This window comes from Canis lupus, chromosome 37 (genome assembly GCF_003254725.2).
Source record: "Canis lupus dingo isolate Sandy chromosome 37, ASM325472v2, whole genome shotgun sequence".
In the NCBI taxonomy this organism is placed as follows: Eukaryota; Metazoa; Chordata; class Mammalia; order Carnivora; family Canidae; genus Canis; species Canis lupus.
In genome coordinates, this window is record NC_064279.1 from 12,998,680 (window position 1) to 13,128,236 (window position 129,557).

General features: G+C 38.6%; 2 protein-coding genes across 2 annotated transcripts; both read left to right on the forward strand.

Annotated features, from left to right (window-relative positions):
• The first annotated feature begins 445 nt into the window (after window positions 1-445).
• CTLA4 (cytotoxic T-lymphocyte associated protein 4) lies at window positions 446-6,796 on the forward strand. The gene is made up of 4 exons (XM_025442104.3): window positions 446-735; window positions 3,414-3,761; window positions 4,234-4,343; window positions 5,591-6,796. The coding sequence occupies exons 1-4, from the start codon at window positions 627-629 to the stop codon at window positions 5,693-5,695; spliced, it is 672 nt and encodes a 223-aa protein (XP_025297889.1). The 5' UTR covers window positions 446-626; the 3' UTR covers window positions 5,696-6,796.
• Window positions 6,797-17,007: 10,211 nt separating this feature from the next.
• On the forward strand, window positions 17,008-90,163 carry ICOS (inducible T cell costimulator). Its single transcript, XM_035710892.2, has 6 exons — window positions 17,008-17,185; window positions 65,945-66,080; window positions 81,760-82,095; window positions 82,777-82,883; window positions 83,887-83,971; window positions 86,173-90,163. Exons 2-6 carry the CDS (start codon window positions 66,023-66,025, stop codon window positions 86,211-86,213), a joined length of 627 nt encoding a protein of 208 aa, XP_035566785.1. The 5' UTR covers window positions 17,008-17,185; window positions 65,945-66,022; the 3' UTR covers window positions 86,214-90,163.
• Window positions 90,164-129,557: the final 39,394 nt, after the last annotated feature.

Genomic DNA, 129,557 nt, shown 5'->3' on the forward strand with positions numbered 1-129,557 from the left:
CCAGAGGCAAATTCATTTATTTCCCGTGATTTGGGTATTTTCTCTCAACAAAATGCTAAATGGAGCTTAGAGAAGTAAACTCTTATTTGTAAACCTGCCAGGGATGGTGAATGCAGGGCTTTTATTAATGATGTCTATGGACTAAAGCTGTCATGGGTCAAGGACTCAGACCAGCAGCTTAGCAGCTTTGGAGATGTGAATGAAGTAAATTGGCTGGTTAAAGATGCCTAGATAATTGGACAAATTGGGACCTAGGAAGACTCCTGCACTCCAGGAAATTCTCCAAGTCTCCACTTATCCTCAAAGTGAACAAGAAGCTTCAGTTTCAAATTGAGTGCATTTTCCATCCATGGATTGGCTTGTTTTGTTCAGTTTTACTTTGAGTGTTTGAGGTTATCTTTTCGACGTAACAGCTAAACCCACGGCTTCCTTTCTCGTAAAACCAAAACAAAAAGGCTTTCTATTCAGGTGCCTTCTGTGTGTGCACATGTATAGTACATACCTGGGATCAAAGCCAGCTATATAAAGTCCTTGATTCTGTGTGGGTTCAAACACATTTCAAAGCTTCAGGATCCTGAAAGGTTTCACTCTGCTTCCTGAAGACCTGAACACTGCTCCATAAAGCCATGGCTGGCTTTGGATTCCGGAGGCATGGGGCTCAGCCGGACCTGGCTTCTAGGACCTGGCCCTGCACTGCTCTGTTTTCTCTTCTCTTTATCCCCGTCTTCTCCAAAGGTGAGTGAGGCTTTTGGAGGATGAAGGTGGAGGAGGTGTTTCTCCCACCTGTGTTTCATTTCTTTCAGCAGTCAAGGACAGTGATTTATAACCAAGCCAGAAGCCAAAGGTAAGACTCCAGTCTCCTAGCTCGGATAGCTCTGTATTCTAGGGCAGGCGGGGAACAGCTGGCAGCAGCAAATAAGCAGAGATACATCTCATAGTGGAGCACCAGGCATTGACGAGGAGCTTAATGAATATATCTGAGTTGGTTTGGGAGATGAGCAATTTCAGACATTTCTGTAAGATTGGAAGAAAATACTGTAAGGTTAAGTGACTTAAGAGAGGAAGGGTATCCGTAGCCCTTCACGTGTTTAAGTTTGGAATCAGGGTGAACTCAGGAATTTCCTTTTTGCAAAACATTGATTTAAGTGAATCATTTAAGTTTCTTTCCTACCCAATTTAAGATTTTAAGATCTTCTAATTCACTTTTATAAATGAATCGCTTGTTTAAAATTTAAGCCTTCTTTACCCGGTTCAAAGTTTTAAGGTCCTCAGTCAATTCTATAAAATAGTTGGCTAATTACTTAAAAAGAAAAGCAGTTTGAAATTGTAAAACAAACAAACAAACAAAAGAAATAAGGGGAGAAAGAAAGAAAAAGAAAGCCATCAGTCTGTTTGGCGTAGGACACTTAATTGCCATCTAACCTATCTGTGGACTTCAGATGCAGATTCCCCAGGTTTCAGATGAAATAAAACTCTTTAGAGGTTGATGCCAGGTTTGCTATAGGACATAAATGATGAGCATTCTCACTGAATTTCAACCTTTACCTCTCTCTAGACCATCTCCGTTAAGAAACCATGTAGTTTATATGAAATATCTTAGCTGCTCAAAAGATATTTGATGATTAAATTATTACCAGATAAGAAATATTCATATACACTTTCCTATTCTATATGTTTTGAGCATGTAAAGATTAAATACTCTTAGAAGTAATTATCTTTATTTTGTAGAAAATTTATCTCAACCTGTAACTTAGTTTCTCCCATTGAAAAATGAGTGTGACCAGATTTAGTGGTGATAACTGGGAAACTGCCTGAGGGGAGGACAGGATACTTGGGTCTTCAGGCTTAGCATCAATACAATAAAGACTATTGAGTGCTCTTATGGGCAGGTTCTAATGGAGGCTCCCAGGAGTTTATAAGCCAAAGGCAGATGTTGCAAGAGGTGTAATTAGTGCACAAAAAAGTTTATTACTTTACTTGATTAAATACTGCAATGGAGTTATAACAGTGTGAAGAATGCTCAGAGGATGCTCAAAGGATCCTCTAATAGACAGGGATGATATTATAACAGTGTGAAGAATGCTCAGAGGATGCTCAAAGGATCCTCTAATAGACAGGGATGATATTTGGGGAAAAGACTGTTACCTATCCAGCCAGGGCTGCTGGATTAACACTAGCAATGGCTGCTACCGTACTATTCTCTCTTCCAAGGACAGATGTTGTCCAGTGCAGGTACTTGGGAGAAAGGACTAGTGATAGAGTGATTTCTATAGAGTGATTTATACACTCTAGAAACTCAGACTGGAGTGATAGGTTGGGATTGGATCATGGAGGACATAAAAAAAACACTTTATTTGTTTTTGCAATCAATGGTATGTAAAGCATCAAAGGGTTTGAGCAGAATGAGTGACATGGTTCATCCGAGTTTTGAGTGTCACTGTGTGCTTGACTAGAGAGGGGTTAGTTACAGGAAGGTAACTTGACACGAGGCCATCATTTTTTAGATGACACGAGCCTTTTTGAATGGAGAGCTGGCCTCCTTTGTCTTGTAAAAGCCAGAAGGAGAAAGAACAAAGGAGTATGAAGGTGTTCGAGTGAAGAAGGGAGAGTGGCGGAAGAGGTGGTGGCGGTGGCAGGGGAAGCCCACAGAAGTTAGCAGCAGGGTTGCCTCAGCCTACAGAGGAAACGACCTGGTACCCCCTGCTCTGTGGCTTCCTTCATTTATCAGCATCCCTCCCCCTGATAATAATGCCTGGGAATGTGGCAGCTGGCACAATGATCCAGGGTTCAGCCACTGTGGCTGATAGGGGTACAGGGCCAAGGAAAATGTAGGCAGAGGTTTGTGAGGTATGCATTGAGGGGTAAGGCAAGATTCTATACTTCAGCCTCTAAAATTTCCCTTACTACTCTTTTTAAATTTTATTTATTTATTTATTTATTTATTTATTTATTTATTTATTTATTTTTTCCCCTACTACTCTTTATAGTTCCTGTAATTCTATGATAACCCTAGAATACCAGAGGTGGAAGGCACCCTGTTATCATCAAACCCTCCTTACTGTGTGTGAGGGAAAATGAAGGTTACAGGGGATGCATGACTTGCCCCCAAATCACATATTTCATGGGAGGGTCAGGCCTTCAGTTTGTCACATCAGTGTTCTTTCTGCTATAGGAAACTCTTGTCCAATAAGAAAACGCCTTTTGGAGTTTAGCTGGAAGATAGCCAAGAGATTGAGGGGACAGATGCGGGGAGAGGGAAAGGATGAGGAGTGCTTGTTGAAGGGAGAGAAGCGCTAAAGGTGAAGCTGGAGGGTACCCATCAAAGATGAACTTCTGCTAGCTGGAGATTTTGCTTGAGCCTGGTTGTGGGTGATCATGAATTTGCTGAGTTCCCTCTAATTTTCCTTTATTAGGGATGCATGTGGCTCAGCCTGCAGTGGTTCTGGCCAGCAGCCGGGGTGTTGCTAGCTTCGTGTGTGAATATGGGTCTTCAGGCAACGCAGCCGAGGTCCGGGTGACAGTGCTGCGGCAGGCTGGCAGCCAGATGACTGAAGTCTGTGCCGCGACATACACAGTGGAGGATGAGTTGGCCTTCCTGGATGATTCTACCTGCACCGGCACCTCCAGTGGAAACAAAGTGAACCTCACCATCCAAGGGTTGAGGGCCATGGACACGGGGCTCTACATCTGCAAGGTGGAGCTCATGTACCCACCACCCTACTATGTAGGCATGGGAAATGGAACCCAGATTTATGTCATCGGTGAGCAAAACCATATCACTAAGCTGACCATTTTGCTTTGCTGTCCTCTTTGCATGAATACAGTTTTGTTCCTTCAGGTGGTTCATTTTTAGGATTATGGAAATTCTTTTTAAGAATTCTTTGCCATACCACATATAGTCTGGTTAATATGGGTGTCAACCCAAACAGCATTCTGACTAAAAATAAAATGGTTTGGGGATAGTGTTTTTTCTACTAGAGGTTGGGGCCCTCATTCTGGAATGATAATCATCGTGAAGTTTATCAAGGCCTTGGGGCAATTGATAGGACATTCCTGGGGAAGTGACTCCCATTAGACAGACTTACCTGTGAACTAGCAATACTATTTAAAGGTGGACACCAAGGTTGGAAGCTCTTCTAGAACCTCTTCCTTTTCTCACCAATGGGGACGGGGAGTAGGGCCCTAAAGTTTAAAGAGTGTTTCAAGGAACTTCTGCTTTGTTTTCCGTCACAGATCCTGAACCTTGCCCAGATTCTGACTTCCTCCTCTGGATCCTTGCAGCAGTCAGTTCGGGCTTGTTTTTTTATAGCTTTCTTATCACAGCTGTTTCTTTGAGCAAAATGGTGAGTGCAGTGCTGACAACATACCACTTTGGGTGGGGATGCCTTCAGTGATAGCGACTGACCAAATGACGCTGTTGAGTTCAGTTTTCTTGAGATGAAGCAATAAATGAAGAACAGTGGTAAAGGAAGGACAGTGGTAAAGAACGCACTAGAACCCTTGGCATTGGCCTTTGAGGTTTCAGGATGACTAACATTTTAGATGAGTGTGTTTGACATTGAATGTTTGTGTGCTTCTGAACAGGGTTTCAGTTTGAGTAACCATTTGAATAACACAGGGCAGCTGTTTTGTTCTTTGTCTTCAAGACAATTGTACCTAATAACTCTGAAACATAAGATTAGGTTGGGCAAAATGCTGCTATAGAAGACCTCCTGGATGGATTTTATTCTCCCCCTTAACATCCCTCTACTTCCCCTGGAAGCCATCTCTTGGTGCTACCCTGCTTGTGCCACCATTATCAAAGCTATAGTTGTCCACACAACACCAGGCCGGGGCTTCCTGTTATCCAGTCTGCTCAAATGGGAAGTCTTGCTTTCCCCTCCAGCCCAGTTTTTATTTATTTGCAGTTGCTTGTGGAAGAGATGTAGGTATGGAGTTAGGGATCCTGTCAGGCTTTCTTTCTGATGGTCCCTTTCAACCGCCTCTGCCTATGGTTGTCTTTTTCACCACAAACTCTCCTTCCTTGCCTCTCTCCTCTTCCTCCACCTCCCCTCTCCCCCAACTCAATTCCAAGATCCTCTGCTCAACTGTTCTATTGCTGTAGATTCTTCCTACATTTGCTAAAAATTGTCACAAAGAACAGTAGACTAGAATCTCAATTTACTGAGGTGATAAAAATTGGGAACTAAGGCAGACAGACAAAAAGTAATAAAGAGTATAGGAGGAGTGGAGATGAGAAATACAGCTCTAGAACAGAATAACTGAAGTTTATTATCTTATCAAGCTCTTCTCCTCACAGATAAGATGTAGTCATTTACCATCGATATTTTGGGTGTTCTTTCTAAAGCTTTCTCAAAGTCTCTTGCAGCAGTGAAAATGATTACTATTTTCCATCAATAGCACAGAGTGATTTATCTAAAGTGAATTATAAAAGCTAAATCAAGAAAATCTCCTGGGGCTTATAATTCTGTACATGTGCATTCATTTTTTTCCAACGGAGTGGGGACCAATATTTGTTGAGTCCTATTATAGCTAGAGACAGCTTCTGTATTTCTCAATAATAATTACTGCTTCTTTTTGTGTTTGGCAGCTAAAGAAAAGAAGCCCTCTTACCACAGGGGTCTATGTGAAAATGCCCCCAACTGAGCCAGAATGTGAAAAGCAATTTCAGCCTTATTTTATTCCCATCAATTGAGAGATCATTATGAAGAAGAAAGAATATTTTCCAATTTCCAGGAGCTGAGGCAATTCTAACTTTGTGCTATCCAGCTATGTGTACTTGTTTGTATATTTTGGGGGGGGTTTCATCTCTCTTTAATATAAAGCTGGATGCAGAACCCAAATGAAGTGTACTACAAATTCAAAGCAAAGGTGCAAGAAAACAGAGCCAGGATGTTTCTGTCACATCAGATCCAATTTTCATAAAAGTATCACTTGGGAGCAATATGGGGATGCAGCATTAGGACATGCGCTCTAGGATATAGGTTAGGGAGTGGTGCGGTCCAAAGAAAGCAAAGGAGAGAGAGTCAGGGAGAGGATGATATTGTACACACTTTGTATTTACATGTGAGAAGTTTATAGCTGAAGTGACGTTTTCAAGTTAAATTTTTGTGCTATGTTATTTTTCATAAATGTAAAATCACGTGAAGACTTTAAAAATACTCACATGGCTATATTTTAGCCAGTGATTCCAAAGGTTGTATTGTACCAATATATATTTTTTTATCTGATAGTATTATGCATGGGGGCCACATGTGCTTTTGTGTATTTGTTGATGGTTTCAATATAAACACTATATGGCAGTGTCTTCCCACCAGGGGCTCAGGGGAAGTTTTATGGAGGGATTCAGGACACTAATACGCCAGGTAAAATACAAGGTCACTTGGTAACTGGCTTGGAAACTGGATGAGGTCATAGTTGATTCTTGTAGATGTGTTGGGCTAAATTGGTGTTGACATGTGCTTTGGGCTTTTATGTTAGCTCCTTTCAAAGATTTGTAAGGGAGTCAAAACTGGTATATCTGATTTAACTCCATAGAACACCATCGTCAAGTAAACGGCTCATTCCAGGAGTCTTGGAGGTATGAACTTCAAGGAAGCTCTAGTTTCACAAGGGCCCCAATTCCTTGCTCATGGTTAATGCCATGGGCAGAAAACAGCAGCAGGTGGCAGAACAGGGTGATGAAGGTTTCCGAAAACAAACACTGTTGGTGTTTTTTTAACTCACTATTTTCTGTGAAAATGCAACAACATGTATAATATTTTTAATTAAATAAAAATCTGTGGTGGTCATTTTCCAGAGTTGTTGTTATCTTCCTTGTATTTGAATATTGTCTTTGAGGTTGCTTTTAATGGATTCATCCGGCAGTTGGTGGAGTCTCCATTATTATTAATACTGGGAACAAATTGACAAAAAGGCAAATAATGCTTCATGGGTCAGCTGCCACCAGCCATTACCTGCAAGCCATTTTTGGAAGGAACTGAACTCCTCCTCTGTCCTTTTGTTTCTTCACAACTATTTGAAATATAAAGCAGGTTTACTGCAGATAACAGCAGACCTTCAGAAGTCACAGAGCATTCTTTCTAGCACAAATTCTTCATCTCCTCTTTCTTGCCTACAGATTTCTCAGCTCAACTCCTGCAGTTGCCATGGCAACTCCTGTGTTGTCAATCACGTTCCTAGCAGCCATTTGATCTGCTTCCATGGTAAAAGGAGCTTTCCCTTACGGCTTCTCAATGGACTATTTCACACATGGGGGAGAAAAATATACCCATGGTCCTGTGTTGCTATCAGCTGACAGACCTGAGCCTGGCCCACTGAACCCTCTGTGATTCTTGGTTAACCAATGTGTGGCCTCAGTCTACTTGGTTTCCTCTCAAGTTTTCATATTCTTGACCTCTACATCCTGTTATTGTCTTGTGAAATGATTCTCAGTGTGGCCAGGGACCACCTATAACTGAATCAACTGGGTCACTTACTAAAAATGTTGATTCCAGTGCCTAACCTCAGATGCATTGAATCAGAAGCTTTGGGTTATGGGGCTCTCCCAACAAGTTTCCCAGTGCTTCTTATACTCATCAAATTTTGACAATCACTGGGTAGATAGCCCCCGCCCCTCTTGCTCACTATAGTGCACATGCACTCTCTCTCCCTTTTTTTCCAGCGGGTGCTAACAAACAAATGAGACAGCACATAGTGAGCATTCCATAAAGATTTTTTAAATAAAAACGAATGTGTCTTTCAAAATACAGTAATCACAATTACCTAGAAGGAGCTCCTACTATGTTGAAGACTGTACCTCTTGCTCTCTTGGACTTTGATTAGAAGCCATGAAGAAACACACAATTTAGGAGCCCCAGTGGATAGTGTGATACTATTTCTACTTCTTTAAATATCTTTAGAGAGATAATCCTTTTCCATATTTGATGGAAAATTTAAATGACAGAGAGGGCCTTAGACAGAGGACCTCTCAGGTTTCTTTCAGACATCATTAGACAATGGACTACTTTGCATAAGGTTAATATCTCCTCTACTGCTACCTGAAATTCTACCATTAGCTATTGAGGTAAGCGTTGCCCTCTCTACTCATTATCAGTTTTGATTGTCTTGTTTTTTAAAAAGATTTTATTTATTTATTCATGAGAGAGAGAGAGAGAGAGAGAAGCAGGCTCTGTGCAGGGAGCCTGATGTGGGACTCGATCCTGGGACCCTGGGATCACGCCCTGGGCCAAAGGCAGGTGCTCAACTGTTGAGCCACCCAGGGATCCCCACATTATCAATTTTGAAAAAAATATAATCTTGCTTAAAAAAGTTTCCCCTGTGGCAGAAGAAAAGGGCAAGAATGACTGTGACTTGGGCTTCCACTCAAAAAGGAGAAAGCAAGTGGGGGAGTTTCTGGGTACCAAATGAAAGCCTGTTCTGATCCCCATTTTCTTATGAGGATAGATCCTTTACCTGCAGTAATCAGAGAGAATCACTGTTCCCAAATCAGAGGAGCAACTTTTTCAGGGCATGTCAAGCTTCATCATTATTGTCAATTCTGGCACCAGGGTCCTAGGGAAGCCCAAAGATCCCACTCATCTAAATAGGGCTTAGTTCACCACGGAGAGGAAGGCTGGGCACCATTACCCTTCTCTCTGGAACCACTGGTACCAGATAGGAATGTGGATGACAAAGGGAACATGGTAGAGTGACTAGTGCTGCCTGAGTCAGCCTCTACTCCTACCAGTTCCCAACACATATCTCTGCTCACCTCCCTTCTTCCAACATGGAACTCTCATTTCTGCCACTTTCTGTTTCTCTATTCCTCAGCTCCAAATATCTCCAGCCCTCATTTTCACATCCAACAAGACTCATCTCAAATTCTGCATCCAGCATCAGATCCACTGACATTTCAAGCCCACGTTGATCTCTCCCCTTCTGTTTCATAGCTATACTTGGTTTCATCCCTAATAATTTCAAATGTGCATGTCTTTTCTCTCTAGATTCAGTGGGAACTCCTCCAAAATAGGAATCATCACAGCTTTAGGCCCAGAGAAGATGCTCAAATAATGTATTGAAAAGTTGGGGAGCTAGGACACCTGGGACTGACTGTCTTCTATGTAGAATCTGGCTGTGTTTTCTTGGTCTCAGTCTAATGTCTTGCTTATTTGATCAGCAGAACTATGTGTGGGTCAGTCTATCACTTGGCTGAAACCTTCAAGACTCTGGAATATGGACTCCAGCTGGCTACTCTACTTCACACATTTCGCTTTTATCTCAGTCCAGTCTTCCAATCTTTTTTTCTTTTATAATTTCTTTTGAGAAGGGAAAGGAGATGAATTCTCATTGTTACTCCCTTTCTCTTTTTTTTAAACCGTAGGTTGTTGCTAAAACTGACTATATTTTTACACTGAGGCTGAGCCTTCTTCCACCCTCACAGTGGATACCCAATTTACTTGAAACTGAACTTGCAAAATGTTGATGTCACTGTGCTGTAATTGGAGCCAAGCCAGTTAAGAAGTTTAAGAGTTTATAAATTTAAGTTATTGTTTTGGGAGGTCTCAAAGCAAAAGAGAAAATGGTTTTCTCTGGAAAGTTACTTCAATTGCCTCGCTTCTCTTTTGCACCTGGTTAGATATGTGACTCAGGTGCCTTGGGGGCCTTGTTTTATTTATTTATTTTTTCTTATCTTAGGTCAATTTTATCCAGTCTGACCAGCAAGATGACATACCCTGTTGAAGGAGAGAGAGGTAAGGTTTTTTTCCGTTCTCCTTTTTGTGACCTTGCCTGCAGGTTAGGATAGTAGTCTGTTGTAGGTAGGTTTGCCAAATTCAGCTTGCCACCCCCAAACAAAAAAAACCCCACAAAACCCAAAAAACAGGATGTCTTATATTTGATCTGACAACCCTATCAGCAAGAAAGTTAATACATCTAAAGTGGTGTGAATAAAACATTCTGGAGACCTCCCCAGAAGTTTCTGGGCAGGAATAGCCTGAGGGTTGCTGCTGTTTCCATTCTAACACATTTTCTAATTTTCCTGTTCCATTCCTGGGTGTGTGGGGGGCTGATACCCAGTGTTGCTGGGGGCTAATGGGTCCCACAAAAGGGACAGCCATTAATTTTCTAAATATTTTTCTTAGGAGATTTCAACCCCCTCTGGTCTATATGGTTAGAAGTCTGGCATTCAGACCCTTCTTGAAAACCTTTGCTTTCCAGGGTATACTCTAGTATAGCTATTCTTACATTTATTGTGTACAGTAATTATTTGGAGTATTTGGAAAAAAATGCAGATTGAGGTGCCTCAGATCCAGAGCTTCTCATTTATAAAATTGGAAGCAAGATCTGGGGATTTAAATTCTCCAGTAAGTCTTTGGATCATATTTTTGGAAGCCCTGGTCTAACTCAGGAGCCTATCATCATAGACGATTAAGACTGGAGAAGGGATTTGGGAATTATTTTTACATTTTATAAGAAAATGAGGCTCAGAGACATTTTTTTTTTTTTTTTTTTTTTTTTTAAAGATTTTATTTTATTTTATTTTATTATTTTTTATGATAGTCACAGAGAGAGAGAGAGGCAGAGACATAGGCAGAGGGAGAAGCAGGCTCCATGCACCGGGAGCCCGATGTGGGACTCGATCCCGGGTCTCCAGGATCGCGCCCTGGGCCAAAGGCCGGCGCTAAACCGCTGCGCCACCCAGGGATCCCGAGGCTCAGAGACATTAGGTTTGATCAAGGCTGAGAATCAGGTCTCTAGATTTTCATATCAGGGCTGTGCAGTGGGTGACACTATGAAGCTTTCCACCCAGGGGCTGTCCTGCAATATCACCATTCCAGGCTACCCTAGAAAGTCTGCTTTTCTTCCCACCTCCACCCCAGCCACTTTGGGTGATCACTACCATTGTTTCTGGCCTGCTGTCAGCTGTATATCTTTTCTAGCTCTCCCTTAACTTTCCAGGACACTAGTGAGAGTTTCAGGTGATGTAGCCTGTCCTCAGCAAACCTACAGAAGAATGCTGCAGAGGAAAACAGAAAGCAAACCACTGCCAAGAGTTTGCCAGCAATACCAGCAGTATGCTGAGAAAGCTTCCAGATTCTGCGGGAAGTCATGTAACAACTCAATGAAATGATATGTGCTCTTTTTTATCACACACAATCAGGTTGCCATAGCAACCAACAGTGTTTTAAAAACATGATATTAGTCCCACAAAAGAATATTATCTATTTGAACAAAAAGAGGAGACTCTCTCTGGGAGAAATTGTAGGAAATATGCTTCAGGAGACCATTTCAAATTTTAAAAAGCAATACAAAATGATTTCTCGTGAACAGTATTTTTCCAAGGATGTTTCCTTTTTCTTCTTGCTTCACCTTGAAAATACTTTAGTCCATGCTGCAGTCATCCCACTTTAGCTTATTTTTTTCCAACTTGTTGAAAATGAGTCTTGCTTTCCTTCAAGTTAACTTGAAATGCAGACAAAGTTTCTAGCTTCCTAGAAACTTTTTTTTTTCCCTCTGACACATCAAAGTTACCACTAACCATGACTGGACTTCGAAGACAGGAAGTTTGGATTTGTGAACGAAGAGCAGCATTCTTTAGTATTGCTCTCCTGTTGAGAAAGCTGCCCGTGGTGGATATGGTTCATAAGGTCCTTATTCTGAGTGAAGAGGGAAAAGAAACCAACTTTCATACTGCATAGGGGATACATCAGCTAAAGTGATTCTCACAGTGTCCCTGCAGAAGAGGTATTGCCATCATCCTCATTTTACAGATGAGAAAATTGAGGTTCATAAAGGTTTTATTATTTGCCCAAAGCCACATGCTAGTAAGTGGCAGAGTCAGGATCAGAAATGATGTTGAATTCCAAAGTCCACTTTCAAACAACCATACCTTAATTCTGGGGGTATAAAAGGAAAGGGACAGAATGGCAAGTGAGTGGGGATTGAGAGGTAGGTGAGTAAAGCATGTATCTTGGGGGCTACAAATAAGTGTTAGAATGAGTAAATACTCTTTGGACGAATGTTGTAAAAGGTTTTTGGGAGGTGATCATTATGAGATTAGCTGTAGCAGTTGAGTTGTAATCAGAGTGAGAGGAAAACAGGAAGTCGAAGACATTTAACACTGGACCTGTAGTTTCAAGCCACAGTTGTAACAGTAGCTAATTTCCCATTCACCAGCACTGAAGTTAAGTGTAGCGACACAGCTGGCTGGTTTCAGGTATTATAGCTTCTCGCTCGGAAATGGGAGATGGTGGGAACCATTCATTCATACAGCCCATGAGAAGAGTTGATCCTCATGCACCTGTAGTGTGCTCCCTGCAAATGGGGTCAATTCTGCATTCAAAACAGGCTGGTAATAGAAAGTAATGACCAGTGCAAGTCAGTAGGACCTACATAGTAGATACCTACTATGTATCTCTATGACCCTTGGAATGGGGCTAGTTTGTGAAAGAATACTAATCAGCCTGGAACAGAAGGGGAGGTTGGGGGTGGGAGTAAAGAGAAAGGAGAGTCTCTGAGTTGAGGTTGAGGGATGCTGGAAAATAGCAACAAGTCCCTTGAGAAAAACAACAGACAGAGGCCTAAGGATCCCCTCCACCCCAAACCAGATGGCAAATGAAGTGGGCCAATAATCTGGGGCCAAAATTATAGTGCAAGGCCCAAAGCCACAGGCCACATGGAAGATTGAGAGAAGCTCAGGTCAGAACAAGGGCACTGTCTAGCCACGATTGTGATGGAGGTGGCTACATAATTTCTACCAGAGGTCAGTGTGTGCGAAAGCCTGAGCCCCGAAACAGAAAAAGACTTTTCTTGCCAGGAGTGATATTAAGGGCAATGGTTCTACTCTGGATGGATGGTGATGGAGGCAGGTGTGTGTGGTGTGGGAATAGGCACTGCACAGAGGTGAAAGCTTGTTATGGGAGAGCAGTGTCGGAGAGTATCACAAAGGAACTGCTAAGTGCTTTAAGCCTATACAAAGCTAAGTATCATGACTGTACTTGTGCCAATTTGAGTGTTTATAGTGTTTGTAATTTGTGCTTGAAGACAAGGTTCAAGGAGGGCATGAGACATGTGTTCAAGATGTGAAGGGCTATTATATGAAAGAGGAATTAGATTTGCTGTATGGGCTTCCAGAGCATTCAGTGCTAGTGTTCCACAAGGGCATAATGATAGAAAGGGAGATTAGCATGATTTTTCTTCCTATATGTAGACTTGGGTTCAGAGCCAGGCAAAGGACATTTTATTGGATCATATTGCGGATTAGCTCAAGGCAGGGCCACTGGATCCTCATCAACATTGGCTGGAGGGGAAGGGAAAGGATCAGGGCATTGGGTGGGGCAGGGGGTTGGGGATATAGACCTGATCGAGGGACTGTCTCCTGGCTGAGCAGACAGCTCTCCTATGGACTGCATCTGAGACTTGTGATGGGTGCAGGCTTCATTCAGGCAGGTGTCACTCCCCATGGAAGCTAACTTGGCAGGCGAGTGCCATAGCACAATGTGATATGGTAGGAAATATCCAAAGCCAGATGGTCATGGCTGTTCTGGAGGGTCAGTTCGTTCACAGTAAGATTCCTACAGCCATTTGGTAGCAGAGAGATCAAGATCCCAAGGCTGGGGGTGGAGGGCTAGGAAGGGTGTCAGGGAGAACTGGCATGCTGGGCAGGCAAACTGGGGCCAGAGTGCAGTTGAACTTCATAAATCAAGGAAGACCACATTCTTGTGGAATATTCTGCCTGGAAGAATGGCCATAGATTAGGTCTGGGATTAACCCTACACTGCTGAATGCTTTTCAGCACAGTTTCCCACGGCAATCACAGTCATGACACATGGCGCTCAAAACGTCAATGATAATCCCAGGGTTTGTAGCCTCTTCTCCCTTTTCTAAGACCCAGCTCCAATGTTCCTTCCTCTGTAAAGCCTTCCTAAACCCTGGCTTCACCATCACCATACTAGTCCTTCCCCATTAGCTCTCACCTCTCTTCAGTATCAACACTTGTGTCTTCTCCAGATTGAGCTCAGAGGGAGCAGTGGGAGAGATTCCTTCTTACATCTGTCTACCTCAACTTTATATGATTTCCACTTTTTCCAAATAACTTGCCCAGTATTTCATCACAACAAGTGGCGGAGATGGATTTGAATTCAAGTCAGTTCAAGGTGTTCCTTTCAGCACCTTGGCACTGGTTTAGGAGAACAAAGCTGCCTTTGTGAGCCTAGACAGACCTATGATCAATTTCATGGCTGCTCTGGAAGTGGAGTTCCCAGCTCCACCCTCAGAAATACATCTCTGTTGGTGTATTATATACACTGGGATCAAAGAAGTTTGGATGAATTTGACTTCTGATAATCATCCTAATACCTTTATTCAGTCACAGCTGAACTATCTCTAATTGGCTGCCTAGCCTTCAAATTTTTGCAAATCAGTTGTGTTTATGCCTAGTGAAACTGAAGAATTATTTTATAATCACACTCTCTGGAAAAAAAACTCAATGGAAATGTTTAATAAAAAAGAACGTGGTAGAAACACAATTTAAAGTCATGAGTTGGAAAACATGTGGCAAAATTTTTATCCACAGAACTCTACAATAGTCTGTGACCGTATGTGGAGATTTATAGTATTAAATTAGATAAATGCTGGTTTTTCTGTTTGCAGAACATAATAGAAACCTAATTGAAAACCACACAGCAATATCCTAAGACCAAATGTGATGTCTCTTCAAGGTCAAAATGCACGTGCAATGTAAAGAAAATCCTTTGCTTTGTCCTTGAACAAAAAGACCTCTCTGTTAATATTTGTATTAAGTACTGCATGTTTCTAAGAAAGTAAACATAATCATCCACTGTAAGTCTAACTTATATTCAAAACTGATGATAGAGACAAATGTGTAATGTACAAGGTTAGCCTAACTTTGCTTATATTCTGTTGTTTGAATGTTGTTCTGTACCTAGATTTACAAGTCTGTGTTCAGTCCCTTAAAAATACCAGTCACTGGTTTTTCCACAGAATCATGAAGATGAGTGAAGAAAAATTGCTTCATTCAAGAAAAGAGCATATCAACTTATTGTGGTCTGGAAATGAGAAGCTGGCTAAGGGTGACCTCCTGGGGTCCTGTGGAGTGAAGAACCACATCTGTACTTTGGAGTCCTGTTCCCAAGGAAATGTTTATGGAGGCCCAAAAGGCAAATTGTCAAGGGCAAGGGGAGCTGGGAGGCCCAGGTTCTGCTCTTGGCTCTGCCCCAGCAGGTTTACAGTCGCTGGAAGCCATTTCAGGGTTAGGTGCTGTTTAATAGTCACCAGGTTGCTCCAGCCCCAGCTGAACCCCTATCCCTAGAACTCATTCTTGTGCTGTTTTGTACTGATGTAATTTATGATGTAATTGTTGGTTAGCTCATGTAATTAAGTTTTCGTACATTAATATTCCTATCTCCCCAAATATATAATGAATTCTCTCAGGGATTTCTTTTACCGCATAGAGGCAGTGTGGAGCAGTGGTGAAAGTACAGGCTCTGCTGCCAGGCAACTGGGCCAATCCTACTCAATACTGAATGTCCCTGTTTCCTCACTTATAGAACAAGGTTGCAGATTCAATGAGTTGGTATATATAAAGTGCTTAGAATGGTCCTGGCATAGGCTAAACACTATATTATGTAGTGATATACCTAGTACGTATGTTGCTACAGCGTGCTTTTATTATCTCTTTATGACCTTCAAAATACTTGGTGCAGTGCCTGGTACGGGACAGTTCTGTAGTTTTCCTGTTTGTTTTCTTTTATCTTTCCTTCCTTTCCCTTCAGCAAATATTTGTTAGGCAAATAAGATATATACTGGTTTAAATGGAGATGCTCATTTTAATGGCAATGTTGGGTGATTGAATTAACTATATCCATTAGTTAGTTCTTCTCCAGATCTATCCTCTATGCTCCCTGCTTTGCTATGTGGGGAGAAGCTGACATGAATGGATCACATCACCTGCATTCCTTGCTCTCTGGCTTTTAGCTAGTGGAAGGCATCAGAAGGTGATGGGGGTGACTGGGGTATTTCTTCCAGTCATCCCTGCTTTGACACAGCATCTAGGATAGAGTTGTGTCCTTCCTGGACTACAGCTCTGGTTGGGTGGCTCCTCTTTGTTTCTTGCTCTCACTGAACTCTGGTCACTATTTTTTTCCTTTTTTCTGTAAGCTCTAGGGAAAGTAAAGAATTTTTACTGTTGCTGGCTGCTGGGGATATCCGCTGTTTTCCCTTAATTCTGTCCGCAACTCTGTAAGTACTCCCTTTATTCCAGTTTCCTTAGCTGAACCATCAGAAGTGAATTTTCTTTAGTGCTAAGATCTTAACTGATACATCATATATCCTTGGAAATGTCCTTGTAGATCTCCATGGGAGTTGATCAGACTATCTCCAAGTTCCCTTTGGAGAGCTTATAGAACTAGCATTAGAATTCAGAGTAACCTTGATAAACTGCAGAGGCTTTCAGATACAAACAAGATGAATTTCAATCAAGAACAAGTGTAGAGAAGCACATTTGGGAGGAAAAATAAATGATTGAAATGTCAGGTGATAAATGCCTGGCTGTGTGTGAGTACATCAGCAAAAAGACTCAGGGATGAGTAAGCAGTACATGATGTTGCTCAAATTGAGTAAATCTGGGGGATATACACAGTGCATGATTTGTAGGAAGTGCAAGGCAATCCCCCAGAGTACCTTGTCACTGTACAAATCAGACCTGGGTGCTGTGATTTGATTTGGCTCAGTAACTTAAAAGAGAAACTTAAGAGAATAGAGACTCAAAGGCAGATTGGAGATGGAAAATGGCTTATACAAAGGTTAATTTCTTTTTTCTTCTTTCCTCCCTTTGTTAAAAGCCTGTAGGTAAAGAATTAAGGTGCAGTCCTCATTCATATGAAGGAACATCTCAAGTCCCTGTGCCCTGGATATGAACTATGTTGAACAAGTTGCAGCTTGGCTAATTTATGAGTATAACCTTAGACATAGATTGCAATGGTCAGGGATTTGTGTGTCATTAATGGGTTTGTCAGTGGTGATGGTAGGATCTTGAAACATTTTTTCACACTGCCCATTTTTTCAACTATAACAGACTGGACACTGAACAGTGACTGGCAAAGAATAGGTTTTCAATGAATATCTCTAGTGGAATGAGTACCTGACCGAATACGAAAACGGAGCTAAGCCTTTGAATGAACCTAAGGTCAGTATTAAAGAGAAACCCTCAAACATTTGGAGAGAATTGGAGGTAAGAACCTGCAACCTTCTTTTTTTTTTTTTTTTAAGATTTTATTTATTTATTCATGAGAGACAGAGAGAGAGAGAGAGAGAGAGGCAGAAACATAGGCAGAGGGAGAAGCAGGCTCTATGCAGGGAGCCCGACGTGGGACTCGATCCTCAAACTGGGATCCTGCCCTGAGCCAAAGGCAGATGCTCAACCACTGAGCCACCCAGGCGTCCCAACCTGCAACCTTCTACTCAGGAAATGATATAAGAGTAAGTTGTATTCTGGAATTCTGCATTTTTAAAGAACAAGCCTCAAGCACAAAATTGCATTAACAGATTCCTCAAGTGTCTGCAAGCAGACCTGTCTTATGGTACATGCCAGAGGAGGGGTTATGTAGAGCCGGACATGGGCAGAAACCTACATGCCTCCTTGGTGGATGACTTGGGGAGGAGTATGTCACTCACAGAGGGACAACCTAGGGCAGTGTCTAGGTGTTTCCCAAATGCTGGTTTCAAAGGAAAATATTCAGCTATTTTAGAGGACCGCTTGAATAGATTTGCTTTATATTTTGATGTTAAACTCTTTCAGTCCTTTTGGGTGGTAAAGGCCTGAATATAGTGCTTATTCCTAAAGCATGTCTTTTAAATTGCTATCTTGGTTTCATGATTGGTTCAAAAGGTGAAATTGCAAAGGTAACAGCATCTAGGGAGGAAATACTGCTAAGTAACAAAGACAACTAGCTCTGAGTCCCAGAACCCCAGCACTAATTAGCTGCCAGTTTCATACAATTCATTTAACTTCTCCAGGTGTGAATTTTCTCAATATTGCCCATTTGAAGAATACATCTGTTCTGAAAGCATTTTTATATACATTGCTGAAATGTAGTAGTGAAGGAAATGGTAGTTCCTTTGACCATCATAACTGCTCTAAGAAGTAGGTAGTGTCAGACTGGTCATGACTTATTTAGACAGGAAGGTCAAGGTTTAGGGATATTAATTAACTTAGTTTAGCAACAGAGCCATATTAGGCCTAGACCGTCTTCTGGAATGTTTTTGTTGTTCAATCTGTTTTCAGCTTTATTTTATGGTAGTATTATTCCTGTGATATATTTGCAAAAGAATGTAAATGTTAATATGTTGTCTGGTAAGGTTTAAAACAAGTAAAATGTAGTAAACACAGGTTATAATCACAGTATCTTCTTGCTAGAATGTTAATTTTTATTATTGAATGAAAGGAAAGTCATGTGATTTTTAAAGTAATGCTCTTCTTTCCCCCCTCTTCCCCACCTCTAAACCTCAGAGCTGTGCTTTCTGGAAAGAACTCAATACATAAGCTCCACAACACATTAGACTCTCAACAAATTAGACCGCACACTTGGAACAGTAAGAATGGGTTTGGTGAGGTGTGCTCATCAAGAGAGGAAAGGAGCACAATTCATTTCTGAATTGGTTATCGAATTCTTCTTGTAAGTGACACGATTGAAACTGCCAATTGGCTTTGCAACCTGCTGAGTCCATATTTCTACATCTGTGAAAGCTCAGCAAATGAGCTCTTCTCAGCAAAGCAAGAGGGTTTCACCAGCAAGAAATTTGATGAGGTGTTGCACCCTGTGGCCAACCATTTCTCAAGAGACCTCTTTCTGTTTCACCCTAATGAATTCCTTTATGATTGACAGGCAGCTTTACTCATTACTTAGATTTTCCTTCATGTTATCTCCTTAGCAAATCTGGTCACCACAATACTTTTTAAAAACACAGTCACATTACTATTATGGAATCATTCAACACTAGGGCCTGAAGTCATTCAGCTATAAAGTCCCTTCTCTCATTCTGTTTTCCTATGTTGAACCTTTATCAGGTGAACCCAACCATCCTCTTTATTTCTGTTGAAATAATCCATCAGGAAGTTCACTTAGTGCTATTCATAATCTTAGGCTCCCTATACTACAAAATGATGACTTCAATGAGAAGATGTTATACTAAAAACTATGATAACAAAGATTAATTTCCTTTGAGCAGGAAGATTAGTCTTGTCATTTTTAGCGTTTGGAGATGAACAGAAGCATTATTCCGTATTCCATAAAGGTAAGGCATTATGCAAAGGTCTATCAATGTTTCAGTAATAAAGAATAGGAGCTCATCCACTTAGACTCAGTTTTGGGGTAGTCTTTTACTCTTTTGGTAACTACATCTTTCATAAAGATGTTCTGAGGAATAAAATGTATTTAATAGTTGTGTAGAGGGCAAAGAATATCAAGAAAAAATGTTATATGCTTAATTTTTTGGTTGTCTGGGTGTTTTCCTTCCTTCCAGACATTAAAAGTCTGTTTCAAAGACACACTTCTAATAACAGAACAGCTACAGCTACATGAATAAACACATTGTCCATCTAAGAAAACACCATTCAGACTGCTGAAAACAGAGCCAAGTTAAACAATAGGTGCATAGAACCAATAGAGTGGCATTTTGCCACTTACTGAATTACAAGAAACAGATGTGAGTTTTTTTTTTAAAAGGGATGCATAGCTTGAACTTGGCCCATTTGTCAAGAATTAGCAAAAGGATTTCAGATTCAGGATTCAGAGAAAAGTCATGGATTCCTTTGTGTGTGCACGTGCATTTGATGATCCATCGTATGGTTTTATGGCTTTTCTCATTCAAAGATCCATGTATAATTGGAGATACTTCATGCTTTTGCTAGGCTAGGGTTGGGAAAATGAGGAATTTGTTTGGTACCACTTATTGCCACCATATTATCTATAATATTATTAACCACACATAGAATTTACTGGTCATTTTCTTACAACATAGTAGGGTGGGAGTCTGTTGGTCCTAACAAGAATTTCTAACTGGGAATTAGAGCCTCCTTGCCATAAAAATCTACTGCTATCATAACCCCTGGTAGTCTGTTTAGCTTTAAGTCTCAGTATAAGAGAAGAAGGTAGAGAGAGAAGGGAAGAGATGACCACTGGTTAGTTTTACTGAGATTTAGCCATGCATTGAGATTTCCTGGAACAGCTTCTACCAGCAAAGCTACACTTGAAAAGTCTTCAGCCACCTTCTCATTGATTATGCATCTAGTCGAAGAGCCTCAAATGGTCTCTGTCCAGCTGCAGAGTCAGCATTTTCTCCTGTTGCTGGTAGGTTGGCAGATAGGACTTTCTCAGACTGAGAATGGGGGGATGACTTCTGGGTCAATGGGGGTAAGCTTACATTCGATTGTTATACCTATGAATTTCCTGTTGACTGATAAAGAAACAGTAAGTGAAATGGTGATCATAAAGGCTGCTCTGTCCAAGAAACTTCAGGGAAAATGATGGTGAACTCATAACACTAAGAGAAGACTGACAAAGAACATGTAATTAACCTACAGGTTCTAGAGCAATCATGATTATATCCATTGAAAATGGCATTTCTGGGCAGCCCCGGTGGCTCAGCAGTTTAGCGCCACCTTCAGTCCAGAGCCTGATCCTGGAGACCAGGGATCGAGTCCCACCATCGGGCTCCCTGCATGGAGCCTGCTTCTCCCTCTGCCTGTGTCTCTGCCTCTCTCTCTCTCTGTTTCTCTCATGAATAAATAAAGGAAATCTTTAAAAAAAAAAAAAAAAGGAAAATGGCATTTCTGTAATACTGGCGAGTGATATTTTTATATTTGTGTGTGTTTAAGAAAAACTCATGAGAGTCTTCAGGGATAAAGATTTATAAATATTTAGTACTAGCTATGAACCAAAATGGTTTTAAATACTTAACATTGAATTATTTAATTTTCATATGATGAGGTAGGAACTTTTATTACCTTCACTTGTAAGATCAGAATTGGAGCAGTGGCATCACAGAGACACCTAAGATCTGTGTGATTGCGTGGGCATTAAGGGAAAAAGGACTCTTTCAGAGACGGGGCAACTGATTTCAAATGACCTAACTAAGCTTGTGGAAGAGAATCTACACTAGGTAGTCTGAGGGCATTCCTATCCTTGTCCCAAAGTCAGAACCTATTTCTGATTTGTTAGATAAACTTGGATCCGTGACTTCTTTTCTTGTTGCTGTCTTTGAAATTTAGAGGCAGGAGGTTCTTGTTGGTCATTTAGCTTCTGCACAACTTTTTCTTTGCATTCTTCTAGGAGTGGAGTGGAGAGTCAAAACTGATTGCACTGCTTCATTCTTTTTGCTTTGGGTTTAATGTACACAGAAACCAGTAAAATCATCTGTGCAGGGAGCTAAATACAGCTAGGACTTAAAACTTCAGTAAGAAAGACAACCTCATTAGGATTGATACTGAACTAAGACCTAGCATCACAACCCGGCCATTTGTGATTGAGTATTAAAATCATGTCTCTTTCCTTTTTTCTTTCTTTATACTTCATGTTCCAAGCCCCATTAAAAAACATGTATTCTAAAATAAAGAAAGCAACAAAACAGAATTTGTGAGTAGTGAGTTGGTTCTTTGAGGCAGTGACTGTTAAATATTTGAAATGTGAAATCATGTCACTTTCAGATAAGAAGAGATGTAGAAGCTGTCGTTTGAAAGTGGGTCTTAGCCAGGAGAAGAGAACCCTCTGCAGCAACAGACAATCCAAACGGCTGCCATTCAGAAGGTGTCTGATGCCTTTCCTAGGGTTTATCCTGAACTTCCAGTAGGGAGGTGGTTATTATTCAGCTATTGTTTAAAATACAACAATAATTGTATAAAAAAGGAGAAACTCAGGAGTACTTTTAGCACTATGAACTATAATGCAAAAAATAATGAAGACCTAGTACTCTTGAAAAGCAATTTTCAAATTCGGTTAACACCTGGGCATGCCTTGTTATAACACAGCTACCAAGGGTGAACTTCTCATTTCAAAATACAGCATCCCAGATTTCGCAGTGGTCCTAAAGTGTCAAAACTATTAATGCTTTTAGTTCCTGTAAAACCACATATATCAACTGTCTGCCTTCCAGGTCAGCTCTCTGGTGAAAATGATTGAATTCTTGCAGGCTAGATCTTTGGGATAATCTGAGGAAATGAATCTGGAAAAAGTATTATTAATGGCCTACTCTTAGATCACATTTTACTGATTTGAATGGTTTTCTTTCTTTCTGTATTCAAATTAGCACAATAAGATAAAAGAAGGGAGTTGTGTCAGTGCTTCATTAAGTATGCTGGACATTTAGACAACTAGCTAGCTAGCAAGAAATATTCATAGAATCTCCTGTATGCCATGCATCACTCTAGGTCCTTCAAGGATGTCTAATTCACAAGAAATACGTCATGAGTAATCATTGAACTCCCCAGTATTTTGGTAAATTCCTACTGGAGATGCTTGTACATGGCAATACAACACAACACCCTATGGATGTAGAGCAGCTATGAATCTTAGGGAGGGATAATGTATATTTCACTTCATTTTCTTCATTTTAGTAACTCAATTTCAGATTTTGATTTATGACTACAAGCTTCATTCTGCTAGGCTAGTGGAAAGAAATATTAACCTCAGTCCTTCCTGGGGTTTCCCCATCTCTCCCCAGGATTGTGTCACACTTTTGGATCTTGTAATGTTAAGACACTGGGGTAAGCTGTCATCAGGTTCTCCCACATCTGTCCAATTCCATTGCTTCTGTCTTCTTCACCCTTTAGGAAGAGTGGCTCCCAGCCATCCCTATGCTCAGCCTGGGGTAGGGGTATCTTGGGTGAGGCTGTCCCTGGTCCCTTTGGCCTGTGTGCACTCTATAGTCATTCCCTTTCTTTTTTTTATTTCTATAAATTTATTTTTTATTGGTGTTCAATTTGCCAACATATAGAATAACACCCAGGGCTCATCCCGTCAAGTGCCCACCCCAGTGCCCATCACCCAGTCACCCCCACCCCCCACCCACCTCCCCTTCCACCACCCCTAGTTCGTTTCCCAGAGTTAGGAGTCTCTCATGTTCTGTCTCCCTTTCTGATATTTCCCACTCATTTTTTCTCCTTTCCCCTTTATTCCCTTTCACTATTTTTTATATTCCCCAAATGAATGAGACCATATAATGTTTGTCCTTCTCCGATTGACTTACTTCACTCAGCATAATACCCTCCAGTTCCATCCACGTCGAAGCAAATGGTGGGTATTTGTCGTTTCTAATGGCTGAGGAATATTCCGTTGTATACATAGACCACATCTTCTTTATCCATTCATCTTTCGATGGACCCCGAGGCTCCTTCCACAGTTTGGCTATTGTGGACGTTCCCTTTCTTCTCTGCTGTCTTGCTGCTTTCCAGGTGGTGGCACCAGGGAGTGAAGTATTAGGTACCCACTACCACCGCCCCCCCACCCCCACCTACCTCTTTCTCCCCCTGACCCCTGGGGGAGTCTCTTAGGGTTGGGGGAAATCCTCTGTTCAGGCTCTTTTTTAAGCCTCTTTTTCCCTGAGGTCTTTTGTTAGAAAAAGGCAGAAAGACTAATGGGAGTAGTTCTGCCTTTTTCTCTGACACGTTCCAATTGTTTAGGATTGGATGGTTCCAAAAAAATAGTGGGCAATAATCAAATCGCCTGTGGGATAACTGGGAAAGTAGGATACCTTTTGGGAGGAAATGGATACAGTTAGAAAGAAGAGAGATAACATTTTTCTAAAGTCATTTCTCCTCCTACTTAGTGAAGATAGCACTGATACTCTGAGTCAGTTGTTCTAAGAAAGATGGTTGGAGATCATACAGTTTTATCATTCAATTTTCTAAAGGATGGAACGTTTATAACATTTTCCCCAAATTGTCTAATCTATATTTAGTTCTATGACAAGAATGGAACTAAACCCAAGCCTTTGGGGTCCTTGTTTTTTGTGTTCTCCAGAACATTCTTATATATCACAAAAATTAGTTTATTCTAAGGAGAAGAACAAACTGAAAAAGCACATCTTTATCAATGCCAATACAACACTATTTTTGTGGGTTTCAAGACAAAACTCTTTGCCAATATAACTAACTGTTCCTGGCAGTTTATTTCCAGGAACTGAAGATGTCATCTAAGGACTTGGATTGCACACAGTGAATCACCATTATGTTCTCAGGCTCAGAAGTCCAGGCCAGCTGCATGGCCAGATGGCTCACTGGTCCCAGTGGGCCTATCCTGTTGGCCTGAGAACTAGAAGTAGAACTGAGAGGGAGAGGGAGAGGGAGAGAGAGAGAGAGAGAGAAATTGTAGCCAGTGGCTGCTGCAGCTCCAGCTGTTGATATGATTCCAGATATGAACACAATGATGATCTGGCTGCCAAAAGAATAACACATATTCTGGCCAGAAAGAGAACTGCCAAGGATCTGATGATTTGCTTCAATAAATGTGTTGTGTCACAAGCATCCAGAAGACAAGTGAAGCTCAGTTGAATTCTTTCTTCAGTATTATTCAAAGGGATGCATTTTGTGATTTTTGTTGACTTTGTTATTCAAAGTATGGTTCATGGTCCAGCAGCATTCGTGTCACTTAGTGTTAGGAATGCAGAATGATCGGCTCCAACCCAACTGCAAACCCAGGGATGCAGATTATGCATTTTCAACAAGATCCCCTGGTGATTTACGTGCACCTTAGGATCGAGAAGCTTTGGAGGCAAATTAAGTCAGATTGTAGTACTGGGTCAATAGGATTGGGTAGCAAACTTGGCTGTGGACAGCATTGAGGGATGCAAGGAAAACCAGATTGAGAGAGGGGACCTGGTTCTAGACCCAGTTCTGCCACTTTCCTCAGTGTGATCCTGGAGAAATAACTCCCTTTCCTTAGGCATTGATTTCCTCTTCTATAAAATGGAAGAATAACATCTGACTTGTTTACTCGAGGATTATGGTAAAGATGAAATTAGATAATGCACCAAGAAAATGATCTGTAGAGTAGAATGCACTTTTCACACGCAAAAGGATGAAAATTGTTATACTTGTTCAGATATACTTAAAATGGAATTTGGGCTTTTTTGACTTTTGAAATGAGTCATAGCACGTTTAAGTCAATTATGATGAAAACATACATGACCAGCAAGAGCAGCCCGTGAATCAAGGAAACATACCCTCTGAACCATGTTCCTCAGATGAAATAGAATTCTGACTCATAAAAATGGATATAGTTAAGGTACTGTTTATGAAGTTAGCAGTGGTTCTTGGGCTCAAGCTGTTCATTACAACCACCTGGGGGATCTTTTAAAAACTATTGTTGCTTGGATTCCAACTCAGACCAATTGAATCAGAACCACCAGGGCTGGGACGCAGGCATTATATTTTAAAAGCTGTCCAGGTGATTCTAATGTGTAGCCAGAGTTCAGAACCACAGATGAAGTGCTCATTAGAACAAGTTGCTCTGTGCAATTGAACATTCTTGTCATGGCCAACTGTGGAATAAAACTAGGACAGGGAAATAGTTCTGTATTTCCTCCTCATGTCTCCAGAATCCCTCTTACAGGAATTCATTTTAAAATGTGAACTTGGAGAACTGAGAAAGAAGCCAGTGACCTCATTTTACAGCACCAGCAACTCTGAACATAAGACGTTGTTTGGGTTGTCTGCTATCATGTGATATGGCCCAGGTGGGGCATCACAGTTCTGGTTTATTAGGCTTTTATCAATGAGACCAGTCAACAGAGGGATGCTGAGAACTAAGGAATGGGCATCTGGACCAGAGGAAGCCCAGGAAAAAGGAAAATCTGGTTAGGAAAGGACTGAGGAATATGAGCCAGGAAAGAAGACTCACTTAAAGATTACCCAGCATTATTTGGGATGGCACAGTAAGTTACTTTGGAGCCAAGTAAACCTTCTGAGGCCTTGTGTCTCTGCTCTGGGTCACCGAGGACATAGACTGCTTTACAGAGTTCTTATTTTTTTCACCCTAGGGACCTTTTCTGACTAGAGTTTTAGCTTAGCTGAGGATGTGATTGGCCTTTTTCACACCATTCCCAAGGAATGTGGTCAGAAAGCCTCCATCTTTTTAGTATAAGCCAGTTCCTTAACATGGAAGTGGTACTCCAAGAGGAGAAACCACAGCATAATGGTTGGATGGTCTCTATCACCTAAGACTCTTTGTCTTCTTTAGCATGAGACGTAGTGACATTGGCTATGTGAAGCGTCATTCCTTGTCTTACGTGTACACAAACAGATTTGCTTCAGTTTCCTTTTCCCCAGTCTTTGCCTATCCCTCCAAATACCCAATGAGTCCAAGATCTACTTGGTCATCCTTCGTCAATTAGCATTAACTTGTCTTTCTTGCAGAGGACCTCATTGCTTCACCCAACATCTGAACCATGCTGGTCAAGAATCAGATACTTCATCTTTCCCCTTTCACAACTGGTGCTGGCTCATGGCACCAAAAACAGTAGTCTTAGACCACGCAAAGCAGAAGTAGCAATACATCTTTTCCTGCTAAGGGTTATTAATTCAGCCTCTCCCACAGATCTTTTCTTATGGGAGTATCTGCCACTGGCTATTGTATGAAAACCAACAAGAATTGAGAGAAACATTTCATTTAAAGTCATCTTCAATGGAGCACATTTATTAATAAAGCAAAAAAAGAGGTATAGTTTATTTTTTTCTGTACCATTTACCTAGAAAAAAAGAAAAAAAATTGATAGATAAGCATCTATCTTGAGGGTTGTTTTAAAATGTAAAATATCATTAGTACTAGATTGCATATTACCTGTTAATATTTTTGATACTTTACTAATGTCTGGCACTTTCTTAGTAACTAGATTTAAAAAGTGTAGAGAAAAGAATGAGACAAATGTCTTTTTAAGTTTCCTCTATTTTTTCTTCTTGTCCTTTCCCCTTTCTCAATTTTGAAGAAATGGATGATGGTAACCAGAAAGGACAAACCATCTAAAGTCAGAAGAACAGCCTTACTTTGCAGCCAGGCTTATAAATTAATGAGACTTTGACTTAATTCTGAGTCCCACTTTCTGGTCTTATTTAAAAGACAGAGAAGATAGTTGTACCTACCACCCAATGTGATTGCGAGTTTTCAAGGTAGTAATGTCTTTGGCCTTGTCAGTAGTAATTTGTGTTTAAGCAATCACAACACAAGTGATTTTTTTCCCCCTTATTTATAATTTATGCAATCATGTCTCCAAATACCAGAGCATTTAATTATTATTTTAAAACCCCACAAACCTTTATTCCCTGAGATTAAAATATGTAATATACCCATTTTAATGTAATCATATTGCCTGGAAGACCATTGGCCAAGATTCCTGACTCCATGCTTACTTCCTTTACTATTGTCTTCCCATGGCGTAGGGTCTGCAGTTTGCTCCTGCTGGTCTCCGAAGCTGTGTGCCAGTTACTGTGGTAGTGAGACTGCTCTGCAGAGGTGCATCCAGAGAGGCCAACTCTACTAAGCTGAGACTAATTCAGTTCCTGGACAATAGCCTAGACAGTAAACAAATATTGGGTATTTCTACCTCTGTCTCTTTCATTGAACTTATAGCCCAGTTCCAAATAGCTGCTTCCAGTCTTTCACTCCTTGCCACAATTCTGAAGGATGTCAGGCAACAAGACGCCATTTCTGGGGCCTCGAGAATCAAATGCCCTCTTTCTCTCTCTCTCTCTCTTTTTTTTTTTTTTTTTTATTTTATTTGTCAGAAGGTAGAGAGATGAATTCTTAGGTAGGTGGGGGTGGTCACATGCACCCTTTGGGGAGGTTTCCAGGTACATTATTTGGTAGGAAGAAGGTTGTCAGCCTAGAAGGGTGTAACCAGATTTGATCTCCAAAGTGTGGTAATTAACCAACCTCTCTTTAATTTTTTAAAAACAGGATATGTTGCTCAGGTGTGTTACATTTGTGGTCTTACTGGGTGTTCTTAACATCGGTACTGGCACAAGCCATAGAAATAATGGCCAAGCCTCCTTCCTGTCTCTCGTTGGACTGTAGGCTACATAAGCCATTTGATGGCCTAAAAATTCACTAAAGATGCAGTCCAGGCAATGCGTTCCAAAATGTACTTTTCCTAAAAATAATCCCTGTTCATCACACAAAAGTTTCAGAGGAAATTGTATTTAAGGCCATGCATAGAACCTTCATTTTCATGAGGCCTCTCTTGATTTCTTTAGTCAGTTCCTCATCAGTCTTTCACTTCCCATTAGAAAGTGCTGACATTACTTCTAACCTTTTGCAAACTTACTACTCTATGCGACTTCTGTAGAGCTCCTTATTTTTTCTTCCTGTTATTTTGATTTTTGAACATTTACAAGGTGTTAGGTGTCAACACCAATTAACCCCAACTATAGGCCTTTAGTCTTTTCATAGTGGGGCTCCAAGATCTTTATTACAGCCATGAACAGAGAGCTCTGTGGTTTGCCAAAATTCCAATCATTAAGTAAGAGCTCCTCTTACACTCTATTTTCTATTATGGGTTTTCCCCCCTTTTTGCTCTACTACATTTGGGAGCACAAGACTTTGGGGAAATGAAAAATGGCTCCTTTTCACCAAAACTTGGGGGCTCTCATTTTCAAGAAAGACCAGAAAACTTGGTGTTATTCTCATAAGACTCTCTGCCTTCCCAGAATCCTCGTTATGATTTAAGAGTAAATTTCTCTAAGCCATAGCTTACCTTTTTCTTCTTTTTCCCATTTCATTCTTAAATGTCAGGATTTACATCTCAAATTCTACTGTAAATGAGATTATTATTTTAGCTCTAGTTTATCCACCTTCTTATCCAACTCCAAAAGAATAGGGTCAGGAAGGAGGTCTTCATACATTTTCTTTCCCTGGTACCACAGTCCTCCATAGCTTCTAGGCCAGAGGCAGTTGTCAAATGTGGATATGTTGGGGTCCACATGGGTACGTCTGCCTTCCTTTAACCCAGACCCAGAAATCTCACATATTTGGTCAAATATTATTCAGGTATGTCTGTGAGGTTGTTTCTAGATGAGACTAACATTTAAATTGGTAAACTAAGAAAAGATTGGCCTCCCTAATGTGAGACCTTTTCAATCAGTTAAAGACCTGAATAGAACAAAAAGCTGATCCTTCTACCGGTAAGAAGGAACTTTTCTTTCCTGATTGCCTTCAAACTGGAACATTGATTTTTTCTTGCCTGCATTTGAAATGTAACACTGGATCTTCTTTTGTTTCAAGCCTGCCAGTATTCAGACTGGAACTTTACAGTGACTATTCTGGGTCTCCAGTTACCTGACTACTTGTCAGTATCCATAATGGAGTAAACCAATTCTTTATAATCTCTCTCTCTCTTTCTCAATCTCTTCCTCTCTCAATCTCCCTCCCCCCATTTATCTCTTATCCTATTGGTTATATTTCCTTGCAGAACACAGACCAATACACAAATGTAGTGATTTTATGCCTGGATATAATAAAATCTCTTGATATTCAAAGGAAAATCTTGATTTCTAGGTTTTCATGTAAGTATTGTTAGAGACTTTGTTTTCTAGTATATAGACCTTGAATCATGTGCATATAGACTTGAATTCAAGACCTGCTTCTAATCTCATCTCTGTCATCAAGTAGTTGTGAGATTAGGGACAAGTTACTTCTCTCTGGGTTCCATTTTCTCATCCATTGTATGAAGAAATTATACCATATTATCCTTACTGTCTCTTTCACCTCTAGAATCCTATGGTTTTCAAAACTAAAGTAATTAATACTCATTCAAATCATCTTTATAACTTAAAATGTGAGAGGGGGTTGAAGAGGATAAAGAGAAGGACAGGGTATCTAGGGATCTGGAGAAACATCTTCCATCTTATTTCTTCAAGTATTCTCTTTATTGCTCCTTTCATCTACTCTGAACTCATCACTATCTGGATCAGTTGGAATTTGGGCTTTGAGTATAGGTAATTGGAAATGCTGTAACAGATTGGCTTAAACAGTGACAAAATTTATTATTATCCTACATAGCAGAAAGATCAGAGGCAGGATGGGCTCCAGACCCAGTGCAGTTAAGGATCTGGTTTCACTTCCCTGTGGCCTTCTGGTTCTCCCTTCTCTGTGTTGACTTATATGGCAAGATGGCTACAGTAGTTATTTGAGGGCAGTAGAGATGAGGAAACTTCTCGCAAGAGCCCCCAACAGATTTTCCCCTGTATCTCATTGGCTAGGTTTGGCCATGCTCTCTTCTAAAGCAAGAGGAATGAAGTTGTTATGATAGGCTAGATAGGGGGTTGGCGAACTATAGCTTGTGGGTTATATCCAGGCTGTGGCCTATTTTTATATGGCCCATGATCTAAAAAAGGTTTTGTACATTTTAGAAGGGTTACAAAAACAAAGAAGAATATGCAATAGGAACATATATAGCTGAAAACCATAAAATATTTACTATCTGGCCCTTTAAAGTGAAAGTTTGCGAACCCCTAGCTTAGATGAATCAGGATCTACCTCTAGAGCTGAGAATAGGGTCAGTTGTCCTCTGAGTTACATGAAAGGGAAGTTGGATATCTGAACAAAATTGAGTCCTGTTATAGGAAGAGAGAAATGGATGTTGGTTGTGTGGGCAGCCAACTGGGTCTGCAAACACCACCTCTTCTCAGCCTCTTCATTTGTCTCAGATGTGGGAGGTAGGTCTACACTGCCAAACTGAAGTACTGGCAATGATCTGCCAAATACAAACTCTGAATATACCATTTCTTCCCAGATGGGAAGTGTTTTCTGTCCTGAATGTTCCACTTTCTCTGTTTTTAAACAGATTTCCATGTAATGGTCAGCTCTTGTTTTTCCTGGTGGAGATCTTGAACAGACTATTTTCAGAACATAGATGCAGACATACTCTCCTAGCCACACACTCACTCACACATGTAAGCTGACACATGGACATAAAAAGAGATACCCACCCCGAGCCACTCAGAACATTCAATGAAACTTCAGGAAGTTAAATTTGTATACACTATTATTAGGGCTTTTAAAGGGAAAGGCTAATTGTAGTTCCTGGTTCAGTTTTGGGTAAGCACAGATTGTATTAGGATTAACTGAACCTGCATTTAACTGATACTTTTCTTTTTCTTTAATTAATTTATTTGAGAGAGAGAGCAAGAATGGGGGGGGCAGGTAGAGGGAGAGAGAGAATCTCAAGCAGACTCCCTGCTGAGCTTAGAGCCCAGTGTGAGGCTCCATCTCATGACCCTGAGTTCATGACCACAGCCAAAACCAGGAGCCAGAGCTCAACTGACTGAGCCACCTGGGAATCCCTAACTGATAATATTTCTAATTAGACACATGTGCTCTTTTCTGAGTCCCCTAGTATCCCACTGAGTGTAATCAGTTGTTAAATATATCCATAAGCTAAAGAAGACCCTGTAAACACCCTTTGAGAGTGCTGGTGTTTGAACATTGTTTATGACCCTAACAGAGCTTGTACTGGGGATTAGAATTCACAGACATGAAGAGCTGAATACTAATAAGCATTCATTTTCTTTAAGCCTGTTATTGACTTTGGCATATCATTCCATATTCTGCAGTTCTATAAATTCTTAAAACCAAGTGAGGACACTGTCATCACAGCCTCTGCAAAGCTGGCCAAGAATAGTGAGAGTGAAGCACAGCCTGGCTATGCCACCAGAAATTCATAGCTGAAATTTATTCTGCATATGCTTGGCATGCTGAGCAAGGATATGGTTTTCCTTGCCCTCTACTAATACTTTCAAGGGGAAAGTAAATAGTAAAGTACTTTAAAATGATTATTCATAAAGCAAAGCACCTTCCAGTTATTTGTTTATTCATTAAACAATATTTATCTACTGTACTGATATATGGTAGTTCCAGTTCTAGGCTCTGTTGATGCGGCAGGAAAGAAGTAGAGAAGGATTCCTACCCTCATAAGGCTTATATACTAGCAGTCTGGAAGTAAAGTTTTGAAGTTGCAGTATCTATATGATATTTAAAATATGAGACTGGATAAGATCACCAAGGAATGAATGTAGATAGGAAAGATATTTGCAGTGACTGAGGCAAACTAGCAACACATGGTAGGGTAGATGAAGAAGACACTGAGAAAGAGCAGCTTGTCAGATGGAGAAAAGCCAGGAGAGTTAGCTATTATGTAAACTAAGTGGAATGTTTCAAAGAGGAGAAAATACACAGATGCATCAGATGCTGACAGGTTGAGTACAATGAGGGCTGAGAATTAACCGTAGAATTTCATTACATGGAAGTTATTGTTGATCTGGTAAAAGCAGTTTTGGTGGAAGGGTGGGGAGAAAATATTTGACTGAAGTGTGTTCAAGAAAGAGTGAAAAGAGAACTAAATAGCCAGATGGGGGTGTTGGAGGGAAAGCTTTATAAAAGCATGTTCTATAAAGGATGTATTATTTATCTAGTCTTTTGCTCTTTTTTTTTTTTTGCAATACCAAAATCATGACCATAATTGAAACATGTAGGCTGCTAGATAAAAATATTAACTTTCAACAATTCTCAAAGTTTTTTTTTTTTTTTTATCTTGGAATTTTAGGCAAGGGTTGTATTAGGATACTAATTTGGCTGCTATACTAAAGGCCAAAATAGTAATGGAACAAGATAGAAACATTTCTCTCTTACTTAATGGTCTGAGTGAAAAGATTCAATGATTTTGGGGATCTGGGATCCCTCTTTCTCTGCCATGCTGGACTCCTGGCTTCCATCTTGTGGTCTGTAATGGCTACTGTCAATTCTACCATGACTTCTACGTTCCAATAAGTAGGAATTAGGGAAGAGAGAAGAGTATATTGTTATTTATCTTTTTAAGGTATGACTTGTAAGTTGCACATCACCTTTCCTCACTTCCTGTTGGCCAGAATCAGTTACATTCCATGCCTATGTGCAAGGATGGCTGAGAAAGGTAGGCTTTAGTTGTGTAATTATGTGCACAGATAAATCTTTCTATTACTAAAAAAAAAAAAGAAAAAAGATGTGTGTGTGGTGGTGATGGTAGTGGGGCAAAGACTGATTGAAAACAACTGAACCATGACTATAGAATGAAAACTTTATATTTTTTTCCTATATAGTTAACTTGAGCATAATTATATTTGATAAGTAATGAATAGTTTACAGTAGGGTTTTAATATTAAACTTCAATTTTCCCCATTAGGAATTAGCTATCAGGTCATGCTGCTCATTTTCTGTGCTACAACAGTTATTTTCTTATGTCAAGTTTTCATCTTATATTTCAACTTATAAGATGAAACTTATAAGTTTCATCTTTTGTATAAAATTCTTGTTTTCTGAAAATATATCTTTTTGTAGTATAGTCTACAAAATTCCTTCTGTTATTTAATAAGGCACAACTTCTCTATTTTTCTATCTTGAGATCTTTGTTACTTCTGACCATTGTTTCTTACTTCAGTATCTTCCTAAAGAACACTTCTTAACTCATTTTATGACGTAATATTACCCTAATACCAAAACCAGACAAAGATATCACAAGACTACAGATAATATCTCCTAAAATAGATACAAAATTCCCCAACAAAATATTGGCAAACAGAATCTACCAGTATATAAGAAAGATTATACACCAGAACTAAGTGGAATTTGTCCCAAGAATGCAAAATTGGTTCAATATACAAAAATCTATCAATGTAATGCACCATATTAATGGAATGAAAGATGGTCTCAGTAGATGCAGAAGAGGCATTTGACAAAAATCTAATGTTCTTTAATAATACAAACATCCAACAAAGTAGTATCAAAAGAGAACCTACTCAATGTGATCTATGAAAAATCCTAGCTAACATGATACTTAATAGTGAAGGATACTTAATAGTGAAAGACTTTTCTCTTCAGAACAGGAACAAGACAAGGAAGTCTTTTCTTGACACTTCTAATTAACATTGTTCTAGAGGTTTTAGTCAGGGAAATTAAGCAAGAAAGGGAAATAAAAGCACCCAGATTGGGAAGGAAGAAACAAAACATTCTCATTTGTATGTGACATGATCATATATACAGAAAAACCTAAAGAATCCACAAAAAAACCTATTAGCACTAATACATAAATTCATATATGAGAATGGGTTGAATGTACTCAAAGCATGATGAAGGTTAGGAAGTTTGCTTATTTGGAAGAAACAATTACTTGCTGATGGGGGTTCAAACTAAGAAGACTCTGCAGATACACATACCAGGGTACTTCCTATAGCACTATGAAACCACCCTGTGCTTGCAGCATCTTGGGCTCTTCTGTTCAATTTCATGCTCTCAATAGAGTCATCTAGTGGTTTTCAAATGCCAGACCTACAAGGAAGAATGTTTTTCTTTGACAAAGTTTCACTTGTCTGTAGGGAGATGAGAAAAACACAATTGATGTAGTATACTTTTAATTCCATTTAAAGAACTGTCATTATTTTGAGAATGTATTCTTCCTAACATTGTAGTATCCAACATATTTTTTTTGTATGACTTTGTCATGGTAGTTTACACTAGGATCTTTGTTGTTTTAAAATTTTATTGACTTAATGTCATTACTTGGCAAAGTGAAAAGATAAAGTCCTCCATGGATTTATTTTTGAAAATTTACTTTGTGAAACTCAAGAGTCTGGGAACCACAGGTGGAAGCTATATTAGCTTAGCTGTGTTTACTATATTCTCAGGGCTGCATGACAACTATATTTTTGTCTTTTCTGGATAGCTCTTCCTTTTTCTCTTCCTCTTTTTAGTTAATCTAATATGGTTGTATTGTCAACTATTTTGTCTGTTATGAACTAGAAAATTGTTGGGGATGAGGGAAGAATGACAAAATAACTTGCAGAATTTGAGATTGCTTAACTTGGAGCCTTAATATTATTCCTCAGAGATAGAGAAGTTGTAATGCAGAGGGCATGGACCTTAAATATTTTTGGACATTAAAATAGGAAGAATTGGGTTAAAACTGTTGATCACATAGTTGAGCAATCTGAAGGAATTCATGAAATGGGGCCATCATTAATCTTGGAACAGCCTACCAAGATACAGCCTGGAGTTTATATCCTTTTGGAATGCTGGTCATGTGAGTTCACATCTGCCCAAGTCTCAGACACTGAAGAGGCCTGGTAACCCCTAGAGAATCATTCCAGCTATTTGATTGCAAAATATTCTGATGACCTATGTAAAATTCCTATATGATTTTTACATTATAAAATGTATGACTTTCCATCATAAGGAATTTTCCAAGCTCTTTAGGAAAGGTCTAGAAATCAGCACTGACCCCTGAGCTTAAGAAATGTGCTTTGACCAATGAAGTGACAAAAACAAAACAAAAAAAAGTATTCATAGTTTGAACTATTTCATTTTTAATGTTCTACTGACTTCAGTTATTTCATGATTATCTTATTCATAAAGATAAAAGCTGGTAAACCTGTGGGAAAGCCAACAAATTTTTGGAGGGCCTGAATTTTTTTTCCCTTGTCTTCAGTGTAGTGAAATAAATATTGGCATCTAAAATGTTATATATTTTTTCAACATTGGACTTAGAATCATAGCAAGGCGCTCTGAATGGCACCTTGTTTTGCATTTTTTTTAAGCTAAAAACCTGTTCTTAAACTTTCTATTCATGCTAGTAAAGGATTGAAGGCCCACAGGGGTTAACCATCTTGCTTAAAGTAAGGCAATTAGATTTAGAAGCCAGATTTCCTGAATCTTAGCTTACTTTTTTCCACAGCATCAAATTGTCTTCCTCAGGATTTCTGCTCTGGAAAGTAGACAGTATAGAGAAAGATTTAAGCAGGGTGAGAGAAATTATGGCCCACCTCTGACAGGCTTTTCATTTTTGATGATTTATTTTGCAGAAAGTGAGCTCTGGCACTGTACATTTCAACAAATGGAGTTATTTGATCAAACCTGTGTTCATAAAACTGAAGTGTTGGAGCCTGGGGGACTTCGGAGATTGTCTAATTGAGGAGATTCCAAATGATTCAAAGCTGTAGAACTCTTTCTTCAATAAAGCCTTCCATAAAAACCCACTAAAAGCAATTATAAGTGAAGCTTATCTCACTGAGGTAGGGGCAGGAGTTGGGATCTGTGCCCTGGTCACCCTTAGAACATTGTGCTCTGTAGTGAGTAGTTTCAACACCAAAGTCCTATCTTTGCCCCTCATTTTGCTCTGAGGAAATTGAAGACATCCTTTTGCTCTCTTAAGTTATATCCTCAAGTAAATTATTTAAAAAAAAAAAAACACACTTATTTTTTGTCTCACAACCCTGAGATCATGACCTGAACCAAAATCAAGAGTCGGATGCTCAACTGGCTGAGCCACCCAGGTGCATCTATCGTTAAGTAAATTCTTAAGAAAAGGTGCATGAAACGCAAAAATCTGATCTCTTGCTAGTCTGAAAATATTTTTATTTTGCCCTCACATTCAATTAAGGATATGTGAGTTGAGAATAGTTTTGCTTCAGAACTTTGGAGGTGTATATTCATTGGCACAGGAGTCTGGGGCCATCTAATTTTCTCATTTCTTATGTGGGGAATATATTTGTTCCTTCTTTCTAAAGAGTTAGAATCTGATTTTAATTTTTAAATTTTCTTTTGCTGCATTTGGTCTTTACTATTTGTAATTATTTGTATTATGTGTAGCACACACACATAAGTTTGTGTATGTGCATGAATACATGCATTTCTTATCACCCTTAACATGTTAGTCTTCCATGTAGTCCTTACTTTTTGGATCTTATTTCACCGATATGTTTCTGCAGAGGAATGATTCACTTCCATAGTAGACAATGTTATTAACCTCCTCTCCTATTTCTGGAGATGAGAGTACCTTACTGTTGCTGTCCTAGAACCAACTTTAAAAAGCTACCTGAATCTTTTAAATAATCTACAGATTCAGAGGTATAGGAAGGGCAGATGCTATGAAAACAGGAACAATGTAGAGCTATTCTGAAGCTAGATTCTTAGCAAGGACAATTCTTCCTATTTCTATGTGGTTGTGATGGTTAATTTTATGTGTCTACTGGACCAACTTTACTAGGGTGTGGCTATTTGGACAAATATTATTCTGAGTGTGTCTGTGAAGGTGTTTTGAATGAATTAACATCTAAATTGTTAAACGAGGTAAAGCAGATTGCCCTCCCTTATGTGAGACTCATTCAGTCAGATGACTTGAATAGAACAAAAGGGCTGACCTTCTTCTGAGTAAGAGAAATTCCTCCTGCCTGCCTGCTTTTGAACTAGGACATCTATTTCTTCTTGTCTTTAGACTCGAACTGAAACATCAGCTCTTCTTGAGTATAGAGCCAACTGGCCTTCAGACAAGAATTACATTGTCAGCCCTCCTAGTTCTCAGGTCTTTGGACTTGGGCTAGAGCTACACCATTGGTTTTCCCATGTCTCCAGCTTATTGACTGTGGATCTTGGGGCTTGTCAACATTTATAGTTGCATGAGCCAGTTCCATATACTATATATACATACATATGTTATACACACACATACACACATCCTGTTGGTTCTGTTTCTCTGGAGAACACTGACCAATACAATGATGTCCAAATTGACATTTATCTGTATGTTTTAACATTTATTTTGTCTCGTTGACTAGAATTCTATTAATTAGTGCCTCATGTAGTTTATCAAGCATTTTTCTTTAAAAAATAAAAAAAAAACCAGTTTCTAGTCCAGCATATAAGGAACATAGAAGTTGCCATTCCATCATAATAGCAAGCAAAAGTGCAACAAACTAGCAAAACCAAAAGCTTTTCTTATATCCGTCAAAGCGTTGAGGTTAGAAGGTCAACTGCTGTGCCTAAAATTGTAAGGCAGGCAGATACAGATAATCATGACTAACCAGAGCAGAAACACCTGACCAGAAACCTCTGTGGGAACCAGTGCTAGGGTGGGAAAACCTGAACTATAATTGATGTATTGGTGGAGGCTTGGTGTGGACAATTGTGAGAGTTAAAAACTCCAAGGAGACCCAGTCATGGGTGGGAAGGGTCCCCTACAATTTTATGAGTTTTACCTCCAGGAGATCAACCAAGTCTCACAGTGAGTCTTGGAGAAAAATCTTCTCATCCTGTTGGCACAGGGAGGAAAAACAGGAGGAGAAGAGAAGTGAAAATCATTGGAGAAGTTCATAGTACAAAGGAACACATTACCATTTACATGAACACCTTTTAAAATGAAATACTTAGGTATATGGTATAAATCTAATAAAGTATGTTTAAGATCTATGTGAGAGGGACCTCTGGGTGGCTCAGCAATTGAGCACCTGTCATTGAGGGCGTGATCTGCGGTCTCAGGATCGAGTCTCACATCACGCTACCTGCCTGGAGCCTGCTTCTCCCTCTGCCTATGTCTCTGCCTTTCTCTCTCCATGTCTTTCATGAATAAATAAATAAAATCTTAAAAAAACAAAAGATCTATGTGAGAAAAACTACAAGGTTCTTATGAACAAAATCAAGGAAGTAGTAAATAAATGAAGAGATATTCCATTTTCATTGATAGACACGATATTGTCAAGATACCAGTTCTTTCTAAATTGATCCATAGATTCAATGATATCCCAATTAATAACTTAAAAAGTTATTTTGTGAATATGGACAAATTGCTTCTAGAGTTTGTATGGAGAGCTAAAGGATATAAAATAGCCAACTCAATATTGAAGAAGAATAAAGTTGGAAGATTGACAATACCTGATTTTAAGACTTACAATAAAGCTGCAATAATCAAGACAGTGTGATATTGCCGAAAGAATAAACAAACAGATCAAGAAAATAAAATGGAGAGCCCAGAAATAAACCCACATTAATATAGTCAACTGGTTTTGGCAAGGAGCAAAGGCAATACAATGGAGCAAAGGTAATTTCTAGTACAAATTATGTTGAAACAACTGGGCATTCATATGGAAAAAAAAAAAAGTAAACCTAGATACAGACCTTAAACTCTTCACAAAAATTAACTCAAAAAGGAAAACAGACCTAAATGTTAAACCTAAAACCATGAAACTCCCAAAAGATAACATAGGAGAAAAACCTATGTTATCTTGGGTGTGGCAATAACTTTAGATATACATCAAAGGCAAGATCTATGAAAGAAATAATTGATAAGATAGGTTTCATTAAAATTTAAAATGTCTGTTCTGTGAGAGACAATGTCAAGGGAATGAGAAGGCAGGCCACAAACTGGGAAAGAATATTTGCAAAAGACACATCTGATAAAGAACCGTTATCTAAAATATGCAAAGAATTCTTAAAACTCAATAAGAAAACAACGTGATTTAAAAAATGGACAGAGACCTTTCCAGGGAAAATATACAGATAGCAAATAAACATATGAAAAGATGCTCCACATCATAGGTCATCAGGAAATTGCAAATTGGGACAACAATAAGATACTACTACAAATCTATTAGAATGGCCAAAATCCGGAACACTAACAACACTAAATGCTGACAAAGATGTGGAGCAACTCTCACTCATTGCTGATGGGAATGCAGAATGATATAGTCACTTTAGAAGACAGTTTGACATTTTCTTATAAAACTAAACGTACTCTTACCATATAAACCAGCAATTGGGCTCCTTTGTATTTACCCAAATGAATTGAAAACTTATGTCCACACTAAAGCCTGCACATAGTTATTTATAGCAGCTTTATTTATACTCACCAAACAAAAAAGCAACCAAGATGTCATTCAGTAGGTGAATGTATAAACTGGTACATCCAAATAATGGAATATTATTCAGTGTTAAAAAGAAATGAATCATCAAGCCATGAAAAGACATGAAGGAGACTTAAATGAATAATACAAGGGAAAACTATGGAAACAGTAAAAAGATTACTAGTGGCCAGGGTAAGAGGGGGGGCAATGAATAGGTATAACACGGAGGATTTATAGGGCATTGAAACTATTCTATGATGCTATGATGATGGATACATGTCACTAAACATTTATTAAAATGCATAGAAAGTACAGCACCAAGATTGAATCCTATTATAAACTATGAACTTTAGGTGATAATGATGAGCCAATGTAGGTTCATCAATTTTGTAACAAGTGTATCACTCTGGTGTGAGATTTTGGTGGTAGGGGAGGTTGTGCACTTTTGGGAACCTGGGGTCTATGAAAACTTTCTGTACTTTCCAGTCAATTCTGCTGTGAGTTTTGAACTTACCCTAAAAAATAAGGTATATTAATAATTTAAAAATATGTATAAAGAAATATGTTTGGGATAATATGGGAGTTTTAGTGATTATTCATATTTTAGTGTGAATTAGTTTGGGGCAAATGTGTTTTTTCTTCTACCAAGGGGGAAAGTGAGCTTTAATTATGAGTAGGGAAAGGAAGAAGATGGTAACTTTAGGGCTTAGAGAAATATAATAGTATCAAGCCATGAATGGGTAGAAATAGTAGGTGATAGGGAGTAGAGGAATTAAAATGGACCAATGTTAATTTTTTTCAGTTAAAAAAATTCATTTGCGTTGATATATGTAGGTTTATTTTTCTTATACAATTCGATTATTTGCATGTGTAATTTTGTGTCTTCCTTTTCAAGGGTCTCCTTAATTCCTTTTCTTGCCTTATTGCATTAACCAGAACTTCTAGAATCATGTTGAGTAACCAGAGAATGATAGAGAATTCCTAGTCTTGTTCCAACTTTACTTTGAATGTACCCAGAATTTTAATCTTAAATATATAATGCTTACTTTTTATTTCTGTTAATAATCCAGGATTAGAAAAACACATCCATAACAGTAAAATATACTAATAACTTCTCATAAATGGCTATTAACTTTTGTCAAATATTAAAATATTTTATTTTTATTTATTGTAACTTTTGTATGAATTTCTTAACTATTGGGGTGCCTGGGCGGCTTGGTGGTTGAGCATCTGCTTTTGGCTCATGTCATGATCCCAGGGTCCTGAGATTGAGTCCCACATCAGGCTCCTTGCAGGGGAGCCTGTTTCTCCCTCTGCCTATGTCTCTGCCTTTGTCTCTCTCATGAATAAATAAATAAATCTTTAAAAAATTTCTTAACTACTTTTACATATGCATATGCTTATACACCTGCATAATTTTCATAGATGCCTGAGTATGTGATGTCTGTATTTTTTACATTCTTACCATACTTTCTCTTATAACCTAGAGGAACAGTTTAAGGAGTATATCCTTCTATTTTCCACCCCCCAAATGATATAATTCATCACATATGTTCATTGCATGCACTCTTTTGGGTTTGGCTTTTCTTATTCAACAATATTTCATGGAAATGCCTCAAAGTTAAACAGATGTTACATTTTAGACTTGCCTCTGGTATTTATTAATTGGCTGTCCTTGGGTAGGTTAAGTAACCTTTCTGGCACAGGTTTTCCCACCTAAACATGAGGATAATTGTTCCTTTCTCTAAGGACTACTGTGAGAACCAAATGATATCATAGATACAGCACTAACACGAAACTTGGCGAATCCTAGGCTCTAAACCAAGTTTACTTGATTTCGTGCCCAGCAGTGGGAGAGCATTTAATTCCCTTTCTTTTCCCTTTCGGCAGTCATGGCCTTTGGCCTCGGGGATTTGTAACTCAGCAAATGCCTGAGCTCCTGCAGAGGGGCGGTGAGGGTGCCCTGTGGGGGGCTTTGGTTCACAGCAACAGTTTGGGAGCTCCTTGGTCTGGTTTTGAATCGGTGCTCCATCTCTCTGTAGTTACATTCATTACTCTGGACGGCTTCTTAGCCTGTGCCTCATCTTCAAAATGGAAACAACAGTACCTGTCACACCTATCATGGGTATAAATGGTAGGATGCATGTGGCACACCTGGAAGAGTGATTGGTGCACTGAAATAGGGATAGGCAGGTAAAGTGAAAGGACACAGGTCTCAAAGTCCATCAGCTTCTCTTTGCCATGTATTGGTTGTGTGACTTTGGGGGGTTACCATGAGCCATCTAATCCCTCTAGATCTGGAAAATGAGCTTGCTTGAGAGTACTAATAAGGTAAGGAATGGTCAGTGGTGGCAGCATGTGCATTTTGTGCTCAGTGTGGGCTGCTTCCCTCCACCCCTGCCGTATACGGTCCAGCCTACTGTCCTTCACAGTTCTCACAATTCCAGACATGGACCTGCCAATGAACTTCCAAAGTGCGTGCTCTCAGGGAGTTGGAGCAGGCCTGTGTTCTGAGTGTTCTCTTCAAGTGGTTCATAACCAATCCCGGGGGGACAGGAGTCATGTCATGCTCTGTTCTCAGTAGCCTTTGCTACAGTTTTGTTCCCTTCTTGCATGTGGAAATATGCATTTTGTTTTGAGTTTCAAGAACTTGCAAGAGCAAGTTTATCTTGCTCTGCACACTGCAGATTTACTGCTGGTCAGGCAAGCACAGAAGGAAAACTATGAAGTGTGTCTGCAGTTAGAGAACAGAGAAATGGAACCAAGATGAGCCTGGTAGATGCATATCCGTATCAGGTGGCTTTCTGATCTTCACTGGGATATTGCAATTTGCTAAGGACATCTCAGTTTCCTTCTCAGATCTCTGAGTGGAAGCTCTCCCATTATCCGCCAAAGCAAAACAAGACCAAAAAAATGCATAGGTTTTCATGCAAACACAAAATTCTTTCAACAGAACACTTCAAGGGAAGGAATCCCTAACAGGGATGTATCCGTCTCTTCTGGCTGAGATTTGCTTGCTTTTGTTGGCAACACGGGGAGTTGCTGAGTTAGCTTTATGGGCCTTGTTAAAAAGCAAACAACTTTCCTCTTCCACTGCATTGCACGCGTGCCTATTGGAATTAGTTGGTGGGGGTTTTATTTTATTTTTTAATTTTACGAGTTAAGTGTGATTCAGCATCACCCCCTAGTGGCGATATTTGGAAACTGTCGGAAGTTGTGAGGTATAAATGACTATTGGGGATTCAAAGCAGGAAACCTATAGAAATACCTATTTTTTTTCTTGTTAGCACCTAATAATATGAGCCACCCAGACACCCCCAAATACTTCTAATTACACAGAACTCTTTTTAACACTACTTTGTTTTTTCTTTGGGCAACCCAAATGAACAAATAGGAACAACTGCATGCCTCCGCTTTGGCCATCGGTATTTTCCACAGGGCCACACCCGTGCCTTCTCCGCTTAAGCAGCACAGCCTCGGGAAGCAGTGGCTAGTTCTACTTTTTCATTAAAGAAGATTCTATCCTTCAGCCATTGGAGTGGGTATTGACGAACACAATGGATTCTGTATTTGACCACAGGTAGCTCCATTTGGGTATCCCTTTCTATGCTATGGATGCCAATTATTTGCACTACTTGTAATAGGAATTATCCCAGCTAACCACAAATAGGTCAAATGCTTCAGTTTCTCAATCAGACATTCTAGATAATTAAGAGTTGCCTTATATAGTCCTTACATAGATGACTAGGTTTCCCTAGTCATCCCTTGGGACCTAACTAATTTTGTACTTTGTACTAAAATGACACCATTTTCTTCCTTCAGTAACTGAAAAGACACACCAGGGTCATCATCAATTATTATAAAACCCACTGATGGATGTAATCTCTATAGTATAGTACCAACTTTTGAAAAATTATTGAATGTGAAAAAGCTGATAAAATGAAACACTTCTGCAGTTGGGCCAACTGAAGAATATATAACAGAAAGAGTGAAATATGTGAATTCCAGCCTCCACCAGTTGCTATCTTCTTGAGCTTCATTTTTTCATATCTGCAAAACGCTATGAGCATCAAATAAGACAATGTATGTTAAATTCTTAGCACAGTGTGTAGAAGCTTAAATAAACATCAATTCTCTGACTCTGATGCTGTGGCTTTGAGAAAGTGTAGTGGTTATAAGCCTGGACTCTGGAACATGCCAAGTAGAGTCTATGTAGTATCTTGGATGGATCCTGGAAACAAAACAAAACAAAATCAGTAGAGAAAAGGGGTAAAATGTGAGTATGATTTGTAGTTAATAGTGCTGTATCAATGTTAATTTTTTGGTTTTGAGAATTACACTACGGTTATTAGCTTGAGAGGAAGCGAGGTGGAGATTACATGGGAACTCTACACAATTGTGTAACTTTTCTGTGAGTCTAAATTTGGTTCAAATAATTTAAAAAGTAAAAAGAAACAGTAGAGGCACTTGAGTGGTTCAGTCAGTTAAGCGTCCACCTCTTGGTTTCAGTTCAGGTCACCATCTCATGGGTCTTAGGATGGAACCTTGCATTGGGCTCTGTGCTCAGTGGGGAGACTGCCTGAGATTCTCTCTCCCTCTGCTCCTCCCACTTGCATTCACTCTCTCTAAAATAAATAAATAAATAAATATCAAAAAATAGAGAAACAAGTGAATTTTTCTTTATTGTCTTATTAAACTCAATAAATCCAAAATATTATTTCAACATGGAACCAATATAAAATTGTTAATGAGATTTCAGGGTTGGGTTTTTTTTTTTTTTCGCATGGTCTTAAAAAATCCACTGTGTATTTTATGCTGACAGCACATCTCCGTTTTAACTTGTCATCTTTAAGTGTTCGGTAGCCACATGTATCTGGAGGCTTCCATATTGGATAGTGCAGGAGTAGATGCAGTGATGGGATGTCACTCAGGGGCCCAGTGACTCCTTGGCAGCTTTTCTCTGGGGTGACACCTCTTCCAGCTCTGGTCTTAGGCCTTTACCCCAGGGCCCCCAGAGATGATTAGCCTCTAGGAGGGTGCTCAGGTTGACTAAATCTGGTTAACATTGTTTTCTAGTTTAATGAGAAAATGTATAATGTGTCAAGAGCACAGTTCTTTCTAAGGAATGAAATGCTCATAGCCCCAGTTCTCTCTAGAGGAATGGATAGCATTAATTTTAAGAGGTGTAAGAAAAAATGACTTTGGGTGGTATTTGGACATTAAATAACATTGACTCACAAAGTGAAAATGTTTTTTTCCATTTCAATTTTCATTATTTTTTATTACATCAAAAAACAAGTCTCATTTAGTCCCCTAATATCTTTAGCACATTGCTAACATATGCTAATCTCAAACTCTCTTGCTAGAATTTAATGCATTATTTGTTTCCATTTTATTTATTTTTTTCATTGCCTTTTTTTCTTGGCAAAAGAACACTCTTTAAACTTTTTTATTTAAATGAAAGTCTTTCTTTTAATATTTCATTTGTTTACTTATTTTTAAGTAATCTATATGCCCAACCTGAAGTTTGAACTCAGGAGCCCAGGATTAAGAGTCACACGCTCTAACAACTGAGCCAGCAGTGCGCCCCTCTTTAGTTTTTTAAGAAAAATGATATAAGGTCAAATTTAGTAAAAACATAAATATTAAGATAATCATAGCCCAAGTGGCTTTGGGAAAAAGAAAACCAACAGAAACAAAACCAAGGATTAACAGCAACAAAATTGTCCCGTGACTACAAGAATGTTTCAAATTTTGGGAACTTGTAGATCAAATCTCCGTTTCAGAAGGACCCCCTTTTATAGAAGTTCTAAGAAAACATTTAATTCTAGAAAGGCAGAATGGAGGTATTCTCAATATAACAGTTCCTTTGTTAAATCTTTCTCTAGAAAGATTAGTTTTCTTCTCACAATCCTCTGTTCCTCTGGCTATTGTCTCTCCTTTCCTCTTTTACTTTATTTCTCATCCCTGAGTTCTTTCTCTGTCCCCTCTCATGTTTTCCTCTCTCATCTCGCACACTCTGGCCAAAGTTCCCCTACTTCTCACCCACCAATCGCTGCTGCCTCTCCCTTTGCATGTCCTGCCATCTGATGAATCAGGGTGCTGCATTGGACACCTTGTGCTTTCTTTCCGGCTTCCTCTGAGGTTTTCAAAAGAGGATTCCTACACACAAAGGACTCTCCTTGGATATTTTGAATCCCTTTAGGGTAACTTTAACAATTTCTGGGTTCAAATTCTGGACAACTGGAGGGCACTATTATCCAGAGAGAGTCACCCTGCCCATGACACTCTAACTCTTGACTTCTCTTGGACCCAATGGGCAGGTTTTTTGGGTTATGGTGCACACTGTTTTATCTATTTTATGCACTGCTAGGACGGTACAATGAAACTTCTGAAATCTGGCCTGGATAATGTATGTCCTTGAAGGGTTGATATTATTATTATTTTTAAAGATTTTATTTATTCATGAGAGACACAGAGAGAAGCAGAGATATAGGCAGAGGGAGAAGCAAGCTCCCTATTGGGAGCCTAATGTGGGACTAGATCCCAGGACCCCAGGATTATAACTTGAGCCAAAGGCAGAAGCTCAACCACTGAGCCACCCAGGTGCCCCAGGATTGATAACATTACATTAAATTCTGGGGGTATTTAGGGAAGGCACTACCAACATGAAACTAAATATATCCAACAAGGTAGTCAATTTGAAAATGATTTAGGGGAAAGTCATGACTATTTCCCTCTTTCCCACCATTGTCATGGATGGAGTTTGATAGGCAGGAGAGAGTCAAGGAAAATTTTCCCCACTATGAGACAATATAAGAAAACCTTTCATTCCAGACCTGAAGGTGATGTCAAGTGCTACATTTAGCTCCTTGGACATCTCTTCTTTCTACTCACATTTTGCATGAGTTATCTTGTCTCTATATTCAGCTTTTGAACACACAATAAATGAATAGTTTTAACTTTTTACTAAATATGACAGTTTGAGCCAGAGAAAGTTGGAGGTGATTTTTTTAAAGGTCATGAAGCAACCCCTGCATCGTCAGAATGAACCCCACTGAGAAAGCTAGTGTCACATACACCTCACCCCCTCGCAGGCCCAGCTCAGGGCCTCTAAAAGACAACCTGCAGTAGTGACCAGTTAACCATGCAGGTCACAGTGGAGACCTGTGGATAACAGGAGAGATGTGTATTGTTTCTCTGCTGCCTTAATGCCAGCAGCAGCCAACACCTCTCCACCAATTAGATACTAGTAGAAGTACTTGACTTGTGTTAACTTACTCAATGCCCACATCAAGCTAATGAGGCAGGTACTGCCATTATCTTCATTTTACATTTGAGAAAACCCAACTCAAGTTCTGTCACTTGCCTGTGTACCTGCAGCTAGTAAGCCAGGGAAGCTTGCCTTGAGCCCAGAAGGCACGTGCAAAAGGCCTGTTCAACACTGTTCTTCACCCTGGCACCAGAAGTGGGTCTCTCTGGGTGGGGTACTGCTGCCTCAACAGAGTTTGCAGCCAAGGAGACTCTGTGAATGGAATCCAGTTTTCCCTTTTGGGAATCAAGTTGCATTCCGCATGAAAAATTACCAGGCACTGGGGGTAATAAATACCACATTTGAGAATGAGACAAAACTTCTAATTCATATGTATATGAAGGAAAAACTCACTCATATAGACTATCATTAAGAACATGAAGCCTCACTAAATTAAATAAAAATGAACAGCTCTGGAACTTGAAACTAAGAGACAGTATACAACAAATGACTCTATTAATAGAGTTTCTGTCACAGATGACATTCTATTTTTGAGCCTGAGGTCTCTAAAACCTAAGCAGTTTGGTTTTGATTTTCTTCGAGTTTGTTTTTTTAATCAGTCCCAAACCTATCTGACGCTTTAACATTTATTTCTAAGGCAATGGGTTCCCAAATACAAATTTCAAAAGAGAATTCTATTGCTTTTTTTTATTTTAATTTTTATTTATTTATTTATGATAGTCACAGAGCGAGAGAGGCAGAAGCAGGCTCCATGCACCGGGAGCCGGACGTGGGATTTGATACCGGGTCTCCAGGATCGCGCCCTGGGCCAAAGGCAGGCGCCAAATCGCTGCGCCACCCAGGGATCCCCTGCTTTTTTTTTTTTTTTTTAAGTTCCACTATAGCTGGTATACAATATCCTATTAGCTTCAGGTGTATGTCATAGTGATTGGATATTTTTATACATTACGAAATGATCCCCATGATAAGTCTAGTTATCACTTGTGGGCATAAAAAGTTATTACAATATTATTGACTATGTTCCCTAAGCTGTATATTACATTCCCATGACTTATTACTTTTTAATAATTGCTATAGAAGCAGGAGGTATCCCGGTAGTCTTTACTCCTATAAAGAGAAAACAATAACTGTGATTGCCTGGGGCTCTTTGTTTTGTTCTCATTGCTGTTTAGACTTTCCCTGTTCATATAGGGCACTGACCAACAACAAACTGAATAGACCACTAATCCTTAGCAAGCAAATCCTGCAAATTAAAGGGTTTGGGTTAAGTCAGGATATGGGCTCCAGGAGACCCTGCAGTCTCAGATAAGGCTCTATGAATAACCTTTGTTGGAGTAGGCACACCTAGGGGCTGGGTAGGGAACTGATCTCCACAATCCAGGAACCTTATTGTACCTTATTTTTTACTGTTCACATCAGTTGAATTGCCAGACTGTGCCATCTGATCATTCTTGCACAGTATCATTGTGTGAGAAGAGAGATCATATTAAGTCCTAAAATGCCACGTCCTTGTTTTGAAATGGAGCTTTGTCCGAATATTCGGTGGGATGGGCAGTAGCCCAAATGTAGGTTAATTCCCCAAAACGGTTGGGAGGTAAATGCACTGACAATTTTATAGCCCCAAATGATGGATCTGATGGCATATAGTGATGAGTAGATAGGTAACAAAATGGCTTGCCCTAGGGTTTATATATACAGGTTTTATATATACAGGTTTTAGCTTCATGATGATAAAGCAATGGGATGATATGTTTTTCTTGGTCTGTGAGGATGCTTTCTTTTTATTCTCCCCCAGAAGAGGAGTCTTTACTTCAGGAACCTTGGGAGATGGGTATATTAGTTTGCTAGGGCTGCCGTAATGAAGTGCTACAGATTGAGAGAAATTTCTGTTGTTTATCCAATTTTGGAGACTAGAAGTACAAGATTAAGGTGTTGGCAGGATTGGTTTTTTCTAAAGGTCCATGAGGGAGAGATGTGTTCCAGGCTTCCCCCTTTGGCTAATGGATGGAAGATTTCTTCCTGTTTTTGCACAGTCTGCCCATCTGTCCTAATCTCCTCTTCTTATAAGGATACCAATTGTATTGGATTAAGGATCATTCACCTGACCTCATTTTACCTTGATTACCTCTTTCAAAGTCTTATCTCCAAATAGAGTCACAATCTGAGGTATTGGGGGTAGGACTTCAAAATACGAAATTTGGGGGAGACACAATTCAGCTCCTAACCATGGGTAACCCCATTTGTTCTAGGCTGATAGAGACATTTAGCTTTAGAGCTAGCCCTCAACATTACACATTGAAAAAGTCTATCTTTGGTGCACAGTCTTTTTTCCCCCTGAATCCTGTCTCCACTGTGTTGTCACCATTTTCTTTAACCTTCTCAGATTCTGTGCCTCACTGTTCTATCTCCCTCTATCATCAGTGCTATCTCTCAAGAGAGAATCTGACTTGTCATTTATATGGTGGAACAATTTTACCTCAGGGCAATTTGCATGCTGTGTCTTCCCCATAATAATGTAATGAAATGCTTAGTCTCCATTTAAAGGATATCCACCCAATAGTGAGTAGATCAGTAGGTGAGGGGGCAAGTGAGATGAATGTCTTCTCCTTGCCCCACCCCTAAAATAACAAGATGTAGCCAGACACTGACTAAATTCATCTCTTTACAGAACTGGTCCTTGGGATCAATGAGGTACCCTCACACACTGCACCCCCACCCCCAAACACACACAAAGAAAATAAGCAAACACAAGCACAAGTTTTCTCACAACTGAGAAAAGTTGAATAAAGAGACTATTTGCAAAGGTGTGAGCAGGGTTAAGAAAAACCAGTAAGGGATGGATAGACATCCCAGGGCAAGCAAAAGCAGGAAGCCATTACCACCTCTAGTCTGAATGTCAAGGGGAGGGAATGCTTGCCAGAACTCAGAGCCATAGGAGTAGCTGTAGATGTGAGAGGGCAGTGGGACAGACGCTATGGTTTTTGAAAGGAGGGAGCTTAGGGAATAGTCAACCTTCTTTCCTCCTACCCTGAAATCTTCTGCAGGTGCTCCCTTGGCTCAAGGCAAATGGAAGCCAGAGGTTGAGGAAGTCAATGTGGTCTGTAAGGTCAGCCTTCCAAAGCACAGAGCAGAGTGGACAAGGTCCTTCTCACTCTAGGCATTTCCCCTGTTGTGGCATATGAGGAACAGTGAGAGCTGATTCCAGGCTCCCATTTTCTCCTCTCTACTCTTAATGATGAAATGACTGTTAATCATGGTCAGTTATTTAGTCTAAAAGTCTTGTAGTGAAAGGGAATATAAGGGAAGGGGGAAGAAATGTGTGGGAAATATCAGAAAGGGAGACAGAACGTAAAGACTGCTAACTCTGGGAAACGAACTAGGGGTGGTAGAAGGGGAGGAGGGCGGGGGGTGGGAGTGAATGGGTGACGGGCACTGGGGGTTATTCTGTATGTTAGTAAATTGAACACCAATAAAAAATAAATTAAAAAAAAATAAAAGTCTTGTTATACATCTTACAGCAATGAGTTTTCATACTGTGCCTTGAATATTTTATCAGCAGTGTCAAGATGAAGGAAGCATTTTCCCATCTGTGCAGACTTTGGCTGTTTTTGCCTGCCTAACATTCCTTATCTTTCTTTCTGGTAATAGCACCTTGGTTTTCTTTTAAGAGCCACTTTCTTTGGACTCAGTTCATGTGGTTGCGGTGGGCCTGATCTGGCCCCTGGGCTCCAGGGCTAAGCACAGCTCTGTATCTCCTTTGCCATGGGATTATTTTTTTTAAAAGACATGTGCCTCTTAGTTGTGCATCAGACCATGACTTCTGCTAGTGCTATATATATTTTAAGATTTATGTATTTGAGAAAGAGAGAAAGCACGTGCAAGTGGGGAGTGGTGCAGAGAGAGAGAGAAGCAGACTTCCACTGAGGACAGAGCCTGAGGTTGGGCTGGATCTCACCAGCCTGAGATTGGGACCTGAGCAGAATCCAGTATACTCAACCTATTGAGCCACCCAGGGCCCCTAGGCTCTATAAGCTGTCACATTTGTAAAGCTGGCAGGATGGTAGGATGTAAGCCCAGAGTTCATTAAGTTCAGGGTGAAACCAATACAGGAAACAACAGAAAGGAGATACAAATAAAGATAGATTCTGGATCTATCTATACCTGAAGTTCTCTTGAACTTAAGTTTCATGAATCATAATTCCTTTTCTCTTCTTAAACCAATTTGGGTTTCTGTCCCTTGTAATGCAAATTCCTAATATATTCTTTGTGATCTTAGAAGTCAATATTGCTTTATGTAGGGTTCTATATCTATTATTTATCATCAAGTGGTCTGGGTTCAGTCCTGTGCTTTAGTGTTGTATTACAGTGATAGGTGGATTAACAATGTTGAATGTACATTTTTTTAGCAGAAAAGTAAAATTCTACACAGACTATTAGCTGGCATGTTTTTGTGGGAATAGAAGCCACTTATCCATTGTAAAGGATACCACTTGTTTGATGAGATAATGCAGAATGAAGACATGGGCCATCTACAGGAATATGTAGCATTACTTTTTAGGTTTTTTTTTTTTTAATATACACAATAGCAACCAGGTTACTGGAACGATGAAAAAGATAGCACATTTAGAAGTTGCTCTTATTTCTTATACATCTTTAAGTTGCATTAACCATAGTCCAAAGCCGCCTCTTCTCAGTCTGAGGAGAAAAAGCAAAATCGCTCCTATTACCTTTTCTATTTGTTTGGCTATTATTCTCTGTCTGACCATACATAGGTTTTGGCTGTTTCTAGGACAAAATTTCAAACCTCGAATAGGTATGTACCCTGGCACATAACTCAACACTAAACAATTAAAAGAATAAAAGTCAATCCTTTGGATGATTCTAAATGGCTATCCAGAAGATAAAACAACATCTGGCTGTTTGCAGTTGGTGTAGACATATCTTCATTTATAATGTGGATGTACATCTGCATATGGACTTGAGGGTCCACTGGAGCTTCAGTGGGGGCCCTGAACTGTTTGGAAATATTTGATAAAATGTATATTTTCCTGGGAGAGGCCACTTGATCTGGAGACTGTGTAGTGTGCTTCAAGACTTGTGGTATTTATTATCAACTTGCCCTGAGGAAGGTTGAATCAGTGTTCACTACTATCAGCTAATGATAAAAGTTCCCATTTCCTATGTCCTGATCTAAAACTGAATATTAGATTTCATTTAAAATCTTTTAGACATTATTTAGTATCTTTTAAATATTATTTAAATATCTTTGCCAACGTGGTAGGACAAAAATGTAGTCTTGCTTTCCATCTCGTTTCTCTTCGCTTACTAGGGAGCTTGAACTTTTTTTCCTTGATATGGATTTTGAACTTTTGTCTTTCTCCTTGTGTGAATTCCTACTTGAGCCCTTTATCTACTTTATAAAGTGTTCATCTTACCATGAATGACTTGTAAGAAGTTTTATACATTGAAAATACTGGCCTTTTGCTATCAGAGTTACAAATATCTTTTCTGCCTTCACTGTTGACCTTTAACTTTAGATTTTTTTTTTTTAAAGATTTATTTATTTGAGAGACAGGGAGAGCGCATGCACACATGGGACAGAGGGAAAGGGAGAGAAAGAAAATCTTCAAGCCACCTGAGTATGGAGCCCAATGTGGGGCTCGATCCCAGGACCCTGAGATCATGACCTGAGCTGAAATCAAGAATCAGCCACTCAACCAACTGAACCACCAGCTGCCATAACTTTAACTTCAACTGCCATAACTTTAGATTTCTGATGCATGAACATCTGAGTTTTATGAATTAGATTAAGGTATTTCCTTTTATGTCTTATTTTCCTTTTGTTTTTAGGTTTAAAATACTTTCTTCACCCTGAGATCAAGCATGTAGTCATCTATGTATTTTTCCAAAAGTATCTTTATTATTTTTTTCTAACATATGATTATTAATTTAAAAAACATAACAGTACAATGAGGAGAATGTCTGAGAAATAATGATGAAGGACTTTATCCTTCTAAGCAGTTAGGATATACTTTTCTCATCCTAAATTTTCTCCAAATTCTTTTATGGTTTTTTAAAATTTAGTTTTGAATCAGGAATTTATTTTGCCATTTTATGTGAGGTTAGAGCCTCACATATTATTTAATGAAATAAATACATATGTAATGAAAAACACATATTTCCTCCACACCTTAAATTTATGTATCATTTTGCTAAATTCCTTTTGAGTTTCTGAATCATCATGTAATTTTTCTATTCGAAATTAATTTTTACATGATACTCTTAGGGAATTGGTAGACAATAGAGAGAGAAAACAGGGAGGACATAGAGGAAATCAATTCAGGCTAAACAATGGTATGATTGGTCTGGATAGAATAATTAAATATTATATGAAGTTATATACTCACACACTTTGCATGTATACATTCATATTAAAGCCTTAAAAATGATCTGCTAAGACATTTATCTATTATCAAGTACATCTATCTCTAATTCATGCTCAGTCATTCCAGAATATCTTAGAATTAAATTTACAAGGTTGGTTTTAGATGTGGAGAGGCAATATTACAATCTCTGTGTTCTTTAATTTGGCCATACTAGGTAGTATAATTTCATTACTGGTAAATAAAAATCCTAAAGGAATGATAGACTTTTGATATAGGTGATTGGAGAGGACAACCATAACTATTCATTAACAGAATAAACTGTCTAGCTTAAGAAAGAAGTTAGCAAATATTTATGCATTACCTTAAAATTTAAGTTAAAAAAATAAAAATAAAAATAAATTTAATTCAGTTAATGAACATATAATGTATTATTGGTTTCAGAGGTAGAGGTCAGTGATTCAGTCTTATATAACACTCAGTGCTCAACAGATCATTTTTTTTTATTAAAGATTTTATTTATTTATTCATGAGAGACACAGAGACATAGGCAGAAGGAGAAGCAAGCTCCCCGCGGGGAGCCCAATATGGGACTTGATCCCAGGACCCTGGGGTCATGACCTGAGCCAAAGGCAGATGCTCAACCAGTGAGGCACCCAGGTGCACCTCACGTGCCCTTCCTAATAGCCATCACCCAGTTATCCTATTTCCCCATTGCCCTCCATTCCAGCAACTCTCAGTTTGTTTCTGATGATTAAAAATCTCTTATGGTTTATTTCCCTCTTTGATTTCATCTTGTTTTATTTTTTCCTCTCTTTCCCTATGACCCTCTGTTTTGCTTCTTAAATCTACATATGAGTGAGATCAAATAATTGTCTTTATCTGACTGACTTATTTTGCTTAGCATAATATCCTCTACTTCCATCCACATTGTTACAAATGGCAAGATTTCTTTTTTTGTTGGCTGAGTAGTAGTTCATTATATATATATACACACCACATCATCTTTATCCATTCATCTATTGATGGACATCTGGGCTCTTTCCATAGTTTGGCGATTGTGGACATTGTTGCTATAAACATTGGGGTACTGGTGCCCCTTCAGATCACTACATTTTTGTCTTTGGGGTAAATACTCAGTAGTGCAATTGCTGGGTCATAGGGTAGCTCTATTTTCAACTTTTTGAGGAACCTCCATACTGTTTTCTGGAGTGGCTACACCAACTTGCATTCCCACCAACAGTGTATGGGGGTTACGCTTCCTCTGCATTCTCACCAACATCTGTTGTTTCCTAACTTGTTAACATTAGCTGTTCTGACTGGTGTGAGGTGGTATCTCATTGTGGCTTTGATTTATACTTCCCTGATGCTGAGTGACGTTCAGCATTTTTTCATGTGTCTGTTGGCCATTTGTATGTCTTTTTTGGAGATATGTCTGTTCATGTCTTCTGGCCATTTCTTGGTTGGAATATTTGTTCTTTGGGTGTGGAGTTTGATAAGTTCTTTTTAGATCTTGGATACTAGCCCTTTATCTAATGTGTCATTTGCAAATATCTTCTCCCATTGTGTCCGTTGTCTTTTGGTTTTGTCAAGTGTTTCCTTTGCTGTGCAAAAGCTTCTTATCTTGATGAAATCCCAATAGTTCGTTTTTGCCTTTGTTTCTCTTGCCTTTGAAGATGTGCCTCGTAAGAAGTTGCTGTGGCTGAGTTCAAAGAGGTTGTTGCCTGTGTTCTCCTCTAGGATTCTGATGGATTCCTATCTTACATTTAGGTCTTTCATCCATTTTGAGTCTATTTTTGTGTATGGGGTGAGGAAATGGTCCAGTTTCATTCTTCTGCATGTGACTGTCCAATTTTCCCAACACCATTTGTTGAAGACACTGTCTTTTTTCCATTGGATATTCTTTCCTGCTTTGTCAAAGGTGAATTGACCATAGACTTGAGGGTCCATTCTGGGTCTCTGTTCTACTCTATCAATCTGTACAACTGTTTTTATGCTAGTACCATGCTGTCTTGATGATTACAGCTTTGTAATAGAGCTTGAAGTCCAGAATTGAGATGTTACCAGTTTTGATTCTCTTTTCCAACATTCCTTTGGCTATTCAGGTTTTTTTTTTTTTTTCCAGGTTCCATGCAAGTTTGGGATTATCTGTTCCAACTCTGTGAAATAAGTTGATGGTATTCTGATAGAGATCGCATTGAATATATAGATTGCTCTAGATTCATTTTGAAAATTCTTATGTTGTGTGGATTTGCTTCTGGACTTCAGATTCAATTTAGCTAATTCTTACACTCATTCTTGGGGCTCAACCACTTTGGCATTCCATATTCTAGTCCACTAATTGTTTTGGTTATTTTCAACTTATTTTTTCAAAAGAATTCTAGAATAATTTGGTAAGAAATTTCAAAGATCAAAAATCCAGTTGGTCTTTTGTTGGAAAAACATTATAAGTTAATTTGGAGAAACTGATATTTTTATTGGGTGGAATCTTTCCATTCAGAAATATTGTGTGCCTCTCCATTTATTCACATCTTTTGTTATATCCCTTGGTAAGTTACATAGCTTTCTTAATATAGACTGTGTATACGTACTAATATTTTCCCTATACTTTTCTAAGCATTCATTTTTTTCCCTGACATATAGAAAGCTACCAGCTTTTCTTGTATTTATTTTGCTTTTGGCTGCCTTACTAAATATATTAATCATAAACTTACTAATTAGAATGAACCTTTTCAGCTCATTCTCTTGGATTTTCTTGATAATCAACTACTTCAGGACACATATCTGATAAAAAGAAAAAAGAGAAACAGTTAAGATTTTATTTATTTGAGAGAGAGAGAGAGAGAGAGAGAGAGAGCAAACAAACAGGAGGAGCAGAAGGAGACAGAGAAGCAGACTCCTCACAGAGCAGAAAGCCTGATGCAGGTCTTAATCCTAGGATCCTGAGACCATGACCTCAGCTGAAGGCAGCAGATGCGTAACCAACTGTCACCCAGGTGCCCCTGTTTCTCCACTTAAAAAAATGTATAATATCACTACTTCTTTTAAATATCTTTCTGAATATTGAAAAACAATGGGAATAGTACCTTCCTCCAAACCTTGGAAGATCCCTTCATAATTAAGCATGATAATGTCTAGTGGTATGAGATAGAAACTTTTCATCAGGTTAAGAAGTATCCTCCCAGTTTTGATACATTAGTAGAGTTTTCTTTTTAAAAACCATGTATAGGTGCTGAATTTATTGAAGGTCTTCTCAGTATCCATTGAGATGATTGCATATTTATCCCCTTTAAGTTTGTGAGACATAGATTTCTTAATATTAAGCAATTCTTGCATTTTGGAAGTAAATCTTATTTGACACATTATTCTCTTAATAAGTCACCTAATTAGGGGCATCAGTCAATTAAGTGTCTGACTCTTGATTTCAGCTCAGCTCATGATCTTGGGGTCCTGGGATCAAGGCCCCGGTCAGGCTCTGCACTCAGCGGGGAGTCTGTTTGGGATTCTCTGTCCCTCTGCTTCTCCCTCTGATCATGTTCATTCTCTCTCTCTCAAATAAATGAATAATTCTTAAAAAAAAAAGTCACTGAATTAGATTTTTTAGTATTTAATTTATAATGTTTGTATCTATATTCAAAAACAAAATTGGCCTATGGATCTTCTTTGAGTTAACTTTGTTATTTTTTAGCATTATTTCAGTTTCACAAAATAAACTATGTTTTCAATCTTTACTTCTAGTGGTCTGAAATAGTTTAGAGAGCATGGGAGTTATCTACTTTTTGAAAATAATTGAACCACTCACTTGTAGAATAGTCTGGGTTCAGCTCTTTTGTTTGGGCTAGTTTCTTGGTTCCATCTTTATTTTTTTCTTCAAAGGTTATTAGTCTATTCAGTTTTCTATTTGTTTCAATTTTTTATGTCCCAGAAGATTGGCCATTGCAAACATATTTTAAAAAGGTACATGATATTGGATGTTGTATTTTTTTTTAAATTAAAATATCTCATCAGTATTTTTCTTTTCTTCTAATATTGTGCATGTATATTTTCTTTCCCTCATACAAAGATAGACTTGCTCAAGTTAATGATTTTTAAAATAAAAATAGAATTTTTATTATGTATAATTTGTTTTCTAATTCACTATTTTTTCTTTGTAAATATATATTAATTCTATGTCTCTATTTTTTAAAGGCTTAGTTTTTTTTGTATTTTTTATCTCGATCTAATTGATTAGCTCATTAGTCTTATTTTATTATTTAATAATAAAAAACAAATTATATGAATGCATTTTTTGCCAATAAGGGCTTTGACCACATCAAATATGTTTGTGTAAGTTGTGTTTTATCATCATTTTCCCCAAGTAGTCTATAATTGCAATTTACTATTACTCTGACCAGAATTATTTTAGAGAGTGATTTTTGAAATTTTCAAGTAGACAGTTTTAACACTTAAACTTTTCTTACTAGTTTTTAATTTCATAGTGATCAAGGAAAGTGTATATTTTCTGCTTTTGAATTATATTGAGGGTTTCTTTGAGTCAATACACAATCTTTTTTTATAAGTATTCCAGATTTTTCTTCGGAAAAAGATATATTCTCTAGTAGACAAAAAGTTTAATATGTATGTAATAAATCAATCTTTATAATTTGTTACTCAAATTCTATCTTTAAACTTTTTACTTATTTGAACTATCAAAAAAGTTTCTCTTTCTGACACTTGTAAGAGCACTAATCTGAAGCAAGTATTATAGGAGTTCTGATTTTGACTCTGGCCTAGCTAATTTGGACAAAATATTCAACTTCTCTAAGACTCAGATTTCCATTCCTACAATATGGGAATGATAATAACTGTTCTGTGCAAATCATTGGTCTTTAACTGACAGTGTATGTGTAGGTGTCATGTTACCTGTACCATGCCATACAAGTGTAAATTAACACATTTTCTGTCTTTTATTATCTTTTACCTACCTTAATCATCAAGACATTCTGCTCTATCTTCTTTAAACTTTTCAGCTATCTCTGATTTTTCTTGCCCTATCATGAATCTAAAACAGCTACTCATTTGCCTTAGTTATCATCACTCATTTAATCTCCTGGTGATCACCATAGCCTTTGCAAGATCCTTGCCCTTCTCTTCTTGAGTGCACTCAAGACTGGGGAAAACTTATTCTGTATGTTAGTAAATTGAACACCAATAAAAAAAAAAAAAAAATGAAAAAAAAAAAAAAAGAACTGAAAAAAAAAAAAAAAGACTGGGGAAAACTCTTGTTACATGTTAATTTCCTGTAGCCACTAATGTCTCCTTAGGACATGAAATAGTGCTTAGGAAATAAAGATGGACATTGATTTAAAAATATGAGATTACTTATATGTGTTAAATTTTCATTGGACTTTTAAAATAAAATGGTTAATGAAAGCTATAAATTACTAGGCTGTAGGATCACCCTGGGATTAGAAGGAGTAAAAATAAAGGTCTGGGCACTCAATACTGTATTGACTCAAAATCCCAATAGGATTTGAGGTGTGAAGATGTTGGACAGAAAGAACTTGTGAACATCTGACAATGATTTTCAGGTTCATTTGGAAAATAATTAGGTAACAATAGATATTTTTTAAAAAGAAGAGCAAATCAGAGGTTTCATTGGGCCAAAATGTAAATCTCATTATGAAGCTATCTAATCACTTTTGTCCTTTAGGTATTTTGCTTCCTTATGCTTAAGATAATTTCATAAGACTTTTACTAAAGAAAGGAAAAAGTATTGCACACACATGTACAGTGTTTAGTTATTCCCATTATGGAATGATACATGGTCACAGGAAAAGATTTCAAAAGTGCAGAAAAGCACAAAGGAAAAACAAACATTTGTTTACAAGCAAATTAATTTCTGGCACCTATTATTTCAATTTTTTATATATGCTTTGTATTTTTTATTCATAAATTTTCATATAAAAATTTAAACATTAACTTCATATATATGTAATACATATAACTTGCTTTTTCCACTAATTGTATCATGAACATTTTCTCATGATTCCATGGAATCTTTGACTTGTACCTCTAGTAATTATACTAGTGTAATTGACAGTGTGGGACTCTGCAAGATGTGTTTTTTTCTTTTTTCTGGCTTAAAAGATGAACGTTTTTCTTCTTAAAAAGAAAAAGCAGATTTTCAGTTTATGCCAGTAGGTGTCATCCGTTCACACAAAGCACAACCCAAGGAACCTAATGTAATTTGACTTAACCTCCATAATTTCTACCAAATTCCAGTATTGTATTTTAGCTACCTTTGCCCTTAGGGTGCTAGGAAAGAAAGAAAGAAAGAAAGAAAGAAAGAAAGAAAGAAAGAAAGAAAGAAAGAAAGAATTTTACAATGGAATAAATTTTGTAAGCTTGAAGTTATTTTACCTCCTAAAAATGCATTAATTACTGGGAAGAAGTTATTAAAATCTTACTCTGAGGTCCATGGGTGGTGCAGTGGTTTAGCACCTGCCTTTGGCCCAGGGCGCGATCCTGGAGACCTGGGATCGAGTCCCATGTCGGGCTCCTGGTGCATGGAGCCTGCTTCTCCCTCTGCCTGTGTCTCTGCCTCTCTCTCTCTCACTGTGTGCCTATCATAAATAAATAAAAATTAAAAATAAAATAAAATAAAATAAAATCTTACTCTGAGTAGCCACCCAAAAAAGGTCAATGATAATTGCCATGTTTTCAGAAAAAGAGGGTCACCAATCTTGATCCTGTGTTTAAAATTTGAGATGTGTCAAATATAATGAAGTATTTTTAAAATATCAGAAATTTATGGAAAAAAGTCATGAAATTTAAATGCTATATGTAGTAATTAGATTTTTGGTAGCATGAAATAGTTCTTAAGAGCTTTCAAATCCATTAGTTTTTGACCCTCACAAGAATCCACTGAGGTTATAAAAAGTAAACTTCTGTTTAAAGAAGTCAGGGGTCTTTCTTGGAGCCACACAGCTGGTAAACAATGAAGTAAGGTCTAGAACAAGAGTCTTCTTACTGCATATGCATATGTATATGTATATGTATGTATTGCCAAATGAGAGTTATCTTTTAAAGCGGAGGTTAAAAATTGATAGTCTGTGGCCAAACTGATTGGATCTTTAAATATTTTTTTCTGCCTCCTTTAGTGCTGGCTCACACTTTATTTTAAATTTTTAAAATAAGTTGCAAAATTTAAAAATCAGAATATTTCCCCACAGCTAGACTCGGAAACGTATTTGGAAAAATCCAGCAGATATAGCTATATTGGACTCTTATTTTATTGTAGCAGCGTATAGGGGGATCTAATCAGCTGCTACTCCTATGTGCTCTTGAACTTGCCGCAGTTTCCACCACTCCCTATTGCCTCATACCAGGTCCCCTTCATTCATTTGTTCCATCTGTCTGGCCCCTGTACGCATATGAGCTTGTGAGTCTTTTGAGTTTCAGTCTTTTGGGGAAGATTATGTACTCATTTCAGCAATGCTATTATGGTTCAAACATTTGTTTCGATAGCTTTCATAATCACATTAAGAGCCGCAGAAGAGACATGGGGCGTGTATTTTAACCCATGTAATTTTCTGATTGACATGGTGTTATCTGCTTAATCACTTAGGTGGAGTATATAGAAGGAAAGCAGAGGACTGAAGCTTCAATTCTGGGGAATATCAATATCAACACTTAGGAGAACAGAAACGTAGGAAGAACTGGCAAAAAAGTCCAAGCTGGAAGGGATCTAGAGATGATGAGTGTTAAAAAGAATACAGGAATGATTTTGACTGTATATGGGGAAAATGAGGGGCTTCAATGAAATGTTTGAAGTTGGGAGGCTAAAGGTTTCCTTCTAAGTGTTAGACTTTATTCAACACAGAATAGGTTAAACATATGTGAAATAGTCTAGAGTTTAATGGTTCTTGGCTGTGATAACTCAATCAGGAATGGGTGGTACTATTTCAAGATGAAGTAGTATGACATAAAGGAGTATATATAGCATCAAATGATGCAGAGATGTCAAAGAAGAGAAGAATGAGAGTGTTGGTTGGAGTTGGTATTAAGGAGCTCATGGGTGGGCTCAGGAAAAGGAGTTTCAATGGAATGCTAGAGATAAAAATCAATCTACAGTGGATTCAAGAACATCTAGGAAGTAGTGATGAGTAGAGACTGAGCGTGGACATCTTCTTCCTAAGAAAGAAGAAAGAGCAACAGATGGCAGGGGTTGCGGGGTCTGAGGAAATGTGTTTGTATGTATTAAGGACTGGAGAGATCCTAGCATGTTTTTAAATGAAAGGGAGGGAGCTATAGGAAGGTGGTCCAGGGGCAAAAGATGGAACTGAGGGGACAAGAACCCTGGAGGGGCTAAAGGGAATGAGATCCAGGGAGTGCTTTATGATATTTTGAGCAGTGGCACTCATCAGGATGAAGGTCTTGTTTGCCAAAGTGACTAAGTTGGGCTATTTTTGCCAAAAATATCAATAAATCACTAGATAGTCACATCTTACACTGACTGTTTTCACTATACTTGGAAATGTGCAATTAGTTTTCTCAGCTTCATGAATTAATAACTTAAATGAGAAATTATTTTGTTGTTAAAATAGAATGTCCTTTTGTTGGTTTAGAGATGGACAAATGGTCAAATAAGAGATAAATCAGGATAATTATATTTATTGAATTAATTTCAATGTGAAATACAAACATCTTGATAATTTTCTGCTCTCAAATTATGATTCAAAGAACAAAGTGTTAATTGGTGATTGCTCCTGAGGTAATAGTGTTCATTCAAAAATTAAGAATTCTTCAAACACTCATTCATTCAACAAATAGTGATGAAGCATCTACTATGGCCCAGGCATTGTGTTGAGCATTATAGATACTGATGCAAAGAAGCCATCTTCTTCGGACTCTAGTTATGGAAGTGGTTGGTAGTAAATGGATCAGGAAAGGGCTTATTTGATGAGTTTATGGGTTTGTAAGCAAAGGCTTGAAGAATGGTAGGATTCATGCTGGAGAATGGAGGCTAGGGTAGCGAGAAAAGAGAGTAGGGACAAGAAGAGGGCCCCCAGCAATGGGAGGAAGAGTAGCTTAGGGAATTTGTAGAACATGACATCATTCAATATGGCTGAAGCATTTGATGAGAAGGAAGAGAGCAAATGCGGCAAGAAATGAGGCTAAATTGGGACCCTATTGTAAAACAGCTTATAACGAGTTTGGGCCTTATCTAAGACTAACAGGAAGCCAATGGAGGGTGCTAAGCAGGGAAGCAGGGTGAATTAGATTTACATTTTACAAAGATTACTTAACTCTTGTTGGAGTGTGGAGACAGAAACGGGGCACGTGTGGGGACAGAAAAATCAGGAGAGATGGTGGAGACCTGGTCTAAAGCAGTGATCCTGACAAGAAAAGAAGAAAAACAACATGGCAGACAGCCAGGAAGTAAGATAATAGGGCTCAGTGGTGAATTCCTGAGGGGCAGAAGGGGCTGACCACAGGTTCCTGGATGATTTAGTGACTGGAGGGTGGTGCCACTCAACAACAGAGAGAAGCTAGGAGGAGAACCCATCCTGATTAGGGTGAACACTTCTCTTTCAATGCTTTTCAACTTGAGAGTGGCAAACCAAGTTTAGGTGAAGTACAGATAACTTTGCAGGTGCTTTTTAAAAACCTCATTGTTTGAGCTCAGTGGTTCTTCTCCACACGCAAGTATTGCCTTCAGTAAAGTTTCAAGCAAAGCAAAAGAAAGATATTCACCTGTGGAACTTCAAAAAAGCAAGCCCACAGCATCACCAAGGCTGGTGCCCGCAAAGCAAGGAATAATAAACATCCCATTTTTAATTTAACAGATTTTCCATTCCCCGCCCTCACCCCAGGCATCTGCACACACAAATCAAAACCCTCTTAAGTCATGGAATGAAAAAAATGAAAAAAAAAAAAAAAAAAAAAAAAGCAAACAAAAAGTGCTTCCTGTGGTGTGAACGGAAATTGTTGCCCAGTTTATTTTCCAAGCACATGAACAGTAGTTCTGAATATTTAAAACCACAAGTAATCATATTCTTAACTGAGATTTTTGAGAAGAGGTGGTGCGGACAGGATCACTCATAGCGGTCTTTGACATAAAGTACATTTACTTTGAAGTAAGGCCTGCTCCCCTTCAACATCAGTTATCACCAAGTGTCTTACAAACAGAATTGTGTTGGTTGGGAAAAAGCAAACAGATTCAGAACAAATAAATATCCCTACCTAGTTGAACTAAAGCCAAGCCATACCATCACATGTGTTTTTGCCCCTTGAGATAGAAATTGCATCAAAATTTTATTAGGAAAACTCTTTTGCATTAGAATATTTTTAGAACTTCATCTAGGATCTAAGTACCCTTCTTCCACCAAAATATGAGGCCCCCAATTCACATTGGCCAGTAATTTCTGGCCAGATAAATGAAGACTAGCATGTGAATATAGTGTGGTAATTAAGAGTGTGGAATTAAGTTTCTTTCTTGTTTGTTTTTAAGATTTGTTTATCTACTCTTTGAGAGAGAGACAGAGACAGAGAGACAGAGTGAGCAGGGGGAGGGGCAGAGAGACAGGTAGAAGGTCCTGAAATAGATTTCCCACTGAGTGGGGAGCCCGCTGTGGGGCTCCATCCAAGGGCTCTGAGATCATGACCTGAGCTGAAATCCAGAGTTGGTTGTTTAACTGAGCCACCAAGGTGCCCATGGAATTTGGTTTCATTGTCTGGGTTTGACCTGACTCTATTACTTATTGACCATGTGAGCTTGGACTTCATTACTTAATCACTCTAACTCTCAGTTTTCTCATTGTGAAATGGGAATAATAATGAGATCTCTGTCACAGAGTAGTTGTGAACATGGAAGAGATCATTCATGTGAAGCACAGTGTCTGGCGTATTGGTATGTACTCAATAAATGTTCATTAGATTCCTGCCCTATTGTCCTCTGCAGAACTATATCTGAGCTCTAGAATTTGTGGTAATTTTTATTGGATGAAGTAAGAGCTCTCTAGACTTAGTTCCAGAGCTAGGCCACAGCAAAGTTAGAAAAAGTCAATTATTCTACACTGCCTCCTTTTTGCTGGGAAAGGATTCAAGTACGATAACAATGGATCTGGAGGCATTTCCTCTTGATGCTGTCAGGGATCATAGTGGAAGGGAAAAGAAGGAAATCAGGGTAATAGGTTCCCAGTGGTCTTGGTGGCCCATTATTTCTCTCAAGTTAGCTCAACACCTCAAATAGCGTCTTTTACACTATTAAGGCCTAGGAGCCTAAAAAAGGTCACTGGGGAAACAGAGATGTAATGGAATCACTGCAGGATCAGCCTCCTACCTTATCTTTGGAACCCCTTGGCTCTGGTCCAGTATCCCATATTGCTCTTCTAGAGCCCCAAATCCGGATTCTACTTCAGAGCCTGGACATTGGACTGAAACTTTGGTTGCCCTGACATCCTGATTTCAGCTTCTCACCTGAATATCTCCTCTGCAGGCTGATAGTTGGTCTTATCCTGTCTTCCCCATAAACCCTGGATCCAGCATCTTAGAAGCTGGTTCAGACTTTTAGATGGTTGGCTTGAGTGGCTCTACCTGTTTTGGTTAAGAGTGAGAACTCTGGAACCATACTCTTCAAATCCTAGCATTCCCACCTGCTATTTGACTTGTGCCAGCACTTTACAACTCATGGCTCAGTTTTTCTTATCTGTAAAATGGGAAATACTAATTTCCCCACCTCATAGAATGTCCCCACCTCATAGAATGGTTAGGAGAGTTAAATGAATTACCATATGTATAAAACATAATATAAATACACATACACAAATAATCCAGGTTAATATAATATTGGCTATATTCTATTCTATACATAATATATATTATTTTACATTTAATTTTATGTACACTTTACATTAAGATGAATATTTCATATAAACACTTATGTACATACAAATCTACTTATTTATATTATTATTGCTATTGTTGTTATTGTCTGTTCTATTGCCCTGCAGAGATGGAGACCATGGGTAGGCTTTTCAGCTTTTTTTGTTTTCATCTGCAGCTATAGGTACAGAATTCCTGGTTTCTACAGACTCTTCTGTAATATGCAGAACAGAGTTTAGGTTGGATTAAAATAGATTGCATCATTTGGAGAATTACCATCTACAGTGAATGTGATGTAAATATTTCTCTGATTTCTGTGTTGCTCTTCTTCCAGATAAATCTGCATTTCAATTTCTGTAAGAATTCCCTTTATTTCTTATCCTGTTTCAAAGGCTTTCTATCTCTGGAGCAAATAGCAGAAGATAGGTGTCAAAAACATGTTATTTATCATGTGGCTATTTTTAGAGTTTGTTATTCCCCAGTAACCATTGATTCAGTGGAGTGGGATGGTTCTGAAAATAGGCATGGTCTCTTTCTCTTGTTTTATTGGAACCACAATGAGGGTAAAGTTTCTCTCTGTTTTCAAAATTATCAGCAATCCATGGATTAAGCTGAACCCCCCCGTAAACCATAATGCCGCTCCTATCGCCACTGACATCAATCGCAAGACACCTCCTTGCCTTAATGGTAAGTGTGACACTACATAAACCCTCACAAAACCCACTTCCTTTCCAGCAAATAGAAAACAGTTGAGAACATGAATTCACTGTCAGCTTTGAACACTGGAGGGGATTGCATCTGTTTTCAGCAAACATGAAGTCAGACCTCTGGTATTTCCTTCTCTTCTGCTTTCAAGTTGAAGCCCTAACAGGTGAGTGGCCCATCGATTATTTTTTATTAAGTTATGATTCAAGTGAATATTAAAAAACCCAAAAGGTAGAAAAATCAGGCACCCAGTAGAAGGTATTTTTGTTTGTTTTCTGTTTTTTTTGTTTTGTTTTGCTTTTTTAAAAAAATTTAATTTATTACTTATTTATTTTTTGAAAGTGGGAACAATTGCAGAGAAGTCCCAAGCACTTGGCGCTGGGCTTTTGTCACCATGTCACAGCTGATGCCATGGAGTTTGTACTGCTTCTTTTGATATTGTGTTTTTTAAGATGAAGAAAAATGTTTCATCAGACCATTAAAATTTTAAATTACCTGCTTGGAGTTAGCTGTTAGTAGATAAAGTAGAAGAGCGGCTTACTGTTCTCAGAGAAAGATGAAAGGCAAAATGACTTGTGTCAACTGAATGAAGGTAAAATAGTCGTGGCATCTGGGCCGCGAATTCTTTTAGAAGGAGAAAATAAAATGGAAACACTTTGAAAAAGAGGATTTTGATTTTAATCTTATCTGGGTGATCTCTTGTCAGAAATGTCCAGGCTGCCACAGAGTTTTTTTTTTTTGACACTAAGCGTCAGGGTCCCTCTAAAAGGCCAAGGAGTCGTGGACACTATAAAAAGGCTCCTAAGCCCATGGAGACATTAAAGAAAAACAAACCAGCATTCTGAAGTCCTCAATTCTCTCTCTTAGATGGTATATATATCAGACTATTTGAAGGGTTTAAATAATGTGACCTACCACTAAATTAAAAAATGTGTTTCTGCTGTTTCTTACTTGGTATATTTTTGTATTCCCCCCTCTGCCCCCCCCCCCCCCCTCTGAGCCATGTTCTTGAGGCTGGCACAAGCAAAGTGAAATTATATGGACTTGGAAAGTTCTATTAACTTCTATTAACACTAAAAGGGAAAGCAGAATTCTAGTAGACATAATCTCATCTAGACACACATTTTGCAGTGGTACAAAGAAATAGATTTTACTTTTCTCTCCAAAGAATTAAAAAGCAATAACAGATTGGTCAAATCTTTCATCTCGTAGTAGTTCAAGGTGATTCAAATGCTCTTAAGAGGAATGAAGAGTGAACAATTAGAGTCTGCTTATAAGTTCCAAAGTCAGCTTGGGGCTACTTGCTTGTTTATGCCCTGTCTACAACCCAGTGAGATCTTTTAGTGGCATGAACAACAAATGAATAGCTTTGGAATTGATATTCATTTATTTATTCATTCACTTATCCATTCATTCATGCACCACCAAGCACTTGCCACGTAGGAGGTACTATGCTAGCTGCTGTGTGTGCAATGATGAACAAAACCGCATCAGTCCCTGCTCTCAGGAAGCTAACTGAATGGTTGGAAGAAAGACATTAATTAAATAATCCCATGAATTAATAATAATTACGGACAAATTCAGAGAATGTAACAAAGAAGCCTCTCTAGACTGGGTGGATATGGGGGAGGAGTTGGGGAGTGGTGTTCATCAAAATCTTTTTTGTGGCAGTGCCACTTGAATTAAGATCTGAAGGATAAGTAGGAATAAATGAGGGGGATGGTGTCAGAGGGGGAAAAACATTCTGTACCAGGTAAAGAGGAAGGGCAAAGGATCTATGGCAGGAGGAAATGAAGTAAGGTCAGAGAACTGGAAGAAGGTAGAAATGCCTGAGCATGGAAGGAAAGGGTTTGGAATGGTACAAGAAGATGCTGGAAAGAAAAGCAGAGGCAAAACCATTCAGGCCATGTAAAGGATTTTGGATTTTTTCCCAAGAATATTGGTACAAGTCATTGAGGGTTATGCTGTAAAAAGATATCCCAATACGCTAAGCCCATATGGGCACTTACGGTTGATAGTGTGTTTATTATCAGTTTGAGATTTGAGTTAACAATCATGTTTTTTTCTGTGGAAGGATAGATCCAACCTAGGTAGAATTATTTCAAGTTACTAGACTAACCTGATGAAATTGTGCTTCTAGAATGATATTCGTCTTAGGCTCTTATAGAATAAAACCAACGTTCACTGTTACCACACAGAAAGCTATGCCATGTGATAAGCCATTTTTTGGTTTGAGGGATAAGTGACTAAATGGAGATTGTAAATTGCTAATGGTCTCCATGTTCGAAATACCATCACCATGCATTTATCCAGCACCTATCCATTCTTCAGAGCCTACACCAAGCACATGCAAGTCTTTTCCTTTTCCTTTGCCATCTTTTTAATCCTCCCAACTAAGTAGGCTTTCTCATCCCACAAAAAGGTTAAGTTAGTCTTACTTTCAGTTCATGTTTAAAGAATCTCAGACCAGCAAAGGCTAAGTGATTTGTTACATATAATTTATGGCAGAACCAAGAGAGAACACAAATGTAATGTATCTGACTCCAATATTCACATTCTGTCCACATTGTGTTGAAGTAGCAAGACATATAATGTTAAAGGGGAGAAATTCTCAGTGTTGCCTTTAGTTGGTGAGTTAATTGGTTGGAGATCTTGGTGATTTCTTAACTATTACTCTCAGTGTAAAATTTAACAAAATCATATTCTCAATGATTCTGGAACAATAGGAAGCTCCTCTTTGTAAAAGGATCTGGAAAAAATTTGAACCTTTACCAGTGTTTAGAGGACCCTCTTTTTACACGTAATGGGCACTGAGAACCATGTGGGTGACCTTATGATTTCTAATTTTAGGAAGACTGCTCTGAGAGCAGAGTGGAGGCTGTACATGAGTAAGAGTGATAGAAGTCAAATGGTGCTTAATAAATGTAGGTCTCATAATGGTTATCCTCCCAGCTCCTCCCAGAACCCTTCAAGTTCTTTTTGAGCCTTGCTTTTATTTCCCAGCCATCAAATCCATGATTCCTAAATCCCATCACCTTAGGAAAAACAGCCCTTTGGTGTCTGCGGATGGGTCCCTCCTTAGAGCTCAGAGGGAATTCTGTGGGATCTGTTCCTCCCACAACTCCCTTTAGGTACTCATGTTGGGTTTTTAAAAATCCAAATTGTTAACTTTTGTCCCCCATATATGAATTCAGGCCATTCCCATTCAGTGTGATAAGCCTGTACTTGATTTTATGCCTTCACTGTTATGTTTATTTCTATTAATTTTCCTTTGCTATTGTATCTTTTTTATTTTGGTTGGCTTCTTTTAACTTCTCTCTTTGCCTCTGTAATTTGGAAGGTTGACTACAGTTCTTAACTGAGTAAGTCATTATGTTTGGAGCACCTTGAATGTCTATTTATTATTGGCTTAAAATAAATAATGACAATGGCCTTGCCTGATATGCTGACCCCACACTCCTCCATTGACCTGAGAACTTCTGAAGGTGCTTCCTGTCCCATTCTCATGCTTTCCTGTTATTGTACCCCTGCCCCAATCTTGGGATTTGTTGAAATAATAATTGAAGATCATTGCTAGTTTCCTTTTACAGTATTTCTCTTCTTTTAAGAATCCCTTCTTTAGACTTCCTTCACCTATTTTCAGTGATAGCATCACTCTTACCATCCAGTCCTGTCCTGTGATTTCTGTTCTGATATAGTCATCAGGAGATTTCCATTACTTTCTTCAGATACCCTGGACTGTAAATTCCAGCACAGGTAAAGAAGTCTTTCTTTTAGTCTGATACGTGACTAATATCTTTTCTGGGAATAGGATTCCTGGGCTGAAGTCTTTTCCCTTAATTGTCTGTGGATCCCCCTCCACTGTCTCCTGGCTTCTAGGACTGCAGGTGAATAATTCCATGCTCATCTGATTCTCGTTAATTTGTAAGTAACTTAAAAAAATTCTCTAGGATCCTGTAAACTACTTATTTCAATATTGGAATTCAGGAGTTGTGTCAAGATATGCCTAGCTCAGTGAAGATTTTCAGGAACATTTTTTGGGACTGGGTGAGACTTCAATATGTGGACATGAGAAGTTTTTTGTTTGTTTGTTTGTTTTTAAATTTGCCCCATAGTTGTTTAATCTTATGTTTGTCTTTTTCTCTTCTTTCTAGGCATACCTATTATTCTTTCAAGTCTATTATTCTCATGTAAGATCTTGAGTCCCTTGTTTTCATCATTAGTGGCTTTCATAACTTGCCATTGCTATTAGCAACTTCCTCAGGTGAAATGGAATATTATACCTTTGTTAGCAGGATACTCCCATTTCCTGGTAGAAAAAGAATGTAGGTGCATAGAGAGGACCTAATTCTTATCTTAGTAGAATGAGACTGTAGGTACACTGTAAGGTACATAGACTTCTTTGACTTAAAAAAAATGGTCTCAATATTCACAGTTGTAAACTGTGCAAAACCCACAACTTATGCTACCTTCCTATCTTAAGGATATGAATTTTATATGTTAAAGAATTTATTAAACTTTGTAAATTAAACAAATCAAAAATCCTCTGTTTCCTTCAATACCCTAGCTAAGGTTCACATTTACTTCATAAAAGGCATTTTTTATGTTACTGCTATTCTAATAAATTGGATCTTTCAAATGGCACTTTTTGGTCATCTTAAGTAAAATAAGACCTTTGGCATTTGAAACCTTAGGAAAATTTAAAAATATATTTTGGAAAGTGGAACTTAATAACATGTAGAAAATATATAATGCAAATGAAAACTGTTAGTCAAAACGTGATTTTTTTCATTGGTTCAGCATGTGAGGCTGATCAAAACAGACCAAGATTTGCGAATTTAGAGTCAAATGTTGGGAATATGGACCTCCTCTGGGTCACATATAATGTATTGATGCCTGCTTCTACTTTGCTTGAGGAAAAGCTAAGAAAAATTAAGTTGCCTTTAGGGAGGTTGACAGACTCGAGAATTTTGGTTCTGTCAACCACTCATTCTGATAGAATCTTTTGTTTGTCAGCCATGATGACGTAAGCATGGCACCTTCAACAAGCAATTGGAGATCACTTAAATGTAGTGTTTTAATTTGAGAAATCCAACTTTTTGCAGCCAACATTTTTATTTTCCTAGAACTCAGCACCAGAAAAAATCCATTCATGGAAAACAATAAACAAATAAAATCTGTAATGCACTCACAATTAAAGTTTATTTTGTACTATGTAGGTCTAAAGCAAAAAATCTCATAGTACCCATTTGTACTTATTTAATGATGAAAGTGTATGTGAATCCATGTTTTTACATGTCTCCAGGCAGATAAGTTTCAAAATAACCATTAAGAATTTAGACCTTGTCAGAGCAAGGAACTAGACTGTGTTGCAGATTCAAATACATAGGGAAGCTCAACACATATGGTTGATGAATGAGGATGTCTAGAGAAATGAGTGTGTCCAGCACAAAGTAATTTCATATGTAAGAAATTATTTTATATATTTTTGGTGTATGATAACTTCTCAAATATGTGGCATCAATGTAAATAGTACTTCAAGTACTCGAGACATTAATATACCCAATACACTGGAAGGAAAGAAATACATGAATATAACTTCCCAAACAAATTTAATGTTAAAAGATTCTTTTTTTCTTTTCTTTTTTCAGCAAGTCTCTTTGGCTTCTGTGCCTTAGCTTCTAAAAAATTAAGGGTTGGACTAGATTATTGGACTAAAAGACTCCTTAAGAATATAGATTCTGGTCTCAGACTGTCTAGGTTCATATTATGGTTCCATCACATATTAACTCAATAATCTTGGGGGCAGTTATTCAAGCCTCAGTTTCCTCAAAATAGAAAATGTTTCCATTGAAATAGAAAATCTGACATAGGGATCCCTGGGTGGTGCAGCGGTTTAGCGCCTGCCTTTGGCCCAGGGCGCGATCCTGGAGACCCGGGATCGAGTCCCACATCGGGCTCCCAGGGCATGGAGCCTGCTTCTCCCTCCACCTATGTCTCTGCCTCTCTCTCTGTGTGTGTGACTATCATAAATAAATAAAAATTAAAAAAAAGAAAATCTGACATAAAAGGCTGTTATGAACATCAAATTGTATATTTAATGCAATGCATTTAACACAGTATCCAATGCACGAGAAACTCTCAATGCTTACAAGTTGTTCTATTATTATTTGGAAGCTTTTGAAGACTTAACTATTTATTTAACTTCCTGACCTATTAGGCTTCAGAGAACTGGCTGGGCATCATTCAGTTTACGTCTTTGCCTTTGGCCTGGGAAACAAGTGTTCTCCAAAATCCAGTAAACAGAATCTCTTGCTCTACTTTTCTTATTCTTCTCTTTAGTCCACTATGGGACATTTGCCAACCATGCTCAGCCTCCATGTTTTTCTAAGCATTCATTTATTTCATTGAGCTTCTAATACATTCCTGGTCCTAGGTGACCATACTACAGTACTTATCCTTGTGAAGCTCAGGTTTAAATGAGAAAGACAGACAACACAATTATGATCCAAGCTGATATGCATTATAAATATATTGGCATAAATAAAGTGTTATTGAGAGTATAGAGATAGGAGTCTTTGGAGTCTTGGAGACCAATCAAAAATGATTCTTAAAGAATGAATGGGGGTCTCTAGGAAGATAAAGAAGTACTAGGATATTCTAGTTTATGGGAACAGTTTAAGGATGTGAGAAGAATGACCAAAAAGTTTAGTACAGCTTGAACATAAATGGCTCACAGATTGTGAAAGGAGTTTGTGTCAAGCTAACACAATTTTTTTTTTATCTCATAAGCCACAATATAATAGAAACTTTAAGCTGGGAAGTGAACACAATTTTGGGAGCAGCATGGAGGATGGACTTGGAAGGGGAGAGACTGTTCTTGAGAAGGCCAGTTAAGAAGATTCTACAGATGAGGGAAGACATAAAAGGATCCTGGATTGGCAACAGAACTAGAGAAAAGCAACTGAATTCAAGAGATGTCTTTGAGCTAGAGTCAGCTAGAGTTGGTAGCCAGTTGGATCAGGAGACTCGGGGAAAGGGGTTAGACTACTGACTCCCTTAAATGAAGGCATTTGGGTTTGAAAGTTCAGGTTGGAAATGTTACTCTTTATCTATCAGAAGAAATCAGATAGAGGTGTTGAAAGGAAATCGGAAATAAGGGATGGGAGCCAAGGGAAGGGGTGGCTGAGATAAAGGTGTGGGTTACTGGAGTAGAGATGAGAGCTGGAGCCTTAAATGTAGCAAGTTCACCCAGCCAATGCCTTGTTTATGTGCCCAAAGGGCTTTACCTGGCCACTGAGGGATGGGAAGTAATGTGGACACTCTTGGGTGCCAATAACATTCTTTCTCCCTCCCCTTCTGTGGTAGAGACTTGGGTTCATTTAATCTCATGTGATTTCCCTGGTAGGACAGTTTCAAATCAATGACAATGAATTAACTAACAAAATAACTTGTTTGCAAATTAACTACTTCATGAATATTGCTACAAAGTTTTATAACCTATTTGGCATTCTTCCATTTTCAGGAAGAAAGTTTTTACTAGAAGAAAATCAGGCTTCCATTTTTTCCCTTATTATATAGTAAGATGCACATTTTAGAGGACCAAGGGTTATTTTACCCTATCTCCCACCACCCCACAAAGTTCCTTGGAGAGTAGAAACAACTCATACATTTAGTGTGTGTGTGTGTGTGTGTGTGTGTGTGTGTGTTTGTATGCTCTTATGCCTTTTTTATTTTCTCCTCACTTTTCTTCTTTACATTTTTGTCTTTCTTTTCTATAAATGTTAAGAATTTAGATCAGATTGGGCTTATTTTGCCTATCCTCCTTGCTGACTTCAATCAACTCTTTAGAGTACGGATGCCTTTGAATAGTAATGTAAGCATAGAAATGATGCATGTATAAAAATCCATAATCAGAATTCTTAAAGTTTTAGCCAGTAGATTCATAAGAAATGACAATGCTTCTAAGAAAGGTGAAAAAAAAGTGGTAAATGCAATTTTTTTTTAAAAAGCCAAAATTTCTTAGTGTAGCAAAACCTAAATAAACATTGCAGTTTTTAGAGCTTCACCTCTTATGTCACATTCATGAGCTGTGCTAAGCTAAAATTTATTGTTTGATTACAGAAAAATATGTTTAATAAGCACTATCAATAATTGCGAACTCAGGAGATCTTATCTTTCTATCACTCTGAGATCTTTGTGGAGGTTTGTGGTTAGAAGTCTGAATTGAGGAGAATGAAATTGAATTGCTGATCTGTCTCACATGCTGCAGTTGTGTGGGTTTTCTAACATGTTTTTGCCAAAAGGTTTTCAACTGGGGCTAATATAACTGCTTATAAAGAGTCCTGGCAGGATGGGTTCTAGCAACACCACCTTATACTGAAGAAATGGAATATTAAAAGAACCAATTTACAAATAAACTCTTCTGAGTTTATAATTCTCAGGTGAATGATCTTTTTTCCCAGGTTTGTTTATTTTTAATACCCCCCGCCACACACACTGCTCCTGCCCTATGGATACAAATGTTCTTATCCCTTAAACAATTTAGAAACCTAAAGAAATCACCTAATATAAAGATTCTGAACTTACTCTTGAAGAAGTAAGGTTACAAAGTAAGGTTATAAAAATCATAGTTAGCAGCGGTTAACAGGTTTGAACCTCTATTGAGAAGATTGTACCCTTTAGACATGATAGTCTGTGATTAAGAAGACACAGTACCTGTTTTCTAGAGTACTTATAATCTAAAGAGTACCAGAGGTATATAGATATGATAGCAAAACTAAGACTAATACTTAATATTCAGATTTTAAGACCCATCACCAGGACTCAAGAGAACATATTCTTATTGTGTTTTTAATAATATATTAAATGCTGAAAGATACAACATGGCATTTTATCACAAGTCACTAACATGCTGTGATTACAAACTATCTGGATATATTAGAAAAATCACTGGTCCAGGGGCCCGTGTCGTGGCCATACATTGGGAAAATTTAAGGAGTATGCTCTCTGGAGGATCTAAATAATCAACCAGGCTTAAACTTGTCCTCTCCTCTATAGATAAAAAACAGTTAAGAGAATCATCAATCATCTAAACAAATCTTTATGAACCCAGTGAATATTTACAGATAAAGAACCTGTGTCTTTGAAACTCAGAATTTTCATTAGAATCTGACATTTCATTTCAGGGGATTGATTGATTAACTATACATTTTGCTTGATTATACATTTGCACATACTTGTTTCCAGAAGAAAGGCAACTCATGGGATCATGTCCCAGCTATGAGCTCTGTTTAATCCTGGGCAAGCCACTCACTTTTCTGCCCCCATTCTATCTTGGTAATATAAATATAAAATGAAAGGCTTAACTGATCATTTCTGAGAGCCTTTTTGGTTTTTACATTGTATTTTCTATTCATCCCCCCCCAGATTTATAACATCACTGAGATCTACATATTCATTTATTCATCTGTCCATCCATCCAATAAATATTTATTGTGACTTAATACATACTAGGTGCTATTGTAGATACTGGGATGGATTGGTAAATAAGATCAACAAGGTACCTGATTTGAAGACTGATATTATAGTGGAGAAGTCAGACAATAAACAAATAAATAAACCAGATAACTTCAGAAATTGATAAATACCTTATCTCAGGTTATATGATAGAAAATTCCATTGGGGTGTATTTTGGATTGAGCAGTCAAAAAGTAAGAAGAAGAAGTAAGAAGCAGTCATGTGAAGATTGGAGAGAATATTCCAGGTGAAAACTGACATTTTCACCAGCTGCTTATATTTGAGGGATAGAAAGAAGAGCAGTATGACTTCAGTGTAGTGAGTGTCTGGAATAAAATGATGTTAGAGAAGTGGGTAGGTCATGTAGGCATGGACACCAGGCTAAGGAGTTAGGTTTTATTCTAAGTGAGATGTATGTTTTATAATCAGGGCAATGACACCATTTGTGAATGTTAGAAGATCATTCTGGCTTCCCTGAAGAGGATAGTAAATGGGCAGGAGCGAGAACAGAAATTTAGGAAACTCTTATAGGCCTACAGAGAGATGATGCTGGTTTGGCCCAATTGAAGTTTAGATGCAGGAGCAGCGGATAACTACCAGACATAAAACAGGTATAGGAAATTAGGCTTTCTTCCTGTAAACAGATTTTAATGTGATCCTGTAAGAGTCTATAGTAATCATGAAGTGTCTAGCCTCATGTGGTTGCCTGCTTCCATTATACTTCCCATGGTTGTTGCTCGTGCACTTCAACCTTAGAGTGAACCCAGAATCTTTCATGCACCCAAGAAGTTGTATGACCTTAGACAAAAAATCTAACCTGTTTGGGTCTTCAGATGTCTGTACACAAAAGAATTAGACTTGCCGTATAATTTCTAAGTTTACAAGGTCTGATTGTTTTTGATGCTGGGTGGAAGTTGAATCATGTTACAGGAAACACAAATGTGAAGGAGGTGTTTTGGGGGTGTCTGAAACATAGGCAGTGTCTATGAGCACCTATGAGTACTGGAGAGGGAGATGGGATGTTAGGGAAGGTAAGTAACATATCAAAGACTATGAGAAGGGATATTTTGGAGGGTGATTTTATATTAAGAGGTTGCACGTGAAAAAAAATGAAGCTGAGAGAAAAGAAGAACAAGGAGAGGTTGATTGCTGAGGCTAATACAATTTTTAACTTGTGGTATTGTCAGCGGAACTGACCAAACAGACCTGATACTTAACCAAAACAAACACTAGCTATTAAAATGGGTGCTAGGATACTAGCACTCTTGATTGAATGTTAGATTTGGAGATGAGAACATCCAGGGAGGGTGGAGAAAAGATTCTAGCTGTTTCTGCAGTTATAAGAAACTAATATATTCAGGTTTCCCTTAAATTATCTGCCGTCCACTTAATGCTTTAGCCCTGGCTATAGGGACGATCTCCATTTGATACTATTTTTTTAAATGTCATCAAAGTCTAAGGAGTGTTTATAATTAGATATTTGAGCCTATCTGTTCTACAGGTGCCAAAGTAATTATGAAGCAACTAATTTAATATCGTACCTGGTTCCTTTAATTGAAAACATTCAAATTGCAGGCTTAGAGTTGTCAAATTGTTTTCCAGATGAAAAGCTTAAGCTATAGGTACATACAGAAGCCAGGTGTCTTATCACTACATTTAATAGTAAGAAGATCACCTAGTTTTTAGATTAAAGTTTTTAGATTAAATATGAAAAAATGAACAGGTTAGATAGTATCCAGCAGACAAGAGACTCTGGAATGCCCAGTTACTCTTCTGCTGTCAATGGCACATGCCTTTGGCACTATCACTCAAGAAAGATGTAGGTAATCTTCCTGCCCTACCTAAATACTTTCACAGGCAATGTGAATGTATCATTCATTTTTGTTTCTCCTGATTCCTTGGAATATCCCCATAAGATACTGGGCCAAAGAGAATTATGGGAACAACAACAAAGTAATAAGCTTTCTAGGTTGTTTGCAGTCTCATCTGGATATGTTTTGATTATGGATCCTTAGAGAGTAAGCGTTGGAAGGAACTTTATGTTTTGGTCTTACTTCTTCAATTCACAGATGAAGAGACTGTAGTCCAGAGGGGTACCAGAGTCACAGACTTGCTCATGGCAAGGCCAGAATTTTCCTCTTGTTTCTTCTTCTTCTTCTTCTTTTTTTTTTTTAACATATATTTTTTAAAGATTTTATTTATTTATTCACAATAGACATAGAGAGAGAGAGAGAGAAGCAGAGACAAAGGCAGAGAGAGAAGCAGGCTCCATGCCAGGAGCCCAACGCCAGACTCGATCCCGGGACTTCAGGATGGCGCCCTGGGCCAAAGGCAGGCGCCAAACTGCTGCGCCACCCAGGGACCCCCTTCCTCTTGTTTCCTTGGGAATCACTGCATTGCACTTCCACTACTCTGCAGTGCTACTACATTTCATCTTATGTGAGGTTGTGGGTCATAGTGAGGGCACAGGGCAGAGAAGCGAAGCTGCTGACAAAACATCTTCAGAAACACAAGACAAGCATCTCTGTCTACATGTTTATATGGGGGCCACAGTCACTTTTGCTCCAAGATCTCTTTGTGGTTTACTTGCTGTCATTCTAAAGTCCTTGGGAAATGTGCTCTGAACATTTCTAAAGAAACTGAGAACAAGCTCATTGATTTTATCATCAGCTGTAGACTATAGAGACCTAAACATCAGAATAATAGTCATGCAACATAATTTAATTTCAGATAAATAAGTCCCCAAGCAAAAACAAACAAACAAACAAAACAAAAAAACAAAAAAAACCACACAACTTTCCTTTTAATCTAATGTAGACTACACCTATGCTCATGCTCAGTTCTGTCCTTTTTGCCTTTTACTTTAATTGTTTTCTCTATTTTTTTTAAAGCTTTTTAAAAAATGTTTTATTTATCTATGATAGTCACACAGAGAGAGAGAGAGAGGCAGAGACACAGGCAGAGGGAGAAGCAGGCTCCATGCACCGGGAGCCCGACGTGGGATTCGATCCCGGGTCTCCAGGATCGTGCCCTGGGCCAAAGGCAGGCGATAAACCGCTGCAACACCCAGGGATCCCTTGTTTTCTCTATTTTTAAAGTGAAACAAGTACTATTTTCCTTCTATATGCCTAAAAATTTTTTTTTATCCTAGAACAAAACATCTATACAGAAAGGTGAAAATAAACGTACAATTTAATGAATAATTATAAGGCATTCTACCTTACTCTCATAATCACCACAGCTCAAGAAATAAGGCACCCAGAAGCCTTCCCACCCTGGTGTTTTCCTTCCTGATTCCAACACTTCCTTCCCTTTATCCCAAACCACTAGACTGCATTTTGTGACGTCCACTTAGGTTATATGTGGTTTCTATTCTTTTAGTCATTATGCACGAAATAACATGCATGCATCATTTATCGAAGTTTCTCATTACATATACCTTTACTATTTTTCACTCTACTTTTTATTGTTAATGTTGAGATATCACCCGTCAATCTAATAGTTCCTTTTTTGAAGGTCATCAGTCTCTTTTCTCTGGCAGCTCTTAGGCTTTTCATTATATGTCTAAACGTGCATACTTTAAAAAATTTGCTTTTGATTTGTTGGGATTCTTAAATCTGAATGTGGATTGCATTTCAAATAATTTTTCTAACCTAATTTTCTAGTTCACCAATTCTCTCTTTAGCTCTAATATGCTTTGAACCTATCCATTGACTTTTAATCATAGTTTTTTTTTTTTTGCCAGTTCTAGTTGATTCTTTTTCAAATTAGTTGGCTTTTTTATTAAAGTTTCTTGTGCTTTTAGATATTATTACAAGTTTATCTTTTATTTATTTATTTTTTACAAGTTTATCTTTTATTGCTTTAAATGCAGTAAGTTCAATTATTTATATTGGGGATCTGATAATTCAAATATATGGTTTTTTGGAGGGTTTTTGTCATCAATTGTTTCTGTTGTTTTATTTCCTTGCATGTCATTGTTTTTAAATACTATTTGCAGATAGGATTTGAGGCCAAGATGTAAATCTTTTCTTCCTGGAGTAGTTTTATTTTTACTATCAAAAGCATAAGGGTTAAAATAATGATCCAAAATCACTGTAAACAAAATTCAAAGATTTAGGTTTTCTGGACCATTGAAGTGATTTGAAGGTGAGCTATAATCTGCATGAGGGCTGGTTTTCTTCTGCCTTAATGTAGTCCAAGAAGGAAACCCTTTGAGATCCCAACTTATTGAGAAGAGGTCTTCGAGAGGCTCTTCTACTAGATTTCTCACTTCACAGACTCTGGGAGTTGAGACACGAAGACAAAAGTTTGAACCTAGCAGAACAGCAAATGCTCTCAAAGTAAAAGCAACTTCTAAACTCTGCTCTCATTGCTCTGGGTTCTGGTTCTTCAAATTTAACCTACCAATTTCTCCTCTTTGTGAAATCTTATTAAGCCTTTTATTTGTGGGGTTTTTTTTTGAAATCGTATTAAGCCTTTTAATAATATTTTTGGACCTTTTGTTCAGCATTTTTGGTTGTTTTGGTGTGGGAATTTATTTGGATCTGGGCTGCCATAACTGAAAAATTAGAATACTTGTATGTATTTTCACAACCAAATCCCCAAGTTGAAAATATATTTCCCTTGTAATATAAGAGCTATAAATTAAAGCCTACAGACATTAAGAAAAATAACTATGCTAAGTCTTAAATAAAATTATGGCAACTAGTGCAAGTAGAGTTGTGGCAAATGAATCCACCTGTATAATGCTAGTCTTCTCACAAATTGGAGTTCTTTCAGAAAGCAATATAACAATCCATAGTGTTGTAATCATGTTTAAACATTTTGGCCATATGTCATAAAAACAAAATGCTAAAAACAACCATAGTATTCAACATTAGTGAAATGCCTTAACAAATTATATATTAATATTATGTCCTAATAGTCATTAAAGAGGATACTTGTGACAACTATGTAAAAAATGGAACATTTATGATTTACCATTAAATGACAATAGCAGAACACAAAATAATATGTTTTCTCTATAAAGCATATATCTGGAAGGTAAAGAGCAAATATACATAAATGGCATTTCTATTTTACTGTAGGGGTGGGCAAGTTTTTTTCCCCTAAACATTTGTTATACCTGTTATATATTCTTTTCAGGAATAAAGACAGATTCCAAAACTGAAGCAAAAAAACTGTCACGCTAATAGTTTTCCCAAAAAATTTCAGTGAGAAACTTTTATATTAAAGAAAAAGAAAAAAGGAAACAGAGAGCAGTTTGAACTTATAACCCAGTAACTCAGAATATGCAAGTAGGCTAAGACCTTTTTCCGTTCCTTTTTCATGTGATCTCTATGTAGCTTCTAAAACACCTTTGGCTTCCTATAAGCTTAAATTTTATTGAAAAAAAAAAAAAAAGAAGAAAAATTAGACAAAAATCTGGGGTGTTAGTGCCATCATCAGATCTTGATTGAATTCTCAGTAGATCAAGTTCAGAGAAAACATTTCTATCATTTGAAGATGATTCATTTGTTGTTTTGCTGTCAGAGGGTATAATATGAATATGTATTTATATATAGTTCATTTTTAGTATAAGCTATTTGGACTTTTTAATGTTTTTTCACTAAAAAACATCATCATTCCCAAATCTCATCCCAAATCTTCCTTTTTTTGACTAAGTGCTAATCTTCCTTCAATTTCAATTTAAAAAAAAACAAAAGTACATTATTTGATTCTATAAAACAAAATTAAAACCCAACCCCACCATCTTTATTTGAACAGCACTCCATTCCTAGCATTAATTAGGGTGGTTTATTATGTATTTACCATCTGTCCCCAATATGAAAGGGCAGGTACCATATCTGTCTGATAATACTATGTAAATATACTATTTAATATATTACATATTATATATTCATATACAACAAGCCAATTTCTGTTTAGGTTTTTTCTTCTTTCTTTTTAAAAAAATATTTATTTGAGGTAGAGAGAGAGAAAAAGAGAAAGAGCTCATGAGCAAGGGCAAGGGCAGGGGGAGAGGGAGAAGCAGATTCCTCACGGAGCAGGAAGCCTGACACGGCGTTGGATCCCAGGACCCTGAAATCATGACCTGAGCCAAACACAGATGCTTAACCAACTGAGCCACCCAGGTATCCCCTGGTTAGGTTTTTTTCAGAGGCACAGTTTTATTTTTGTCATGTTCTTTTTTTGGTTGTAAATTCTTTCATCTTGGTTCAATAGTGGTGACTGAAGAGATTTCTTTTGTGTTCACGTATAGTTATTAGAGTAACATCTTCTTAAAAGGTCACTTTTGCTTTGTTTTCTTCCTTTTTATCCAGGAGAAATCAATGATTCTACCAAGTCTGAGATGTTTACATTTCACGATGGAGGTGTACAAATTTTATGCAAATTCAATGCGATTGTCTCGCAATATAAAATGGAGTTGCTGAAAGGGACAGAAGTACTCTGTGATCTCACTACGACAAAGGAAAATGGAAACACAGTGTCCAAGAATCCGAAATTCTGTCAATCTCAGTCATCCAGTGATGGTGTCTCCTTTTTTCTGTATAACTTGGACAGTTCTCATGCCAGCTACTATGCCTGCCAACTGTCAATTTTTGATCCTCCTCCTTTTCAGAGAAAAAATATTAGCAGAGAATATTTGAATGTTTATGGTAAGACATTATTTTCATTTTTCAGGCTTAAGAGGGCATTTGCATTTTAACAACTTTTCTCACTAATGAAAACAAGTAAATAAGTGCCTTTTGTAGAGTTCATTTTGGTGAAATTGATGGCAATCATTTACTATGAAAATATGCGGGGGATTAATAATAATTAATATTAATCAGTAATATGCAATTTGATCATGTAGACTACTATGTCAGTCTATGTCTTTAAAACACATATGCCATTAGAAATCAGAAAAAAAAAGACAAATTACCCAGATCCATGGCCTAATGGCCATTGCCTCTATTCACATAAAGTTTAAAGTTTTGATTTGTTCTGGGGTTTGTGGAATGAAGTGAGATGATTGAAAATAATAGTTTTATACCATTACCATTCCTATTTACTTTTCTGCAAAAAAAAAAAAAAAAAAGACGGAAAAGTCCTTTCTATTAAATTCATTTGTAAACATATGTGTCCATAGAGTCCATAGAGTCTTTTAGGTTTGAACTTTTAAACTCTTGCTATGGTATGATGTTATTTATAATGTATTGGATTCCATGATTGTGATGAAGCCAAGCTTCCTTTGATTAAATCACTTTAAAATTTGGTAAAAGAACTTGTGATTCAGCACTGAAAGAGGAGATCGGATTTTCTCAGTTTTCCCTTAACATGTCTCTTTTCCAACCCAGAATCACAGACTTGCTGCCAACTGAAGTTCTGGTTACCCATAGGATGTGCAGCTTTTGTTGTAGTCTATATTTTTGGATGCATATTTCTTTGTTGGCTTACAAAAAAGGTGAGTGATGTCTATTTTTTCTTGCATTTGCTTTGTTGAAGAATATCAGTATTTACTCATCAAAGCACATATCGCTCTAGCCAGAGTAATTTGATTAACACAGACAGTTTTTCTTTTCCACAAGATATGTCTACTAATTAAACCATTAACTTGGCAGAGAAGCTTATTTATTTTACAGCTGGTTCAGCCTAAAAAAGGATTTGATGGCTTACAGAGAGAGCTGTTATTGTTATTACTCAAAAAAGATAGAGGAGCTAGGGCCAAGAAAGGATAAAAAAGGACAAAGATTGAAACACAAAAATAAAAAAGTAGATGCTTCTAATTTCTAAGAATTATTACATGCAGGCTGCACATTTGATTTTAAGTTTCCAGAGTCAGGGCAAAGATGAAACAACCAGTTTTAGGTTTCCCTCAACTTGTCAATTAAATAATCAGTGAGAAAGTCTTATAAGATGCCAATAGTAGCTGAGAAGGAAATGGTCAGCTTCTTCCTATGATAAGTTGCTAGGACTCTGTTTTTAAAGAATGCCACAGAAAATCTAGGGAGATAACTCAACAATGACAAAACAAACTCTCTCCTGGGGGATATTCTTCTCAGTCTTTCACAATACAGATTCTCAATGAAAAGAAGTTACACCATTCTGTATATTGTACCAGTATATCCACAGTGTGATCATTGGCCAGATCATGGAATTTGGAGAGAAAAAGAGAGAAGACAGTGAGATAGGGCCCATGACCTAAATCTACAGAGAAAGGAACAATAAAAACAAAAATGAGGTGGGAAATTCAGCAGAAGCCTCTTTATTTAAAATCCTTTTCATATTGTTTTCCTACTTAGTTGCAGGTCAGGAGCCTGAGCCATATCCTAACACTTTTGTCACTTATCATTTCAATGAGGAGTGAAAAACAAAAACAAAAAAAAAACGAAAAACAAAACAAACAAAACCAGGGATGGAGATGAGGAAGAGCAGATGACAAACCATGTTTTTAACTTTTCTTCCAGAAATATCGATCCAGTGTGCATGACCCTAACAGTGAATACATGTTCATGGCAGCAGTGAACACAGCCAAAAAACCTGGACTCACAGGTACCACTCCATCTGGAGCTTTGGGCAGAGCAGAGTGTTCGTCACATTAAGCCTGGAATTTTATTTTTTTTCAAATTTTAGTGGAAGGGCAAATGTCTCAAAGGTCCAATTTTAGATTTTCTGTGAAAATTTGACTTTTCACTTTAAGTTTGTGCTTTCTGCAGTACAATGAAAACAATAAGTCTATAAAACTCATTAAAAATAAACAAGCAAAAGATTCATAAGCTACTGGTGTATCAAAGCAGTTTACTAATTGATACTTCAAAAATGGGATGATTCTAAGTCTTCCTTAGTAAAAAGTTCTTTAAGTCATGTGATGAACATTTATTGGGTATCAATGAAGTGCAAATTATTGAGTGAGGCATGGGAAATACACAAACAAATGTAGGAGGGTTTTGGACAGAGATTTGGAAGAGAGATCTGGGCTGGTGCTCCCTGGGGGAAGGAGTTAGAGTTAGGGAAACTGGTGTTAATCTGATGGAAAGAAGGTGCAAGTTCAGAGAGTCTGGATAATTGCACAAGACTAGTTTGGTGTGACTTTGACTTTTTCCATTCAGAATGAACATTGTCAATTTAAGGGTCGTTAAGCTGAGGAGCATCTAGAAAGTTTGAAGCATCTCTTGTGGTTGGAATGAGATGAAGGATGTAATGAGATAGAAGCCCCTGAATTTTTTGCCACCATTCAGTGGTGAGATGACTATATAAAGGGATATAAACAGCCTCCGTAATCTTGGAATTTGAAGCATGGGAAAGGAGCTAAATGCCCCTTCAGTCTAACTCCTCATTTCTTTGGGTGAAAGAAATTGATGCCCAGGGTATTTAGTGATTCCTTTGGTCCCCTAAAGATTTCCTACCATAGGGACATCTGGGTGGCTCAGCGGTTCAGCATCTGCCTTTGGCTCAGGTTGTGATCCTGGAGTCCCCGGATCGACTCCCACATCAGGCTCCCTGCATGGAGCCTGCTTCTCCCTCTGCCTGTGTGTCTGCCTCACTCTGTGTCTCTCATGAATAAATAAATAATCTTAAAAAAAAAAAAAGATTTCCTACCATAACTTTGTCACTAGCAAAGAGCTTATGTTTCATTGCTTTGCTTTTGAAAGAACAACAACCACCACTTTTCTTTTAATATCTGTGCCTGTAATAATGTGTCTGTTTTAGTTTGGATCCCTGAGAGCAGACCATGAGTCAGAGACTTGAGTATAAGTAATTTGTTAGGTGACTCCAGGAAAAAGAGGTAAAGGAACAGGGAGAGTGAGACAGGCAAGGAAGAAAAGCAAATGAAAGTTGCACTACTGAGATCTCAGCTGGAGACCACAGAACCTCTGAGAAGTGTTCAGAGGTCTCCCAGAGTTGTTCTGAAGGATAAGTGGGGTATCTATTTACTGGCTCCCATCCCCACTAGCTTGGGGTTGCCTTTGGGGCTCATGAGCTTTCTCTTGTGCATCCTGGAGCAATGCTCTATGCTTGAAACAGTGTTTTACAAGTCTTTAGAGAAAGCCCCAAGGTGGAAAGCAGAAAAATGCATGGTGGGGCTATTGTGCTAGAATGGACACCATGTGCAGAAATGTCTATCCCGGCTGTGGTTGAGATGAGAGGTCGGCAGTTTCACACCCCACCTACCAAGTACAATAACTGAAAATAGCCAGAGTGTAAGCTTCTTGAGTGTAGTAGGGTCTCTCCTCTGTATTCTGAAACCACTATGCATACACAATTCTAAGCAGGACATGCCTCAGCACCAATATCAAATATTTATTGTAGGATAATTATGCACCATAGTACCATGCTGAGTAATCTGTGTTGGGCAGAGGGAGAGGGAACTCAACACAGTCCTTGTCTGCAGTCTGTAATGTCATTGGGAAAGCTGATGTGTTTGCATAGAGGGTGGAATCATGATAGAGTGAAAAGTACTCAATTACTTGTGAAGTGTAGAGTTCAGGTAAGGTCTATTACGAGAGTCAAGAGTGGGCTGGGAAACACTTTATGGAAAATGTAGAACGGGTGCTGAGTCTTGAAGCATGAAGAAGAGTTTGGATGGAGTGTGTGTGGAACCTGGCGCTAAGTCTTGAAGCATAAGGAAGAGTTTGGATGGTGTGTGTGAGTGTGTGTATGTGTTTGTACAAGAGGCAGATGAAAGGGACAAACTTGCTGAAGGGTAGTGGAATAGAGTTCTTTTAAAATTTTTATGCTACATTTTGTTACAGGTGTGACTCATAATTTGGAACTCTGTGGCACCCAGGCATGAACCACGTTGGCCAGTTCCCTCCGACCTGAAGTACAAGATTCCCACGTATCCTGGACCACAGAGTCAGACTTGATTTGAGTACATATATCTTCTGTTGGTGTTTTGTTCAATCTGGACCAGTGACTATATCAGTCAAAAGGGATTTTAGCAGGCTGCTTTGGTACTGTTGGGTTATCAAAACATCTTCTTGCAACTAGTTATAGAAAGCCCAGCTTGTGTCTGTTTACCAAATAGAACTCACTGGGATGGAATTCCTATCTTCACATCTGCTTCTAGCAATGCGCCAGACAGTAAAACAAACACATCTACAGATATTTTTTAAGAGATGCCAAGAGTCCTGAATCTGCAAGGCAAATGGGTAGCCAAGGGTCAGTATCTGTCTGCATTTCACTAACAGACTACCTCTTCTTCCCGTAGAATGACCATTCCTTTTTATTCAGATACTGGAGGGAAATATTTCAAAGTAGTAGCTATTTTATTAGTGAGGCGTCGACGAAAAACGGTGTTATTATAGTATATTAGTACCCGGTACTCTTTTTAAATTTTTTTTAAAGTTTTTTATTTATTTATGATAGGCACACAGTGAGAGAGAGAGAGGCAGAGACACAGGCAGAGGGAGAAGCAGGCTCCATGCACCGGGAGCCTGACGTGGGATTCGATCCCGGGTCTCCAGGATCGCGCCCTGGGCCAAAGGCAGGCGCCAAACCTCTGCGCCACCCAGGGATCCCCCGGTACTCTTTTTAAACTGCTGAACCCCAGTCTGCCACTCCAAGAGTTTAGATGCCTTCATCTGCTTTCAATTTTCCTTTTTAAAATAGTCCTACATGATTACTTGACAGACATTCGGAGTAGGGAGCTAGGTCTACATTCCGCCCCCTCTACTTCTCAACAAAACACAAATACTATATATTTAGTTGCAGCCTAATGAATATCATTTGCCTATATTCTCCCTATAAGAATATTTTTGCTCCAGAAAGACATCTTATTTTCCCAAATTCAGTTAAACTGATTTATTTTGTTGACTTGTTTCTACCACATTAGTGGTAGAAAACATTGCCCAGAATCAGGAGTGACTTTATTGTATGATTCTGTTTTTTACCATTATCTATGTTTTCATGGTGCTATTAATAACAAGCCAGGCTGTTCCTGGAGATCATATTAAAATTGCAAACAAAAAAACCCCAAACCATCTTTCACTGTCAAGCATTGTCTTGGAGGTAGAGCCAATGATCCATTCAGCAGAAAGCTGTAGTTCCGGGAGGTCACTTCTAAACTATAGCCACGCTGACCTCTGGGCTTGACAGGTTGAAATGGCCCCATCAGCCTGGAGCAGCTATCAGACGTGGGTGGAATTCCAAGGGTTAAGAGGCTCCCCTGAGCCAAGGACAGCCAGCTGCTCTTCTTCCCAGAGGCTGAAGTTATTCTGGGGGCCACAGTGAGTCTGCCTGCATTTGTACTTCCAGAGTCTGGGAAAAAGCACAAATGTGCCAAGGAACATCAGCATGATTCCCTCTCCTAGAACGCATTCAGCCTGGACACTGGCCCTGGCCCTTCCGGATAGTCTTTCTTTGAATACAATTTGCCTGGAAAGATTCCTAAATGTGTGTAATATGTGATTAGTCTTAGTTGTAATATTTTCTCACTTCCTGTTTGCGTGCCCAACGCTTCTGAAGCAGCCAATGTATGTGCAGCAACATTTTTAACTTTAGGTTAAATGAGGTTATTGAGTAATTTTAAAATTTGTTGGTGCCTGCTTATAGTTTACTTTTAAAGTGAGACCAGATATGTCATTATGCATACTTATATTGTTGTAAGCATGTGTAATGCTGGATGTGTACAGTACAGTACTGCATTTGTAATTTGAATCAAGTATGGTGTTCTCTTTCCAGCTGACTTGGACAACCTGGTTGGCTCTGCAGAGATGTTGCCTGAGTTGTTTGCAACTTTCTGGGTGGTGGGAGGTGGTTGGAATGGGGGAGTAGAGCCTTCATGTGGGGTCCACCTGGCTTGGTTGTCCAAACTGTGCTTTGAAGCATCCTCATCCTCAGCACTGGACATTTCAAAGTGAAGTATTAAAAGATACAATTTCTGTGAAATAAAGACTTGTTTTAAGAGGAGCTACTCATAAAATAGACTTTAGCAATAGTAGGAACCTAAGGAATAAATGTTTGATATTCAGCAACTGAAAATACCTCACCGTGTTTTCTTGGGGGAAGAAAACGGTTACCTTAGCTGTAGCTGGCGCTTACAAACTTGACCTTCTTGAAAGGATTCCACTGCTTAGGACAGTTGTTCATTTTTTCTTTTTCTTTGTTAAATATTGAAACAACCACAGACTTATAAAAAAGTTGAAAGTCTAGCAGAGAGACTCTTCCTCAGTGAGTTTCTGGCCTCATGCCCTATTCACCTCTGAGCAGTGTGCATTTCCTATAGACAAGAACACTCTTTTCTCCATAACCACAATACAACCACCAACATCAGAAAATGTACACAGCTACATTGCTGCCATCTCATCCCCAAGCCGTATTCAAGTTTGTCCAGGTGTCCTCCTAATGTATTTTATAGCAAAAGATTATATTCAGAATCTCCCTTTGTAGTGGTCATATCTTCATGCTATCCTTCAGCCTGGGCAGTTCCTCAGTCTAGACTTGGATGGCCTTAGCTCTTGAATATGACAAAGAGTTATTATGTAAAATACCCCCTTTATTTGGGTCAGTCTGATGTTTCTTGATAATTAAAATCAGGTTATCCATCTTTGGCAAAAATAGCCCAAGAACAATGCTGTGCATCCTGTCAGGTGGCTTACAATCTTGATTTGATACATTACTGATAATGTTCATTTTGATCTCTTGACTAAGGTGGTATCTGTCAAGCTTCTCCACTGTAAAATACTCTTTAATTAGTTAATAAGTAGTTTATGGGGGTACACCTGGGTGGTTCAGTGAGTGAATGCCTGCCTTTGGCTCAGGGCATGATGCTGAGGTCCCAGGATTGAGTCCTGCATCGGGCTCCCCACGGGGAGCCTGCTTCTCCCTCTGCCTGTGTCTCTGCCTCTCCCTGTGTCTCTCATGAATAAATAAATAAAATCATTAAAAAAACTAAGTAGTTTATGGGGAGGTACTTTGAAATATTCTTTTTTTTTTTAAATATTCTAAATCTTCTGTTCCTTGTCAAATTTTCAATTTATTCATTTGTTCATTTTTATCTGTATGGTTTCCTGTTTTATTCAATGGGTAAAGATTTGTTACTGTCATTATTTTTTACAATATCCCATTCCAGGCCAGCGGGAACCCCTGTAAAACTGCTTGTGATGTCATTCTACCACATTCTCAACATTCTTTCAGCACGTCCTTGCTTTCTGGCAGAACAAGATACTCTAGGCTAAGCTAGTGTTTTCCTATCCCAGTGCAGGCATCAGCCATTTCTCCAAAGAGTCCTGCTTTCTTCAAGTAGGCAACAGTTTTAGAAGCCAAGATCCAGGCATTAGTAAATGCTCATTACTATCGGGATTTCCCAGCTCCTAGGCCCTTCAGTGCACAGAACTAGGACACACACACAAACACACAGATGTAAATGTGTATGCGTGTATAGGTGTAGATATGCCAATATACATGTATGCAATATTCACATTTATTATCTGAGTATAGTTGACACACAATGTTACATTGGTTTCAGGCATACAACATTGTGATTCAACAAGTGTGTACATTATGCCCTGCTCACTACAAGTGTGGCTGCAATCTGTTCCCATACATCATTACAGTATCATTGACTATACTCCTTATGTTGTGCCTTTTATCCCCATGATTTATTCATTTCACAAATGGAAGCTTCTATCTCCCACTCTCCTCCACTCGTTTTGCTCAACTCCCCACTCCCTGCCTTCTGGCAACCATCAGTTTATCCTCTGTGTTTTATCATACGTATATTTAAATATAGATGTAAATGTGTGTATATTTGCATATATACCTATATATGTACATATGTATTATATATGATATGTACACATACACCCACACAAACATTTGTATCTATATTTGTTTCTGTATCTATCTATAGATGTTGAAATACACAAAATCACACCTATGCCTTTAATTCCAATATAACACTTCAGGGTTCATTCCAGATTTATATCTTTCTATTCTTGGCCCTCTCAGGACAGTGAGAAACCTGACTCCTACCATCTTTAGGATGTTCACTTATTTGCTCAGTCTCACAGTATGAATCTCCCATTTTGGTTGGGCCCCGTCCCTGATGTGATAACCTCCCTACTCTGCCCAGGCTCTGACTCGTCAATTCCAGGTTGCCCAAGCCTAGCATCAGTCACTGAATTCTGACTCCTTGCACTGGGCTCTCCCACTTCATGGAGGTCCTTCTCACCATGTTTGGGCTCTAACACTCCAGGATGGGTTATTCCTCCAACTTCAGCTTGGGGCCACAGTGGCTCCCCTGCACTGGGGTGGCTCAACTTTGTCAATTCCAGTTTCTTTCCCATTATATCCACCCAAAAGGAGCTGAAAACCATTGGTTTGTTTACTGATTGGTCCACTATAATAAGCATATCCACCAAGAACAAACCATACTTGGGAGTCATTACAGTCTGAACTCCTGTTAAGAGAGGACTCAGTTGCCTCACTTAAGCCAAGAGCTTACCCTATCCTTTGTACCCATCACTGTGAAATAAAAATGTTTTCTTGCTTTGTCTGGCAGGGCCTTCCAGAGTCCTAAAAGAAGTTGACATTAGTTTTTAATGGCCGTTTACTTTATTAATGTGGGAAATAGGCTAGACTTAATGAAATTATTTTGGGTCAGAGTTTCCCCTCTAATGGAAATCAGGGCGGGGATTTTCTACTTGCCTCCATCCCATAGTATATATTAAATGCTGCGGGGTCCAAATTTATTTCCTAGCAACGGTTGAGAAAAATGGCTATTTCTGGGAAGCACTTCTCTTTTAATATGAAGAAACCAAAGTGAATGAACATGAGAAATATGGGAACCACTGATGCCTTCCAGTTGAAGCTTGGATCCAGTCTAACTTTTCCCAAACAGAGCTGTGAGAATAAATCTTATTGGTATGTGAGGACTCAAGGAGTGATTTAAAATAATCAAAGTGCTTCTTTATCCTTCTCTTCCTTGTTTAGCCCACTCTCTCACCTTAAAGGAACAACTACTTTATATTGAATTCTGGATTTCAAGCAAACTGTTACAGAATTCCAACTGTCCAGATTTTCAAATGTCTAGAATAATCAGTTTTATATGAGTGAAGGCAAGGTCTGATGTTTCAAATCTGATGACAAGGAAAAGCATATATAAAGTTCAATGGAACAACCACAGAATTTCCAAGGATCCATAGTCCAGCTGCATAGATAGTCTGAAGAAAAATGATTTCTCGTGGTTACCTTCTGAGTGGGTATCAGAAGTAGACTAGAAACTGTTCTTTCGGCTTTTGACACACTGCTTATCTTTTTCCACTTGCTTTACCTCACCTAACCCAACTTCCCAAACCTAACTTCCATTCCCTAAACACTCATTCTCCCCTCTTATCTCCCACTTTCTGCCACCCACCAAGGAAGACTGAAGAGGTTAAAGAAGAAGGATCTGTGGGCAGCAAGTAGAGGAAAACCTTTATGATGGAAGATTTGTCAGTTCCAGCTTCCTTCTCACTCTGCTTCCTCCTCACCATACCCCCATCTCCAAGCCTCCTGCTTGCCCTCCAGGGCCAGTGTTCTCCCAACACCCCACTGACACAAGAGGCACTGGTGTAACCTCCTTCCTTCTCCAAGTTCTAGCCACATTTGAGAAGCTCTGGCCAAAAACTGTTTTCGAATGAAAGGATCACCAAAGATGAGAGCTAGATCTCTGAGTTCTGGGACTCATGCCTCCTCCTTTCATTTTCTACTAAATTCTTTGAGTTTATTTACATCTCTACTGATCACCATCTTTGCTAAAATCTGAGAGTTATGCAGATACTTCATCACTCCAGTGAGAAATAACTTGCCAGCCCTAACTTTGGTCTCTAAGCATTCTGAGTAAGAGAAATGGTTACTGTCAGTCACTAAAGTTTCAGAGTCCTACCCTATCAGGGTCTATGATTTACTCTGATACCACAACTCCAGCCTGTGTGATCCACTTATGTAACTGTTAATCTTCAGGTTCTGGGCCTGCCACTGGTTTGGATATATGGAAAATATATAATAAGCAAAAATGAAAAGATGTTCAGCATCATATTTATCAGATAATGAAAATTAAAACTACGATAACACTACTCACCCACTGGTATGGCTAAAATTGAAGTATGGAGATGGATATGGAGCAACTGGAACTTTTATTCATTGCTAGTGGGAGTGCAAAACGGTAAAGCTGCTTTAAAAACAGTTTGGCAATTTTGTATGAAGTTAAGCATACTCCTACGATATGATACACATTCCACTAGCAGGAATCTTTCCCAAAGAAATGAAAATATAGGTCTTCACAAAAACCTATATGAAATGTTCATAGCAGCATTATTCATAGTAACTGAAAACCACTAAAATATCTGTTTATTGATGATGATGATAAAGCTTATGATAGCTTTACTTGTAACAAAGAAATGATCCATTTAAGCATTAGATTTTTTAGAATCTCAAGAATTTACAGAATAGAAGAGAAAAATGACCTCTGCCTAAGACGTACTCAATGATTGAAGAATAAAATGGAGAATAAAGTTCTACTCAAAGCCTGGAACATCCAAAAACTGAGGGAAGATGGTAATGCTTTGAGAATATAAGCAGAGAAATCAGTTTTCACTAGACTCCTAGGAAGAAAATATTCTGACACATTCATAGGAACTTCTGTTTAGAGATCTACCTAGGCTAAGACTCTGGCAGACAAAAAAAAAAATATGTAGAGAGTAGAAAAACATCTTTTCTAGGAAATGGGTTTCATAGGCTCAATCAATTCTACCTCAGGAGGTAGGGGTAGCAGCCAGTGGGTCATAGGACTGAAAATGCTTGCTCGGAAATGGGTGTAGAAATGATGGTCTGAATAGATACTGTGCTAGGTATGGCGCCAGGCACCAGAAACGAAAGACTTGAAGGGGAAGTGGAAATAAGATCTTGTGACTGGTACAGTAACCACTGTAAGTTTCTACACTTTCTAAGAAGGCTACGATGTCTTCGGTACCTCTCTCTGAGAAAAGCTCTTGGATGCTATCAGATTTTCGCTCAAATATGATATCGACCTCTTGGGAGAAATTAACCTCTTGTGAGAAATTTCTCCCAGTTGGGTTTAATCTTACAGTTATAAATTTTAGATAATTGACAAGAGTTGTAGCATCCTAGAAAGACTAAAATTGAGACCTTCTCCTCTCTGACTTCCCTCTTTTCCTCAGTAATACTGGTTTGCTGCCTTGATTTTTGGCCACATTAATGTGGGTCTAGACTAAGGTTGAGTTCAGAAAAGCAGTTTTCACCTGGGAAGAACTTTCTAGGAGCTGGGTTTTTGTCTTATTTTAAATTTCGTGCGTGTAGTGCTACTGCTGTGAATCTGGGTGTGTCTTTGGTTCTTTAAATGTTGGGGAACACAAGAAATAATGCTCATTTTAGTGATAAAAATCTCAGGCAGCAGTAGTTGAACAAACCCAGACTCTACCAGATATCTGAGCCTAAGTCCTTTCTTTCACTGAGCCTAAGTAGAATAAGAACTGTAGAGAAGGAATTAAGGACGTTAATTCTTTCACATATTAAATTATTTGGATTCTAACTTGCAAGAGAATTTAATCTTTGGACTTCAACTTCCTCTGGGAATTTCAGAATGGCACAGAGTTTATATGCAAATCTCAGGCACCTTTATGTTGCTGCAAATTTATTAGTGGAATATGTTAGTGTTGCTATTTAATCATATTGCCTAACCTCTGGTGAGCTATATTGGGCAGTGTAGTTGGGTATAATTTGGGATGGGAAATAGAAGAGGGAGCAAATTCTTAGCTGTGGGTACAGTGGAGATTTGGAGTTAATCTAATAAATGTACTATTGGGAATATTTTTATGCTTCCTACCAGTAGTCACAACGGAGTAACAAAGGAGCAGTATGTGGTATTAAGGAAGCAGCCCATGAAGGTGAAAACAAGATTGCCTTGATGAACAGCTGATTTCCTCTTTTTCACAGGATCATCACTCCCTTGTTTGTTATAATTCATGGTGAATCCGAGAGAATAAGAGAAACAAAAATAAGAAAGGATGCAGGAACCCTTCCTTATTTTTTTTCTAATATGAGGTCTTTAGATAACACCCATGTCTTTTACCCATCTTATTTCTTACTCCACTCCTTATGATAATAAGAGAATCTATTAGTCCATGTAACTCCATTTGACAGTTGATTTATTAGAAAGTTCGAAGAACTGGGGTGCTAATTCTTATTATTTGATCATTTTATCATATTATTTTATTATCAGTATGAGGCAGAGATCCTAGGTAGTGTTTTATTTTGCAGGTCTAAGCTTTTCCCTTTGGTGGGCTTTTTTAAGGTCTAACTGGGGTATGGATGGGAGCCAATATAGTAGAAAGTGTCAGAACAACTTTTTTATTGTGTAAATTGACCACATACTCCACCCCAGTTTTCATAAGAGGTTTAACATTTTTTAAAGATTTTATTTATTTGAGAGAGAGAGGGGGAGAGAGAGGGAGAGCAAGAGTAGGAGGGAGGGGTAGAGGGTGACAGAGAAGCAGACTCCCCAGTAAGCAGGAAGTCCAATGTGAGACTTGATTCCTAGCCCCTTGGATGATCTGAGCCAAAGGCAGGACCTTTAACTGACTGAGCCACCCAGGTGCCCATAAGTCTAACATTTTGATCTCCATTTTTCTGACTGTAATTGAGAGTCTTTTTTGTAATTGTTTTTTTAACTCGGGTGAGGAGTAGAATGTTATTTTGGGGGGATTCTCTCAAACTAGAAGCATCAGTGCAATATCACAATGATAGTAAAGATAGTTTGTTGGAGACAAGGCAGTGATCTGAGTTTGTATGAAAATAGTGGGAAACAGCTAGGAAATGTATCTGGCCCCAAACACGAATTTATTTTTTTTTAGCAAGTATGAGAAACATTGAAGGTATTTGAGCAGAACAGAAACATTGCCAGAGATGGGTTTTCCAAAGAGCAACTTAATAGCAGTACGCAAGTTGACTGAAGACAGATGAAAGGAGATGACCAAGGGGAGAGGTTAATGGCTGAGGAAACAGGGAAGAAGGAATGATAGTATCATATAGGTGTAACTTGGAAAATCACCTCTATTGAGGGTGAAAGGAGTGCAGTTGTCAAAATAATGGATTTGTTCAGCTTTGGAAATTTGGAGCAAATTTTAGCAAACTTTTTCTGTAAAGGTCCAGATAGATACATATTCTAGGCTTTGTGAACCCTACAGTCTCCATGGCAACTATTCAACTCTGCCACTGTAGCATGAAAGCATAGCTAATACCTACATGAATGAGCAAAGCTTCGTTCCAATAAAACTTTATTACCTAAAACATCCAGCCCGCAGGCCATGGCTTACCAATCTCTGGTTTACAAGATTATAACATCAGAGCTGGTTATTAAACTATTTACTTTGAGCTCCAAACTCACCCTGTTCCCTGCCCTGGGATGTTGGGACTGGGACTCTGCAAAGCATATTTCTGTTTTACCAGCAGCTCCCTATGAAGTCTGGAGCAGGGAGAAAGGACACACTCCTTCCTGTTATGCTTGCTGTTTCCTGTCAACTCATCAGCACAATGTTCCTTCACCTTGGCAGCTGCAGTTGGTTCTGGATTTCCAGTTTGTTCTCATACTCCCAGAACCAGATGTAATAGAGCTGCATCAGAGATACCAACATCAGCCATCTGGTAGCCCCTCCACAGGAATTTGAATCTGGCATCATGAGGAACCTCTTCTGAGATCCTAAGGCATCAGTACCAGCCATGCGGAGCTCTCATTCTCCAGATCCAAGAGTCTAGGTCCTAACAACCATAACCTCTTCCCTCTGCTCTACCAGTACTACAAGTGGTAGTGGCTTCCTGCATTAACTATCTTTGTGTTAACCCAAAATTCCTTTTTGCTTTCTCTTTGCAATTCTCCAATGCCTGTTTAACTTATTTCTTGTATTAAATTCTTTCTATTGAAATAACTGGTATGATTTCTGTTTCTCTGACAGCATCCTAATATAGAACATTCTGTGTAGAATAGGAATATACATAGGAATATAGATAGGAAATAGGAGAAATATAGTCTCAAAGGGGTAGAGGTTGAGTCTGCTTTTAGAAATGATGAGTTTGAAGTACTGACAAATCACTTCTAAACTTCTAGCTGGCAGTTGGATATTGGAAAAAGTCATGGATATATTATTCATATAAAGGTGCTATTTCTATGAGTAGACATAAATAATTAGGAAAGTATAGCTAGAATGGAAAAGATATAAATGGGAAATATCTTCATTTTAGAGAGAAATGATGGGGAAGAAGGAAAGACAATGAACAGGACAAATAAATAATTGTCTTAGAGGCAGAAGAAAAACCTGCAGAATACAAGAATTCAAGAAGGAGTTTTAAGAGGAAAATTGCACACCTGCACCCCAATGTCCACAATAGCCAAACTGTGGAAGGAGCCTCAGTGTCCATCTAAAGATGAATGGATAAAGAAGATATGGCCCATGTATACAATGGAATATTCCTCAGCCATTAGAAATGACAAATACCCACCATTTGCTTCGACGTGGATGGAACTGGAGGGTATTATGCTGAGTGAAGTAAGTCAATCAGAGAAGGACAAACATTATATGGTCTCATTCATTTGGGGAATATAAAAAGTAGTGAAAGGGAATAAAGGGGAAAGGAGAGAAAATGAGTGAAAATATCAGTGAGGGTGACAGAACATGAGAGACACCTAACTCTGGGAAATGAACAAGGGGTAGTGGAAAGGGAGGTGGGTGGGGGGAAAGGGTGACTGGGTAATGGGCACTGAGGGGTGCACTTGATGGGATGAGCACTGGGTGATATGATAATATAATGGCAAATTGAACTCCAATTAATAAATAAAATAAAATAAGAATAAACAGTAACATTTAAGAAAAAAAAAGATTTGTGTGGAATCAGAAAAGATCCAGAATAGCCAGGGGAATATTGAAAAATTAAATGAGAGCCAGGGGCATCAGAATGCTGGATTTCAGGTTGTACTACAAAGGTGTGATCACCAAGACAATGTGGTAACGGGCACAAAAACAGACACATAGATCCATGGAACAGAATAGAGAACCCAGAAATGGGCCCTCAACTCTATGATTAACTAATATTCGACAAAGCAGGAAAGACAATCCACTGTAAAAAAGACAGTCTCCTCAATAAATGGTGCTGGGAAAATTGGACAGTCACGTGCAGAAGAATAAAACTAGATCATTCTCTTATACCAGACACAAAGATAAACTCAAAATGGATGAAAGATCTAAATGTGAGACAAGAATCCATCAAAATCCTAGAGGAGAACACAGGCAACACCCTTTTTAAACTTGGCCACAGCAACTTCTTGCAAGATACATCTATGAAGGCAAGGGAAACAAAAGCAAAAATGAGTTATTGGGACTTAAGATAAAAAATTCTGCACAGCACAAGAAACAGTCAACAAAACTAAAAGACAACCTACAGAATGGGAGAAGATATTTGCAAATGACGTATCAGATAAAGGGCTAATATCCAAGATCTATAAAGAACTTATTCAACTCAACAGCAAAGAAACAAACAATCCAATCATGAAATGGGCAAAAGACTTGAACAGAAATCTCACAGACGAAGACATAGACATGGCCAACATGCACATGAGAAAATGCTCTGCATCACTTGCCATCAGGGAAATACAAATCAAAACCACAATGAGATACCACCTCACACCAGTGAGAATGGGGAAAATTAACAAGGCAGGAAACCACAAATGTTGGAGAGGAAGTGGAGAAAGGGGAACCCTCTTACACTGTTGGTGGGAATGTAAACTGGTGCAGCCACTCTGGAAAACTGTGTGGAGGTTCCTCAAAGAGTTAAAAATAGACCTGCCCTACGACCCAGCAATTGCACTGCTGGGGATTTACCCCAAAGATACAGATGCAATGAAGCACCGGACACCTGTACCCCGATGTTTCTAGCAGCAATGTCCACAATAGCCAAACTGTGGAAGGAGCCTCAGTGTCCATCGAAAGATGAGTGGATAAAGAAGATGTGGTTTATGTATATAATGGAATATTCCTCAGCCATTAGAAATGACAAATACTCACCATTTGCTTCAACGTGGATGGAACTGGAGGGTATTATGCTGAGTGAAGTAAGTCAGTCGGAGAAGGACAAACATTATATGTTCTCATTCATTTGGGGAATATAAATAATAGTGAAAGGGAATAGAAGGGAAGGGAGAAGAAATGAGTGGGAAATATCAGAAAGGGAGACAGAACAGTAAAGACTCCTAACTCTGGGAAACGAACTAGGGGGGGTGGAAGGGGAGGAGGGCGGAGGGTGGGGGTGAATGGGTGATGGGCACTGAGGGGGGCACTTGACGGGATGAGCACTGGGTGTTATTCTATAAGTTGGCAAATTGAACACCAATAAAAAATAAATTTATAATAATAAAAAAAGAACTTATTCAACTCAACAGCAAAGAAACAAACAATCCAATCATGAAATGGGCAAAAGACACGAACAGAAATCTCACAGAGGAAGACAGACATGGCCAACATGCACATGGGAAAATGCTCTGCATCACTTGCCATCAGGGAAATACAAATCAAAACCACAATGAGATACCACCTCACACCAGTGAGAATGGGGAAAATTAACAAGGCAGGAAACCACAAATGTTGGAGAGGATGCGGAGAAAGGGGAACCCTCTTGCACTGTTGGTGGGAATGTGAACTGGTGCAGCCCCTCTGGAAAACTGTGGAAGTCCTCAAAGAGTTAAAATAGATCTGCCCTATGACCTAGCAATTGCACTGCTGGGGATTTGCCCCAAGGATACAGATGCAGTGAAAAACCGAGTCACCTGCACCCCCAATGTTTGTAGCAGCAACGTCCACAAAAGCCAAACTGTGGAAGGAGCCTCGGTGTCCATGGAAAGATGACGGATAAAGAAGCTGTGGTCTATGTATACAATGGAATATTCCTCAGCCATTAGAAACGACAAATACCCACCATTTGCTTCGATGTGGATGGAACTGGAGGGTATTATGCTGAGTGAAGTAAGTCAATCAGAGAAGGACAAACATTATATGGTCTCATTCACTTGGGGAATATAAAAAGTAGTGAAAGGGAATAAAGGGGAAAGGAGAGAAAATGAGTGGGAAATATTAGTGAGGGTGACAGAACATGAGAGACTCCTAACTCTGGGAAAGAACAAGGGGTTGTAGAAGGGGAGGTGGGCAGGGGTTTGGGGTGACTGGGTGATGGGCACTGAAGGGGGGCACTTGACAGAATGAGCACTGGGTGTTATCTAAATGTTGGCAAATTGAACTCCAATAAAAGAATACATACAAAAAAAAAAAAAAAAGAGGAAGGTTGCAAATAGAGGCAAATCCTACAAATGTCAAGGGAGATTTCTGGTGACTTCCTAAGGGAAGTTTCAATAGAACAGTCAAGTTAGAATAAGAATTGGTAGGAAAAATGAGGTCACTAAGTTCTTTTTTTTTATGATGATAAAAGGAAGATGGGTGATTATATGGAGATCTACAAGCCTAAATTTATCAAATCAACTAATTAATTAAACGAGGAAAGCTTGAAGTTTTTACGTAGAGAAGTTATTGGTGGTGAGGGGTAATGGAATATGCAAAGAATAAGGGAATAAATAATATGTCGAATACATAAATGGAAAATGGTAGGTAAAAATAGATGGGACAGAGAATCCAAATGATACAAAGAAAGTACATCTCTTTCTCTGAGGTTCAGATAAATTGCGTATCAGGAGGATAGAAGGTGAACTTGTTTTGAAAACGGGAGCTGTCCTAATTCCTTATTCCTGTCTTAAATAATGGGACCAGACATGTTTTCCTATTCCTATGCTAAACAGTGCTAAGACCAAGCAATAACCAAGGCTGCTTGTTTAGGGAATACATGTTCATGGATGATGAAACCATGGACCACCCTGTCCAGATCCCTCTGCTCTTGCTGCAGGTGAATGCTATTGGCAAAAAGCCTTTATCTGTCATCCCTTCAGAGATGGCCTCAGCTGCAGAGGGCTGCCTTGCCCATTACTTCCTTCCAGAGGTAGCCCACGTCCAATAATGTGGTTCAATGTGGGACATTTCTGATGCCTCATTTTATAAACAGAGCTCCCTGTGGGGATTTCCTGAAACTAGAGATCACAAGCTTGACTTCTCCCCCTGGCCACTCTAGGTTCCTCTCCCTCTTATTGCACAGCTGTTGATTTTAAGCATCACCTAGTAAGCATCCTGAATATTAAGTGGTGCCCCAAAGTCTGCTTCACAGAAAACCCAACCTACAATGCCAGCTCAACGGTTTACTTCAGGACTTGCTTTAACATCCATGCCCCGTTGTACCTACCAAATCAAGTTATTTTGTCATAAACTCAGCCCAATCTCATCCATTTTCCTGCCTTAGAGACCTTGCCTTAGAGTCAACCAGCCTGGGCCCTAAAACTCTATAGATAACTTGTTTTGATTTTCTATTTTGAGACTGGCAAGGTGATGTCCTTCCTTACTTAAATATGTTTAATTAACTAATTAGCTTAGCTTTGCTTGATTAACAGGTTTTACTGAGGGTCTTCTGGAGAACTGATATCTAAGAATTTTCATCGGATGTCATTATCAGTATTCCTATTTTAGAAATAGGAATTGTACTAGGAATAGGAACTGGTAGCTTCAGGGGAAGAGGAAAAGTTTAGAAAACATGTTTTGCCTAATATAATAAAGAATCAACTAAAAAACCCTACATTTTCTGTCTGGACTTGGGATTTTATAAAGAATAATGATCTCCTTGGGATGGAGAGATGGTGGGAGATCTATAAACTTGGGCTCAGATAACATGGCATAGGACAGTCGATAGCTACTATCTTCCTTCACAATTGGTGTTCCCAGAAGTTCTTATCACTCTCATGGAGCACATTGGGCTCTGGTGAAAGTGGAGTCCCTGGTATCTGCTTAGACTCATTAATGTTTTTCCTTGGGTTGGGATGGCCCCGATTCTGAGCACTTTCACCTCTGATTTCCTCTATTCTCCTAGGTTTCTCATCCCACCTCCATCCTCTGCTGCTTGTAGGCTTAGCAAGAGATGCTTGTGGTCAGAACAAGTTTTTCTTTCTTCCTTCTATAAAAAATATTAGTAGGAATTTGGGAACACAGAGAAAAATACAATAATTTTCCCTCCACGTAATCCCAAGTATATCATAAGAGCAATTATATGTGAGATTAACATTAATGTGCTCAAATAGGATATGATATAGTGAAGTACAATCTGTTTTCTTGCCTTCTATTCTATTCTTAAAGTACTCAAAGATGGATCTTCCTATATAGGTATTTTTCAGTAATTATCCTCTAGGATGTGCTTATTTTTAGAAATGTAAACCAGTTTATTCTTGCCATTTATAGCTCACACTATTACTGAATGCCTGCTAGGACAAGCCTACCGACCCACTCATGATACCATGTTATATCCCTGAGATGGTTTGTAAACTTCTTCTCTGGTTCTCTTCTTTAAGTCAGATGGGCCTAGTTTTTTCCTTTACCTGACTTCCAAAAAATGGTTTCTATTTGTCTTTTTTGAAGCATTATTGGTAAAGGCAGAGGTGAGACATTAGTTAAGTTCAGCCCACAAAAGATCCTTAACTCAAATTACCAGCCTCTTAGTTTTGAAACTTTTGAAGTTTAGGCTTATTTGAAGTCATTTGGGTTTTCCCCTCCTTTTATTATCTTCCTTATCAACAGCAAACTCTGGTGCCTAGAGGCACTAAATATTACCATTTGAAGCACCCCACCTAACTCAAGTCTGCTGGGCCTGTGAAAAGCACCTTGAAGCTGGCTATAGGGCCACCTGGAAGCCATTCTTACATAGAGGTGTTGCAAAGGTAGGACACAGTACTCAGATAATGAGACTAGGTTCAGGTGCCTATAATCTAGAAACTGCCACCCCCACAAAGAACAAACCAGAAGTTTTTGCTAAGCAGAATTTGCTTTTCTAAAGAAGTGGTACTTTGTGTTGCTGTAGATCAAATTAACATATGAATCTTTAAAAATGACAAACCTGAATTCAAAATGACACTTAAAAAATACATTAAGACACATTTTTAATTGCATGCTTGAAAGAAAGTTCATAATGTAGTTATACAATTTTCACTAATAATTTGTCTAAAATTAGTCAATTTTCTATTCTTATAATCATGAGTTTTTTGGCTTTCACATCTTACATCTCTTCATTTCCCCATGTTATCACTAGCTTTGAGTTTTCAAGTTTCTTTGTATTGCCACTTTCATTGTCACCAACTTCTTTGTACTTAGGCAGAGGAAGCCAGGAGCATGCCATGGGTGAGCCTGAACTGAAGCTCAGGGTCTTTGCCAATGAGACCATTGCATTCCATAGAAATGGGATTACACCCAATTCCCTTTAATGCTAACCTTTGCACATAATTTTTCCTATTATCTGAAGCATGTTGCCTTTTGTCTGTGCATTTATCTTCACACACTCAGTCCTTTCACTGCCAGTTGAATACACGTGAGGGCTCATTTTTCTCGTTTACAAAATAGTTTCTGAAGTCTCTACCTCTACAATTTTACTATTCTAGCATTTAAAAATCTTTAGCTCCAAATCCAACACTTAAATTTCAACATTTCTTAAAATCTTTCTTGGTTCTAATTCCCTTGGAATTAGAACACAGAGTCTGTGTTGTTTTAGTTCAGGGCTGCAAACTTGTATTTGTACTCCCAAGGTGATCTTTGTATGCAAAAGTACCATAATTATATCGGCAAGAAGAATTCCCATTAAAACACATTTTTATAAGATTTTATATTTCTTAAAGCTGCACAGTCAGGCTTTTTACAATTTATTTTTCTTATTTCTGGGAAAGTCCTAAGGCTCCTAAAAGTCACTAAGGAAATCACCCAGATCATAAGATATTTTCTACTTCCATCTTCTACCCTTTGTTGACTTGCTCAGGGAAAAGGTAGTCTTCAGATTTTACGTTATTCTGAAAGTTCCCATTTTCCCATTTTTAGTATTTTTATATTGTGACTTTTATGGGTTTTCCCCCTGGAAAGTTAGATGCGAGAAGGGGGTTATCCCAATGAGAATGCATACAAGGGAATGACTGCAAATTAAATAAGCGGTTTTATTTGTGGCAATCCTACATGGCAAATATGTTTGAATTAGCAACCACCTAATTCTTAGGTTTACAGAAAAAGAATATATGCAATACAAGCTTTGAAAAAGTGATTTCAAAAGAAAAAGATCTTTTAAAATGTTATAGATGATAGTCAAAATGCTTCCTGGACTTAAATAGCAATTACAAGTGAGTAATTTCAAAATCAGAAACATTTGGATGAAATTTCTCACAAAACATAGTAGAGATTTTATAAAGAATATTTCAGTGTAATCACTGTCTTTTGTCACCAGCTGCCAGTCTTTTGAGAATTTATAGTGATTTATGCTTCATTGGAAAAACAACAACAAAACAGCATAGTCTTCCTTTTGAGTAAATTCAAAAACTTAGTGTAAGAGACAAAGCATTTTAATCTCTCACTCTGTTAGACCCAAAGAGATCATGGCTGGCAATGGGGAAACAGAGGAGAGTTTCTGAGCTGTGTAACTGTACAGGGAGCATATGCATATTAGAAGAGTGAGAGGAAGCTATCCAGGACTGCACAGGTAGACTCACACGTTGCATCCAAGGGTAAGAGTAAGTCAGAAATGTCTCAGCAGATGCAGAAATCAAATAGGATGTTGAAGGAATGCCTATTTTCCTAAGAGTTAACGACCAGGGTGGGTAAATGCAGATTTAGAAAAGTTGTTTGAGAACTCTAGTATCTGGAGGAACAAATGGCCATAAATGAATTAAAGCTGACAGAAACATAAGTATATTAAATAGTATGAAAATGTGTTCACATGGAGGTCCAAACTAAATCTGAAGACAAGAAAGTTATTCACTTTGCTCTGCTCCTGATTTGGAGCTTTAAGTTTTTCTGCCTAACTTCTGACAGGACTATGTTTATTTAGCACCTACTATATGGAAGGCACAAGGAATAGAAAACACATCAGATTCAAGAACAACTGTGACTCTTGAATAGTCACAGCATTGACCCATTGCTCTGTCTTCCCTATCTCTTTACTAGTCCTTTCCACCTAACACCTTCTTTATTCTTTCACTGGCTCCTTTGCCATTTCTTTTATTTCCGACTTTTCTTTCTTGATATTTAATATATTCATGAAAATTAGTCTATTTTCCCTAAAGAAGAGGATCACATTTCCAAGTATTTGGATATTTTTCTCTGAATTTCTCTCCATCACTTCATACATTACATGTAAATTATTCAGTACTGGGAGAGGGGTATAAAGATGAGAATGATATACATTGAAATATTCATTTGTTCATTTATCCAATAACCATTTATTGAGTGCTTAGCAAGTACTAGACATTATTTGAGACACTGGAAATACAGAAATGATTAAGATGAACTTCTTGTTCTTAACAACTCACAGGCTAGAAGAGTAAAACACGAACACTTAAAGGCCCCAGAGACTTAGGTGATACTGTGAAGGGCTAGCAAATGTGTAGAATTGTTGAAAAGTACTTTATTGCCTAATATCACTCCTGTCTTCATCTTACTTTCATATCTTTTGCTAAGTTTCAGAATATATTTCACTTTGCTATATAGTGTTTTTTTTTTTTAATAGTGTTTCTTTGTACAAGGCATTATGTCCTTTCATTTTATATCCTTGTGTATGATATGAAAACATAAAATTAATAAGAGTCCATACTGAAGAATGTTGATTTTTGAGGTAGGCATTGAAAGATGGAGTTCAGGCAGCAGGAAGGAGAAAAAGAAGCAGAATATACAGTATGTACAAAAGCACAGGGAGATGAAAATCTTGGAGTGTTCAAATAATGGTGGGTGGTTTTTTGTGGGATCATAGAATATTTGGAAAGAAATGGCAGGGGATTTCTGAAAGAAAAAGAACTGGTCATACTAAGGAGATCGGCTCTTATCCTATAGAGGATGAGGAAATATAAGGGATTTTAAAGGAGAAGGGGGGCATGTTCTGCTCTGTGATGGCAGAGTGAGAAAGGTGGGTTGGAATGAGGACAGGCAAAAAATTAAAAGATAACTGTCGTGAGGGCGTGGACTAAGGCAATATCAGTGGCAGTAGGTTATTGCTCAAATAACCAATTTGAGCAATATTGAAGGAACAGAGTGGTAGGTCTTAAGGAATGATTGCACATAGCCAGTGGGGGGAGAGGAGAGGCAGGCTTTTATTTAGATGGCAGATGATGTCCTTGTTCTCATAGATATTGACTACATGGTCCTGGGAAGGAACTTCAAATCTTTTGGGATAAGAAGGCATCAGCACATGAGAAGTGAGTTAGCAATTGTTTATCTTCCCTCACAGTTTGCAATGGCTTACCATGCTCTTGTTTGATAACCTGTGAATGATGTCTCAAGGCAATGCATGATTGAGTGTCAAACAAATGGTTACAACATGAGGGCTATGTGTGGAGAGATGGTGGCATGATATGACAAGAATTCTGAGCTATCCAATAAGAGGACATAACATTTGTAAATATTTATGCACTTAACATGGGAACACTGAAATATGTAAAGCAAATATTAACAGACCTACAGGTAGAAATAGACAGCAACAGGATATGATAATAGTAGAGAACTTCAATACCTCACTTTCATCAATGGATAGATCATTCAGATGGAAAATCAGTAAGAAAACAATGGACTTAAAGGACATGTTAGACCAGATGGACTTAGACATTTACAGAACATTCCATCCAAAAGCAGCAAAATATACATTCTTCTCAAATGCACATGAAATATTCTCCAGGAAAGATCATATGTTAGGCTACAAAACAAATCTTAATAACCTTAAAAAGATTGAAATATGAAGCATCTTTCCTGACCACAATAGTATGAAACTAAAAATCAATTACTAGGACAAAACCAGAAAATTTACAAATATGTGCTTAAACAATATGCTATTGAATAACCAATGGATCAAAGAAGAAATCCAAAGAGAAATATATTGAGACAAATGAAAACAGAAATATAACATGCCAAAACTTATGTGATATAGCAAAAGCAGTTCAAGAGGCAGCCTTATAGTGATAGATACTGACATAAGGAAATACGAAAGATCTCAAACAACCTAGCTTCACACCTCAAAAAACTAGAAGAAAAAAAAAAAAAAACAAAGCCCAAAGTTAGTAAAGGGAAGGAAATAACAAAGATCAGAGCGAAATAAATGCAATAGAAACTAAGAAGACAATAGGAAGGATCAATAAAACTAAGAGCTGAATTTTGAAAAAATAGACAAAACGTTAGCTAGACTCACCAAGAAAAAAAAAAGGACTAAAATAAAGAAAATCAGAAATTAAAGAGGACATGTTACAACTGATATCAGATATACAGAGGATCATGAGACTACTATAAACAAATATATACCAAAAAAATTGTGCAACCTAGGAGAAATGGATAAATTTGTAGACACATACAATCTTCTTTTTTTTTTTTTTTTTTTAAATTTTTTTTTTAATTTTTATTTATTTATGATAGTTACAGAGAGAGAGAGAGGCAGAGACACAGGCAGAGGGAGAAGCAGGCTCCATGCACCGGGAGCCCGATGTGGGATTCGATCCCGGGTCTCCAGAATCGCGCCCTGGGCCAAAGGCAGGCGCCAAACCGCTGCGCCACCCAGGGATCCCGACACATACAATCTTCTAAGAGTGAATCATAAGGAAATAGAAAATCTGAACACATTGGTTACTACTAAGATTAAATCAGGAATCAAAAGCCTCAGAACAACAACAACAACAACAACAAAAAAGCCTAGAATCAGATGGCTTCATTGGTAATTCTACTAAACACTTAAAGAAGAATTAATACTAATCTTTCTCAAACTCTTCCAGAAAATAGAAGAGGAGAGAGCAGTTCCAAACTCATTTTACGAGGCCAGCATTACTCTGATAGCAAAACCAGATAAGGACACTATAAGAAAATTATAGGCAAATATCCCTAATGAATATAGACGTAAAAATCCTCAAAATATTAGCAAACCAAATTCAACAACACGATAAAAATACCATACACCATGATGAAGCAGGATTTAGTCCAGGGATGCAAGGATGATTCAATATCCACCAATAAATCAATGTGATATACTACATTGACTAAACAAAATAAAAATCATATGGTCTCAATAGATGCAGAAAAAGCATTTGACAAGATTCAATATCCATTCATGATAAAAACTCTTAATAAGGTGAATATAGAGGGAATATACCTCAACATAATAAGGCCATGTGACAAGCTCACAGAAATCAATGGTTAAAAGCTGAAAACTTGTTCTATAAATCAGGAACATGATAAGGATGTCCATTCTCACCACTTTTCTTCAACACAGTGCTGGAAGCCCTAGCTAGTGCAATTAAGCAAGAAATAAAAGGCATCCAAATTGGAAAGGAAAAAATAAAATGTCTTTATTTGCAGATGACATATTATATATAGAAAATCCTAAAGACTCCACCAAAAATCTTAGCATAAATGAATTCAGTAAAGTTGGAGGATACAAAAATCAATATATAGAAGTGCGATGAATTTCTATACACTAATAAACAATCAAGGAGAAATTAAGAATCCATTTGAAATTGTATCAAAAAGAATGAAGTGTTGAGGAATGTATATAACCAAGGAGATGAAAGACTTGTGCACGAAAAACTATAAGACATTGAGGAAAGAAATTGAAGAAGACATAAAAAAATAGACAAATATTTCATGCTAATTGATTGGAAGAACTAAAATTGTTAAAATGTCCATACTACTCAAAGCAATCTTCAATGTAATACCTATAAAAATTCCAATGACTTTTTTCGTAGAAATAGAACAAACAATACATCAAAGACAAATGCCATATGATTTCACTCATATGTAGAATTTAAGAAAAAAAAAAAAAAACATGGGGGTGGGGGGAGGAAAACAAAAAACCAGACTCTTAACTGTAGAGAACAAACTGTGTGGTTACGAGGGGAGGTAAGTAGAGGGATGGCTTAAATAGGTGATGGGGATTAAGGAGTATACTTGTGATGAGTACTGGGTGTTATAAGGAAGTGTTGAATCAGTTAACCATACACCTGAAACTAATATTACGCTGTATGTTAGCTAACTGGAATTTAAATAAAAACTTAAAAAGAAATAGAATAATCCTAAAATTTATATGGAACCATTAAAGACCTTGTAAAACCAAAGCCATATCAAGAAAGAACAACAAAGCAAGAGGACCATCTTTTCTGATTTCAAACTATATTATAAAGCTATAATAATCAAAACAGTATGGTACTGGCATAAAAACAGCCACATAGATCTGTATAACAATATAGATAGCCCAGATGAAACTCACAATATACGATCAATTAATTTATGATAAAGTAGCCAAGAATATATAATGGGGAAATATCTTCTCAGTAAATGGTGCTAGAAAAACTAGACAGCCACATATAAAAGAATGGACCACTATCTTACATCATACACAAAACTCCTCTCAAAATGGGTTAAAGACTTGCATTTAAGACTGGAAATCATAAAATTCCTTGAAGGAGACATAGGGGATAAACTTCTTGACATTGGTCTTGACAATGAGTTTTTGTATTTGACACCAAAAGCAAAATAATGAAAAGAAAAAGGAAACAAGTGGGACCACTCCAAACTAAAAACCTGCTATACACACACACACACACACACACACACACACACACACACACAATGGTAGCCTAAAGAATGGGAGAAAATATTTGCAAATCATATCTAATAAGTGGTTAATATCTCAAATAAGTAAGAACTCCTATAAATCGATAGGGGAAGGAAGGAAGGAAGGACTGCGGAAGGACCCTTGGTGTCCATTGACAGATGAATGGATAAAGAAGCTGTGGTCTATGTATACAATGGAATATTCCTCAGCCATTAGAAACGATAAATACCCACCATTTGCTTCGACGTGGATGGAACTGGAGGGTATTATGCTGAGTGAAGTAAGTCAATCAGAGAAGGACAAACATATGGTTTCATTCATTCGGGGAATATAAAAAATAGTGAAAAGGATTAAAGGGGAAAGGAGAGAAAATGAGTGGGAAATATCAGAGAGGGTGATGGAACATGAGAGACTCCTAACTGGGAAATGAACAAGGGGTAGTGGAAAGGGAGGTGGGTGGGGGGTTTGGGGTAACTGGGTGACAGGCACTGAGGGGGGGCGCTTGACGGGATGAGCAGTGGGTGTTATACTATATTTTGGCAAATCGATTAAAAATATACAAAAAAAGGAAGGAAGGAAGGAAAGGAAGGAAGAAAGGAATGGAAGGAAATAAGGAAGGAAGGACAATAAGAATAGAAATAGAGAAAGAAAAAGGAAATCCAATTAAGATGGACAGAGGATCTGAACAGAAATTTTTCCAAAGAACATATACAGATGACAACATGAAAAAGTACTCAACATCAGGGAAACACAAGGGGATCGAAACTATAATGAAATATCACGCTTGTTAAAATGGCTATTAACTAAAAGACAAGAAATAATAAGTGTTGGTGAGGATGCAGGGAAAAGAACTCTTGTGTGCCACTGGTGGGAATATAAATTGGTACAGCCACTATGGAAAGCAGCATGGGAATTCCTCAAAAAATTAATAATAGAATTACCCTATGATCCAGGAGTTACACTTCTGGGTATTTATCTGAAGGAAACAATATCTTTATCTTTAAAAGATTTCTGCAGCTCTGTGTTTGCTGCAGCATTATTTACAATAGCCAAGACATGGAAACATCCTAATTGTCCAGTGATGAATGACACATGTACATACATACTATATGCCAGCATATGTTTCATCCACAAAAATGAAAGAAATCCTACCTCTCCTTCCTGCTTCTGTAGGCCTGAATCCCAGAACACTAACTGTAGGGATCAACTCAAAGTACTTATAGACCTCCCTCTGATTCTAAGGTCTTTTAGGAAATTACTAGAAGGGGCCAACATTGAAGTTGCCATTTTACAGAAGAGGAGCTGAGGCCCAGCTAATGAAGTCAGTGGTTCCCACACACTCAGTGGGTGAGTGGTAGGGCCAAGGCCAAACTCCACATTTCCGGCTTCACACTTGAAGCATACTCTCAGCAGCCTCAGGCCTGCTTGCAGAGGCCTGCGCTCTTGCTGGCTGGGAGGTTTCTAACTCTGGGCTTAGGGCTAAAGACTCCTAGTCCTGGTTTTTACCAGTGGTAAGGACAGATAATCTACTAAGGTCTCTCATTCCTCTGGGCTCAGCCATTTATTTGCATCATTCTTTTCCAGATGAACTCTTCTTTGCAACCAGTGGTACATCTAAACTGGCTCTTTATTCCTCAGATGGCCTATAACCCTCCCCCAGCAGCCACAGTTGTCTAGGGTAAGAATGCCACAGAAGGTCCCGAGGGAAGCCTTATCTGCAAACATCTATCTTCTCTAGAATCTATATTGTTCAGAGGAAGTTTCTAGGAGAGTGAAGCCGGCCAAAAGGATCCCATGTGCCATCCCTCTACGCCAAAATATTCCAGTGAGGCTCCATCGTTCAGTCTGACCCTTCCACAGGTCAATCTCAAGTCCAAATTAAGCCCAGCTCTCCTTCAGAATCACATGAGCATGAAGGTAACCTGCTGGATTAATACTTCACCTTCCCACTTTCTTTCTCCAACCACTTCCCCTTCAAAACAACAAAAGAATTCTGGGTTCACATTCTGGGCTAGCCCGGACAGGAACCGGAGGTGTGAATTTTATGCTCTTTGGACTTGAGTTCTCTTTACATTTTGTTCCAAGTGGGGCAAAGTGAGGCGTACTCTAGATGACATTTAAGTTTTTTCAGATCTATAACTTAATGAGTAAATATTCACCTTTCTTCCCCAGGCTAGTTTCCCTTTCTGACAAGTCTGTTACTTCCTGGAAGGCAGACACTGCTGTGTTCATCTCTGGATCCCAATGACCTGGCACAGGGTCTGGTGTAGACTGTGAGGAATTCATTCTATTGAACAAATGGCTGAATAAGTGACTTTCATCTGGAATTAAATCTGCCTCCTGGGATTAAAACCTTTGAGTGCACTGTATCTCCCTCCTCTTTTTTTTTTTCTTTTTAACATTTAATTTACTTATTCATGAGAGACCACACAGAGAGAGGCAGAGACACAGGTAGAAGGAGAAGCAGGCTCCATGCAGGGAGCCCGATGTGGGACTCAATCCCGGGTCTCCAGGATCACGTCTTGGGCTGAAGGCAGCGCTAACCTGCTGAGCCACCCAGGCTGCCCTCCCTCCTCCTTGCATGACACCCCCACACTCCACTCTGCCCTCGTGGAATTCAGAATGCAGTTTTTCCCTCTAAGTATCTTTGAGATACAGATTCACTTTACATCTCCAGATAGTCACCCATATCTCTGTATTTCACCTTAAGTTTAAGTGATTTTAACCATGTGTTCACTTACTGTTGTTGTCCATTCCTCCCAAACTCACCCTGTATACCACCACCACATTAAGCTTCCATAGCTTTGTTTTCAAAACCTCAAATACCCATAGTGTGCAGTTATACTCAATTTAATCTGGCTCCAACTTACATTGGCATGATTCTCCCCTGAACCTGTCACTCAAGGTCTTCTAAACATTTGCATGTTCTTATCTCTGCATGTTGCTTATTAGGGTTTCTCCTACTTACAATGCTCTTCCATTCTCACTACCCACCTGAATGCATTTCATCATCAAGGTCCAGGTAATCATTCCTCCATCAACCTAAAGTCTTTCCAGGTTATATTTTAGTCAACACTATTTAGTTCCCTCACTCATCTGGTAAATAATAGTGTCACATACTTTATTAGGATATCTCTATTGCTATTGTCTTGTTATCCCAAGCAACTTGTAAGGTCTTTGAGGGTGAGGAATAGGTCTTATGTATCTTTGTGCTCTCTATTATCTAATGATAACACACTAGCTGACATTGGTTACTTCTATGTGCCAGACAGTATACTAAGCCTTTTATATTCATTCTCTTATTACTCAAAACCACCCTGATGTGATGGGTTCTATTACCACCTCCCTTCTTCAGATGGGGAAACTGAAGTTTAGGAATGTTAAGTAGTGAGGCACCTGGGTAGCTCACTTGGTTAAGTGGCTGTCTTCGGCTCAGGTCATGATCCCAGGGTACTGGAATTGAGCCCTCCCTGCTCAACGAGGAGTCTGCTTCATTCTCGTCCTCGCCCTCTGCCCTATTCCCCACTTGTGCTTGCACTCTCTCTCTCTCTCAAATAAATAAATAAAACCTTAAAAAAAAAGGTTAAGTAGTTTGCATTAGGTCACTTATAAAGTGACAATTCTGTTCAGTTTTTATATATAGTAGGCTTCCCCAAAGTTGAGTAATTGTCAGGGAAGGTGTCCTTTATTTCTCTCTCCAAGTAGTTGAAGCAAACGTGTTGAGAAGGTGGATTGCTTTGGGGCAGGCTCTGGAAAAGCTTTAAAGAGATTTAGAGGGAGTTAGGAGTAGAATAATAGGCCTGCCAGTGAAAGGTAGAAAATTATAAGACAAGGAAAACCTGTTTCAGACTCAGATCCATATCTGGGAAAGTAACAAAATGTAAAAATACTCTGGGTCAGTAATCTATGAAGAAGGAGAAAGTTTGGGATAACATTACTGCAAGACAGAGCTTATATGTTTGTTTAGAACATTTGGGAAGCATGGAACGTTTTCAGTTAGATTTTGAGGCATAAGCATGCTACTTAAAATTAAGACAAAAAAATTAAGACAATATTTTGTTGTGGAGAAACTATGACTATAAGTAATAAAATTCAATTATAAGTAGTGGTTTGTATTTGATAGTATAATGTTTTTAGGGCCTAAGAGGGAGCTCAGACTACATTCTGGGTTCACGGTCATCCTTGGGAACTATAAAGTAGGAAAAATAAACTTTTTCTTTCCAGCCAAAATACTTCCTAGGAATCTACCAGATTTTAGGGTGGGTTAGCAGCCATGACAGAGATGGAGATGAAGGACTTTAATGACAGGCACAGGGCTTCCTTCAAGTCCAGAAGATGCTTCATTCCAGCTTTAGGACTGGTCAAAGGCATAGTTCCCGACTCTGTTCTGGCATTGTGTTAACTGACACTCATTTTACAACTCACTAAAGGAACAATGTTATAGGTGGCCAGGTGGCCAGTCTCCTTGCCCTGGAAGTGGAGGAGAAAATTGAAAACTATGGGCTTTGCTTAACTCTCTGGGAGGGACCTCTCAAAGTCCAAAACCAAAGAGCTCTGACCTGGAAAGGATGGCAATTGACACTCATCAATAGCTTAGACTACATACAATGTTTGGTACATGTTCTCTTATTTGGTGTTCACACCTCCATGAGGAAATGGTTTTGGGAGGTTAGGGAACTTAGAGAATGTCCCTGCCTAAGAGGGGACAGAGTGGAGGTTCATAGCTAGATCTTTTGAAGTACATCCACGTTCTCTTTTGTTCACCAAGATGAAGACTCTCCTCCTTGGTCTAAACCCAGCTCTGCTTCTAACTGTTGTACTTTAGTAGACCTCTAACACAGAAGATTCTGACCAAGGTTTCTTCCAGCACTGTGATTATCGCATTATATCATCTAATGAAGGAATGGGAATTCAAATGTTATGTAGAAATGGTATGTCCAATTCCATTCTGGTCATTCCACCTACATTTTTATACCATTAAGATCAAATAATGGGCACGCATGTGCACGCATGCACACACACACACGCACACACACACACACACACACACACACACACAATCAAAAGAGGAAATTCATGGGAAGCTCAAATCCTGGAGCAGTAAAATAGATAATTAGCTTGATAATAAACACACAAGAGCTAGCAGACTTTATATAATCTAATATCTTCTAATCTGATCTTCCCACATGGAGTGGGATAGGCCTGGGATCTTTGGGTCCTTTGCCTTTGTTTTATAGATGAGTGGTATATTCCTGAGTCAACTGGCCTGAGAACTCAAAAAGAATGTAATGGAGGAAGTACAAGGCTATGTGCCCTTTAAAAAATGCAATATTGACTGCCTTCACATGGTGACAGCTGAGATTGTACAGAAATCATTACCTACAGAGACTACAATAGGAGAAGATAACCCATGGACACAAAAGTTATCTTTCACAAATTTGAATATATTTATCTTAAAATAATACAAAAAGGAATGTAGTGACATATGCTACAACATGGATGAATCTTGAAAACCTTGAAAATGGGGTGATTTGTGTAAAATGCTTAGCATTCACAGATACATGAAAGTTCTCAGTCAATGGTGGCCGTGCCAATAGAATTCTATCATTATTGTTACTATTTCTAAAAGTGAAAATGGATATAAAAGAACCTCTCTCAGTGTCTAGTCCATGACTGACTCAATGGAATATTAGCACGGTTTCCACTAGTGCAAATTATGTTTCTTTCCCCTTTTCACTAGAAAAATAAAACCATTTACACTAGCAAAGCAGGCAATTCAAAACTCACTCCCCTCATCGCCATTCATCTATATGAAATGGAGACATTATTCAGATAAATCAGAGGGCTCAGTTTCAAGAGAGAAATGTTCTCTTTCCAAGAAGTCACTGAAATTACATTTTACCCCCTTGTCCTGGTGTGGCCTCAATTCAGGGACTTTACACAGAACTGAAGGCAAATGGAGTGCTTGTCCTGGTTATGAAGTTACAGAAATCATCTGTTTGCTTCATCTGGAAATTTATGTTGTTTTTCTTTAGAAGGTGTTCTGTTATAGACCACATGGTTTCTGACTTAGTCAAGTTCTAGTTTCTTAATCATTCAGAAACTCCCAACTCAATCAGACAAAGATAATCATGTGCAGAGCTTCTCCTTTTTCCTCAGTAAAATTCCAAAAAAGCCACCAATTTTTGTTGATTTTTATTACAGATCACTTATCCTGCCACTTAGTGGAAGAAAGCTACAAAAGACTATCTGGAAAACATGGTAGTTAAGACTTTTGCTTCTCAAGTTTAGATTTCAGAATTTTCTTACATTTATATTTCTAACTCAGAAGCCATGTATTAAGGAACTTTAGATGAAAGATCTTGCATAAATTTTTACATGGGAGTTCAGACAAGTTAGATAAAAACACGTGACACGTATAAACACTCAAGTATAGAATGTAAAATAAACATATACATGGTAGGGTGTGGGGACTGGCTGACATATGAACATTTCTTTGTTATTGTTACCAGAACTCTGATTTCAGTAGCCATGGTTGTGTGAGGTCTTAGAGGGTGTTTGAGAGAAACAACACAGACTGGTGCAACTCTCAGGTTCTTGGGGATATATTTTATTTGTGGATATTTGGCTGGACAGCACGGGCACAAGAGTCGTAAACAACTCATCAGAGACAAATCCTTTTCCCCATCTTGCCACACCAGCCTTCATCCTTCACTGGGCTCTCTGAAATCCCCCAGGTTTTTTTTTTTACCTGCAATTTCTTGGCTCTTCTGTCATTCAGCTTATTTTTTCCTCTGTGTCTAGCCTTAAAAGATTAAGGACATCAGGCAAGGGAAAAATAAATACTCAGGGCAGTCTTCCCTACCTACATTTTTCAGCTTTCTGCTTCCTACTAACAGGGTTATGATTAGCAGTACTCAGAGATACTGGTTTCCAGAAGTCAGCAGCCAAAGGAAAAAAATAACCCACAGAGTTACGTAAACAGAGTCATAGAGCCATTTCGCTTTCAGGAAAGCATCCTTCACAAAGTATCAGGGAAGGAAAAGTTCTGAAATATCTATTTTTAAAACTGGTTAGTTTATCCTAACAGAGGCGACTTTAGTCTCAACACTATTGCTTCTTCTCTGTGACTTGGAACTTTCTTCCTATTCCTAATGACAACCTTGTTCAGAACTTTAACTTAGACTATGTATAGCTAAGTGTAATAGATGAGGCACAAAGGGAAAGATTGAGTCTTCCAGAGAAGGGGAAATAGGAGAGAGAAAGCTTTATAGAGGAGATAATGCTTTAACTGAGTCTTGGACGATGAGTCAGTGTTTATTGGAGGGTTATGGGAAGGACAGTCTATCTGGAGCGGATGTGGAACTGACAGGGAGTTATAAAAGATGAAGCTGTTGTAGTAAGCAGTGCTTACATGTTATACTAAGTTAGGATTTTATATTGGGAACAGTGGAGAAACATTGGTGAACTGATCTAGTAACTTTCATATTTCTGGCTTAGGCACCTATGTGCATGATATTATTCACAGAAAGGAAAACATGAGTATGGAACACATTTGGGAGGAAAAAAGCCCACTCTTTTTTGGGTATGTTGAGCTTGGATAACTTGTGGAACTTCATAAGGTGTCCCAGTAGACAATTAGAAGTTTGGGTTGAAGATCTGGGCCAGGGACTTAAATCTGAGAGTAAATAGCCTACAGATAGTTGAGAAAGTGGTGGCACTTCCCATGAAGGACCACAGAATAAGATGACGACAACAAACTCCAACAAGAGGGACTGGGAAGGAATGGTCAAAGTGGTGGAAGTGAACCAGGAGGGAGCCACTATAATAGAAACTAAGAGAGGAAAGAGTTTCTAGAAAGGAGGCATCAACCATTCCAAATGCTACCAAGAAATGGTCAAGCCATAGGAGTCTTGAGCTCTGTTATTAATGAGCTTGGCAAATGCCATTTGGGACGATGAGATTCCAGAGGGGTAGAGAGAGAGTACAGATCAGAAGAAGATTAGCAAAGCAAGACATAGAAGTTGGTCCTCCTCTCAGCTTTCCATAGTTGAAGTGGCCAGGAAGGTATGTGACTAGCAAAAAAGGTAGCAAAGAATAGAACAGAACAAAGGCTCTATTTGTTGAAACTCTTGTGACATGTGTTGAAGCAGGCAAGAAGCAGCTGGTTATGCTGGACTCCCAGCTTTGGGCCAGTGCCTCAGGAGTCAAAGATGGATTGGGTGGGGTGTAGAGGTCTGACCCTTGTACTGTGATCATGGAGAAAAGAATGATCCAAGAAGCTGTTTGCAAAAAGTTGCACTGGATTTTCTCTGAGGCCTCTTTCAGCTCTAAAATGTTATGATTCTGTGATTAATTTGCTAAATAAATTAATAGTGCAAACAGTATTTCAAGAGGAATGTTTAAATTACTTATGAGAACAAACTTTTTGAGTACCCTCAAGCATCATAAAAACATCCACTCCCATAGAAATAATTGATACACCAAATATAAATCTTTCTTAGCTATTCATTCAAGCAGATTTCCTAAGAACTGTGCTTGGCCACACTATTTACCTAGTTTAAGTTCTTGTTTGTATTTCAAAGCCATCAAACTGCATCTCTTTAAACAACATGTTTCAGGCTGGCCAGCCCCTCAGTAGGGCTGAATTATTAAAGTTTTATATTATGTGCAAGATGGGTTCTTGATGAATTAGTTCATCCTTGGAGAAATGCCCATCTTCTTAATTTAGGACACAGCTGTTAAAATTGCAGACTTCATCAAAAAATGGCCACATATACTCAGACAACTCACAGAAACATTTCCTCTCAATTGGCATGGTCTTTGAGGACAAACCACACTCTACAATGTTTGTGTAACAGGAAAATGTGGTGTCAAGATGATCAAAACAAGATAGAAAATAATTTTCACAAAATTTGCATATATTATTTAAAAATACCCAATGGTGCACCTACAAAATGAGAGCATAATAGTTAAGGGAAATAACCTGATAAAAATGCAGGTAGATTAAGTGTGCGTGTGATCAAAGACCCACTATTAATGATTTTATTTTATTTTTAAGTTTGGGAGGACACCGGCAATGCTTCCTACCACAGCAAAAGCACATGAGACCTCTGCTAATCATCTCATTCTTTGGTGATTTTATATTTGGAAGAAATGTATAAGCTACTTTACTCTCTGAGCCTTAGTTTCTTCAGTTGTAAATTGAAGATTATTGGGCAGGGTCCTGGCAGGCAGAGGTCAGGATATATGAACCGGGTGATTTAAGGAATGTTTAATCAAAGGTTATTTACAGAAGTGTGGGCAGGATTCAGGAAAAGTGATGGGACTATTACCAGAAGTAGCAAGAGCAAAGATCCTGCAAGAAAGCTGTGTGTAGAAGTTACCTGACAGGATCTGTTCTCTTAGGAGAGGGATGCAATCAACCTGTAAAAATCTGGGAGAAAGAACTAGAGACCTCAGTACCCACCCAACTCTCCATATCTCTTTCTGTTGCCTCCAATTGGCGAAACTTACCTAAAGCAAGAGATCAAGGGAGCCAGTTGAGGAAGTCAATATGGACCCACCTTCGCTTGGCAGAGAAGGAAAGAGATAGATCTGGAGTATCATAGGATGGTGTCCACCATGATGGATAGATAGTAGAGGTACCAACTTTATAAGATTGTTGTAAAAATTAGGGAAGAATGGAGAATAGGTGGTTATCACAGAATCTGACTCATGGTAAGCACTTGGCTTAATAAATATTAGCATCTACTATTATTTTTATTAACAGAGGTATTCAATTGTATCATGGTCAAAGACGGTAGACTCTTATAGTAATAAAAGTAAACTAATTATCACAAACTCAGAATAAATTTATATTGTCTTTAGTAGAGAATCCATTTCCTTATCCTTTCCAGCTTCTAGTGGCTGCCTATATTCCTTGCTTTGTGGTACTTTTGTCCATCTTCAAAGTACATTACTCCAATCTTTGTTTCAATAGTACACAAACTTCTCTCCAACTCTTTCTTCTTCTTTTTTTAATAAGGACTTGTGATTACATTTAGTGACCACCTAGATAATCCAAGATAAATTTCCCTATTTCAAGATCCTTATTTTAGTCACCTCTGCAAAGTCCCTTTGGTCATATTAAGGTAACATAGCCACAGGTTCTGGACATTAGAACATGGATAGATTTGAGAAACTTATTTTGCTTATCACAGATGAACCTGGGGTTTCTAGAGCAAAGTGGAATTCATTTGCTATGTGATTAAATAGCTTCCCTCATTGACTCCCACAAAATACAATGTCATTGTCTTAGATTGACTTCTCCATGGAATGAGAACACAAGACAAGTGTTTATGTACAGTTAGTTTATTTTGGAAGTGGTCCCAGAGAGCATTAATGATGGATTGAGGTAAGAGGGTAAAAGGGAAAACCCACTCAGGGATACATTACCGGTTTGATCATCATGATAGGCAGCTAAGGCTTGATCCAGCCAGGTCCTTCTGAAGACAACTTAGAATGTATTTCCAGAATAGTCTGCCCAAGACAGTGGGACTTGTGAAAGAATATTAGCTCCATCAACCATTAACCAAGAGTTGCCCTATAGAACATTAAATCCCTTGTACCTCAAAGCTGCACATGCTTGAGTCCAGGCAAGTTTCCCTAAGTGTTCCATGGTACAACAGTCCTGGGGTTAAAAGCTAGAGTCATAAGAGTAATTGTGAATTTATACCAACTGGTTGTTGCCACAATGGCTGGAGTAAAGTGGTCCAGAAGAACACCAGATGGGACATAAAAATAGTCTGGTACAGTTAGCCAGGAAATATTAGAGGCAGAAGGACTCTATTGGAATGTATAAATGTGGCTTATTGTGTGATACCACAGTTAAGATGCCAAGATTTGCAAATTTTGCCCAAGTCCACTATTTTCTTAGAGAGCATTGGGTCCATGACAGATGGTTACAAATAAAAGATCAAAAGTCTTTGTAACAGGTTGAAATGCAAGGTTCTTTTTGAACACCCACTCATGGTTTGCTTTATAGTCTGGTGGAAGCCTACATTAACATTAAGCAAAAGATAAAGCATAAATAATTAAATATTCTCAAATGTTCTGATGCTGTGTATCTCATCTTGGCATCAGGGAACATTTCCTTAAACTATGACTTGAAGAATAAATAGGTAGTAGGTAAGTAAATAAAGGGAACAGTATTCCAGGCAGAGGGAAGAGCCTATGAGACAGACTAGAGCAGAGTATACTCCAAACTAAGAATCCAGCATGGCGAGAGTGAAGAGCAGGAGTGTTACAAGATGAAATTGAAAAAAATGGGAAGTGGTAGAGCAGAGAGAAATTGTTCATGATCTCACAGGCCAATAGCACTTTTTAACTTTGTCTTGGAAAGTCATTGAATTTTTTTTTTTATAAAGAGGAGATTGGATTAATTTTTTTTTTTTTAGAGTGAGAGAGCACAAGTGGGGGGGCAGGGGAGGGTGGGTGAAAGGGGTGAGTGGAGAGAAGGGGAGAAAATCTTAAGCAGGCTCCATACTCAGCACATGTGCCAATCTCATGACCCTGAGATCATGACCTGAGCTGAAATCAAGAGTTGAACACTTAACCCACTGAGCCATCCAAGTGGCTAAATTAACCCTAAATTAAATATTTTTAAAAGTCTAGTTGGTAGAAGAGAAGAGACAGGATACAAGAAGTTGAGGGAGTCCTAGGGGGAGATGATGGATGTACTGAGGGCACAAGTCACTGTGTGAATCAATCATGTATATTTCAAGATATACCAGGATGGGAGTGATCTGTGTCCATGAGATATTTCATGGCTTCTGCAAAAACTGAAGAATCTCAATTCAGATTATGGAAACTAGGTGAGTCAGCAAAGACAAAGAAGGAGGAGGAAGAAGGGGGAGGAGGAAAGGAAGGACGGGGAGGCAAAAAAAAAAAAAAAAAGTAAAGAGAAGAAAACAACAACAAAGAAAAAAAAGTAGGACTTTATAGCATTACGAAGAACAAGCAGAGTTGAAGGAAATTTATGGATTAACATTCTAGACCAGGGTTTTTCTATCCCATTAACACTATTAACATTTTGGTTTGGATAGCTCTTTGCTGGGCAGAGGTCTAATGTGTGTATTGTAGGATGTTTAACAGCATCCCTGACCCGTCCATACTAGTTGTCGGTAGCAACCTCCCCACTTTCTATCTGTGACAACCAAAACCACCTCTAGGCACTGTCAAATATCCCCTAGAGGGAAAACCTTCCTGGTTGAGAACTACTTTTTAAATCTTGTAAGTTTTTGTATCATTAGAAGGAAGATAGATAACTTTTTAGACTCCTTAAATTTTTTAAAAGATTTTATTGATAAAGAGAGAGAGCACATGAGAGACTCCTAACTCTGGGAAACAAACTAGGGGTGGTGGAAGGGGAGGTGGGAAGGGGATGGGGTGACTGGGTGACAGGCACTGATGGGGGGCACTTGACGGGATGAGCACTGGGTGTTATGCTATATGTTGGCAAATCGAACTCCAATTTAAAAAATATTAAATAATAAATAAATAGAGACAGCACAAGTAGGGGGAGCAGCAGGCAGAGGGAGAGGGAGAACCAGGCTCCCCATGGAGCAGGGAGCTGGATGGGGGGGCTCTATCCTAGGACTCTGGGATCATGACCTGAGCCAAAGGCAGATGCTTAGCCGACTGAGCCACACATAAAACGAGGTTAGAAATAACCCTATTTTATGGGTAACCAAACCAACAGCTGGATTATCAGTTTTCAATTTTTGAAAATACTTAATTTACTTCCAAATAATTTTGATTAGTGATATTGTATTTCAAACAAGATGCTTTATTACAACCTGTCTGCTATCTGAGCTAAAACGTTTCATGTGTGGAAAATAAGTCAAGCTGAAAAACAAGTTGAGTCAGTAGGTCACCAGAACTGTGTGTGCGTAAACTTTTATGCAAATTCATCTGCATTTTGCTGAAAGAGAAACATTAAGATAAAAGGTATTCGGTGAAATACAAGTATTTTTTTCTTCTTTATTTTCCATAGACCAGATAGAGTTCAAATGACTTTTCCATGATGCAGAAAAGCAATTCTTACTTGCAAATCATCAAACCACCCATGCTCCCTCTTTTAAGAGAATAATCTAGCTATAACTGGAAATTTCTCACGTTATAATGTTGTGTGTCCCACCCCCTTCTTGACACCTTGACACCTTAGCTGAAGGGATATTTCTTTTCAGTATGCAAATTCAATCACACTTTTGGAGCTGGTCATTGGCTTGCTCTTGCTTTCATGATAAAACCCACAATCCTAATCGAGGCACCCCAGTCACAAATATATATTTTTACTGCCAAAAATTTAATAGTAGCAATCCCTCAATAAGTGCTGTGTGTCAGTCAATGAGCTAAGCATGTTACTTAATCTTAAACCCAATAGGGCCCCATTTTATTTTAAAAAGAAAGTATTCAGCTTAGCTCAGTTTCCAAGAATCATGAAGCTGGTGCAGAGAAATATATGCCAGTGTCAGGTTTCTGTTTGATTTAGTCATTGACTGGGTTCTGGGGAGACTACTGCATGGTGTCAATTCATGTATGAAATGTGTCAGTACTACATTCTCTTGGATGGTCTAAAGAGCAGAGTTGAATGGGGTAGCAGTGGAATTTCCAGAAAGTCCTAAGAATCAGAGGTGGCTCTTATTTTAGGTGATTTCTACCATAGCACCATATGGCAGGGTCCTTGTGGCAAAAAAGAAAGTTAACTAGGAAGAACCAAGTTGGGAAACTGGCAGGGGAAGTAGTGGAGAGGGCATTGACAGGGTCCATAGGTATGGACAGGTCCCAAGGCTCAAAGGGGTCAGATTTGGCGGTGAGAAAATGAAAGGCAAGGAGCCTGGGAAGTCAAGCTATAGGAAGTCAAAAAAACTAAACACAAAAAACACAGTGGGCAACTTGAGAGTAAAAAGGCAGAGTCCATATAACATGGAATCAAGAAAACCCTAGTAAAGAATCTGGGCAGCCAAATGCTGGGATCAAGGCAAAGGGTCTGAGAGAATGGTTGTATGGTGAAGAAATGAGGATGTAGCTTGCTGGGAGCTTGGCGTTCTGAGGTCTAGAGCCAGAGCCACATTCTGAGCGCAAGTAACTTATTCTGATAGTTCAGGCAATTGTACCCCTCTGGCTTCCTAGAGAGTGTAGAGAAGACAATTCCTAGCAGGAATAAAAAAAAATTAGGACTCCAATTCAATGCCTCTTTGGGCCAGCTGGCTTTGTCTTCTTCTTCATCTGTTCCTCCTTCTCTTCTCTACATTTTTGACATATGCCTCAACTGCCCAAGTTTGGTTTATTGACATCATTTGGTTCCTTCTTTCAGCAACTCCCAAGCCTTCCCAACCACTTGCCAACTCAACCAGAATATCACATGTCCTGCCCCATGTTTCTCAAACATAGCTAATTTCCCATCCCTTCTTTTCCTTTTTTTTCCATACCATTGGCATTCTCTGGGACAGCTTTATCTAGTTTACCACCTAGAAAAATATCTACTCCTTTGTCAAGGCCCAGCCCAAATGTCTTTTTTTTTTTAATGAAAGATTTATTTATTTATTTATTCGAGAGAGATTGAGAGAGAGAGAGAGAGAGAGAGAGAGAGAGAAGCAGAGACACAGGCAGAGGGAGAAGCAGGCTCCATGCAAGGAGCCCAACGCGGACATGATCCCGGGACTCCAGGATTGCCCTGGGCCAAAGGCAGGCGCCAAACCGCTGAGCCACCCAGGGATCCCTCCAGCCCAAATGTCTTTTCCACCCCCCCACATATCACCCCCTCTCAGGAAGAATTAATTACTTCTTCTTTGTACCCACAGAACTTCTTACATAGAAATTTTATAGAGGATTTATGGCTCCCTATTACTCTTAGGATAAAGATAAATCAGGCTTTCATAGCTCCCTAGGCCTCACCTTCATAGCCCTAGAGTAGAGGTAATTCTATAGTTGTTTCTGTAATTATTTGATTGGCTCTTTAACCTGTAACTACATATGCCTGGAGTTGAAGAAATGTTTCTGTTGTGGGCCTGAATTTCCAGTTGCCCAGCCCAGTGCCTGGCTCAGAGTACGCACTGCGTACATACTGATCAATGAATGAATCCATGTTATATTTGTTTGCGTATGGGTCTTTACCCTCTCTAGAGAGAGTGCTCCTGGGAGACCAGTGCACTCCTGGGATGTAACTCTTAATCCTCTAGACCCTCAGTGTTGATCATTGTACCTGCCACATGGTAAGTGCTCAGTTAATGTATTTTGAATTACATCATATTCCATTTCAATGTCATGGATTCATCTCAAATTTGACTAGTAATTGTGGTCTTTCGATTAATAAGGCAGCAAGACGAGAGGCTGTCCATGAAGAAAATGTGCCCCTATGGAAATGTCGTTATTATACAATTTTAAGTCACCCTATGGCCTCTACAACTTGCCCTCTTTGACCGTGTTCCTCCCTCCCTGAAACTCTGGTTATTTATGCAGAATCTTCAGTGAGTGGCTTTTTCTCCTTTTGACCTTCAACTTTTAGGCTTTCTTTCCTGATAATTTTATCATGATCACATCTCTGCACATCCAGTTCTTCCACACCAAGACCTCTGCTTCACCACAGGGACCATCCTTTGCTTTAATTCTGCCAACTTTACTCCACTCTCATCCTCCCACATAAGATTTCCTTCAAGAAGCAAAATGACAGTATAAGGGGAGTACCAAAAAAGAAAAAAGTTGGTGTGTTCTTCCACTCAAAGCAAAAGAATTCTGAAGGCAGATGTAGGAGGAATAGTTTTGGTTTTTTTTTTTTTTTTTTTGGAATAAGAGGTAGGTGGACAACTGGTGATGTTCTTTTGATCTAAAGGAAGACAAAAGTAACAGATGAAATTAAACTTTCTGATACTTAAGTTGTTATATGTTAGTATTTAACTTAAGTTGTAAAATGTTAAGTGAATAGCTTGTCCTCTGACCTCAGTGTCCTCATTCAGAATGAGGAAGGGAGCCTAGATTAGGGCTGTGTGAAAGATCGCCAGACTCTCTGGAACCCAAGGCTGTGACAGAAGGGGATTTCGTATGTGTCAGGAACATACATAATTGTTGAATGAATGACATTATCTTACAGATTGAAATCTCTTGTGAGATTTTATTTGGTGGACAGAAAAGCATTTTAGTGATAAAAAAAAAAAAGACTAGTGAAAAAATGCTGAATTGAATGTTCTATAAAGCTCCCTGTGTTCTAAAAACAATTACCACTATGAAATTTAGAAAGTCAATTATATAAAAATAAGCAATATAATAGCCTTGAGGCAAAAATATCCTAGACCATTATGCAAGAAACATTTTCTTCATTTGAAAATCGCAATCTATAAAATATGCATAAAAAGCCTTACAGTGTAAAACAACTGGGCACTTAGTAAATGACTTCTATGCATAATCCATTGTCCTACGTTTACCTCCAGTTCCTTTCACTTCACGCCTAACCTCCTCAGGGGTTTTCAAGAACCTCATGAAAGCACATCTCTGGACTTCAGTGTCATTTATGTCCCTAGTCCTGAACCGCTTGTTCTGATTTGCCTCTTGTCACCTTCCAGCCCTTTTCTGGATTTGGTAGTCAGTGCCATGTGCTCTACTACAATCTTTGAGTGCCCTTTGTTGTAATAAAATCTATCCCTCTGCTACTTCACCTCTAGTGTGATAATCTGCTAAATCCAGTCCTGCTCACAGAAACTAATCTGGTAAATGCTCCTTAACTTTGGCTCCTCAAATAGAAGCAGAGCATCTAGCTAGAGCTGCAAGGCTCAACATGCAGTCCCTGTGTTTGGCCAAGATGGTAGGAAGAGGGAAGGCCACCTCTGAGAAATCTAAGAGGCATGTAGAAGTATGTCCAGACCCTCCTAGGTCCTGCTGTGGTGGTCTGAGGGGTCACTCTCCCTGGAGTCTTCAAGTATGAATATCTACATTAGACGTCTTTGTGAATAACACAGTCTTTTTTATTTTGGTTTTTTTTTTTTTTTTTAATTCACTGATAAACTTTGTGGATCCTTCAGGTTCTCAAACAAGGCAGGGTATGTGTAGATTTAGGAATCTCAGCCACAAGAGGCAGGGAAGTCAGTGTAGGGGAACTGGTGTCATTTTTGTCTTCCTTGTACCCCTCCCTCCTTATTCTAGTCACAGGGTTTTTGGAGGACTCTCTCCCTTAGAGGATTGCTCCACCCCACTCCATGCAGTGGTAGGGGGTTTCCAGTCACAAACTTCTATCCCTCCGCCAGTTGTGTGTGTGTGTGTGGGGGGGTGGTGGTGGATGGTTTATAGCTCAGGCCTATCACTTTATTGTAAGCCACTAACCTGGAAACAGGCGTGAATTTATGAGTTGGGTATGTGACCAGTCAGAGTGAATCAGAGATCTTCATAGAAAAGATAACTAGATGCTGTGAGAAAGGTGATTCTCATTCTGCTGAGATACCGGCTCCTCAACACCATAAGTTTGGGGTTGCCAAGGGCTTCTCCCTACCACATAGGAGGTGGCCATCTTCCAGGAGAGAATGAGACCAACTCTCAAAGGGAAGCAGAGCTGAGAGGTGGAGATGTGAGAACTTCACTGCTCCCCAGATCGGATTGTGGCAGAATCTTCCTCTACCCATATTATGGGAGCTAGTAAATTCCCTTTTTTATTTAAGGTAGTTTGCATTAGATTTCTGTCATTTGCCAGCAAAAGGGATTTGGTCAACAAAGAAACTGGTACCTAGAAGGAGGGCATTTCTGATGATTGTGGAATTATTTGAGTGGAGGTGAAGTAAGGGATTATGATAAGTCTTCTATCTCCAAATGGGAAGATCAGATCTTTGCTATGTGCTACTGGCTCATTATCATCTTTGGGATTTTAGGTTTCAGACTATAAACCAACGAAGCCTGAAGTCTCAGAGGATTTACTAGAGAAATCAGAATGATGGAGGGTGTTGATTACTTCTGAAGTATTCACTATTGCCCTGAAAGAAAGGGACAGGTTGGTGGGTTGAAAGCAGAGAGCACAGTATGTATCTGTTGATAGTCCGAATGCCAAGACCACTAAGGGTCACATAATCATGTCTTTGTGAAATTGCAAGTGATAAAATATCTGTCTTATACTCAGTTTAGTGTAAGGAAAGACAGGAGATTATTTTGAAACCAGAGAAAGGCCAGAGAATATGGGAACCTGTCCTAAACACTACCAGCTCTGTGTCACCCTTGCTAACTAAAGGTAATAATTACTCCTGGACTGAAGCTTCATCCAATGGGATATGGCCTGGTGCTTAGGGATAGATTAGCTTTGCCTCACCACCCCAATTTATTGTATCATATAGTCCTACAACAGAGACCAAGATGGACATATAACAAAGAGCTAGGGTCATGGGCAGAAGACCAAAGCTTGTTGCTAAGAGACAGAAGCTGAAAGCCAGAATTAGGTTTTATAAATTTTTACTAGCTAAGATTTCTGGCATCGGTTCTGAGCTAATGGAGGAGTTCTCCAGAATATTGATTCTATTAACAGCTTACTAGAACTTTAAGGAGTTATGCTCTGAGAAACTCCAGATCTAAGAAGGGCCGTGAGGCTCCACTCCTTAGGGCAATTACCAGGGCCCACATAGCTGTGCCTTAGGAATTGAGCTGCTAAAGAGACCCCAAGTAAATCCCCCTACTTCTCTCTCAAGGAGAGACTTGGAATTCAATGTTCAGGGGAAAGCCTCCTTGTAAGCAAGACTAGGGATGGGACTGGCTTCCTTCAGAACGCATCCAACCTTAGGGAGATACAGTCTGGGTTTTCTATCTAGTAGTATATAGCACACAGCATTGTATACTTTCTTTTTCTCTACTTATCAAGTGAGGATTTCCATTGCTATTCTGTCTCTACTATTCTTTATTGGGTATGTTGAGGATGGTTGACTTTATCATTTAGCCCTAGGCTTCACCATTGGGAGAAGTTATATCTGAACCTAGTTAGAGTTATGTGCATGATTCCAAGTTGCTGGACGAGGGTGTGGTTTTAGGTCTGTCTTTAGGGAGAAGGTGATCAAAGGCTCAGGTGGGTACACCTTTGGAATTATGTGTATTAGATCAAGATTAAATGTGTATGTGAGAAATCAAAGGGTGAAATGTAGTAGAATATGGTTTCTAGCAACAACCCCTCCTTTTCTTGGGGAAAGTAATCCTTCCTATTTCTTAAGGGTGCTGATGGAGTTATTGGTCACAGCACTCTCTGGCCACAGGGATGGCTAGTCGTAGTACTCCTAGAACTAGTGATTGGTCCAAGGAGTGGACACATGACCAAGCAAGTCCTTCAGAGTCCTTCTGAGATTATTATTTGGACTCTGGGAAAAAATAACTGGCTCTTTCTGTTGGGAGTTTCATACTAGAATGTTCTAGGATGAGGATTACAGTAGCTACTTTTATCACCAAATTAAAGGAGAACATCTACAAAAAGAATTAGAAAGAAACAATGGCAAGAGAGGGAGAAAGAGAAATAAGAGACGAATAGGCCTAGACTTAATGATTGCATTTAAGCCCTAGTTATTTCTGAAACAATTTACATACTTAACTTCTTAGTTACACAAGCCAATAATAAATTCCCCTTTCCCTTTAAGCTATTTTGAATTGAGGTGTTTTTTTTTAAAACTTCTTTATTTTTTTAAGATTTTATTTATTTACTCATAAGAGACACAGAGAAAGGCAGAGACATAGGCAAGAGGGAGAAGCAGGCTCCTCATGGAGAGCCTGATATGGGACTCAATCCCAGGACCCTGGGATCACGACCTAAGCCAAAGGCAGATGCTCAACCACTGGGTCATCCAGGTGCCCTTGAGTTGAGTTTCTATTGCTTGAAACTGAGAGGAGTTTGACTAGTAGAATTGGCTAATGTGCATATGTAGTAGTGCACATTCTAAAGATTGGATGAAGGATCTTAGTATTTTCTTCCTGCTGAGAACACCAAGGTTACCATTTACTGCTGTGCTTGTACATTAAACATAGATAGCTGCTCTGAGTATTGTACAGTTGCAAATTGATAGCATTTGCAAATTCAGCATTTTGTGCTAGATCTATAGCATCTTGCTTCTGCAAATCTAGAAAGAAGTCTTTAGAACCTTCCATCATGAACCAGTTTGGACTGCTGAGGTCAGCAATCTAGATTAATTGAATCATCTATAAAGAATGGTTAATCTTACAGGCATCTCTTGAGACTAATGTTGAGCTACGGCAAGCAGGGGACAAAGATTCTTCAGTGACTCATCTAGTAAGTCCACTAACATCATGGAAGTTCTGTCAGCAATATACGACAGCCAGCAACTTCGTGTCTAAAAACCTTTGTACCAGGGAAGCCCAGGCTTACTTACAGGAGAGTAGACATGGGCAAAAT

Excerpts from the sequence above, each read along its gene's own strand:
- CTLA4 (XM_025442104.3), top strand. The coding sequence starts at position 627 with ATGGCTGGCTTTGGATTCCGGAGGCATGGGGCTCAGCCGGACCTGGCT. Across the intron at positions 736-3,413 it reads TATCCCCGTCTTCTCCAAAG|GGATGCATGTGGCTCAGCCT; the intron begins GTGAGTGAGGCT and ends TTCCTTTATTAG. Across the intron at positions 3,762-4,233 it reads AACCCAGATTTATGTCATCG|ATCCTGAACCTTGCCCAGAT; the intron begins GTGAGCAAAACC and ends TTTCCGTCACAG.
- ICOS (XM_035710892.2), top strand. The coding sequence starts at position 66,023 with ATGAAGTCAGACCTCTGGTATTTCCTTCTCTTCTGCTTTCAAGTTGAA. Across the intron at positions 66,081-81,759 it reads TCAAGTTGAAGCCCTAACAG|GAGAAATCAATGATTCTACC; the intron begins GTGAGTGGCCCA and ends CTTTTTATCCAG. Across the intron at positions 83,972-86,172 it reads CAAAAAACCTGGACTCACAG|GTGTGACTCATAATTTGGAA; the intron begins GTACCACTCCAT and ends ATTTTGTTACAG.